This window comes from Globicephala melas, chromosome 18 (genome assembly GCF_963455315.2).
Source record: "Globicephala melas chromosome 18, mGloMel1.2, whole genome shotgun sequence".
Lineage (NCBI taxonomy): Eukaryota > Metazoa > Chordata > Mammalia > Artiodactyla > Delphinidae > Globicephala > Globicephala melas.
In genome coordinates, this window is record NC_083331.1 from 78496440 (window position 1) to 78635667 (window position 139228).

At 56.7% G+C, this 139228-nt stretch overlaps 3 protein-coding genes and 1 long non-coding RNA gene across 6 annotated transcripts in view; 3 read left to right on the forward strand and 1 right to left on the reverse strand.

Annotated features, from left to right (window-relative positions):
* Positions 1 to 4454, forward strand: part of GRK1 (G protein-coupled receptor kinase 1) — an 11717-nt gene extending 7263 nt beyond the window's left edge. Inside the window, exons 5-7 of the mRNA XM_030856660.2 lie at positions 592 to 716; positions 2865 to 3066; positions 4156 to 4454. Coding sequence (XP_030712520.1) covers positions 592 to 716; positions 2865 to 3066; positions 4156 to 4454 — 626 coding nt within the window. The remainder of the gene's footprint in view (positions 1 to 591; positions 717 to 2864; positions 3067 to 4155) is intronic.
* A 10154-nt stretch (positions 4455 to 14608) lies between these two features.
* On the forward strand, positions 14609 to 47212 carry TMEM255B (transmembrane protein 255B). Of its 2 annotated transcripts, none has more exons than XM_060288035.1 (9): positions 14609 to 14742; positions 20863 to 21005; positions 23560 to 23622; positions 31948 to 32037; positions 35281 to 35361; positions 37049 to 37134; positions 38141 to 38300; positions 41468 to 41614; positions 46642 to 47212. In XM_060288035.1, the coding sequence occupies exons 1-9, from the start codon at positions 14688 to 14690 to the stop codon at positions 46807 to 46809; spliced, it is 993 nt and encodes a 330-aa protein (XP_060144018.1). In that variant the 5' UTR covers positions 14609 to 14687; the 3' UTR covers positions 46810 to 47212. The 2 variants fall into 2 exon arrangements, with proteins under 2 accessions (XP_060144018.1, XP_030712488.2); XM_030856628.2 differs by having other exon boundaries at positions 41471 to 41614.
* An 11077-nt stretch (positions 47213 to 58289) lies between these two features.
* GAS6 (growth arrest specific 6) lies at positions 58290 to 91219 on the reverse strand. Of its 2 annotated transcripts, none has more exons than XM_030856656.3 (15): positions 91022 to 91217; positions 90668 to 90834; positions 78618 to 78642; positions 77182 to 77244; positions 72860 to 72982; positions 71994 to 72116; positions 69661 to 69783; positions 68987 to 69108; positions 68240 to 68358; positions 67776 to 67965; positions 65553 to 65717; positions 64387 to 64555; positions 60982 to 61154; positions 59595 to 59823; positions 58290 to 58724 (listed from the first exon to the last, which is right to left on the reverse strand). In XM_030856656.3, the coding sequence occupies exons 1-15, from the start codon at positions 91092 to 91094 to the stop codon at positions 58573 to 58575; spliced, it is 2016 nt and encodes a 671-aa protein (XP_030712516.1). In that variant the 5' UTR covers positions 91095 to 91217; the 3' UTR covers positions 58290 to 58572. The 2 variants fall into 2 exon arrangements, with proteins under 2 accessions (XP_030712516.1, XP_030712518.1); XM_030856658.3 differs by lacking the exon at positions 58290 to 58724 and adding an exon at positions 58749 to 59024 and having other exon boundaries at positions 91022 to 91219.
* Positions 91220 to 91370: 151 nt separating this feature from the next.
* On the forward strand, positions 91371 to 99463 carry LOC132593867 (uncharacterized). Its single transcript, XR_009559850.1, has 2 exons — positions 91371 to 91562; positions 98560 to 99463. It is a non-coding gene; the product is annotated as an uncharacterized lncRNA (long non-coding RNA).
* Positions 99464 to 139228: the final 39765 nt, after the last annotated feature.

The window sequence follows — 139228 nt, forward strand, 5'->3', positions numbered from 1 at the left end:
CCTTTGGGGGGATGTCTAGTCATCCGAGCACAGAAGCCACCCTGGCGCCTAGCCTCAACGGCCTACCCGGCGCCGGGGGAGTGGACCACGGGCCCCAGGTGCTGCCCGTCTACCCTTCCCACGCCCTGGGCTGGCCTCTGCACGGGGCACAAAGGGATGGAAGCCAGAGCTGGCTCTCGGGGTGTCCCCTTCAGCCTGCAGGCCCCGCACGTGGCCCTGACTCCCCAGAAGTGGAGCGCACGGGCCGCTGGGCGTCCGGACCACTCTTAGGAGCGTCGGGGTTTCAGCCTCTCCTTTTGTGCCCTTTCGGGTCTGAGCGCCTGCCTCTGACCGCAGGTCCTGTGTGAGCCTCAGACACTGGCTCTGTCCGCCATGGGCACCACAGTGGGGGTGAGATCCACCTTGGATGGAGGGGGCTCCCGCCAGGGATGGCTGTACCGAAGGGGACACTCACACCGGGGGAGCGCTCCCTAGTGGGTGGGCGCGGGGCAGCCCCGCATGTCCCGGCGCAAGGACCCTACTGGGTTCCGGGGAGACGGGAGGTGTGAGCCCGTGTGCTGCTCTCCGAGTCGCGCTGTGCTCCTGTCGCAGGCTTCATGGCCCCGGAGCTCTTGCGGGGTGAGGAGTACGACTTTGCCGTGGATTACTTCTCCCTGGGGGTCACGCTGTACGAGATGATCGCGGCCAGAGGCCCCTTCCGAGCCCGCGGAGAGAAGGTAGGAGGTGGCCAGCGGTGTCCCTGCAGCTGAGCTGGCATCAGCTCCGTGTGTGTGTGTGTGTGTGTGTGTGTGTGTGTGTGTGTGTGTGTGTCATAGGAGCAGTGTCCCCGCGGGACCTAGTGACCCTCCTTGTTGGGGTCACAGGAGCAGTGTCCCCCAGCTGACCTGGTGACCTTCTTTTCGGGGAGCACTAGGCTTCTCATGGTGCACACGGCGACCTCATCTCCTGGGTCTCCGTTCGCCAAGGAGCCTGTCAGGAGGAGAGGAGCCCGGACACCCCCCAGCCCCGCCCCCACGAGCGGTGCTGCTCTGGGGGGCGTGGCTCACCCGCCGGCGGCCTCCCTGCCCTTCCCGGAGGCCAAGGCGCTCGCCTCCCCGGAGGCTGAGCTGCAGGCCCTGCTGCAGGCACGGCAGCTTCCCTGGACGTCCTGGGGGCAGCTGGCACCGGGGGTGGCTGTGCTGGGGCCCTGCCTCCTGTGCCCCCTGCTTCCTGTCCGCATGGCAGCCCCGCGTCTCCCCGGGGAGCTCTGCCAGCCCAGCGGAACCGCGAATAGGTGTCGTTCAGAGCTGCCAGCACTGTTCGCAAAAGGAGCAAAGCAGCCTCTTCCCCGGACGCCATGCTGACTCTGCTCAGAGCTAAGCCTGTCTGTGGGGCTGAGGAGGGAGGCCTGGGGAGAACTGTACTTTAGACGTGGCCCCTCGGCCTGCCTGGAGGTCGCAGCCATCAGTTTCTTCTGCTGGACCTCCCCGAGGGCCCCCGCCCAGTCCCCGCTCCTTTCCTGAGATAGTCGTGGGGACGGTCTGGTCTCCAGTCCCCCAAGAGTGAGAACCCCTCTGCTGACTAACGCGTAGGGTCGCTCTGTGCGTGTGCACCTCTGCCTTGGACTCCAGCAACGGGTCTCTCCCCGACCTCAGCTCAGAACAGCAGAGTAAAGCAACACAGTGTGGGGTCCATGTTGGCCTCAGGCCACCACAGGAGCTCCACCGCAGAGCCCTGGCTGAGCCCACAGCCCTGAAAGGAGCCCTGTTTTCTGGTGAAAATGGGCAGGAGACACATTTATGAGAAAGTGAACCGTCATAGTCTGTCCATCCGTGGTCCATCTGTGGTCCCTCCATTCCATGGTCCGTCCGTGGTCCATCCATGGTCCCTCCATTCCATGGTCCGTCCGTGGTCCATCCATGGTCCCTCCATTCCATGGTCCATCCGTGGTCCATCCATGGTCCATCCATGGTCCCTCCATTCCATGGTCCATCCGTGGTCCATCCATGGTCCCTCCGTGGTCCCTCCATTCCATGGTCCATCCGTGGTCCATCCATGGTCCCTCCGTGGTCCCTCCATTCCATGGTCCATCCGTGGTCCCTCCATTCCATGGTCCATCCGTGGTCCATCCTCTGGTCCATCCGTGGTCCCCCCATTCCATGGTCCGTCCGTGGCCCCTTCATGCTATGGCCCATCTCTGGGTCATGCATCCTGGGGTCCATCTTCAGTGCATCTGTGGTCCCTCCATTCTGTGGTCCACCCGAGGTCCCTGTGTTCGATGGGAAGGAGCCTCAGGTACACCCGTGACACGGACAGGTCTCTAACCCCCCACTGTGAATGAAAGAACCTGGCCCCGGAAGAGTGACTCTGGACGATCCCACTTCCGTGAACCTTTAGGGCGTTTCAGGAAGGGCAAATATGACCGACAGGGAGAGGACACGGGCAGCGTTCAGCTGAGGTGGGGCTGGAGACTTCCGGGCTGATTGTCGGGGAGCCCCCTGGGGATGGAGCCACCGGAAGTGAACTTTGTGGGCTGGAAGTCATGCTCGGGAAAGCTGGTCTGCACTAAGGCTCCATGGGCCCAGGGGGTGTCTGCCCTCGGTGAACCTCTGCCACCTCGCCGGGCAAGCTGGGGGTGATGGTTGTGGGAGTGCAAGGTGTCCACCTTCAGGGTCTCACGCCCTGACCAGCGATACTGAGCCCTTAAGGGCTAACACGCGGGAGGGTGGCGTCAGGCACCCCCGAGAGCAGGGCCGGCCGGGCCCGCGGAGCTGCCGTGTCCGGAGCTGCCGTGGCAGCTGGGGCGATGCGGGTGGGCCTGGCCGGGGTGTGACGTGGGTGTCAGGGGTGTGACGTGGGCTGACGGTGCTGTGTTCGCCGTGCAGGTGGAGAACAAGGAACTGAAGCAGCGGGTCCTGGAGGAGGCGGTCACCTACCCCGACAAGTTCAGCCAGGCCTGCAAGGACTTCTGCGAGGCGCTGCTGCAGAAGGACCCCGAGAGGCGCCTGGGCTTCAGGGACGGCTCCTGTGATGGGCTCCGCGCCAGCCCCCTCTTCAGAGACATCAGCTGGCGGCAGCTGGAGGCCGGTACTGTCCGCGTGTGGGAGCTGGGGCTGGGGGCTCCTAGGCGACCCTCGCTGGCCGCCCCGTCCCATTGGCGTCCGGCAGCTTAGCGTGAGGTCGGGGGGCGGGCGGCCTGGGCGAACCCCACCCCTGGAGCATCCTCTGCCCCCGATGACACCACCGTCCCTCTTCCCTGCTCATCCCAGCGTGCCCAGGACTGGATGTTCATGGGGTGGGTCTCCTGGGGACCCGAGGAGGCGGCGAGGGTTGGACGGGGTGTGCGGGAAACACCTGTGAGCTGAAGATCTGAACCCGCTGTCAGGCGGTTCCTTGACGGAGCCTGCGATCCAAGTCGAGGCGGGGTTTCTCCAGCCGTCGTTCGTTCCACCAGAGTCTGCTGTCATGTCTCGTGCAAGCTAGTGTGTGCGAGTGTGTGTGTGCACGCGTGTCTGTGGGAGAGAAGCGTGGCACTCGCCACAACCACCAGAACCCACACCCAGGAAGTGTGAGCCTGTGACCTCACGGCCCGACGCCCCAGTAGGAGAAGTTTCTTTGGTGGGGAAGGGTCAGGGCAGTGGCAGCCCCAGCTGATCTGAAGGTGCCGGGTGCCAGGGAGAGCTGCCCAGACCAGCCCCAGGCCCGGGGAGATCAGGCAGCCCGAGCGAGCGGTCAGGACCCGGGAAGCCGGAGCCGCATTGAGTCCCGAGGCCACAGGGTCTGTGCTGAGGAGGGATCGGGTGAAGGCACAGGGAGTTCAGTTCCGAGCATGTTGTGATCGAGGTGTAGACCTGCAGATGGGGAGGCCGGAACTGGGGCTGGGGGTCTGCAGAGACGGTGGGCACAGCGGTGTCGGGGGCAGTGCAGCCAAGGGCCCGCCGACCCTCATGACGGGGCTTCTGGGCGGGGCGGAGGGGGCACAGATGGGGGCTGGGTTCTGGCGACGTGTGTCCAGACCGGACTCTGAGTCTCCAGCCTGGCTCAGCGCCCTGTGGCGGGTGTCGCTCTCCTTGTCACCGCCAGGGCCGCATGTGGGCAGCAGCCCTGCTGGCTGAGCGCGGCCGCCCCCTCCCGCTGGCTGGCCCTTCACGCCCTGTGTCTTCCGTCCTCTCACAGGGATGCTGACTCCCCCCTTCGTCCCAGACTCCAGGACTGTCTATGCAAAGAACATCCAGGATGTGGGTGCCTTTTCCACAGTCAGGGGTGTGGCCTTTGACAAAGAGGACACAGAATTCTTCCAGGAATTCGCCACCGGCACCTGCCCCATCCCCTGGCAGGAGGAGATGATCGAGAAGGGCATCTTTGGGGACCTGAACGTGTGGCGGCCTGACGGGCAGATGCCCGACGACATGAAGGGGATCTCCGTGCCGGAGGCGGCCCCCTCGTCCAAGTCGGGGTTGTGTCTGGTTTGCTAGGCCAGCTGCAGCGCCTCATGGGTCAGCTGAGCCCCTCCCGCCAGGCCGCTGCATGGCTGTGGCGCGGCGCTCAGCACAGGCAGGACAGAGGAGGCCGGTCCAGCCTGGCCTCCCGCGCAGGGTCAGGAGTGCCTGCAGTAGATAGCCTACCTCTTTTGCACCCTTTCACTCAAAAAGGATCCAGTGGTCCCAGGACGGAATGCACCAGCGACGTGTGGCTCTCCAGGCCCTGGAGCGGACGTGCAAGCTGGCGGCGGCTTGGGCGGCGAGAGTGAAGACTCAGTTTGGGCTCCCTGCACCGCAGCTGCAGCTTCGCAGGCCCTGCCTTCTCTGGGCTGGTTCAGAGGTCGGCAAACCCTGGCCTGTGGGCTTGCGGGCTCCGCTGGGAGGCCCGGACTGTGCGCCGGCCCGGTTTCCCTTAGCGCCCAGCTCCTGGCCCCGCCCCTAGCTGTCGGGTCACTGCTGGGGCTGAGCTGGTCCCCGCCCACACGTTGGGGATGCCATCTGCACGTCTGCCGGTGCTGAGTCTCCAGCGGGGTCCCCTTGCCGGCCGGGGCCTGGGCGTCCAGGAGGAGGGGAAGGGACAGGGGCCTGGGGGTGACGCTGACCGCGGTGGTCACCCCCTTGGCTTCTCCTCATCCTGAGACCATCGCCAGTTGATGACAACTGGACACAAGCTGCCCACCCCCAGCAGACAGAACGGGCCAGCGGCTGTCTCCCCGCACCCGGCACCTGCTTCCCACCCCGACTCTGCCTCTTGTCCTGCAAGGCCTGGCCCTCTCCTGGCCTCCCTCCTGGGGCCAGGAGGGCTGGTGTTGCTGCGTGGGGTTTGCTGCCTGACGGCCGGGAGCAGTCCCCTCCCTTTCTTGAGCGCCTCTGCCTTCAGAGTGTCACGCCGAGTGTGGCTAGCACCCCTGCCATCTGCTCCCCCAGCAGCCTCGGGACAGGAGTGACCCTGAGGGGCACGACCTTGGAGGCTGCGGCCCAGCCACCTGGGACCAGTGGCCCCGCTGGCCTGGAGCCACTGCAGGAGGCTGGCCCCGGGCTGTTGTGGCTCAGACAGCCATCAGGTGGAAGAGGCCGGCTCGTTGGTGGGGATGTTTCAGCGTATCTTCGGGTCCCTTGTGCACCGAGGGCATTAAAGCCCCTCTCCTGGTGATGAAACCTGCAGGACGACCCTCTCTTCTGTGCGCTGCAGCCACAATGTCCTGCAAGGGCCCTGAAGGGCCGTCCCGTGCTTTTGGTCTGTGACCTGAAACTGCCACGTGAGCATCGCCTGGGAGGCTGAGATGGGGGCCCGCGGCCAAGGGAGGCCGGGCTGTCGGCAGGATCAGTCACTGTGTCGGCCCTGACGCGGTTTTGTGTCCTAGGATGAGACACGTGGATTATCTAATAGCTGTAAATCTCACCTCACTACATTCAGGTGCAAGACACACCACTTCTGGTCTTTCTAAACCCATTTAATCTGCTCTAGGTCCCCATGGCCCTGAGCAGAGTGATTTAAACCTCAGGGGGCGGGTGTGGCCTGGCCTTTGGCCGCCGTCCCAGTGCCTGCCCGGGGCTCACGGCGCCTGAAGAGCAGCCCCTCCTGTGGGACCAGCAGCCCCGGCGGGGACCCCTCTGCTTTCATCTTATGCCTGGACGGCCCGAGGAGACACAGGGCGTGGATACAGTTGAATTTCAGATAAACAACAAGTAACTTTTTCGCGCGTGGGACGTACTTAACGCTAAAAACCGATGCAGCGTTTTTGGCTACATCTGGCACAGCTGTTGCAGGTGCTTTACTCAACCTACGAATGAGGGGTTGTTCCATGAACCAGCAGGTCTGCGGGGATATAGTCGCAAGAGCGAGTTACGTGCGACTTCCGCTGCCTCTCTCTTGTGGTCCTCTCAGGGGTGGCCCCCGCTCCCCAGCGAAACTCAAGCCAGCCTCATGTAGTTGCACCCAGGCAGCACAAGTCGTGCAGTCACTTCACTTTTATTTTAAAACACTTTGAATCTTAAATTTTCACATAGAAACAAAGGAATTGGCAACGCCCACACTGTGATACGGACACCGCCGCACAGGTGCAGGAGCCTGGATGCGCCGGTGTCCCGCTGGTCAACCCCGACCCAGGGGCGCCCTGCGGCCACCGTGGGGAGCAACCAAAGCACTAACGTAAAATGCCCCCCCGGGAGGACTGCCACCCCAGCCACCCCAGCCACTCCGTCTTCCCCAGCTGGGCTGGAGGGACGTCTCCACCCTCCCGTCCAGCCGCAGCCTTGGGGCCTGGGGGCAAGGCCGGGGGGCCGGAGGGGGCACAGGGCAGTTCCCGGCTGCTGGGTTGGCGCTTATGGTGACTTCATTGTGGGGTTTCTTCATGGGCCTTCGGGGGCCTCTGCTATGGGACGTCTCGGGTGCAGACCCCCTGACCGGGCACACTCTGAGGGGTCTCGCTGTCACTCCAGCTGTTCCCCGGCTCCCCTGGGCAAGGGACATGCCATCCAGCTGGATAACGGGGCTGCCCGGGCGTTCCCCCGGGCCAGAGCTGGGGGGCCCTCTGTGGAGAAGCCTTCGTCCCTGGGCCCTTTCATCCCCGAACTCAAGCCTCGGGATCCCCGAGGGGTGCTGGGCTCAGGCGCTTGGCCCTCGCCGTCGTTCCCATGCCAGGAGCCAGAGGAGATCCCACCTTTCCATCCTGGTGCGTTCCAGCGTGAACTGTGGTGAGGATGTGGGCCCCCCACAAGCGCATATCTCCTTATGGAGAATCTGCAAACACCTTCACTGCAACTCTTCCTTTGTAAAGGACAAAAAATGCAATTTCCATCCAAGTAGAAAGCGTAAAAATAAAAGTTTAAAAACACGGCAGACTCTCTAGATTGTGACATGGTCCTGGTGCGCACTCTCCTCCAAGATCACATACATACATTACTCAGCCATAAAAAGAAGCGAAATTGGGTTTATTTGCAGTGAGGTGGATGGACCTAGAGTCTGTCATACAGAGTGAAATAAGTCAGAAAGAGAAAAACAAATACCATATGCTAACACATATATATGGTATCTTAAAAAAAAAAAATGGTTCTGAAGAACCTAGGGGCAGGAGAGGAATAAAGACGCAGATGTAGAGAATGGACGTGAGGACACGGGGAGGGGGAAGGGTAAGCTGGGACGAAGTGAGAGGGTGGCATGGACGTATATACACTCCCAAATGTAAAACAGATGGCTAGTGGGAAGCAGCCGCATAGCACAGGGAGATCAGCTCGGTGCTTTGTGACCACCTAGAGGGGTGGGATAGGGAGGGTGGGAGGGAGGGAGATGCAAGAGGGAGGGGCTGTGGGGATACATGTATACGTATAGCTGATTCACTTTGTTATAAAGCAGAAACTAACACAGCATTGTAAAGCAATTATATTCCAATAAAGATGTTTTAAAAAATCACATACACATGTGTGCAGATGCATATGGACACGTGCACACATGTACACACACAACACACATGTACACATAGATACACATACACGTACATAACACATGCACACACAGTGCACTCTTGCGCACACATGCACACAATGCACTCATGTACACGCACACACGTGCACACACATGCACTCATGCACACACATGCGCTCTTGCACTCACACACGCACACACTCTGTCCCCATCTCCCTCCAGATTCAGAGAGTTGCCGGCGCAGCCCTGCGGCCCCTGGGTCTGCACCTCTGCTCTGCTCCCCGTCCGGGCGGGTCCCGTGTGGCTTCCGTCTGCTGCTCCTGGTAGCCCGTCAGGCCCTGCTGTCTACACATATAAACCCCTTTCTTCCACTTGTCTGAGTGGAGCTGCAGCCTGGGAGAGGCAGCCCCATGGGTTTTCCGGGGTGATTCAAGCGATACGGTCTGACTCTGATCAACACAATAACTAACTAAATATAACTGCAAATGTCATTACCCAACCCGAGCTCAGCAAAGGCTGAGGTCACCTCCTCTTACTTCACGATGGGCCCAGCCCCTCCTGCGAGTGTTCAGACACACAAGTGGGCCCCAAGTGAGAATACAGCGTCCACGTTATAGGCATTTTGCCGGCTAAGAGAAGAAGAGTTTAAGAGGCCATGGGATTAAAATAACCGTGAGATAGGCTCCCAGGCTTTACCCAGACAATGTCAAATGAAGGTAAGAAGGCTTGATTTGATTTTGTGGAAACCAAACCTCAGTCCTTCAGTGACGGTAGAACACTGTTTTTCCAGGTTCACGCTCCTGACGTCCAGACGAAGGGCCGAGGGGAGAAAGCTCATGAAGGTCCAGGGCCTCGGGGTGCGACGACGGGGGTGGCCAGCCTGGGCGCTCCCAGCCCTGTGGGTCCTGGACGCTCAGGGCGCCGCCTTTCCCCAACACTCCAGAATGGGTAAGGGCGCGGGTGCTAGGCCAGGCCTGTGAGGGGCAAGGCCTCACTCAGGGCGACGGCTTGCACGTCCCAGGAGATGGCAGGCAAGCTGTGTGGCCAGTCCAAGGCCCGGAAGGCTCCCCCTTCCTCACCGGGGAGTCAGCCGGCGGGGGGCTTCCCGCTTCCTGTGGGGCCTGAGAGCCTGGAAAGGTGAGCCTCCTGCTTGGGCTCTCTAGAGGGGCAGGGAGATCACGGTTACAGGCCCCCTGCGAAGCCCCAGGAGTGTTTGCAATTTACACCGTTTGTGTCCCTGAGAGCATCTCCCGTCTGGCTGGCCGCCTCGCCGGGCACAGGCAGGCGGGGCCCTGAGTCTCCCCGGCCTCCGGTCTGCATTATTCATTCCCCACTCATCGCAGGCTATTCGGTTACCGCAGGGCCCCAAAGCCCGAGACCAGACTCTAACGCGCTCCCACAACGGACAGGGGTCCTGCCTGCGCAGGGGCCCAGGGCCCTGGATCTGGACCCCGCCTGGCCTGTGGCTGACAGAGGAGCTTCCTGCATGGTTCCTAGGGGTCTTTTAATCCCTCTCTTTTTAGGGCTGGTCCTAGTTTCAGAGCTTGCTGACCCCTATCTGCTCACACAGGTTGGGGAGAAGGGGCCTCCACCTGGATCTCCTCGAGGGGGCCGGGCCGGGAGGACTCCGTGGAGAGGGGTGCGTCCAGCAGGGGCCCCCGCCTGGGTCGGAGCAGGTGCTGAGAGGGGTGGGGGCCGTGCTCGTTCAGTCTCCATCCGCAAGGTGTTCCTGGGCGCCTGCCGTGAGTGGGACGTGGTTCTAAGCAGGGAACAAAAGAAGGGCCGTGATGAATTCAGTTTCATAACAGGACCGAGTGAGCGCCAGGGTCACCCTGCCCACCGCCCGCGCCTGCACGGGATCGAGGGCTGAGCCTCCCTTCTTGGGCAGCTGGTCGTGTACTTTTATGTCACCCTGATCGTAATTTAAGAAACTAAGTTCTAGACTCCTCTCCTTCTCCCCTGTTCCAGCTGGAGCCTGTGAGATTCATCCTCGGAGGAGGGAGGCCGGGCAGGGTGGATGGGCGGAAATCCCTGGGGCACTTCCCGTCTCTGCTTTCTCCAAAGCCTAAGCCAGGTAACTGGGAGGCAGCGACCGGAGGGTGAGGGGAGGTGGGCCGGCACCCGGCCAGCCTTGGCCGCCAGCCACCAAAGGCCATCTGAGCTTGGCGGGGGGGCCCCCGGGGGCAGGCCGTAAGGACCGACGGCCAGACGTGCCCACACCCTCACCTGCCACTGTGACAGAGTGGAGCCCCGACGGGAGCAGGGGGCCAGCCAGGTGTGTGTGCACCTGTGCCGTGCGGGACCTGCGAGGACGTCAGGCTGACGGGGCCTGTGGGAAGATGAGTCCCTCTTCTCGCAGTGTGGGGCCGAGCCAGCCCCTCCCGTCGGCTCCTCCGTGCTGGACGGGTCTCCAGGGGCAGCTGGGGTCACGCTGGACCTCGTGCTGGGAAGGGTCCCTCCCTGCCCGGGCGTGAGGAGGATGCAGGGAGACCCCACTGCGCAGAATCCTCAGTCTCACGGTGATTGCTTGCCCTCCCGCCAGCCCTGCTCCTGGGCCCCTGAAAGCCTGCCCCCTGACTTAGCTACCCCCGCAGGCAGCCGGACACAACACCGTGCGCACCGCCCCCCCAGCATCCCCTCGGCCTGAAAGCCTGCTTCCCATTCCTGTTGCTCAGGGACCACCTGGGCACCTCAGACGTTCATTTCCCTCCAGACGCCCTGGTTCGAGTGTCCAGGCCCCAGGATTATTAATGGCCCCTAGGGGGTCCCGATGCAAGGCAGGGTCACCAAGCAGGTCACCGGGGAGGCCTGGATCTCCGCAGGGGCCGGGTCACGTCCCTGGGATCCCTGTTCCTTCTCTAGCACGGTGACTGCTCTCACCGATGCTACTGTCACCATCTGCTTTATAACACAGTAGTATGTTTTATTTCTCCTGCTTCGCACTTTTAAAGCCCTTGAAGGGCAGGTCTGTATGACTTATCTTCACGGCTCTCCTCGTATCTTGCATATAGAGGAAATTCAACAGATGTTGACTGCACGGACTGCTTTCCCACTTGGAGGGTGTGATTACGCCTTGATATCGAACTGACCTGGTTCGTATCTTATCTCAGCCACTGACCAGCTACTTCAATTCAGAAAAATTATTTAAATTCTCAGTGCCTCAGTTTCCTCATCTGTGAAATGGGTAGAACATTGTACCGATTAACAAAGGCAGACATGAGCAGCGGTGATCACAGGGAGAGGCGTCTGATAGGTGTTCGACCAGTGTCAGCCCCGATCTCCACCTGCCCCGCCCGTCTGAAGGGTGAATCCAGGTCAACTCAGGACCTCTGGGTGAGACCCTCTGAGGGGATGCGGCTGTTTCTGGGGGCAGTGGGGACTTGAGCTCAGGTGAGGGAAGTGGAGGCAGGGTATTAGGATACTTCAAACATATTACACTGAGCAGGAAGGAACTTGGCACTAGGGTTCATAACTGCTTTAATCAATTATCTTCTTAACATCAGTAATAATTGGTCCAGACCCTCTGCCTGTCCTCAGACCAATAGAAGACAGATTTCCTCATCGTCTCGTAATTGCCTTTGCAAGAGCTAAATTACATTACGTTTTAAAAATACCCTGATCCCCGACTGTGGCTCCCTGCAGAGCTGGGCTGGATGCAGGCGTCCTCAGGCCTCCGCGGGGCGATCAGGTGTCAGTCGGTGTCATGAGCCTCAGAGCCGGTGCCTCCCACACTGTGGCTGTGCTGCTTGGTCTCCTGGCGGGGGTGCCTGGGGGTGAGTTCTAAAAACGTCCGTGCCAGGTCCACGCGCAGGCTTTGGGGGAGGCCCGGGTCTGCTCTAGTCACGTCGAGTAGCCTCCTGCCAGGTCCACGCGCAGGCTTTGGGGGAGGCCCGGGTCTGCTCTAGTCACGTCGGGTAGCCTCCTGGGCCTGCTTCCTCACCTGGGCAGGGGGAGCTTGGGGGGCGGGCACACTAACGCCTGCCATGCTTGTCTCACGATCCCCTGCTCACGGAGCCCTGAAGGGATTCCCAAAAACCTGCCCAGCTCCAGTGGCATCTAAAATCTCCTGCGGTAAACGTATTAGTTGGAAAAAGGTATCATTTCTGGCAACACACGCACAGTTTTTAAGGATATTTTCAGCGCACCTTTGGAACGACACACAGGTCCAGCCCACCCAGCTGCCCTCGGGGTGCGGCCGCGAGCTCGGCCACGCACGGCCACGGCCGGTGACCCTGCTGAGCGGCCGGGCTGGCAGGGCCGAGTGTGGACAGAGCACTTGGACCCCGTGGGGCTCCTTCCCAACACACACGGGGCTCCGGTCGGCAGAGTCGGGCCTGGTTTTCAAAGCAGCCAACCGAATCAGACTTGCTTGCTGTCAGATGTTATGAGCTACCCTTCACTTCCGGCAAGTGGGCGAACAGACGCCTCCACGGCAACCGCTCGCTGCGCGATTGTCGTCTACACCCTCCTGGGCGATGCGCGACGGGCGGGTCTCCTGTGAGCTCGCAGAGGTGTTTCCTACTGCTGCTGCTCTCTGATCGTGGTTTCCGTCATCGCTTCTGTTTGGGCCCCGGAGGGTCATCCGCACTGGGAACTGCATGCCTGGGGGCCTCGTGGGGGAGGGGAGTGATGTTCCCTCCACCCTGAGTTCTCGGCTCAGACCCCCACACAGAAGGCAGAGTAACAAAAGGAAGGCAGCTTAGCACACAGCTTGGGGAGCGACTCCCGGAAAACGGCGGATTCAGACACACAGGGCAGGGGAGCAGGTGCGGCTTCCAAGGGCATCGGGTACGGGAGGGAAGGCACGGGGTGAGGCCCGCAGATGCCGCTGGGCCGTCTCTCGGCCGGTGAGAGTCGGTCTCGGTAAAGGAGAATTTATTTCCTGTTTTTAGGCAGAAGGGGGAACTTTTCCTGCTCCTTCAGAGCCTTCAGCTCCAAATAATTTTTATGTCAAAGACGCACATACTTCGGGGCGACGTGTTCTGGTTTCCTTCAGTCTTTCCTGTTGAAGGTGGGCTGGGGAAGGAGATGCCGCAGCCCCGAGGCCTGTCCTCAGCGGAATCTGCTTATTCCCCCTCCCCGCAGCCCAGGTCCCCCACCCCCGCCCCCCGGACGGAGGCTTTGGGTTAGAGCCCTTAAGCCTCACACGTACCACTGTGTATGTGCTTAAAGCAACACAACTTATTCTCGTGCAATTCTGGGGCCAGAAGTCCAAACTCAGGCTCGCCGGGCTGCAGTCAAGGTGTTTAGGGGGCACCGCTGTGTGTCTGCACGGTATGGGGTTGGCGTGACCACGTCTCACCGCCCGCTCTACACCACGGTCACTTCTCCCTGGATCCTAACCGCCTTTCTGGCCTCCTGGCTCCCATCCTGCTGCGCTGCAACCCCTCTCAGTGACCCTTCTGACGTGGGCTCCCCTGGGGCCCTGGCGTGGCAGGTAAGACCTCCTGCCGCCCACTGCATGCCAGGCCCGCCCCTGCTCTGCCCAGGGCTCCTTCCCAGACGGCCGAGCGGCCCCACCACACGCCCTCTGGGTGGGCGGGACGTCTCCTCTGATGACAGTGACCTGAGCCCTCCTCTCCGAGTTGCACTCTCCCTCCTGCCGCAGCAGGTGTGGCCGTCTCAGGCCCCCCCCGACCCCCGACCTCCTGCATTTTCCTCGGTGACTGTATTTATTGGCCACTGTCTCGTCTCCGAAGGGTGCCCGCTGCACCAGGACCTCTGTCCATCGGCCCTTCCCGAGTGCGGGGCACGGTGTCTAGCATGTGGGGTGGGTGCCCAGTGCAGCCCGTGGAGGGGCCGCTGTGAGCGAATGGCACCGCTTTCCACGCCTGAAACCTGTACACAGGTGGTGTTATACTCACCTCGACGCCACGAACCGCGGTTTTGCTCCACGCTGTGTTTGAGTTTTTCCTGCTGGTGCGGGAAGCCTCACCACGTAGTGAACCACTGGATACGTAAATCTATCCCTCGTGCTGGTGTTCGTTGTTTTGCCGTTACACACAGAGCTGTGTAGCATATTTTGTGTGCAAACCTCACAGTCAGGGTTTTTCTGCCTCAATGGAACCCCTTCAGAATGACTGGGGCTCCTAACAATTACTTCACTGCCAGACATTCTGATTGGACCCGTCTGGGTTGGCTCAGGACTGCAGTAACTTTTATTTATTTATTTATTTATTTATTTATTTTTCTTTGCGGTACGTGGGCCTCTCACTGCCGCGGCCTCTCCGGGTTGCGGAGCGCAGGCTCCGGAGGCGCAGGCTCAGCGGCCGTGGCTCACGGGCCCAGCCGCTCCGCGGCATGTGGGATCTTCCGGACCGGGGCAAGGGCAGCCTGGGCCTGGAACCACAGGTCTTGGGCTTGTCTTTAAGCAGGGAATTGCTGGCTTGTAGGGACCCATCTTTGACTTTCCTAAACACTGCTGTCAAAGTGGTCACAGCGGGCGTAACCCCACCAGCAGCGCACGCGGGTTCCTTCCCCCAGATTCTCAACACTATTACCGTCCCAGCTTTAAAGGTTTGCCTGTGCCAAGTCCGGGGCGGGGCGGGGGTGGTGGTGGTGGGTGGGAACTGGCTCTCAGTCCCCGGCCGCATCGCCTTCCCTTCCCTGGTGCTTTGCGCTCCGGGAAAACCGGGAGGGGGCAGGGGGCGGGGCGAGGGGCGGGGCGCAGGTGGGAGGCGAGCGGACCGACGCTAACCGGAGGGGCGGTGCTCGGGCATCTGGTCCTCACGGCCACCGCGCCCCACGGTCGCTGTCGCAGCGGGAGAACACGCAGCCCCTCCCCCCCCGGAGCAGCCCCCGGGATGCAGCCGCTCCCGCCGCCGGTGCCCGGGCCCCTGGCCCTGCTGGACACGACAGGTGAGCGCACAGGTGAGCCAGGCTCCGGTCTTCCGGCGCCCGAGCTCCGCCGGGGCCCCTGGGCGCGGAAACAGGCCCTCTCCCTCCGCTTTTTCCTGAGTGTCCAGACTTTGCGCCTGTCTCTCCCCGTCTCGTTCTCCGCTGTCCTTTACTACGAACAATAGACGACGATCCGTATAAACCTTACAACGCACTCCTTTGCCATCTCTTCCACCCCATTTCAGGCTCCAAAAATTTCTAAGAAAAGGTCATTTCGTGGGGCCAGGTGGCTTCTTCATGCTTGAAAGTGACCAAGGCCCTTAGGGCATTCTTGGCGCGGCTGTCCGCCTCATCCGCGCCCTCCCCAGGCTTCTCCCCCGTAAATTCACGGAATCTCGAATTCGCGGATTTCCCACCAAGCCCGATGCAGCCAAAGCCAGGCGGCGGGACACAGGAAGCCGGAGCCTTTGTCTCCCTACCGGGAAGTGGCCGGGAGGGGAGTAATGGGGGTGTTTTCCTGACGGGGAGGCCGGGAAGCCTTCAAGAAAAGAGAAGGTAGTCCCACGGCGAGCGGGGCTCTGACGGACGGGCGGAGGGGTGGTGATGCCTCGGGGTCCGGCTGCCGCTACACAGGGGTCCAGTGGAGAGCGCAGGGGTTTACCTCCCAGCCCTGTGTGCAGTGGCTTTGCAAAGTCTCTTTTAAAAGACCAGATTAGTGACGTTGCTTGATTTTTAAATGATAATCAAGGCTTCTGGCTTCTTCCTAAAAGAAACAATTCTATACCCACCGCTCTCTAAAGCCAAATGCTCTGTGACAGACTGACCTACACGTGTTCCATCCTCCTGGAAAACAATTACTTATTATAATGACAACTAGTTGTTATGACTAGTTATTAACTACTTACAATTATTACCATCATTATATTAGAATGACTTGATTTCAAAAATAGCATTTTTGACTTAGAATTTTCTTCTGAGGAGGAACTTTAAATTTAAAAAATACTGAGAGTTGGTTTTTTATTTAAAAATACTAAACAAGAGTGTAGCTGGGATGGGATTATGGGTATTTTCTACCTTACATGTCTGCACTCATGCCCTTGGGGGATGTGTTCTGTGTAAAAGAAAAATAAAAGGGAAACTGTTGGCTGAGGGCACGTCCTTGTGCCTTTGTCTGTTTCCCTGGGACAGTTACTTAGCCCCCATGGCTGCCGTTGAGATGAAATGATTAAATGAGCTCATTCTTCTTTCTGGGAGGCCCGGCCCTCCTGGCAAGGAGGGGGTGACGAGGTGACTGCCCCCACCCCGGTCTTTGTGACACCCTCTTCCCGGCTCCACTAAGTGGAGAAGGTGCGGAGGGGGACAGGCCCTAGGTCTGCTCCATCCTTGCACCTGGTCGTGGAGCCACAGAGGCTGGGAGGAGGCTGGGAGGGGGCTGGGAGGAGGCTGGGAGGGGAGGCTGGGGGGAGGTTGGGAGGGGGCTGGGAGGAGGCTGGGAGGGGAGGCTGGGGGGAGGTTGGGAGGGGGCTGGGAGGAGGCTGGGAGGGGAGGTTGGGGGGAGGCTGGGAGGGGAGGCTGAGGGGAAGCTGGGGGGAGGTTGGGAAGAGGCTGGGAGGAGGCTGGGAGGGGAGGCTTGGAGGAGGCTGGGAGGGGAGGCTGGGAGGAGGCTAGGGGAAGGCTGGGGGGAGGTTGGGAAGAGGCTGGGAGGAGGCTGGGAGGGGAGGCTGGGAGGGGAGGCTGGGGGGAAGCTGGGAGGGGAGGCTGGGAGGAGGCTGGGGGAGGCTAGGAGGGGAGGCTGGGAGGGGAGGCGGCAGGTGCAGGGAGCTGGCGGGGCTCCTGGGGAGCGACATTCTGCACAGGCTGGAGTCAGGAGAACAGTGAGCAGGCAGGTGAGATGCAGGTTTGGCCTCAGCCCCACAGCCCCAGACGCCCCCCCTCCGCTCCCAGGTGGAGAGCAGCGGGTAGGAGTAAGTGCTGATTCACCTTGACTTTAGCGCCACCCACGACCACATGCCCATTATGCGCATAGACACGCATCTGGAATTTCACAGATGTTCTCTCACTGCATCCTTATCACAGTGAAGAGGCAGGCAGTCAGGGGGTTGTCATACCCCCCCCCCCACCCCACCGCTTTGCAGATCAGGAAACCGAACTTCCCTCATTCATTCAGCATGAGAAGATACAGGCTCGGGGACCGGACCGGCATCAAGCAAGATCCCAGGGCCCCTGCTCTCAGGGTCCTCCCTCTGCAGGGCTCGGAGACGGCGGGGGGCCGTGCGCAATCACTCAGCAGGCCTGGCAGCCCCACAACAGCTTGGGCAGCGTTCGTGTAAGTTGCCACCAGTGCTATAAGCCTAACAGTAGAGATTTTAACTAGGAGTCAGGGCACTGCCTTAAGGATGCTTCAGTTGTAACAACACACACAGTAGGACTCCTGCTAATGGGACAGGAAGGTCGAGGGAACAATTCAGGGAATTCGGTTTTTTTCCTTCAGTGTGGACCCCCTTTTCTCCGAAACTTGACCTAAAAATGCATATGTCTTATGGCGATTAGAAAGACACCCTACCTCCTTTTCTCGAGGTTATTTCTCGTTGTCTTATTTTTTATGCAAACCCCTCTATTTATAAAGACTATTGAAGGTTGGGACTCTTCTCTTTGTCATCCCTGTTGTACCTTGAATCAAAATATTGCAGTCTGTGTCATTGGGATGAGGTCGCTCAGAAGCATCCCTTTCCCACCTGCCTGTCTCTCCAGACCTCACGGTAAACTCGGAACGCGCAGTACGAAGCGTGACAAGGAGGACAGCCTGCATCCTGTGATCTTTGTCACGGAGAAGTTTCAGAGGGAAAGTCATGCAGGGAAAGCCTGGTGAAGTCATACTGAAAGTGGCTCCTAGGAAGCTTTACACGGTCCCAAAGGAGATGTTTGACGTGACCTGTCAGAATGTCACTAACGGACTTGACAAGGTCCCAGCAAAGCTGTTTGCCTGGTGGGGCCCCTCAGGTCCCCTCTCATCACGCGACCGCCCTAAAGGGACAAGTCAAAGCGGAGGCAAGAACCTTCGGAACCAGAATATCCCCGCAGGGGGTCTTCCAGACGGGCCCACAGGGGCTAAGAGACAAGGCCCAGGGGCCGGAACTGTGGCTTGAAGCAGGTGCTGAGGCCTCAGTTAGTTATTCTGAGAGAAATAGACACGTAACGCATTCAATTAGGGGAAACAGCAAGAAGTCCTCTGAGGAGGAGGGCATTCGATAACCTTCTCAAATACTTAGTCCCAGAAAGTTTAGTTTCAAGAGGCTTCTTGCTCTTAAAAGACATTTTACAGCGGAGATGGGGACGGAACCTCGGGAAGAACAGTTGAGGAGATCTGATGAGGAGGCGGTGCTGCCCTGGGTCCATCCGCAGGGGCTCGGGGGCTGGCGGGGCGGGTAGCGCACGGGAGGGGTGACCGCTAGGGGCGGGTGGGCGAGCGGAGGCTGCAATGCCACCCCCCACGACTGCTGGGCGGCCCTGGCGTGAGTGTCTCACCAACTTCCATGGTAGCAGCTTCACTAACTTCCAAAACATAGAAGAAGGTGGTTTTCAACCTTTGTGTCCATTTGTTCCCAACGTACCTGCCTTTCTAAAGTTAATCACCCAGAGCAGAATGTCGCCCGAGGGGAGTCTTCTCTTTTCCTCTCACTCACTCATTTTCCAAGTGGCTTTGCCATTTCTGTCCCATTTCCCTACAGACACCCCAGATCGGCTGTAACCACTGATCTTTCTGACTCTGGGGCAAACCAACCTGTACTTATATCCTCGGTTTCAGGCTCTAGATACATGCAAGGAAAAATAAGTGACTGCTGTCTGCATGCACACGACTCTGCAAGTAAGATGCCGTGAATAATAGTGAACAGATAAAAGCCCACCAAGGGGGCCCCAGGGCCGCTGGGTCCCAAAGGTGTAAGTCGTCTCCTAGCACTTGTGGCTGTGCTTCTGTAGACACTCCTACAGATGGTTCACCCTCAACAGTTCTTACATATTTGCAGTAAAAAGTACGAGAAAACAGCAGCGAAAGAGCAGGTGAAGGGAGGTGAGGGCCACGCAGGAAATGAAGCGACCTTCCTGAGACCTTCGCCCTCACCAGGCCAGCGGGTAGAAGCGGCGTTCCCGGGCTGGCCAAGTGATTCTGAGTGAGCACGTTGACCCAGAGTTGTGTGGAATCTATTTCTGAGTGCGTGACAATCCCTTTCTTGGGTGGTGTGACCTTGACCTGCCGTTAAACTTTGCTGACGAGACTGCGGACGGGCGTGCAACTCTTCAAAGGCACAGTCTGGGCCGGGGCCTGGGGTCATCTGAGACAGTGGTTGAGGTCAGACGAGCAGCCGCTTCCCCACCACACACACACACACACACACACACACACACACACACACGTCAATTTTAACACTTTGGTGCGGGAAGAAGCACCACGTTTTTGTTTCATCCTGTTTTGTTGTGGAGTCACAGGGATGAAGATGGTTAACCTTCCAACAAACGAGACACACCAGCATGGCTGTGTTCAGTGTGGAGTCTCGTCCTGCCCTCTGCCTGGCCTGTGTCTCTGCCTCCGTTGTGCGGTTGCTGATGACTGCGTAGGAACAGGCGTATCTGAGATCGAATTGCTGTAATAATGATTACAATTACGGTTATTGTAAGTGAGGCTTCCCTGCCTTCCCTGAGACACACGAGAAGAAGAACGGTTTACACGAAATCCAGGAGTCAAGGCCTGAGGGAGGAAGGTACCAGGGATGGAAGGTTTCCTTTCTTGGATTCTGTGACAGTTAAAATTAGCTTTGGCTACAGATACCAGGACATCCACAATAGTGGTTTATGGTCCAGAGATTTAATTCTGTTACCTAATCAAAGTTTGGAGGTGGACAACCCAGGGCTGTCTTTCTGCTCTGCCTCTCTTTGTGTGTGACTTCTATTGTCAAGGTTCCCTCATGGTGCAAAATGGCTGCAGGGGCTCCACCTTTATGTTCACATTCCAGGCCGCGGGAAGGATGAAGGGGAGAAAGGCAAAGGGACTGGCTCCTTTAAGAGATTTCCTGTAGGTCCCACCCAACATTCCTTGTTGAGGTGGAGATTTTTTGCTGAGAACGTAATCACCCAGCTGGAGCAGAGGCTGGAAAATGCCATCTTTCAGCTGGCGTGTTTCCACATCCAATAATTGGGGCCTGTTGACAAGGGGAGAGGGTAATGGACGTGCAGGTGGGCAGCGGCGGGCTCTGCACACTTTTATACTTTCTTTCCACCCCTTCCCATTTGATCACTCACGTGTTTGGTGCTGAGCCAGGTATAGGAGTGGAAGAACACAGGATGCCTGCCCTCCAGGGAACGGCTCGGTGTGGACATGGGGGCACAAGTGCACCCATGGAGCAGCGTGGACGTGCTGGCCATCCCAGAGGGACGCACGGCCCCTCTCTGTGTGGGACCTGCTCGGCCTGGTCCAGGGCAGTGTGCAGAGGTCCTCTGTGCAGTCTTGGAGTAGGGCAGGGTCCAGGGTCATGGACTTGGCAAGGCCCAGGGGTGCTTGTTGATGCAGGTAAAGTGCTCAGTAAGACCAGGCGCGGAGCAGATGCGCCATAAGCGGCCGGCGTGACTGCTGCCGTGTGGGGTGAAGCCGGGACGGAGGCCGCAGGGGACTTGGAACCCGGGGAGGGCCCAGCCGCCCCCTGACGTTTACTGAGAAGCTGCTGTGCGCGGGCACTGTCTCAGGTGGCAGGGACGCAGCGGGGGACGAGGCAGGGCCCCTGCCCACCCTCATGGGGCTCGTCGTCCGGACGTGTGGGTGGTGACAGTGCCTGGAAACCCCTGGGTGCGGTGGGGGCCACAGGGGAGGGTGGCCATGCAGGGGTACCGGCGGGGTCTGGGTGCCCTGTAGGAGACGACGGTGAGTCCTCAGGGCGGGCGGAGGGGTGGCGAGGGGTCCCGCTCTGAGCACGGGGATGGGCGGGGAAGAAGCAGGCGGTGGTGGTCCCTGGGGAGCGCGTCCCAGGCTCCTGCCAGCGAGCAGCAGGGCTGCAGCAGAGAGCCAGGCTGACCCGGGATGCGCTCGAGGTCCTGGCCCCCCGCCCCAAGCTCAGCCCCTTACCAGCTGGCTCCTTGTTTCTGTTCCCCCAGAAGGGTTTGCGAGAAGAAAGAAGACTTCCCTGTGGTTTGTGGGGTCTCTGCTGGTGGTGTCCACCTCCATCCTGACCGTCGGCCTCGCTGCCACCACCAGGACGGAGAACGTGACCATGGGCGGCTACTACCCCGGGATCATTGTGAGTGGCGCGGTCCCTGGGGTCTGCCGGTCGGGGGGCCTGGGGGCCGTGGGGACACAGATGTCCGTGTGCTGCAGACACGCTCCACCCCAGCCCCCCGAGGTGGAGGTTTAGGGCAATTATCCTGCATGCTCAGGTGGCCTCGTGGGGCACAGGGTCCTGAGAGGTGGGGGAGGGGAAGGAGAGGGGTCGGAGGCAAGAGGTGCGACAGGCCCTGGCCCAGAGTCTCCCCAGAGTGCCCGGGAAGAACCAGCCCTGTGACGCCTGGACTTCAGCCCCATGAGACCAAGCTGAGCAAACCACCCCTCGGAAACTGGACTCAGAGCTTTAAAAGACGCCACGGAACCTGGATAGAAGGTGCGTTCGTGGGACCGCATGGGATCAGCAGGAAGACGAGCTGACGTGGTCCTCACCTCCGCTTCTGGGCAATAACCCCACTAGGTAAACCCACAGCCCAGCCAGACCTGGCAACAGCGGCCCCCAAATCCAGAATCCTCCAGACTTCTGAACTGTGGAATTGTGTCCATTTGTTGGCAGTAAAATTTGCTCCAAGCGTCTGCATCGCACTCAGGGAGCGTCTGTGAAATTGCTTTTTATCAGATATGATGCCCTGCAAACGCACCAGAGCCCTGAGGGGCTGTGTCACAAGTGCTAAACCAGGATTTTAAAAACGAAGCTTATTCAGTCTCATTACTCTCACTAGAGGTATTATGCAGATTAGTCACGATGTTGATAACATTTTAACAAGGATGAAAATACTTTACAAATATCATTCATTTTCTCTTTATATTTTTCTTTATTTTTAGATTTTATCTGTGCTTTATAAGTCTACATTATCTTCCTGTGTACACTTTCTGAGTAAACCTACATAAATAGTGTCTGTGCAGGTAGTATTCTCAGTGAACTCCCACGAGACTCTGCTTCCCGGCCCGTGTCCTGGACGGAGGGGAGCCAGGGGTGTGGAGGCTGGCGGCTGTGAAGACGGTCCCCCAGGTGACCGGCAGAGAAGGTCAATCTTGAGTAGGATTTTGCAGTGTTCTCTACGCTTCACTGGTTCAGGATCTCACCTGGAGGTCACCTTCAGAACATCCTGGGTGTGTTCAGAGCCTGGCTCTGCAGAGAACCTGACTCCTGGGCGAGAACCAGAGTGCAACTGGCTTCAGCTCAGCGGTTCTGAAAGCAAACAGTGGACACAACAGATGAGGTTTGCTCAAAGAAAATGTGGATAAAAGTCACTTCTGTGGACGCACGGCATCCGACCTTGAGACTTATAGCAAGGGCGGGTCTCAGGAAGAAACTGGGTGAGAAGGTGCAAACACCTCAACATTTTGGAAAGAGGAATTTTTTCAAATCCAAAAAAATGCAACTTAGCGAGAATTAATAGATATATTTTAATACATTTATGTTGGAATGGACTTGTGATATTTTGAAGAAAGTGCTCATCTTTCCTCGCTCCTTGAGAATTCTTAAATTATTGGTGAAAACTACATCTGTGCATTCACGTCCGTCTCCATAGATATAATCCTTGCAGGCAAAGACATCCTTGGACATAAATGGTCTCATTTTTAGTGCATTCAATCTGGCACCGTGGGTAGAGATGCCATAGCTGTGTGGGTCAGTCGCGCGGCTGTCCCCAGGCTGCTGCCTCTGCCTCGCACGGTCACTCAGAATCCAACGGGCCGGGCAGAGCTGAGGGTCACCCCCTGGGTGGGCTCCAGTGCGGGGTCTCGGGGCGGCCCTGTGCCTCTGGGAGGGGCTTGTCACCGGCTGCTTTGAGCGCTGCCTCCCCTGGCGTTGCTGGAGCTCTGCTCTTCAAGCTGAGGGAAAGCTTAGGAATTCTTCCCAGGCAGGTGTTGGGGGATGAGGCCACCGGCGCCCCTGGGCACACTCGGGCGATGCGAGATGAGCACAGTCGTGGTGTTTCTCCAGTGTCCCAGCGTCACCTGCACCCAGGCGGAGAGCTGAGGCGGAGGAACAAGCGGACGGGTTCCCAGGAGCCCCTGGGTGCCCTTCCCGCCCCAAGATTACCTGTTTGCCTGCTCACCTGAGTCAAAAGCTCATTTCTAAGGGGTGTCAGCCGTGTGCGTGTCAGAAACACCCTTGGTTCCAGCTTCCTATGATACTCCCTGAGGGGTCAGCCGTCCTCCCACGACGGCCCAGGAGAAGCTCTCAGACGGGCCTCTCCCTGACCACCAGGCGTGGAGGATGGGTCACCATGAGGAAGTTCTCCTGTCTGGGTGGGGGGCACGTGGCACTCATTTCCTGGACTCGAGAGTTAAACTGACGTAGGAGTTAACACATTTGAACACGGGAGATGAGACAGGCCTGTTTCAGCAGCTTCTATCCCGGTCACTGGCTTCGACGGCTCCTGAGAAGCCCACCCCAATGGGCACGAACCTACCTGCCGCTTAATGCTTCGGGCTGTGTGAGGGGGGCTGGCTGGCCTCGCTTTCCGATAGGATGTCCTGAGGCGGGTGGGCACTGTTCCCTGTGGGCGTTAGGCTGCCAGGCGTGTAACCTGAGCGCTTTCTCCCTTGTTTTCTTCTGGTGTCAGCTGGGCTTCGGATCCTTCTTAGGAATTATTGGCATCAACCTGGTGGAGAATAGAAAGCAAATGGTAAGAATGTGCATTGTTTCTTTCAAATGTGGTTCGTGGGGCTGTACCCGGGGTGGGGGAGAGTGCTGCCCCTCTAGCTGCGGTGTTCCTGGGAAGGCCCCTGCCCCAATCCAGCACCCCCAGGGTCAGTGCCCAGCTTCCCAGACTGTGGACTGTACACCCCAGGACTCAGGGTTGAGTGGGTGCCGTTCACATCTTAGGCTAAGTGAGCATCGCCCCTGGGATTGTAGGGTACATTCTACAACCTCATGTGGTGTCTTAGCAGCTAAGGTTGGGCCACGGGAAGGGGTGGGCTGGGAATGTTGGCAATTAGTTTAAATCATGGTGTATAAGGTTCAGGCAAAAACACACGTGTATGAATGTCTGTCCTTGAGTCAGGGAGCCTGGCATCTCCTCCTACGTCTGGGGTGTGACGACGGCTCTCCCAGACTGAGGAGAGAGAGGGGGTCAGTGGAAAACCAGGAGAACCGTGGTTCAGAGGTCTTTGCAGAGGGCGTGTCTACAGCTGTTTGGCTGTGGGACGTATGAGGGCCAACCTTGATCAGTCAGGTTACAAACCTGACTTTTATTGATCATTTCAGTTTGGAGTCTGTCGTGTTGATGCAGTGCTTTGGGGAAGAGCGCTATAAGAACAGTTAATTCCTCGTGAATTCAAAATAGTTAACTTTGCCAAATCATTGTGCAGCCAGTGCTGACTTTTGAGAGGGTTCAGGAAGGATGCGGTTGGACCATACGCTGTTTCTGTCTCATCTCCAAATCATCGTAACAGACTGTGCGGGCGTTTCCGCCTCCACCTGCACCGGCCATCATCCTGAGGTATCACCAGGATCCCAGTGGCTGCCCTGGGCTTTCACGGGTGTGTGAGGGTGTGGAGAAGGTGGAGACTTGCACACAGCTGGCGGGAGCGTGAAGTGACGCAGCCACTGTGAAAAACAGCGTGGCAGCTCCTCACGATGTTTCGCGTAGACTTACCGTAGAGGAAAGCGTGTGCTGCTGTCTGCTTCTCGTCTGGCCCTTCTGTTGGGTGTGAAGTGGGGTCTCCTCGTGGATCTGTGTTTCCTTGATGACTAATGATGTCGAGCCTCTTTACATGTGCTGACTGGCTTTTTGTGTATCTGTTTCCGGTTGTCGTTGAGAAATGTCTATTCTAGTCCTTTGCCCATTTTAAAATCGGGTTGCTTGTCTGTTTATTGTTGAGTCGTCAGAGCCCTTTATATATTCTAGATAAAGGTCCCTTATCTGATACGTGATTTTCAAGGACTTTAGCCCATCCTGTGGGTTGTCTTTTCACCTTCTTGGTGGTGTCCTTTGAGGCGCAAAAGTGTTCAATTTTAATGAAGCCCGATTTATCTAGTTTTTCTTTTGCTGCTCGTGATTTTGGTGCCATTTCTAAGAATCTCCTGCCAACTCCAAGGTCATGAAGATTACCCTTATGTTTTCTAAGAGTTTTATCGCTTACATTGAAGTCTCTGGTCCATTTTGAGTTGATTTTGTATACGGTGTGGATGGGGATCCACACTCAAGCTCTGGCATATGGCTCCTCAGTGGTCCTGGCACCATTCGGTGAAGAGACTGTCCTTTTTCCGTTGGATGGTCTTGAGACCCTAATTGATAATCACTTGGCCACAGATGTGTGTGTTTAGTTTTAGACTCTCAAGTCTGTTCTGTGATCTGTGAGCTTCTGATAGAAATTGTGTTGAATCTGTAGATCAGTTGAGGGAGTGTCGCCCCATGAACTTGGGGATGTTTTCCATCTCTTTAGATCTTCTTTCAACAATGTTTTGTCATTTTAAGAGTTGAAGTTTTGCACTTCTTTTGTTAAATTTATTCCTAAGTGTTTTATCCTTTTGGAGGCTATTGTGAATGGAATTGTTTTCTTAACTTCATTTTTGGATTGTTCATTGCAAATGTATAAAAGTACAGTTGAGGGGCTTCCCTGGTGGCGCAGTGGTTGAGAGTCCACCTGCCGATGCAGGGGACATGGGTTCGTGCCCCGGTCCGGGAGGATCCCACATGCCGCGGAGCGGCTGGGCCCGTGAGCCATGGCCGCTGAGCCTGTGCGTCCGGAGCCTGTGCTCCGCAACGGGAGAGGCCACAGCAGTGGGAGGCCCGCGTACCACAAAAAAAAAAAAACACAATTGATTTTTGCATGCTGCTCTTACATCCTGCAACTCTGTTGGTCTCACTCATTAGTTCTAATAGTTTTTTCGTGGATTCCTGAGGATTGTCCGTCTATGAGGTCATTTCACCTACAAATAGAGATAGTGTAACTTCTTCCTTTCCAAAATATTTCCTGGACTTCTATTTCTTTGGCTTTGGCAAAAGAAATGTGGGCCTTGGAGTGGGAGGATAAAAATCCAGAACTGAACCTAACCCCCAGACAGGGTCCAGCCTCCCTGGAAGCCACCCTGAACCCCAGGCGAGACGGGGCCACCAGGTTCCGTAGACCAGAGCTTTCTGCCTGAGGTTGCATGTGTTGCTGCAGAATCTCATTTCAGCCCTTTCAGGAACGCGTCCCCCAGAGTCACCTTGTACGATAAACACGTGTTTCACTGTCTAACGTTTAAGTTCATATTCGTGAGAGCTGAAACCTGTGTCGACCATTAGTCTGTCTGCCGTCTTGACTATCGTGAGCCTCAGTTTCTCCACATTCAGGATTGTTGAGCATCTGAGTCAACGCACGCGAGAACACGCAGTGCCGCGCTGGTCCGTAACGGGTGTTCGGAGACTAGTAGCCGTTGTTGCTTATTGTACTGAAGCACGGAGGTCAGTCAGAACATTCAAGTTGTAGCAAAGGAAACAATAGGAAGCTGAGAAAACGTCCGCTGGAGACAGTGCTTGTTTCAAATGTATCTAGATTTGTAAGAACGCTCTGTTTTCCCTTGCTTTCTCTTCATTTTAATTTTTTGCAATAGAAAAATTTAAAGGTATGCAGAAGTGGACAGAATAGTGTAACAAACCCTCTGTATCCGTCTCCCAACTTCATCCATTGTCGACTCGTGACCGACCTTGAGTGGTATTTTGAAGCAAGTCCCAGACGTGGTATCATTTTGTCTGTAAACATTTTACTCTGCTCAAGCTAAGGGGTGGAACCTAATCATTACAAATGGCGCCTCCACGACCTCTGCCTGTTATGGCATTAGTCTCCAGTGATGTCCAAGAATGCCCTCAGCGGGGCCAGCTTTCGATATTTTCCCATTGACGAATGAGTTCTTGCTTTCTCCTTGCCCAGACGTCAGAGGCCCTGATTTCACCCACAGCTCTGCCATCTAGCTTGGTCCCCACGGCCGGGGATGGAGACGTTAAGGGCTTAAAGCAGCTTGTTAACTGCCGCCTCCGCCCACCCCCTGCCATGTGTACGTGCATGCACACACACACAGACACACGCACGCACGCACACAAGAGACACACACGGACACACAGAGACACACACACACACACACACACAGATACACACACAGACGCATACACTGGAATCTTCCTGGAACATAGTTTAAAACCCCCTGAACTAGAAGGACCGATGGGACGTCACTTAGCGGTAGAAGCGCGTTTCCTACAGAGGGTTAGGGTACCGGCCTCCGTCTGCTGGGCTTCTGCTCCTTTGAGCGTTGTGCTAGAGGGTCCTGGCTGTGCCCTCTGGCACCCCTGCTCCGGGTCTTGACATCACAGGAGTCTCCTCGGCCCTTCACCTTCCCGTGTAGAAGCCAAGCTGGTCTCTGTCCCCCCAGGACTGAGCTGGGCGGGGCTGACACAGCAAGGCCTCGAGGGCTAGGCAGGCAGACGTTGGGGTGCTGGGGGATCCGAGGGCCATCGGGGAGGAAGCCTGCGAGGTCCACGGTGACCCACGTGGAGGCTGTGCAGGGGGGGCTGGGCTTTCCCCGTGAGGGCCCACTAGTGACGGGGCAGGAGGGTGGTGGCCAGGTTCACACACTGTCCCACCTCCAACCCCGTGCTCCACCAAAGGGCCTGCACACCCGTCCAGTTCTTTCTTCAACGAATGCTTCCTGGACAGCTGCATGGTGCTGAGCTGGGGGCTGGGGCTGGGGCTGGGGGAGACCCTGAACGCATGGGGCTTCGACCTGTACATGCAGCTGGGGGGCCCTTGGGGCCGACAGGGGAGAGGCAGTGAAGGCAGAGAAGGGCTGGAAGGTCTATCCCCAGGCCGGGACAGGAAGGTGGACGCTCCTGGCAGATAAGGCCGAGAACCGAACAAGGCGAGTCAATTCTGTTAATAGTTTCAAAGAACCAACTTGCACCTCGATTCTCTTTGCTGCTTTTCTGCTGTTTCTTTTATCTCTGCTTAAGCCTTTCCTAGTGCCTTGCTTCTGCTGGTTCTGGGTTAAGATTGCTCTTCTCTTCTAGTTCTCTAAGGTGTTACCGCCTTCTCCTCGGTGTGTGTGTTCACAGCTCTCACTTTCCCTCGGTCCTGGTTTAGCCGCATTGCCTCTTGCCTGGACCCTGTGGTCGGGGCTAATTGCTCCCGTCTCCACTTTCTACCGTTTATCTGGCTCCAGGCAGCCTCCTTCGTATCACATCCTTATCTGTTTGGTGTTTGTTTTTGAAAATCACTTTCCCCTGCTGGAATGTAGTAAACTCTGTGGGCCCAGCGGAGATTTGAAGATGACCTTCCCCCACTGAGAAACAGCTGCCCTTCTCCCAGAAGAGACCCTGACAGGACAAGGAGACACAGTCCCAACCCTAATCTAGTGCCTTCCTTAGTTGCTAGAGTCACAGACAGACCCTGTCTGCAACATCTGTCGGGCCCGGCAGCCCTCGTGTTAGAGAGGGACCTTCGGGGCGTGAGCGGGTCCTTGTGCTATAACGTTGTTAAACCCCTAGGCTGCTCGAGGGGCAGCGAGGCCTGAAAAGGACGTGGTGGCTGTGACCGAAACCAGGACACGCAGGCCTCGGCCAAGGGGCAGCTGCTCGTCCTGGCCGGTTTCCTATTTCCAGCCCGAAGCGCTGGAGGAGAGAACTTCCAATGTCTTTCCCAGCTCCGTCAACTGGACCCTGGTGGTTCCCGGGCAGTAGCACGCGTGCGGTCACCCCAGAGCCGAGTTTACCACGTGTGAGGTGGTGCTAGGTCTGGCTTTTACTTTTTCCGGGGCAGTGGGAGGAAGGGCAGCCGAGCAGAGTCAGCTGAAGGTTGATGAGGACGTTCGCGTCGTGGGGACATGTGCAAACAGAGTCAGAGCACGTTTACACACCCAGCTGTGGGCAGCCCTGCGTGCTAGGAGACGCTTTGCAAGTTGTGTGCTGTGATGAAATCCGGTGGAGGTGTGATGTGAGCGACTCTCGGCCGAGACTGTGACCGAGCCGCAGTTGGGGCGGAGCCGGCCAGTGGCCAGCGTGGAGCAGGGCGTCCTCTGAGGCGTTGAGTTGGTGCGTGGAAGACTCACCAGGGCAGCGGGTCCGACGATGGCTTTGCTCACCCGCTGGTGGTGAGAGAAGCAACAGGGCCTCAGGGGCCACTTCTGGGAGCGTCTCAGGCGACTGTAGTGCTTAGTGGACTTCCTGAACCAGCACCTGTGCTGGAGCACACGGGGCTGGGCAGACACCCACTTCTGACGAGGTCCCGGTGACCAGGCTAGCCGCAGACCCACTGGTCCTAGGAGACCCGTTGCTGGGGACAGCTCCACTCCTTAGGCACACTGGCAGTGGCCCTGGGGGAGGTGGGGAGGGGGATCGGTGCCATCCCAGGGGTGTCAGGCCGCAGGCTGCGTGGCTCTCTGCAGGAGCAGGTATCCCGGACCGAGTGCACGGCTGGACCCAGTGCCAGCCCGGCGTCTGGGACAAAGCAGGTGCTGGGGAACACTTGCTGGCGGAGCAGTTTGTCCCTCCCATTGCTTTTGTGCCAGAAAGTCGTCCTCCCTTCCTGAGGTCACAACTACCTGGGGGTCTGGGAGGGGCCGGGGCTGCGTCTGAACCTGACTGTAGCTGTGGCCTCTCTGTAAGGCTGGGGTGGGAGTTCCAGGTCAGAACCGGTGCTTTCCCTCCCTACGCGGCTGGGGTGTCAGGATGAGATGGGTGCCCCGTGCTGAAGGACTTGGGGCTCCAAAGCGATGTTGTTCAGGTCGCGTCTCTGTGTTGGGCCCCTCTGGCCGGAAGCTCTGCCCAGCAGGAACCGCGTCCTTCCTGTCGGGCTACGGCGTCCAGGGGCCTCGCGGTCAGTCACAGGAGCTGCCCTGCTCTCCGGCCAATGCTAAGACGAGACGGGGCAGCCTCGCGCTCCAGCCTCTACGAAGCGTGAACCGTGGACTGAGCGTCTCTGTGCGAAGGGCGCGAGCCCGGGGCGGCTGGAAGGTCCGGGGAGGAAGCGGGAGGACGCGGCAGGCAGAGCAGACGCAGGCCTTTCATTCGCTGGAGACGCGGGCCTGCCTGGCTCCTGGGACAGCGGAAAAGTGCCTTCTGAGTCTTTTTTGTGTTTTCCTGTAGTTTGTCACAAGGCAGTACAAGCCTGGGAAGGCTCGGTTCGGTGTGGTTCTGCAGTGATTTTTCCCACCACTCTTTAGCCAGCCGCGCTGCATTTGTGTGCAGTAACTTCACGGGAAGGGACCACGCGGTCTTCCTCCCCCCATATGAGGGAGGGTCTGCCCCTGGCCTCCCTGCTTGGCGTCGAGGCCCTGCTGGGATGAGACCCCGCCTCGTGTCTCAGGGCAGCTCCTGCCCCGTAGACCTAGAGCACCTGGGCGGAACGTGGGTCTGACCGGGGCTCCACAGAGCCCCAAGGAGAGGTCGCTGCCATTGTTCAGATGCAGGCAGGGTTCTGTGCATGGCTCCCCGCAGGGGGTCCCCAAGGTCCCTTCCGTTCAATTCTCCATTACTGTCACAAGTGTCACGTGGGGGGAAGGGCCCGCGGCAGCAGCCGGGCTTGTCACACCTGCATCCACACAGCACCTGCAGGGCGTGGATCCGGCGCATGGAGAGGTCAGCCGCACGGCTCCTTCTCCGGATGGGGACACAGGACCAAAGGGGTCAGCAGGGCAGAGACCCCCGCAAGGCTGGGCGGCGGCTCTGACGTGCGGTGTCAGGGCACAGGTTTCACTTGGAAGCAACACGTGGGGCTGGGCCTCAGGTCTGTGGGCTGCGAGGAGGAGCCCGGCCACCCTCCCCCTTGGGACAGCCTTGTGTGGCCCTCCCGCCCATCCCGTCCCTTGAGTAGCCACTGGGAGCCTCACGTCAAAACGGAAATCAAAGGTGCAGTCTGTCAAACCAGCCCACGTTTCAGGCCAATCCCTGTGCTCTGTTGGAGAAACAAATCCCTCAGGCTGACGAGGGTGGGCGCGTGAGGCCGTGCAGGTCAGTAACCCCAGAGCCTGACTCGGCCACGGGGAAAGAGGCAACCGAGGAACGCGGGTGGCGGGAGGCAGCTTCTGCCCGTGTTCTCCAGGCTGGAGGCAGACGACCTGCCCGCACGCATCGTGCTCTAGCTCGCAGCTTGTTGTTCACAACGTCTGGGCTGGAGATCCCGGTTACTTTACACGCCCTCTAGGACGGAGTGAATGCACTGACGCCGTGGCTCGTGGCGGCCACGGGGGTCCTGCCGTGGTTGGCAGGGCGGACACTCGGTGTCGCCAGCGGCAGGACGTACAGGAATTTTGGTACCACTTTTGCTGTCTGTTTTGGTAAACCTGAAATTGTTCCCCGAGAGAGAGAAAAAGATTTAAAGAAATGGCCAACAGACGTAAGAACAGGTTCTCAGCCTTGATAATAACAGAGAGATGCACGTGGAGTGGCAGCGAGGCTTTTTCTGCCGTCAGATGGCAGAACCGAGAAACAAGCAGCGAGCCCTGGGTCCTTTGGGACATCAGGGGGTGGGTGTCTGGCCGTGGGGCGTGGGAGCGAAACACATGCCCCCTCAGATCCTGACGTGCAGAGACCCCCTACCTTGTCCTGTTGGCAAGCCTGGCTCCTTGTGTGTTCCAGGAGATGGTCCTGCAGGAACACGCGTGTGTGAGCCCAGACTTTATGTAGAATGTGATTAGGGTCTTTGTAGCAGAGTCTGTAAAAGCAGGAGATTGCAAACCGTTTAAATACCCTGGGGGCCCGCCGTTACCCACAAGGCCGTGGGGGGGGGACCACACTCCCCATCCAAGAGCTCCTGCCTCCGACCCCGTGAAATAAACGAGGCAACCAGGACGGGCCTTGCTCAGTGGGATCGGGCCTGGGGCGCCGCCCCGGCCGTCGGGGAGGGTTTCTGGAGAGGCCGTGGTGGGAAGTGAGGACCCTGCGGAGCAACTCCGGGGGGCGGGGCAGGGGGCCTCAAGTGGGCGGGCGCTCGGGGAAGGTCTGATGAGACTGAGCCTCTCCCGTCTCTGCTTCCAGCTGGTGGCGGCCATCGTGTTCGTCAGCTTCGGCGTGGTGGCCGCCTTCTGCTGCGCCATCGTGGACGGCGTGTTCGCCGCGCGGCACATCGTGAGTTCTTCCCAGTCTCCCTCATTCTGTTCTCAGTTGCTCTGTGGGTTTAAGAAATCTTCAGAGGTTCAACTTCCTCTTGCAGGACGCAGCTCGGTGACCTTCACAGTCTGACGAATACAGATTGTGTTGGCCAATCGCAGTCTTTTCTCCTGTCCCTCCCCTCGTTTCCTCCAAAACTGACCCAACACGCACCCCCTACCCCAGCCATCGCATCATTAGAACCAAAGTCCTCAACTTCCCAGCGACACTCCTCAGGCCCCTCTTTAATCAGTAAGATGAAAGATGTCCCGGAGCCAGTGCCCCACGACTTCCCAGGCTTTTTGCTCAAATACGTGTGTTGGGACCTCCTCACTGGACGCTGTGCCCATGAGGTCCCTCTGCCTCTGTCATCCTAATGGTGGGGAAGCCGGGGGAGGACACGCCACGTCAGACACTCGTGCTTTGGAACCGTGGGGCGGTGGCCGGGACCTGCTCAGAAGGAAGGGCCGGGCGCTGCTGCTCTGTCCACCAACTCTGACCTGGCGCCCCGTCCGGGCCGGGGAGGACCCACCGGCATTTCTCTGCGGCCCCAACGGGTCCTGTGTCAGGTGGGAATGCGACACGAGCTCAGGGCTTTACGTGCGCTCGTTCACGTCGATTAACACTGAACTCTGAGTGGTTTTATGCTTGTGAAGTTTCTTAGGTTATAAAAAGTGCCGGCCCTGGTGGTAACGTTAGGCTAAGCTTTACAGTCGCTCTTCTTGGGACTATTCGGTCAGTTTGAAATTATTTCCAAATAAAAGGCTCACAAAGTGCTGGCCCTGGGAATCCTTACCGATTCCTCTCCAGGAGAGGCGAAGGGCCAAGGAAGGCGCAGTTTCACCCTCCCAGTCAGGTTTCACAACTAAAGAGGCAGGTACGGTTGATTCCCGCAGCCTCCCCCGAGCCTCAGGTGTGACGAGCACCCCCTGTCCGGGGTGTAGGGTGTGGAGCTCAGTCCCACGTCCCTGCGCTTTTCTTTCTTTCTTCCTTAGATGGGTTTTCAGCTTCCTCTAGCTGCACGTGGCCAGTGTGGCCAGGATCGGCCGTCCCGCCAAAGCTGGCCTGCCAGTCAGGGACTTGGACGTGAACAGAGGGGCTGAGTTTCCAGGTTGAAAACACATAGCCTGAAGCTGCAGGGAGATGGCTGTGGTTGAACTATGGAGAATCAATTAAAAATGCCGTTTCCTGGGCTTCCCTGGTGGTGCAGTGGTTGGGAGTCCGCCTGCCGATGCAGGGGACACGGGTTCGTGCCCCGGTCCGGGAAGATCCCACATGCCGCGGAGCGGCTGGGCCCGTGAGCCATGGCCGCTGAGCCTGCGCGTCCGGAGCCTGTGGTCTGCAATGGGAGAGGCCACAGCAGTGAGAGGCCCGCGTACCGCAAAAAAAAAAAAAAAAAAAGCCCTTTTCTGCAGCTTGTAACTGGCTATCGGCACTTCCCGAGATTACAGCTTTAAGATGCCAACAGCTGGGGTAGAAAAATGTGGGGGGGACGACCCCCACGTCGTCCTCACCCCCAGGGCAGGCGAGCTGGCATCCAGCCCGCTGTGGACGTGTCGGGTGTGATGGGGTCCGGCAGGCTGGCAACCACGGGCCCGGGAAGACTTCCTGAACATCCACGACGACCCCGACCCTCAGGGCCCTGTGAGCCTGTGCCCGCCGGCGTGTTGCCCTTCTGGTCGATCCCAGCCTCTGGGCTCAGCCTCTGTCTGGACCAGGCCCTCCTTTCTGCCTGTAACCAACCGAGCAGAGGGGGATGAGGGCGCGCGTCTGGGAGGCAGCCTCAGGGAGCCCCGCCTTCCTGGGGGCAACAGAGGTGGGGTCTCGGCCTTGCGGGTGGCTTTCTCAGGCCTCAGCACCCTGAGCCCTCCCTTCAAACGCACTGGCTTCCCAGTGGAAGAGCCTCCCCGGCCCTCTGTAGGAGCGAGACCGGCCCTGCCTTGTTTCAGGGCTGCACAGGACACCTGGAGTGGCACCCCTGCAGGCGAGGACTCACAGCCTGCAGGCTCCCCCTTCCCAGCTCCAGAGCCAGGAGGCCCTCCCGGGTGCCCTTATGGTTTGGCACCATCTGCCCTATGAATGTCGGGGACAGGCTCACGGATAGATAGTTGGATGGGCACATAGGTGAACGTACGCTCTGGGGGCTGGTGAGTGGATGGGTGCATGGAGGGACGGGTGGATGGACGTGGGTGGATAGAAGGATGGAAGGATGGATGGAGGGAGGGGGATGGATGGACGTGGGTGGATGGATAGAAGGATGGAAGGATGGATGGAGGGACGGGTGGATGGACGTGGGTGGATAGAAGGATGGAAGGATGGATGGAGGGAGGGGGATGGATGGACGTGGGTGGATGGATAGAAGAATGGAAGGATGGATGGAGGGACGGGTGGATGGACGTGGGTGGATAGAAGGATGGAAGGATGGATGGAGGGATGGGTGGATGGACGTGGGTGGATGGATAGAAGGATGGAAGGATGGATGGAGGGACGGGTGGATGGACGTGGATGGATGGATAGAAGGATGGAAGGATGGATGGAGGGACGGGTGGATGGACGTGGGTGGATGGATAGAAGGATGGAAGGATGGATGGAGGGATGGGTAGATGGACGTGGGTGGATGGATAGAAGGATGGAAGGATGGATGGAGGGATGGGTGGATGGACTGGGTGGATGGATAGAAGGATGGAAGGATGGATGGAGGGATGGGTGGATGGACGTGGGTGGCTGGATAGAAGGATGGATGGAGGGATGGGTGGATGGACGTGGATGGATGGATAGAAGGATGGATACACAGATGAGTAAGTGGTCGGGTGGGTGGTTGGCTGGTTGGATGGATGAGTGGATTAGGCTGAAACCCACCTTGCTCCCTCCCTCGTGGAAAAATTGCTGTGCTTTGAGGGAAAGAGGCAGGAGCCAGGGGGTCTCCTTGTTGAGACTTGTATGGGAGCACGACCACCTCCCTCAGCTGCCCTGTGTTGACCGATAGGGGGAGCTGTGCCCCTGGCCGGCAGGGTTGGGGTGCCTGCTTCCTGGCTGCAGGAGCCCAGCTGCTCTGGGATGAGCCCTGGTACTTCCTTTCTTTGTACTCCTGGGAGGGGTCCGTTGGCCTTGGCCTCTCTCCTTTGGGCTCAGAGCCTGCGGCGACAGGTCTGAAATCACCTCCGGTCCCTCCTGACATGGGGGTAAAGCCGTCCCGTTCCATCTGTGGTTCTTGGTCTCTAGGAGCCCAGGCCCCTCACCGCAGGAAGGTGCCAGTTCTACTCCAGTGGGGTCGGCTACCTGCACGACGTCTACCAGACGGAGGTGAGTGCAGCGCTGGTCCCGCTCGTTAACCTGGCCCAGATCTGACGTTCTGTCCCAAGCACGCCCTCACGTCGTGCTCACCACGCCCGGTGAGGTGCTTCGCTCCGGATCACAGCTGCCGACTGCCTGTGGTGCAGCCCCGAGGCCACCGGCCCCGTCTGTGCGGCGTTCACGATGAGCTTTTTGTTGACGTAATTAGTGCACTGAAATCTAGGATGCTGCGTTTGCACTGGCCCCAAACTCGCCGGCTGTCCCTGGGCCGAGGATGTCTGATGGGTGTTTCTAAGCGTGGCCGGTGTCTCCTCGTGGACCGTCCCAGGTGGCTGCGTGGCTCCCTTGTCCTGCCGTCTCCCTCAGCTCTGTGTAGATTTATCGGTTTAACTAAACATGGCCTCTGACACTGTGCACAAATGTCAGGAAGGAGGCGCGCAGGGCGGGCAGCAGACGCCGTGGCTGAGGCCGCGTGGCTGGCGGCGGGGAGAAGGGGCCTCTGCTACTGCCCCTCAACAGGGGGCGGCACACGTCTTCTCCAAAGGCCCGGCCTGTGCCGCTGGAGGGGGCCCTGGGGACTCGTCCTCTTCAGCGGGGGTCACCGGGCCCCCCACGCCCTCGTGCTGCTCTGTCCTTCCTTCCTGCTCACCGCAGTGTGTTCCGAGCGGTACTGGGGTCACAGAGGTGACACCTCGCAGGAGGGAGGGACACCTCCCAGCAGGGGGCACCTCGGGTCAGGATCAGGGTTAGGTCTCGCCGTCGTGTGGCTCCGACCTTCCCATGTGCTGGCTGCCAGGCTCAGAGCCCGGCGGTGCCCTGACTGCTCCCCTGCTCCCCTCGCTGAGCCCCGGTTCTCACCTGTCGGGCCGTCCGCCCAGCCCCCTTGCAGGCCTGAGTCACACGGGCTCACTTCCATGGCTCCCAGCAGCCTGTATCTGGTCTCCGCCCCGTCGGGACTTTTTCCAGATTAATCTTTCTAGGACCCCGCTCAAGCCCTCCCACTCCTGATGTGGGTGGCTTTCGGGAGTTACCCACAGAACCCTGAAAGAAAGGCTACATGCCCAAGGGTGGCTTGAGGTGCTGCTATAGGGGCCGGGGCCAAGGACCTCTGGGGTCAGGCCCTGCCCCCGACCTGCCCCCTGACCTGCCCCGGGCGCTTGGCCTCTCAGGCGACCCCAAGCCTGCTCGAATGTCTGTCCTCACTCATGCACGGCCCTCCCTCCAAGTCCTTCTCCCCAGGGTCCCCGTCCTCTCTCTGCAGCTGGGTGGTCTCTGCCCCACTTACCTTCCACACGGGGGTGGTTACAAAGCACCGGGGGAAGGAGGGGAAGCCTCCGGGTGACCTGGGGAAGGGCTGGCTTGGTCAGACTGGGCGACCGGGAGCTGTCCTCTGGGAGGTCAGGAAGGGGCTCCCACCTGAGGGGTCCCCACCTGCAGGCTCCTGGGGCCCCCCCGCCCCTCACCTCGTCCAGCAAGCTTTGGCCTGGTCTTCTACCTCTCCCTGCAGGGGGTCCCTGTGGCCCCCCAGCCCTGCTGCACCTGGACTGGGTGGAGGAAGGGGCAGGTCAAGAAACGTGGGCTCAGGGGAGGCAGCTGCCTGGCTCATGGGGCAGAGGGGTGGGTCCTTACGCCCAGGGAGGCCCCTGTCCGCTGCGGCCTGAGGACAGGGGCACCTGACCGGACTCTCTGCTCACAGGTGACCTGCCACTCCCTGAACGGTAGATGCCAGCTGAAGGTGAAGAGTAACACCTGCTACTGCTGCGACCTCTACGACTGCCACAGGTGAGCGGTGGGAGCCCGACAGCCGCGAACCCCACGTCCCCGGACTTACCCACCCCGCTCTGCATCCCCGTCCTCGCACGCTGCACCCACATCTCATTCAGCCCTCACACATTCTGTGAGGCCGGGCCCTGGGCTCCATTCCACAGATGAGAGGACCGAGGCTCAGGGCTGCCGGGAGGTGGGGGGCAGGGGAGGCCTCCCGGGGAGCCCTGTCCTGCTGTGGGCTGTGACCGGCACAGGTGACCCGTTTCTTCCTCCCCGGAAGGCCGGGACCCTGTCTCTGCCCGCTGGTCTCTCCGGTCTGGGGACGGGGGCGGCGGTTTGCCCTGTGTCCTCCCCCGTCCCGTGGGGCCCAGAAGCGCTGCTCTATTCAGTCTGTCCAGCTTCTCACCTGTCGTCTGGACCAGTGCAAGGTCCCAGCTCCGTGGGAAGCAGAACCCTCCCCACACCGTCTTTTAAATTTCGTGTTAACAGCTTGAATACCTACATTAAAGCCAACAGGGAGTTTACTGTTGCTTCTTGGAGACCCTCCCTGAACTGTTGAAAACCCCAGGGGTGTAGGCTGCAACACCCTTCCCCCAGAGCAGGAATTCACCCCATTTCCAGCCCGAGGCTGCGGTCCAGAGCCTGCACAGACCACGACCACGGGGCCCAGGCCACGGGCCAAGACGAACCCCCTCCGAGGCTCACCCCTCTGTGCTCCCTGCCAGGACGGCCAGCAGCCGCTAACCCCTGCTGGCTCCGAGGGTGACCGGGCCGGGGCTCTGCCTGCCGGGGCCCCTGCTTGGGGCAGGCTGTCCTGCTCAGAGACCTGGGCCCCCTCCCAGGTGGATTCTGGGCTTCCTGGGACAGCCCTGCCCCCAGGGCCTCCCTCCGCCACCTGAGGGCCTGGGCCCTCCCAGCAGAGCCCCCGGCCCATCAGTACGTGGAGCGTCTGCCCCGCGGGCTCAGGCGGCGAGGGGGCCCCCCTGCAGCCGTGGGTGACGCTGAGCCCCTCCCCGCACAGCACCGAGCACCCGCCCACCTACTACGAGTTTGTGGGCGTCCGCGGCTGCCAGGACGTGCTCCACCTCTATCGGCTGCTCTGGGCCTCGGCGGCGCTGAACGTCCTAGGCCTGTTCCTGGGCGTCGTCACCGCGGCCGTCCTGGGGGCCTTCAAGGACATGGTGAGTAGCGCCCGCCGCGCACTGGGCAGACACAGCGATGGGGACGTGGGCTCGTGGAGCCGGCAGCCGTGCTGACCGCAGCCTGGGGACACTTCAGTCCCTCCTCCCCGAGGCTCGCGCCACCTGAGCCGGTCCAGGGAGCGCGAGTTCAGCGGCAGAGAGGGGCACCGAGCCTGGCGCCTGACGGCCGCATCCATCCCTTGGTGGCCCGCTGAGCACGGAACCCCAGCGCCTCCGATCCGGTAGATCTGGGGCTCAGGCCTGTGCTTCCCGAAGTCAGGTGACTCCAAAGTGAGCCCCCGAGAACGTGCTGCAGCATCTGGGCGGCCCTGGGCAGGGACCGCACTGCAGGGCCCGTGCCTGAGGGCACCCTGCAAGTCTCTCCGTGGGCAGCGTCCTCTCCAGGGGACCGGCTGTTCCAAGCCGTGTTCTCGCGCGGGGCCCAGATGGTCCCTCCCGCGACCTGACACTTCATCCGTGGAGGTGCCGCACGGGAGGCCACAAGCGCCAGGAAGAGCTCACAGCCTCCCACAGACCAGCAGCCACCCGCCCATCGCCCGGCTTTAACGAGGAGGAAGTGCAAATGCACGTGCAAACACCCCCTGCGGGCCAGACCCCATCCACAGCCCACACTGCCGAGGGGAGGCTTGTTACCTCTGCCCCAGAGACTGTGGCCCTTGGCCGCATTTCTCAGCCTCACCTGGAGCCTCCCGAGATCAGTGACATGTTTCTGGGAGGTTTCCTGACCCCGGACAAAGCCCGAGACACCACGGGAGACCCTGGCGACCCCCGCCCCACTCCCACTCTGCGTGGTGCAGACGCCAGGCCCAGCTCCCGCTCGGTCGCAAGGTGTCTTTCCGTGCGCGCACAACAACATCCTGTCCTTCAAGGACGAGGGCCGCCTGCCCCCGGGACGCCTGGGGTCCGCAGGGCCCACAGTGCGGTCCGGGGGGTCCCTCGGGCCGCCTGCCCCCGGGACGCCCGGGGTTTGCAGGGCCCACAGTGCGGTCTGGGGGATCCCTCGGTGGGGCTTTTCCTGCTGTGACCGGGTCGGAGTTTTCTCTCTCCGCAGATCCTCAAGGAGAGTGAGGTTAGACTCGATGGCTACACAGAGTGTCTTGTTCGGGTCCTGCCCCTGGGAGCCCGGGTGGAGGCTGCTGGCTGTCCCCAGGGATGGCCGTCAGCCCGGTGGCTTTTCCAGAAGAGGGCCCTGTGCTCATGAGTTTATAATAAAACTGCTGGAGCTTCTCTCGGGAACGTAGCAACGCCCCAGAAAGGCCACTTGTCACACGGGACACAGAGTTACGTGTCAGCCCCGCTCTGGACAGTTTCCTCTCTCACACCCAGAGCTCAGGGGTGTTGTAAGAAGCAAGCAAGGTGATTCCTTAAAATTTTACACCTGCGAGTAGATGCTCTCGTAAGTTAATGGATCTTATAATTTAAGAATTATCTTAAGGAACGAAGACACGTCACAAGCCACCCGAAGCTCTGGGCGCTCAGGGCTCCGTCCCGTGGGGTGCTGGGTGGGTGGGCGGGCAGAGCGTGGAGTCTCGGGTCTGCAGAGGGTCTTCCGAGGTGGGGTTGCCCCGGCAACGTGGCCACGCTTACAGCCCAGCCTGGCTGAGGAAGGGTCTGCGCTGGCCTCAGGTATGAGAGCTGCAGGTGGACAGTCCTCCTGGCCCAGCTGGGGTTTCCTTGCCGTCATGGGAGGCTCGGAGGTGAGAGGGTGCACGAGGGGTCAGGGCAAGGCCAGGCAGTGCAGGCGCCTAGCGTCCCCCGCAGAGTGGCCGTAGTTCCCAGAGTGAGGCCGCCTCTGGGAGACCCCTACACCTCCACCCCATCCTCCCCAGGCCCCGAAATGCTGAGCCAGCCAGGCAGCTCCTCTCCAGCCCATGACGCCCTCTGGACCCTCGACCACGACCCTCACCAGCCCCCTCGGCCTGGATCCCTTAGCCAGGCCTCAGGCCCGAAACGCTCTCCGCAGCCCCAGGGCCCAGCTCTGGTGGTACCGGGCCACGTTGGGGCGCACACAGTCGGCCCTCAGCTATGCTTGTTCGTGAATAAGTCATCAAGGCATCGAGTTGGCTGCGCTTGGGCCCCGTCCTGAGTTTTCCGTCCTCTCTCCCTGCTTTCAAGCTGCCTGTTCACTCCTCGGAGTTTAACTGACTCGCCGCGCAGACCAGAGCTCCTGGTAGGAGCGGACGGAGCACTAAGCCTGCAGCATGAAGGAAGCGCGACGGGCCTCCTCCTTCCTGGGCTGCCTGTGTCCCGAGGGCAGGGGCGGCGAGGCAGCTCTGGGGGGCTCTCTGCCCCCCCCTCCTCAGGACCCTGCTCTGGCACCTCCAGGGCTTCTGATGAGTTTTCAGATGCTCCGTCTGTGCTGCTGCCCGTGCTGTCGCAGCCCCTCCCGGCTCTGCAGGGCCTGCCCCGTGGGTGTCAGGCGGGATCCAGGTTCTGGGCTCTTAGGGAAGGTTGCACCTCTGGTCTGGGAACCCCCGAGCCCCCCATCGGGAGCGGCTGGCCTGCCTCTGGAGAGGGGTACGTCCTACGGCCCGTCCTCTCTGGGGGCGGGTGAGAGGTCAAGAATCAGGGCCCACGTTCTGTTTTCCTTTGGGGAATCAGAGCCTCCCGTGAGCTAAGGAAGCCGGAGTTGGAGGAGTTTGGGAAGCTCTGGTCTTGGCTGTGCTGCTCCAGAAATCCGTGCGGCCAGAGCCCTACCCCTGCCTGTGCCACCCAGAGCCCTACCCTGGCATGTGCCACCCAGAGCCCTACCCCGGCCTGTGCCACCCAGAGCCCTACCCCGGCCTGTGCCACCCAGAGCCCCTGTGGGGAGAGGGCCCTGCTGACTAGAGCTGGGGGCAGCTTTGGAATCAGTGCCCCTCGGGGATGCCCGTGACACACGCTCCTGGAGCAGACAGGTGGGGTTTCCTCACTTTTCCAAAAAAAACCCAAGAGAGCCTGGGCCTAGCTGGGCCTCTCGGCGGATCCCGGGACAAACAGGAAAAGGAAAAGCAAGAAGAGGCCCAGCTTTTGGGTTTTAGTTCTGGTCGGAGAGAGGCTGGCGAGAGGACTCAGAATCTCTCCCTTGGGGACTCCGCCTTCCTGAGCGGCTGCCAAACGGGGCTCCCCAGAGCAGGGCTCGGCTGACACGTCTCCATCCTTTGCAGCAGGTCCCGCTGTCCCAGCTGGCCTACGGCCCGTCCACAGCGCCTCAGGCCCTCTACAACCCCGCCCAGCAGATCCTGGCCTCCACGGGCTTCGGCCCGGTGCCCCCGGCTGTCCCCACCTGCTCGTCGTACCCGCTGCCCCTCCAGGTAGGCCGAGCGTCCCCGGGCCGGACCGTGCTCACGTCCCAGGCAGCTGTCATCCAGGGAGTGCGGCTCGGGTGGGACAGGGGGGTGGGGGGCTTGGGTTGAAGGAAAAGGGGGGGGTCTGTGGCTCCCCCTCCCGACTTGGGGTGATGCAGCTGGTGTGGACCAGCAAAGGGGGTGGGACGACCAAGGGATGTGGCGGGTGACCCCAGGCCCCGCGCAGGACGTGCGGCATCCCCGGGGGCATCTGGGCATCCTTGCTCCGTGTGGCCCTGGTGACCCAGCCCGCCACGTCTTCCGGGGCCTTGAGGTTTTCTGGCCCCTGACCAGGTCCCACACGAGTTGCCTGCAGTTTCCTGGCCATGTGCCAGCTGCCGGGCCCCTGCGACAGGGCAGCGTCACTGAGTAGAGCTCACGAAAGCGGCAGGTGCACAGGCCTCACCCTAGTACCACTCTGGTGGCCTTGGGGCTGCTGTGGAAGGGGGCACGCGGGGGTGAAGCCTGTTCATAGAGCAGCGTCCCGCCCGACCAGCTGTCACTGTGGTGACCAGGACGTCCCCAGATGTTGCCCTGTGTCCTCGGGGGGCAGAGGTGAGCACCTCTGGCCCAGAGAGCCTGTTGGCCTCTGTTTTGGCGGGGGCGGGGCGGTGGCCTTGGCACGTTCTCTGGTCTGTGTCAATGACGGCAGCCCCTGAGCGGTTCTGGGAAGTTCGCGGGGTCAAGGTACCGGAGGGGCTGCGTCTGTGTGCGTGGGCAGGTGGGGTGCTGAGACCCCGGCTGTTTGCTGTGAGGTCACACATCTTCATCTGCTGCTTGGGGTCCCAGCGCTCGAGGGGTGATGTTGACGGGGCATGAGAACTTTTCAGGGCCAGAGGCTGTTCAGGGCAGGTGTATGTATCCACCAGCTCAGGGACAGAGGCGGCGGCCAGACTTGAGGCGGGGCTGAGGGGAGCGTGGTGCCCGTCTCTGCAGCCCCTTATGACTCAGACTCGGCCCGGCTGGCCGCCCGGGGCTGTGGCACAAGCCCGGCCAGCGAGGTCCACGGTGGCCTCCCCAGGCCCGACAGCTCGTGGGGCTGGAAGCGGGTGTGGGGTCTCTGGGCCCCGGGGCGCAGGAGGTGTGGCGAGCTGAGAAAGCCTGCAGCCTCGTCCTGCCCGGGGCAGGCCCGCTGGGCGGGGAATCAGGGGCCGCTCTACCTCCCCGTGGAGGCGCAAGTCCGTCCTCTCCGCGCCTGGCTCCTTCCGCTCGCCGTGAATGTGAAGCTGGCGGCTGTGTGCCCAGGGCTCCGGGGGCCTTGGAATTCCCAGAGGAGGCAGCGCCACGTCTGTCTCCGAGGAGTGGTGGCCCACGGGCTGTGTCATGGGAGGCCTCCTCCTGCCAATGAGGGGCAACCCCTTAGCTACCCCACCAGTCCTGAGCAGGCGCCCTGGCTGCACGGGGACCCGCAGGCTGAGTCCTGAGTCAGGGAGGGGCCTGGCTCGAGAGTCCTCCCATTTCTAAGACACCGAAAGGAATTACCCAAGCGTCAGGAGGTGAGCTGGCTGCCAGTAACCCCCCGTGGCATCACTTCTCACGGCGGGTACGTCAGCTTCCCCGACACCCAGGTGGCCGTCCTTGGCGGCCCTCGTCTTCCCTGGGAGCGTCACCTGCATCCCACCTCCGGGCCATCCTCCCTGGTCCCCATCACGGGAAGGACCACGTCATCTGGGCGTGGCCTGTGTCCTGGGCTGTGCTCTGCCTCTCATCTGCTTAGTTTGCTGAACCCAGAACGTGAGACCACAGCTGGAGGGAGGGCCGGACCCATGGCTGGTTGGCCGCCTGTGGTCTCAAACACCAGCTTGGAAATGCACGGACGCTGAGGAATGGGCGTGCTCCGTGGGCCGCTGTCTCCCGTCCTCCGAGCGTCCACCGCGAGGCCCCACAGTCACGCCCGCACACGGGGACTCCAGGCAGCTCGGGGGCGTGGCTAGGGGGCAGAGGCGATCCCCGCAGGGCCCCTCCTCCTGGCTGAGCCCCGGCGTTTGGCTGGTTTAGCACCAGCCTCCCGCAAGCTTGGCCGCAGGGAGGACCGGGGAGGACAGCACCTCATCCGGGGCCTGCTGCTCTGGGTCCTGACCTGAGGCACTGGCAGGTGTCCTGCTTCTGTTCCCCCAGGAGACAGGGCTGCAGGGTGCGGGCACGGTCTCCCCTCCTTACCGCTGGTGCTGGAGAACACATGGCTCTCTTCCAGTGTCGTACTCCAGCCTCATCCACCTTCGGGCCTCTGGCTCATCACAAACAGCAGATGCTCCCAATTCTCCCTCCCAGGGAGGCCTGGGCTCCCTCTACAAGGGCCTAATCAGCTTTTATCACCGGCACATGTAGGAGCGTAATTACATACACGTCAATAATCAGATTTCCAGGAGACGGCAAATCAATGATGCTATGTGTCTCGTCAGGAGGGAAACGACAGATTGATGTTTCTGACTCTGTTCCCATCGGAGGAGGAAAGGGATATTGCAAGTGTCCTGTCCAGTCATTAGCAGCGGAAAACACTCTCGCATAATAGAGGGAGTGAGCAGCTCTTGGGGCTGTTTGGAGCAGCTGGTCAAACGAACAATTGCCTTTGGGCTTCCCTGGTGGTGCAGTGGTTGAGAGTCCGCCTGCCGATGCCAGGGACACGGGTTCATGCCCCGGTCCGGGAAGATCCCACATGACGTGGAGCGGCTGGGCCCGTGAGCCATGGCCGCTGAGCCTGCGCGTCCGGAGCCTGTGCTCTGCAACGGGAGAGGCTACGACAGTGAGAGGCCCGCCTACCGCCAAAAAAAAAAAAAAAGAACAATCGCCTTCGAAGAAAACCCACCTTCCTTATTCCCAGGGCCACCTGGTCAGGAAGTGCAGGAACAAGGACACGCCAAGGATTAACTCACATCCTGTAACTAAGGACCTCGCATCCTGTAACTAAGGACCTCGCATCCTGTAACTAAGGACCTCGCACCCTGTAACTAAGAGGCTTTTTGTCTGCTCCCCGATGGGATTGCCTGTGTGGACAGAGGCTAGTTTCCTCCGTGGTTCCTGGTGGTTTGCTCTGTGGTTCCTGGTGGTTTACTCCGTGGTTCCTGGTGGTTTTCTCCGTGGTTCCTGGTGGTTTTCTCTGTGGTTCCTGGTGGTTTGCTCCGTGGTTCCTGGTGGTTTGCTCCGTGGTTCCTGGTGGTTTGCTCCGTGGTTCCTGGTGGTTTGCTCCGTGGTTCCTGGTGGTTTTCTCTGTGGTCTCTGGTGGTTTGCTCCGTGGTTCCTGGTGGTTTGCTCCGTGGTTCCTGGTGGTTTGCTCCGTGGTTCCTGGTGGTTTACTCCGTGATTCCTGGTGGTTTTCTCTGTGGTCTCTGGTGGTTTGCTCCGTGGTTCCTGGTGGTTTGCTCTGTGGTTCCTGGTGGTTTGCTCCGTGATTCCTGGTGGTTTGCTCCGTGGTTCCTGGTGGTTTGCTCTGTGGTTCCTGGTGGTTTACTCCGTGATTCCTGGTGGTTTGCTCCGTGGTTCCTGGTGGTTTGCTCTGTGGTCTCTGGTGGTTTGCTCTGTGATTCCTGGTGGTTTGCTCTGTGGTTCCTGGTGGTTTGCTCTGTGGTTCCTGGTGGTTTCCCATGTATTTCCAGATGGCTCCTCTGTGGTTCCCACTGGTTTATTCCATGGTCAGTGTGGTTTACTCCCTGGTTCTCTCAGCTGCTCATTTCTGGTAAAGAACTGACCACACACATGCCTGGTGGGAGCTGGGGACCCGCAGATCTGAGGGATGTTCTCTAGAGGTTTCATTTCTCCCCTGAGGTCAGAAAGAAGTGTGAGTTTGAGAGAAAGAAAGCAATGGAGGTGGGCAGGGGCCCAGGGCCCTTGGATCCCTAGAGCCCTGGCTTGTGAGGAAATTCTCTCTCAAAGCCCGAGGTCTGGGGTTCCTCCAGGGGGAGGGGCAGGCAGGCCAGCATACCTGGGCCCTGGACACCTGCTGAGCAGAGAGCAAGGAACCACCTGCCCCCCCCGAAGACGAGAGCCTGCACACACGCACCTGTGTCCCATCACAGAAGGGGTCGCTTGCTTTATTTAATGTTGGTTTTAAGCAGGCGTTTTTAACCTCTAGAAGTTAAAAAAAAAAAAAAAAGAAATTTAAGAGGTTGTTGGCGGGTGGAGGAAAACTGGCAATTTTATTAGTTTAAAGCCTGTGGCCCCAACATTCTCCTTGCAGAATCACCTTTTGCATCTATAGTGTGGGTTCTCCAGAGAAACAGAACCAATAGCCTGTGTGCATGTAGTAGACACAGGTAGAGATCTATTTATAGGAAGAGATGATACAGATATAGATATATAGAGGGAGAGAGCCCAGAATCTGCAGTGCAGTCCACAGGCTAGAGGTCCCAGGAAGGCAGATTTTGCAGTTTGAGTCTGGTCAGTCTGGAGGCAGAATTCCCTCTCCCTCGGGAACCTCCGTCTTTTCCTCTTCAACTGATTGGACGAGGCCCACCCACACTAGAGAGGGTGATCTGCTGGTCTACATGTTCATCACGGCTACCAAACACCCTCAAAATGACATCCAGACAGTTTGAGCAAACATCTGGGCACCGTAGTCTAGCCAAGTTGATGCATAAAATTCACCATCACACTATGTGGAAAATGTTGATGTTCTTGTCTTTTTCTGTAAAATATGAAGTGTTGAGTAAACCCAGGGCCCCAGATGAGCTGGGCAGCCTCTTCCTTAGACAGCGTTTGCACGTCCGTGCATCCCAGTGTCAGGTGGTCACCAGCCACCCTCCTGAATGTCACCAGCCACCCTCCTGAATGTCAAGACCTGAATGTCAATGTGCCCACAGGCGAGAAGGGGGCCCAGTGGGGCTGAATCGGGGCCTCCCTGCGGCCCCCTGGGAATGCACGCTGTTCAGGGAGCGGTTCCCACCAGGAGGGCCTGGGTCTGGGGGTTCGGGCCAGGGTGGGCTCTGAGGGGCGCCAGTGGTGCTGGGCATGTCCCCGGGCTCCCGTCAGCTGAGGAGGCTTTTTCTGTTTGGTTGCAGCCCCCTGGTGGCTTCCCGGCCTCACCTGGCTCCGACCTCTCTCTGTCCGAGGATGTGCAGCCTCCGTCCCAGCCCGGCTCCAGCTGCCGGCCCCCCCCGAATGCCCCCCCCATCTTCGCCCTCACCCACTTCCTCCCCGGGGAGAAACCTCCCCCCTACGCACCGTGATGCAGAGGGTGGAGACTGAAAACTAGTTTTTGGCTTGTTAGAAAACAGAGCAGCTTCTACGAACCCTGCTTCTGTGGCCAACCTCCTGGAGATGCCCGAGCCCCCCTCCCCTCCCTGGGCACATCCGGGCAAGGAGAGGCTGGACCTGCCCTGGCGGGCGGGGAGCCCTGGTGGCTGACGCCGCCTCACCCTGTGTGAAGCCACACACGAAGCCGTGCTAAAATGCCCGCTGGAGCCGCCTTGCTCTGGTGGCATCACTTACAAAACAGTTTCATTTTCCTCCTAATTCGTTAGCACTATTATGATCAAGTGGACTGCGGCAGGTGCCCCCGTGTGAGGACCACTTTCGAGGAAACGTGCTGTGTTTGTATTTATATGTGTGTCCCCGGCGAGGGCAGGGTCACCACCCTCAGCGCTGCACTCCTGTTCCCACACACTCGAGTGAAAACTCGTCCCAGCTCAAATATAAGTGCTGTTTCCAAGGCCCGCGAGTGGTCTGAGGTCTGCGTGTGCTCTGTTCCAATCGCGTCCCGCAGCTGCGTGTGTCCTGTGTCCAGGCCCCCGACTGTCAGCCTTCGTGGAGAATCCAGGGAGCCTGGTCTGTTCTGTGGGACACCCTGTGTGGGCCCCCGCCCGCAGAGCAGGTGCCCCTAAGATGCAGCCTCTCTGCTGAGAGACCCCTGGAGGGGGGGGGCCTCTGGCCCAGCAGCCACGGCCTGGGTGAAGCCGTGCCCAGAACAGACCAATGGCTACCGACCAGGGCCCCACATGCACCTGCCCACTGCCAGACACACCTGAGGAAGCAGGGGAGCGTGGCCTTGGAGCCAATCAAATCCTGGTCGAGAGACAGACCAGAGTCTGTCTCAGAGTTACAGAGTTACAGCCGTGGATGTTTGGGGAAAAGAGATGGCGGAGGAGGGGCAGGAGGGAGGAGAGGTGGGGGAGGGGGAAGGGGGGAGGGGCGGGGGAGGGAGGCAAGTGGCTGAGTCTAAGCAAGGCGTGGCCCCCTCTGCCGCCGCCGCCGGCGAACGCGGTTCTGTCCGACAGACAGGACACTCCCAGCCCTCACATCCAGAAACACTTCTCACTACATGTTCTGAGCATGTGCACCGTCTCCTTAGAGAGGAGGACACGCGTGGGTGCGTCTGGCCCCTTGGCCTAGGGAAGGCTATTTGTCACAGACGAGGCAGGAAGGACCTGGTCACTGGTCAGAGCATGTAGATTGTTTTGGTCCCTGCAGCGCCCCCCGCCCCCGCCAGTACCGCAACGAGGGGAGTCACAGAATTCTTGGCTTCCCGGCACATGAAAGCGATGTTTACACCATCCTGCGGTCTGTTGCCAGTAGCATATGGCTAAAGAAACAACCCACGACCTTAAGTAAAAACACTTCATTCCTAAAAAATACCAAAACAGTAGGGGCTTCCCTGGTGGCACAGTGGTTGAGAGTCCGCCTGCCGATGCGGGGGACACGGGTTCGTGCCCCGGTCCGGGAAGATCCCACGTGCCGCGGACCGGCTGGGCCCGTGAGCCATGGCCGCTGAGCCTGCGCGTCCGGAGCCTGTGATCCGCAGCGGGAGAGGCCACAACAGTGAGAGGCCCGCGTACCGCAAAAAAACCCCAAAAAAACCCAAAACAGTGACAAGAGTAACATCAAAGACCACTGGTCACGAATCACCATGCAAATATAATAATAATGAAAGAGTCTGAAATATCATGAGAATTATGAAGATGTGACACAGAGACACGAAGTGAGCATACACTCCTGGGAAAATGTGCTAACAGACTTGTTTCGCACAGGGCTGCCCCAGACCTTAATTTGTAAAAAAAAAAAAGCAGTATTTGTAAAGCAAGATGTGACTGTGTTTTGTTAAACGTGGGCTCGCAAGCCCAGTGTTTCCAGGCTGGCCTGATCCGATGGGCCCAGCGCAGCCCTGGCCTCTGTGGCCTCCGTGGCCAGGACGTGGCCCCACCTCCTGTTGTCCCGGAACTTCAGCTCCAAAAGCCACGAGCACAGCGAGGTCACTCCTCGTCGATTTGGAATTTTGGGTCAAACTCTTAAGTGGCCAATCCTCCCTAATTGTTTGACTTGCTTTGGGCATATCGTAAAAAATAACAAAACTGGCAGAATTTAGGAGGAGTAATTCCATTGGCTGAGATGCAGCCCGTGGCCACACCGAGAAGCAGCGTGAAGTTAGTTTTTGAAGCATCCTTCGTCTCCCTTTTAGCCCGATTTTGACCCGATGGGCTTGCTGTCCCTCCACCTGTCCGCCCCGTCACCAGACTCACTAGTCTGAGTCCCAGTTCCTCACGGCTTTGCTTGGTAGCCTCTGCGGCTAAGCTCTCCCTTTCAGGGCTTCGCCATCACAGTGGCAGGCATTTGGGGCCTGGGGGGTGCCTAGTGTGACCACAGGACCAGTGTCCCTGTGCCCAAAGCCAGCTCTTGCAGGACGAGTCCCACTCAGCTGTGCGACTTGGGGAGACCATCTTTCACCAAAGAAACCTAGTTTGAATGTCACGTAAAACAATGGTGTATGAAAGGAGAATTCACGCGACTGACTGTGCTCCCTGCCGGGATCGTGCGGAGAACAGGGAAGACGGTTCTTACTTCTGAGGCTCGTTAGACCCAGACGGGTCTTGTTTTGCATAAGGAGGATGATCTCTTTCCTCCGGAGGCCCCTCTACAGCCCACTCGAGACCTCAGCTCTGCTAGAGGCCCAGCAGGCATCCCTGCGGCCTGGGTGTCAGGCAGGGGCAGGAAGGGGCCCCCCGGGCGGCAGCTGGAGCCGGGTAACGGGACGAGCTCCTGCACACTCCCCCTAAACACAGGCGGTCCTCTTCACAAAGGCAAACTCATTACTTTACAAAAGTTATGTGTATCAATGTAGGGACTTTCCATAAAATCTAAGAACTTACGAGTCACTGAGACGTTTACTTATGCTGAGAATCATGTTAGGATATTAGCACACAGATGACAAGCCATCAGGGACCAGAGTGGGGGGAGACCAGATCCCGACTTCCCCCGTCCAGCCTGCCTGCCGGTGCGGCAAAGCCTGGGCCTGGCTCCAGGCCATCCGGGTGAGCTCCACCAAGAGCTCCCTGTGTGGGCGCTCGACGCCAAACCTGCCTCTTCCCAGCCTCATCACATCATCATCTGTTCATTTTGCCGCATCCGATAAGGTCCTGCCAGTCCCGTTTCTCCCTCGCGGCGTCTGTTGGGAGATGCAAGCTCACTGGCACAGATGTTGTCAACATTTATTGGGGACACCTGCGTGGACCCTACAGGCACTTAGGGTTCCGCGTGTGAGGCGCCCAGCCCGGCCTGGTCGGGGCCAGCGCCTGCCCATCTGGCCGCCCTTCCCTGCATGCCCACCCCGAATGCGTCAAAAGATGACACGAGCCAAGCCGCACAGTATTGGATGGACAAGCGTCCCTTCCAGCCAGGGAAACCTCAGCCTAGTCTCATGGGCTCTAGGAGGGATTTTTCCTTCTCCGGGTGACTTCCCAGTGGATCCTTGGTTTTACGTTCTTGGTGTTTTCGGTTCAGTGGGCAAAGACACGTGACACTGAAATGCCCGCAGCCGTGTTGCTCGGGAACGACCTCTGGCAGCAGGGCCGTGGTTCTGACCGTGGGCTTTGCCCTCCGCCCGCAGCCAGGTCAGCCCCCCTATCGCAGCATGGAAACACCTTCACTTGTTTTATTCTTTCCACCTTTGTTGCTCCTGGAAATGTCGGTCAAGGTGGAGATGCTGTCTGATCACAGGAGCCTCTGCGGCCCCTGGGCTGGAGCCTCGGGGGGAGGACGTGCCCCTCCCCCGTGTCCGTGCCGGCTCTGCTGCTGCTCCGTGGGCCTTCGGCGTCCTGCCCTGTAGGGGGCGTTTAACCCAGTGCAAACCGTACCAGGCAAAAGCAGGAGAGGAGAAAGGAACTGGGGCTGGGACTTGACCGGGGCGTAGGGGCTGAGCCCCAGAGCTGCTCGTGTGGGCACGCGGCTCGGAGCTACCAGCGGGAGGGGCTCCACGCTTGCCCAGAACCCCTGCCTCCACAAGGCTGGACCGTGCTCGGGAACAAGGAGGAAATCCTCTTTCCTCCACGTCTCTGGCGCCCCCTACGGTTTCTGCACTCAGATGCGAGCCCCGGGACGGGGCCGTCCTGGAGACAGAAGCCCCTTGTCCAGCAAAGGCTCGAGGTGCCCGGCCTCCGCTTTCCTCACGTGTCGGCAGGGCTCGAGGCTGCTGTCCGCTCGGTCCAAGGAGGGGAAACCAGACGCGGCCAGCAGGCACGAAGGGCCGACTGCACGCCCAACCCGCACCCCGGCCCACTGACCCGCCTGGGGTCCTGCAGCAAGTCCCTCTTCTGCCCAGAGTTTAAGAACCGTAGCGTCCAACCGAGCCAGGGGTCTGTGGTCCGAGACGTCGATCCCCTCGGTGGCTCCGGACCCACGAGCGCCCGGGTGGGGAGGGACCTTGGCTCCGGGCTGCAGGGAGTGAAGCCGCAGTCCCTGGTCCCAGCAGGCCCGTGGCTGCCTTTGGAGCAAGTGGCAGGGAAGCCGGTCGCGGGCCTGGACGCGGGATGACCTTCGACCTCCGAGCACAACCCAGGGTGGGGTCTGCAGGGGCTCAGGGTTTCCCCGGACCGTCCACACCCGCGTGGCCCAACCCAGACTGTCTGCCCTGCCAGGTCGTTTCATCTCGCTGAGTGCCGGGAGTTGATAAAAAATGTTAGACTCCAAGGCCAGCAATTTTGCTCTTGCGCACAAAAATGTCTTTATCCCTCAGCCCAGCCACAAAGAATGTGAACGATTCAATTCCCAGACTGGTGGTGGCTTCCAGGCACCCCCATCCCCATCCCCAGGACCCCCCAAGTCCGGCTGGCCTCAGTGTGCTCTGGGCGCCGTTCCCTGGGGACCCCTCTCTGTCATGCCCTCCCCACGGCAGAACCCGGCCAGGCTCCGCCTGCGTCCTGACGTGTGTGAGACCCGGCCCTGCAGCTCTGACGGGCACCACCAAGGGGTGGGGCTTGGTGGGGCCTCTCCCCTGGCCCCTCCCTCTGCTGAGCGGCCCCGCCTCTTCCTCAATCACAGACTGAGGCTGGTTGGGCGGAGGGGGTCAGGGAGGCTGCTGATGGGAACAGGGCTCCCTGCTGCCGTGGTGGAATGTTCTGGAACTGACAGTGGTGATGTTGCACAGCGCTGTGAAGGTGCTGAAACCCGCTGAGCTGCGCACTGTTAGGGGGTGAACGTTATGGTATGTTACTGGATCTCATTGGAAAAGCACTCAGGGCAGGGCCGGGCGATAGTACGCGCTTGGTTAACAAGCACGACCTTCAGCAGCAGTCTGGTCCGGTCCGAGCAGCCTGCGGCCACCCGCACTGCCCCCCCCCCCCCCACTCCTGGCTTCTCAGTCCTTCTGCATCCAATTCCGCCACCTCTGGGTGTAGGGAGAGAACACAAAGCCGGTGGGAGCACAGGCGCCCCCTGGATGAAGGGGACGTGCCCAGCCGAGCGTCGTCCAGCCCAGACGACAGGAGCAGGGCCAGGCCTCGCGCTGCCAGCGGCTTGTGCGTGGCACCATTACATGCCTACTTCCGTTTCCCATTTGCTAAAACTTTTTAGTTATGAAATTTAATACACCTGCAGAAAGCCTGCTGGAGACCGAGGTGTAACGTGGTGACTCTTTGCAAAGCGAGGCAGTCACCTGGCCCCGGGGCTGGCCTTCCCTCCGCCCGGGGCCCACTCTCCCACTGTTCTGTCCTCTGTAGGGACAGGTGCCCAGCCTCCGCTGAGCTTCCTGCCTGTGAGATGCACGTGTGGGGTTCTGCCGCCGAGCCCAGGACCCGTGACTGCCCCTTTGGCTGTGGGCAGGCCTCGGCTGACCTCGGTGTCCCTGTGTGTATGCGGGGCCCCTGGCTTGGATTTGGGGCACATGGCAGACCTTGACTTTGGAGGACGACACCCGGCCAGCGTCCGTGGGGTTGGCCCAGCGCAGTCTCAGCTGCGGACCTGGCGTCCTGACCCACCGAGATCTGGTCCTGCGCGATCCGGGAACCTTTCATAGCTGTGGGTGCGGGGGACACTCCTTGTAAGTTTCTTCTCGTGGTGTCTGTGACCCCATTTCCTCCTTGTTAATGAAGCGGGGCCCTTTGGACAGACAAACTGACCGCTGCTGTTTCCTGTTCTGTGCAGCGCCCGCCTGGTCTTCTGCCTGTCCTTCTGTTGGGTTGTTACTTTCTCTCACTGATCTGCAGGAAGAACTCGTTCTCCCTTCTGGGCTAGCCCACGTTAGCGGGTTCACGTGGTTCCCAGTATCTTCTGTTCGGAGCTGGTCTCGTCACCCTCTTTATGGTACCTCGGTGAACAGATGTTCTTGGTGTATCTACTGACGGATATGCTTGTTTATTTTTAATAGACTTTACTTTTTATAGCAGGTGTAGATTCACAGCAAAATGGAGAGGAAGGGCCACAGAGTTCCCACAGGCCCCCTGCCCCACGCAGGCGCAGCCTCCCCCCCATCACCATCCCCCACCCGAGGGGCCGGCCGTTACCATCCGTCCCCGTCACCCAGAGTCCGTCGGCTCTATTCGGGGTCACTCAGTGTTGTACATTGTGTGGATCTGGACAAATGTTTACCGTCCCGTGTCCGCCATTACCGTCTCATGTGGAGCACCTTCACTGCCCTAAAAACCCCCCATGCTCCACACTCTCACGCCTCCTCCCCTAACCCTCGTTAACCGCTGGTCTTTTTATCGTACTAGCTCCATAGTTTTGTCTTTGCCAGAGTGTCACGTAGCTGGAATCATACACTACGTAGCCTTTTCAGATTGGCTTCTTTCACTGAGCAAATGTGCATTTAAGTTTCTTCTACGTCTTTCCATGACTGGATAGCTCATTCTTTTTATCACTGACTAATGGTCCGTCGTCTGAGTGTAACACAGTTTGTTTATCCGTTCACCTACTGAAGGGCATCTTAGTTGCTTCCAAGTTTTGGTAATTATGAATAAAGTTGCTATAAACATTTGCGTGTACATTTTTATGTGGACATTAGTTTTCAGTGCCTTTGGGGAAGTACCCTGGAGCACGATTGCTGGATCACGTGGCGAGAGTATGTTTAGTTTTGTAAGAAACTGTCTCCCATGGTGGCTACACCATCCTGCGTTCCCACCAGCAGTGCTGAGAGTTCCTGCCGTCCCATGTCCTCACCAGCACTTGGTGTTGTCTGTGTTCAGGATTCTGGCTGTTCTAATAGGTGTGCCGTGGCATCTTACTATTGTTTTAATTTGCGTTCGCCCTGATGACATATGACAGATGAGCACGTTTTCATGTGCTTATTTGCTATCTGTGTATCTTTGGCAAGGTGTCTGTTAAGGTCTTTGATCCATTTTTTAATTAGGTTGTTTATTTTCTTATAGTTGAGTTTTAAGAGTTCTTTGTATATTTGGGGTAACAGTGCTTCATCAGATATGTCTTCTGCAAATTTCTTCTTCATCTGTGGCTTGTTTTTTCATCCCCTTGATGGTGTCTTTGCGGAGCAGAAAGTTTTCATTTTAATGAAGCCCAACTTATCCATTATTTCTTTCATGGATTTTGCCTTTGGTGTTGTATCTAAAAGGTTATCCCAAATCCAAGGCCATTTAGATTTTCTCCTGTGCCGTCTTCTAGTTTTATAGTTTTGTGTCTTACTTTAGATCTGTGATCCATTTTGAGTTGCCTTTGTGAAGGGTGTGAGGTCTGTGTCTAGACTCGTTTATTTGCACGTGGAGTCCAGGTGTTCCAGCCTTCTTTGTGAGGAGACTGTCTTTGCTCCATTGTGTTACCTTTGATCCTTTGTTGAAGATCAGGCGACTATTTTTGTGGGTCTGTTTCTGGGCTCTCTGTTCTGTTCATTTATCTCTTTGTTTATTCTTTTGGCAACACCAGGCTGTACTGACCGCTGGAGCTTCATAGCAAGACTTGAAGTCGGGTAGCTTCCTCCAACTTTGTTTTCTTGAAGTTCTTAATTTTAATGCAGCCCAATTTTTAAATATTTTTCTTTATCATGAGAGCATTTTGTTTTATTTTCTATTTTAAAGCAATATTTCTTTACCCTAGTTCATGAAAATACTCTTCTATCACAGGGGTCAGCAAAGTTTCTCTGTGAAGGAACAGATAGTACATGGTTCAGGTTTTGAGGGTCCGTAGCTGTGAAGCTACCGCTCAGCCCTGCCATTGTAGCAGGAGAGAAGCTGTAGAGAATCATAAGTTAACGGGTGTGACCGTGTGTCAATAAAGCTTTATTAACAAGAACAGGGGTGCATCACCTTAGGCCCACAGCCTACAGTTTTACATTATCTTCTAAATGCTTTATAGATTACCTTTAGATTTAAATATATGCTCTACATAGAGTTAATTTTTTCTGTCATATGAGCTGGGGTCAAATTTCCTATTTCTTTAATGCAGAGATTTCAACAGGGATGATTTGCTCCAGGGGACGTGTGGCAGTGTCTGAAGATGTTTTGACTGTCTCAAGTGTGTGTGTCTATGTGTGTGTATTTGGGGGAGCACTGGCAGCAAGGACGGAGGTTGCAGGCATGCCGCCAAATACCCTAAGGGCACAGAACGGCCCTTCACACAAAAAGCCGTTATCAATCAATCGATAGTATCTGAAAAACAAACAAAAGAATGAAATACAAACAAATATTACAGCTCTTCTATTTAAAACAAAAAAAGCAAAACTCTGAGATCAATGCAGACCACAAGTGTCAGCAGCATAATCCACCTGAGTTCCTCCTTCCTGGCGCACAGTCAGACCCATCCCAGCTCCATCTCCATGGCGCACAGTCAGACCCATCCCGGCTCCACGTCCATGGCGCACAGTCAGACCCATCCCGGCTCCACGTCCATGGCGCACAGTCAGACCCATCCCGGCTCCACCTCCATGGCGCACAGTCAGACCCATCCCGGCTCCACCTCCATGGCGCACAGTCAGACCCATCCCGGCTCCACCTCCATGGCGCACAGTCAGACCCATCCCGGCTCCACCTCCATGGCGCACAGTCAGACCCATCCCGGCTCCACCTCCATGGCGCACAGTCAGACCCATCCCGGCTCCATCTCCATGGCGCACAGTCAGACTCATCCCGGCTCCATCTCCATGGCACATAGTCAGAAGACGTGCAACTCTCTGTCTGCCCCAGCCTCGTGTGCAGTCTGGCCCGGACTGGGTAGCAGCAAGGACGCCAATCTGGCCAGTACAGCTGGGGAATGTCTTGCAGATTTTGGCTCTCCACTGGCCATAAACTTTTTCTTGGCAGTAGTTAGAATAACCCCTGGCGCCCAGTGGAAGTCTATGGAAACCTCAGTAGGAAACAGATGTGGCCCTCGCTCTCCCCGGAGAGAAGATGAACCCAAGGTGGTCAGAAAGCCCCTGAGAGCTGGCCTCGGCTCCGTGTGTCTGTGAGGCCAGAGTTTCCAGTCCCAGAGCTCAGCATGTGTCTTGTCTGCTCTCTGGCCATCCTGGCCTTTGTGAGCGGGTGGGGGCTGGCCTGGGGAGCATTCCGTAAGAACATTCCAGAGCTGCCTCCGGAGTGGACAAAAACCAGAGAGGATGGCGGGAATGCTGTGGTGACTGGGCTGAGAGCAGGCCCCAGGGTGGCTTTGGGCTCCTGAGGCCACATGGGGCCAGAGGGTGGGCAGCAGGGGGTCTCCTGGGGTCGTGGGCGGGACTGCGTGCCCCCATTTCTCAGAGTGGTGCTCAGCGGCTCTGGGAGACCACGGGCGGCAGGGGAGACCCCTGCTCCCTGAGCTGATGGCAACCGTGCCTGGTCCTCCTGGTCAACATCAGAGTCCCCAGGAACTGGGCTCTCAAGCCCCCAACGGACAGTGTGAGGCACGTCCTACAGCTTCAGGCCGCAGCCTGACCAGTTCAGCCCACCAGGCCAGCCCCCAACCCGGAGCTGGCACAGGGGCCTGGGCTGGGGTCCACTTAGGCTGTGAGCCAGACCACACGTCCACTCCGGTCACGGATGGAGGAGGGGGCTCCACGGTGCTCTGGGAAGAGGCTGGCTGGAGGCGGACTTTGCACGAGGACCAGGGCTCGCCGAGTCCCCTGACTGACCTCCCTGCCAGCCCTTCTGTGCAAATCACTTGAAGAACTCTCGGGCTAGTTTCCTGAAGTCCTGAGTCAGCAGAACTCTCACCCACAGCCCAGTGAGGTTCAGGGACGCCTGAAGGAGTGCACCGAGCCCACGGCTGGCCTGGCAGAGGAGGGGCCCAGACACACACATGCACGCTCATGCACACACACACAGACACACACACAGAGACACACACACAGAGACACACGGTTTGAGGCAGGCCGGGGAGCAGACAAGTGGGTTCAGGCTGGCAGGAGGACATGGGTGGCCCTGGGAGGGGCTGACCCCGGCTGCACGTGCCAGCCCTGCTGGGCCCTGGGGTCCGAGCGCCTCTGCCTCTGGGGTCCTGGCCGTCACCTTGTACCTTCGGGCCTCAGTCTGGTCGTCTTAGGTGAGCTCGGCCCACGGGTCCCGCCTGATGGGCATCTGTGGTTGCCAACCCCTCCCCTGTGTCATGGAGACCCCGTCCCTTCCAGGGCACGCCAGCTGCCTCTGCCCACGGTCCCCGGGGTCACTCCACTTGCCAGTCCCGCCAGCCAGGATCGAGAGGGAGCTTCTCCACCTGAGGTGCCGCGGCCACTCTGCGTCCCACGGGCTCCGCACGTGGCTGGGCTGGGGTCCTCGGCCCCCGCCCCTCCTTCCGCCCCTGCTTGTCTCTGGGTCAGGTTGTGACTGTAAACTCACGTTCAGCAGCGGGGTGGGGGGAAGGCGGGCGGGTGCAGAGACCCCGAAGCCGCTTTGAGGGATTAAAGCCATGAAGCTGAAATGGGGCCGTGGGACCCTGGGCTGCCTGCCTGAGAACACACTTCAGGGTTTAGTATTTAAAAAAATAGAACCTCAGTCTTGGGGTGGAGGGAAGCCCCACCGGATGCCGGAAACTCCCCTGGGACCCTCTGCTGCGACAGCGCCCACAGCCCCAGACGTGTCCGCAGCAGCTGCAAACGCCGGGCTTGCTCTCCCCCGTGACCTGGGCTGGCGTCGTGGTGTCGTTACTGCCCCCCATGCTCCTGGAGCCAGAGCGAAAGGCCCGTGCGCTCGACCCCCGGCAGACCCGGCTCGCTCTACAACGAGCAGGTGCCTTCCGGCACCGCGCACGGCCTCCCGAAACGAGAAGGTGGGAGAACCGAGGCTGCGGGTTTGCACGGGGAGCCGGCGGCGCTGACCTGTGGCGCCTGCCCGTGGCCGCGCAGGCAGGCGACCGGCACTGCCGCCTCCCGGAAAGCGGCTCATCCCCGTCTCGGGGACGCCGGCGGCAGGCGGAAGGGATGCCGCCTGGAGTTAAAGCCGATGGGCCTGGCGGACCGCTCTCGGCCTCGGACCCCACGACGGCTGCGCCGCTGAGTGCCAAGGGGCAGAAAGCGCCGACACAGAGCTCGGAAGTTTCCGTAAACGTTTTATTTTTCCATAGTTTTAGGTCAGAGAGAAGCATCTGGTAATAAAAATAACAGAATTCTCTTCCCGGGTCCGCTCGGGTGGTGCTGAGGTGAGTCCGCTATTTACACATATGTTACACACGGGCAGGGAGGCCGTGAGGGGAGCTGGCGGGCGAGGGATCAGTGTCTCGGGCAGGGGTGCGGGGGCCTCCCGCTGTCCTTCCTGGTCTGGGAAGAAAGCTAAGCGCACGTGGCTGTGCGGGAGTCCGGCGGCAGCAGAAGCCTAGGCGGCCGGCTCAGCTGGGGGGCAGGAGTGGGCCGTGATGTCGCTGTGCTTGTAGATGGCCTCGTCCAGGTCCAGGACCTTCCGGTTGACCTCCAGCGTCATGCAGCCGCGGTAGAAGGCTGTGACCGGGGCCGAGGTCACTGGCACATCTGGGCCGCGGGGGAAGAACAAACACGTCTCAGGGGGCGAGATGCCCGGCGTCTGGGGCCTGGGCTCCCCGCTCTGCGTCTCCGGCCGCCTCGAGGGCACGGTTTCCCATCCCTGCGGAACCCCTCCGTCTGGCTCGGGCACACGCCCTAGGCAGGTGGTGAACCGCTGCCGCCAGGCTTGACGCCGCACCCCGGCCCCCAGGAGCGCACACAGATAGTCAGATCAATTAAATATTATCTTCTCGGCCCGAATGAGTCATGCCCAGGGCTTCCAGGCTTTCTCTCGTCCTCTTCAAAGCTCTGCTTATTAAAACCAAATGCACTCTGAGTCTGCCAGCCAAGACAGAGATGCCGCCGTCTGTGGCAAGTGGACACCCACCCTGAGGGGTGGGAGCGGACGGGGCCTTACGTGAGGCCCTGGCCTCGTCCTCCTGCCACCACTTCGCCCCGATTCCTGGCTCCACCTGACCAGACCTGAGCCCCGGACGCAGGAGGGGCCGGGGTCACTCTGCCTGCTGCCATGGCAACGGGACGCCAGGCCTCAGGGGCGAGGCTGGCTGGGCGCTGGGGCACCCAGCCCCCAGCGTGGCCCAGTGGGCTGAACCCCCCTCACTAGCCTTGGCCGGAGCCACTGTCTGATGCCCACGGTTGGGGGTGGGGCTCCTGGGGGGTGCGGGAGCCGGGGAGGGGAAGCTTCAGGCTGCCACTTGGCCCTGCAAGCGTGTTCGTAGCCTGAACGCCACACACAATGGCAGGCCGGGGCCGACACCCAGCGAGCACCCGATGCAGCCACGGGCCGGCTGCTTCCCTCCTCCTTTTAGTACAGAGCAGCCCAGTTCTGCTTGGGGCGAGCAAGTTGGGGCACCCTACCTGGCAGCCCCCCGACGAAGGTGAGCACGGAGCCCTGCAGGTGCCTCCCGAGGACGGCCAGCCTCTCCTGCAGCCCTGCTGGGCTCACTTCACTCTGGCCCTTCGTGCCGTCCACCTCCAGGGTGGCCTCGTCCTTGTTCACAGAAACGGTCACAACGTGCTCCTGGCCGTCACAGACCTTGATCTCCATCAGGACCAGGGTGACGCTCTCCACGGCCAGGACGACCAGCTGTGGGGAGAAGCACGCCTGAGCAGGGGCAGGGCAGGTGGGGTGGTGGCCAAGTGCCCGCGGGCCCTGTTGTCCCGCCCTGTCCTGCGGGCCTCCTGCGGGCAGGGTCGCCTGCGGCCGGGGTGTGACAGGGACTCAGTCTCTATTCGGGTGAAGGAGGGGGCCACCTGGACCCTGCAACGTGATGGAGGACGAACAAATAAAACCACACACCCTCGGGCGGGAGCTGGGGGGAAACACGCCCCAGAAACGGGAGTGCACATGCATCGGCCTGGGCAGAGGTGACCCCAGTCACCAGCGTGTCCACAGCCGGGGCACAGGCTAGGGCTGCCCCTCCATGTGGAGCTGCCACGAAGCACCACAGAGGGGCCCGGGCAGCAAATGCACACGCCAGGCAGAACACGCCTCTGACAACACAGGGCAGAGGCGCTGTGATGACCGATGGCCCTCCCCTCCCTCCCTCTCCCCGCCCGGGGAGGTGGTCTCAGCTGGGTGGGCCTCGGGGCCGTTTGTCCCAAGTACCGGGACGGGGGAAAGCCGGCCTGGGCAGGGCGCGGATCCGCGCCCATCAGCTTGCAGACCCGCTAAGAGGGGAGCTGGGTGGCCCCCGCGGGCAGGCTGACTTGGTGAACGCACCCCTCTTAGGACAGAGGTGAGAAAATAAACCTATTTCCGCCACCTCTTAGCTGTTCTCTGAGAAAACAGTGAGTCCAGTCAGCACGGTGTTGGCGTGGTGTTGGGAGAGTCGGGAGAGGGGGGCTGCGTGGAGGTGATGGACAGCGTGTCCAGGGGCATGTGCCCAGAGCTCCGCCTGCGTCCCCAGGGGGCCGCGTGACAAGGGTCTGGGGCACGTTTGCACATCTTTTTCAAAAGGAAGATCTGATCTATGAGCAAAGTCCTTTGGCTTACATACGAGCAATTAATTCAAACTGCTACACCACTGAGCGGGTGGGAAAGTCTCCCCACCGCACAACTGGCTTTCGGGAACGCAACACTGTCCCCGAGCCACGCGCGGCTGCTCTGACCCTGGAGAGAGACGGGGAGGGTGGGCTGGAACCTCGAGGGCCACGGTGCGGGCCGCAGCCTGGCTGGGCACTGGGCGCTGGGGCAGCAGTTCGTCCTCAGGGGTCGGGGGTGGGGTGGGGCAGTGAGTGGTACCTGCTTTTTGAGCTTCTTGGTGGAGTGGTAGTCGACCAGGGCCACGGAGAGGGCCACGGCCTGGTCATCGCCCACCAGCGCAAGCAGCATCCCCGTGTCGGCGGCGGGGCGGATCCGAGCCACGGCCTCTACTTCCCAGGTGGTCTCGGTCCCGACGTCCGGCGATGTCCGAGCTGCAATGAAGGCGGCACATCACAGGGCGATCCAGACCCGAGAGGCGGGGAGCGAGACGCGGCGAGCTCAGCTCCCCCGCGGCCCCGGGCAGCAGAGGACGCCGGGCGGCGGAGGAGGTGGGAAGCCGGTAACAGCCTCCCAGAACCCGCGGTTCGCGCCAACAGCTGGGAAGTGACGGGGGCCGGGCTCTGGACTCAGGTCTGGGCCGCAGTCCAGAGGCCCCAGGTCGCCTGAGGATGGCCATGCCGCCCGCTCCCCCGAGCGCCCCTTCGCGTGACCACCGGGCCACCTAGTCCCGCCGGGACCTCAGACGCGCCACTCGGGCCGTGCTCAGCCCCCGGGCGCCCCCGACTCCCTCCCCGCAGGTCAGTTGAATGGGGCAGGCGTCTCAGCCTTTGACCCTCTGCACCTCAGCTGTGGCCTTGTGCAGCCCCGCAAGCTGAAGGACTTTGCAAAGTTAAAGACGCGAAGAAAATGGACGCTTCCACGAGCCCCACTCAACAGCACATACGATCCTACATCCTGAGCTGCGCTTTTCCACCGTCACAGTCGACGCGTCCGCGGGTGAGGTTTTGTTCGGGTGTGTTAGACGGGCCGCAGTAGGTACCGCGTGTGGATTAAACCCTACGGTGCGTGTCACGTACACGACGCATCGGAATGAGTATACGTGGTGCACGCCTCTTGCACAAACTGCTCCACAGCACTTGTGGTAGCAGGGCTGCATTCTGGTTCTCGGAGGGCGGACGTCACCTCACGTTTCCTCCCCACGTGTGATCACCTGCTGCTGAAGAGGCCAGACAACCTCCGCCCTCTTGGTTTTTAAGTGTTTCTACCTCGTGAGGATGTCAGGCAGGGGCTGCTTCGGCAGAAGGATGCTGAGGCCACGTCTGCGAACATTTGGGCTCGGACCTCGCCGTGGGCCGGTCTCTCCCCCCAGTGGACTGTGTGCCCCTCAAGTCGTGTGTGCGTCCGCATCCCAGAGGGGCCTGTTACGGCCAGTCCCCATAATTGTTCATCGAATCAAACGCACACAGAATTGGAAAAAGGAACCGACCCAGCCTTCTCCTCTGCTGCCGAGCTCCCCCTGCACCCCTGCGGCGGGGGGAGTATGTTCCCTGCTGAGTCCCCGGACAGAGGAGGCCCGCGGCCTGGTTGCCAGCAGTGTGCTTAAGGCACCGACGCCTCGGCTCCCCTGGGGAGTTTTCTCGGGTGCACAGTGGGGTCAACCACACGCCCCTCACGGAGGGCTTCTCAGGCTTTGAGACCCAGTGAGTCCAGATCCACTGGGACCTGCTGCTGAGGACAGTATCTGTCATTTCCTAATGTGTCCTTTCTGTGTTGTAACGTGAGAACGTTGACGGTATAGTTCAAGACACATTAAAAAAGCATAGAGTTCTAACTACCATTTGGCCTTTGTTGTCACAGAACTTGAAGATCAAAACCATGCAGCAAAGCGGCGAGCAGACCGCAGCAGGCACGGTGACGGGCGCAGGGACAGCACTGCAGCCAGTGGAGACCGTGCCTGCGGTGTCTGCGTTACCACAGTGTTAGTGAAAAAGGAATGAAACATTTATGCTCCATGATGTGATATTAAACATCATAGGATGCTCTAGGGTTGCACGTACAAAAACAAAGACTGAAAGAGTGACGTGTTTTGTATGAGGTGGTGCGATTAGGGGTCAATGGTTCTTTTCTAAAAACCCTTCAGTGACGTGGTGATGCTTTTGACAATTAAAGACAGAAAGGGGACAGTGACACAAGGTCTTGAGAGGATGGCCCGACTTGCTAAGGAGGAGGGAGCAGGCCCCACGTCCTCCGAGCTGGACGGGCCCTCCTTGAACTTGCAGGCCACCGGGGCAGTGAGGTCTGAAGGAGGCAGCAGGCCACCTGCCCTCCTGGGCTGACAAGCAGGGCCGGGGTGGGGTGGGGGGTCACGTGTGCGCCTTCAACCACGAAAGGCTCAGAGTCTAGGAACAGAGAGGGGTGGGGGTACCCCGGGGACTCTCTCAGGGTGAGAGTGTGGAGCGGGGAGCAGAGCCGGGAGCGGGGGCCTTCACAGCAATGCCAGGAGCCTGGCAGGAGGAGTGGGCTGCGGAGAAGGGGAGGGGGGCGACCCTGGACCCTCCCTGGACCAGGTGTCCACCTGGGACTGCCGGGCAGCCCGGGCTCTGGATGCCTTCCCGACCCTCAGAAAGAGGCGCACGGTTCTGTGCGAGCTGTCCCTGGGCCGGGACCCAGGGCTCTCCCAACATCCTCAACCTGGAAGTCACTAAGGCCCGTGAGCCCAGGCACGGTGACACCTCGGGGCTGCAGCTGGTGCCCCCTGGGAAACAGAGGCTAACTTCAACCCTGTCAGAGGGGAAGTCGGGGAAATCCTGGGTCCAGACTCAAATGGAACCGCCACCGTCCCCGCCCCCCGCCCCCGACGTCCGCACCGTCCGGGTTGACATCCCCAGAGCGGAGGTGGCAACGGTACCGCCGGGATTTGGAACATTCACTCATTTCACATAAAGCTGACATCTAAGTGCTCACTTATCAGCACGGGAGGATTATTTGTCTTTACTGTAAAAGTTGTCACTGATGGATAATAAAAGGGAAGAGATAGTTGTGGTTTGTTCCAGGAATGAAGGGCCCTGCTTCACAGAAGCCAGAGGGACTCCGGGCCGACCCTGTGTCCCCTGCGGCAGCACGCTGGCCCCCAGCTGCCCACCCCGCCCGCTACGAGGCCTGCTCCTGTCTCCCCGGGCGTGAAGGAGAAGCTCCTTTGCTGCCTCCGTAGCGGCTGGAAAAGCCCGGCTCCTTGGGGCCTCTCTCCTTCTCGTCCTTCTGAAGCTCGAGCTCAGGGACTCCTTGAGCCGTTGCCCCCTCCCCACGGCCCACGGCGCTGTGACTGCAGTGCTGGGCGTTCCCGAGGGGCTCCGTCTACATCTACCTGGATGAGGCTGAGCCTGTCTTGTCTCAGAACCTTCTGGGAAGCTCCCCTTAGAGCCCTGCATCCGCCTGCCCGTCTCGGCCACCAAGCACCGGCACCCTCCTCCGTCCCTTTTTTCCCAGCCCTGCGCCCTGGGAGTGGGCCTGTGCCCCGCCCGTAGCCCGGGGCCCGTGAGGCCGTCCCTTCTGCCGTCTTCCCGGTAGGAAACTGCTTCCTGCTTCTCTGGTTTTTAGTGTATTTCGGCGTATTTTGGCTGCAAGGACAAGCACAGCCATCCCGATGCAGCAGCCAGGACTCACCATAATCCAGGCTGTAGGAGGCAAACCCTCTCCCAGGGAAGAAGGAGCCTCTTTCGGTCAAGGAGAAGCACTGCATGTTCACGTTCGCCTTGACCGTCTCCTGGACGGTGGTGTCCTCACCGTCCAGCCAGTGCCAACTCCTCAGGCAGCCGTCCAGACGGGGGTTCATCTGGAAAGACAGAGACCCCCGGTGGCTTCCTGGTGCCGCCCGCTCCCACAGTGCCCTCCCGGCGCAGGCACGTGGAAATCCACCACTAACGTGGATGAATCCTGCGGGGGGAGGTGTTTCCACTACAGGCTCCGCGCTCACAGAGGGATTCGCTGCCCGACTCCAGGTACACGGCACACGCAGCAGCACATCCGCGCCCCACCCGTCCTCCTCTGCCTGCACCCGGTCCCCACTCATCTAACAGACACAGGGCGCTGACCACCACCTGGAAGGATGAGGGCGAGGGGCCCCTTCCACAGAAGCTGTGCCTGTGCTCCTGCCAGGCGCCCAAAGCACCTGGGGTGTGTAGGGCGGGGGCTGGGGACCCGCAGCTGTGCACTTGCCGCGTGGCTCTGCGCACATCAGGTCGCCCCAGCCTTTGTCTGTAAAACGAGGAGGCATGAGGCACACGGATGGGACTCTGGGGTGTGGGCCAGCCCTCTGGAGGGAAGGTGCTGCCGCCACCACCCTCTACTCAGAACCTCAGCGTGCTGGACTCACGTCTCGTGTTCAGTGTGGAAATCAGACCCGGGACACCAGGGATTCTGGCCGTGGACATCAGCACACCGGGGGAGTGGGGTGATGAGATGGGACAGGACTTTGGGAAATGACCAACGCCAACCTCCCGTTAGGTCTTGTTTCCCCTGTGGGAATCCCGGCAGGGTTTACAACCCAAATGTACTTGGGAACTGCCCAAAAGAGTTGAGTGTTCCTTTTGTTAAAGGATAAGTTCTTTGTGATTTATCTCCTCTGCAAAATAGATATTTTTATCATGAATTTAGACGAGAACGCGAATGAGTTGCGCAGAGAGATGGTGCGGTGCGTGATGTAGCCGCACTGCGGCTTGTTAGGGTCTAGAGATGCTTGCCTCCCTCCGGTCCTCTCCCGGGGCCCTCAGGGTTAAACCCTGCGCTCAGCCACCTGGGCTCCGACCTCAGGGGCTAAGGACAGTACTTACAGGCTGGACGAGGTCTTTCTCCTTGAAGGGAACGCCTCCCACGGTCAGGTTCAGATGGTACAGTCCTCTGTCCAGCTGGAACAGGTCACCGGCCACGGCGATCTTCATGACAGCATCCTTGTTCACCTTGATCACCAGGTTCCGTTCGAGCTCCTCAACAGAGATCTGAAGAGCACAAGTGCTGTGAGGGTGGATGTGCACCTTCTGAAGGGGCGCCGAGCCTTGGGTACCAATTCCCATCACCACCCAGGGCCAAGAGACCCCCAGCCTCGGGGGGGCCACGTTCCCATCACCACCCAGGGCCGAGAGACCCCCAGCCTCGGGGGGGCCACGTTCCCATCACCACCCAGGGCCGAGAGACCCCCAGCCTCGGGGGGGCCACGTTCCCATCACCACCCAGGGCCGAGAGACCCCCAGCCTCGGGGGGGCCACGTTCCCATCACCACCCAGGGCCGAGAGACCCCCAGCCTCGGGGGGGCCACGTTCCCATCACCACCCAGGGCCGAGAGACCCCCAGCCTCGGGGGGGCCACGTTCCCATCACCACCCAGGGCCGAGAGACCCCCAGCCTCGGGGGGTCCATGCTCATCACCTGTACTGCTTCCCTGGCATCTATGGTGTGGCTCCGACCCTGCCGGTTTTGGTTTCCCTCCCAATGCTACTCCCTCCCCCTGGCCCCCCCTCCTCCTGCAGGTGAGCCCACCTGGAGCCCCTTCCCCATCTCTGGACCCTAAATTAAGCCTCAGTCAGGGAGCTGCCTTCCGGGGGCCTGAGGTCACTGCCCCCTTGGGTCAGCCCTGACACCTCTGGCCCTTAGCTTCTCCTGCCCCTCACTGGGCACTTTGAATACACGAGGACATATGTTACCTCGGGATCTCCAGCAACAGCGCCTGGCACGGACTGAATGCTGACTGAACGTATGAATTCTTTCTAAAACTTGGCACTCTTTCCTGCTTTCCTTGTAGGAAAATTAAAAAATCTGTCACTCTATACACGATGCATCTTCCTAATGACCCAGAAGCCCCTCAATTTCCTTTCTGGCTCAGGTGGAGAAACATTTAGGTACTGGGTCTGAATTTGGTCAGGAGACAGCAGTGTGCACATGTGGGGAGCCTCAGGGGCAGGGAGAGTGGGCAGAGGTCGTTGTGGAACTGGCCCTGCACCTCAAGGACCAGTTTGTGCCTTGGGTGGGCTGGCAGCCACGTGCATCCACTGGTCATGCCTCCTCTAGCCCCTTCCCCTCGGGCAGTGTCCCAGCCCCGCTCGGGACCCTCCTGCCCTCAACCGCGGGGCAGCGGGTTCCCACGTGTGGAGCTCCCTCAACCCCGAGACGGCTTCCCTCTAGATCGACTGTTTTATCTGTAACTTTGCGGAAGGCATCCCTCCTGCTGCTTTGGAGATGCTCGTGCTTTAAGAGTCCAGGAAAGGAGGAGCTAGACGCCACCGACAGGATGGAAATATTAGCAAACGTCTACATTGTTTTTATTCGCAGAGACCAGGGCAAATTTTTCCATTTAATCTTCACTTCTAGAGGAAAAAAGAATGCTTTTCCCATTTCTCTTTCAAGCACTTACTTCTAAAAGCCCAGTTCCAACTAAGGTTGCCTCCAAGTTTGGGGAGGGAGCCTGCGTGTCACAGGCTGCTTTGCGCCAGGCATCATGATGGAGGACACAGCAGCAGCTCCAAAGCCACCGGCTGCAGTTCAGGCTCTGGGCGGTCACGGCACCTCCCTCGAGAGGCTGGAGGTCAGCGTGAACGGAGCAGGCCAGGGGGGCAGAGCCTGGGACGGCGTCACGAGTCACGTCTGACCCTGCCCCACACCGAGAGCCGGGCCCCGGGACCTTGGCCGGTTCTCAGCCTCGACGCGACTGGCAGTCTGAACCGGCGGGTCCTCGAGGTGGGGAGTCCTGAGCCCCCCTGGCCTCAATCCAGCTGCCAGGGGACCCCCATGCCCCCTCACAGCTGTGATAAGCAGAAGTGTCTCCAGACACAGCCAGGTGTCCTCAGAGGAGTCACCCCACTGAGAATCACGGCCACTGCGGTGGAAGCCCTGCTCTGCTTCTGTGAGGACATAATGCCCATCTGAGCGCAGGCTTTCTGGCGCGGGGCCGCCCTGCCGCGGCTGCACCCACTAACTGCTGAGTGAGCGAGTGCAAGTAGATGCTGGGTCCTCGGCCCAGGAGCCCCGGGCCGGCCCAGGCGGCGCAGAGGGGGCCACGCTCACCGTCTGCCACGAGCCGTGGTTGATGATGGGTCCGCTGCTGGTGACGCGGCCCACGCCCTGGTAGCGGAGCTGCAGCTCCAGTCGGCCGGCCCGCAGGCCCAGGACGATCCAGGTGCTGTCCCGATGGCCTCCGGCGAAAAACAGGACGCCCTCAGGATCGAAGGTCCTGAAGTCGAACTCAGCCACCAGTCTGAGCGCGGGCAGAAACGAGTGGGTTACACGCGGGTCGTGGTGCGTGACCCCTCCCGGCGGGGCTCGCCTGGCCTCGGGAAGAGCCCAGGTGAGCGGGCCGAATGCCACCCGCACCCCAATGCCAGCAGCGAGTCCCCAGGGAGGCGCACAGCTGGCACCAGCCCTGAGGCCCCCGCGGCTGTGCTGGACTGTAGGCTCCCCGGCCGGGACGCGAGCACGGGGCTGACTTTGCCCCCCGCCGCCAGGCCCAGACGCTCGGGCCGTCCTCTCACCTCGTGGGCTGCAGCCGTTTGAAGCGCAGCCTGATCACGGGCGTCCCGCTGAACATGCGGCCCAGGTACAGCGACTTCACACTCTTGGCCACGTTGAAGGGCACGCAGGGCAGGATGTCCTTCAGGAGCGGGGAGCTGGCCTCAGGTGGGGGCCCTCGGCCGGGCTCCCACTGGAACCCCCAGGGACCCTGCTGCCCCCAGCCCAGCCCACCACGGGGGCTCCCAGGGGAGGCTGGTCTCCGATGTTTTCAGAGGCCCCCGCTCCCTCCTGGCAGCTTCTCCAGCACCCTCCTTCCCTGTGCATTTCCCTTCTGCTTTCATATTTTAATTATGGAATATTTCAAACGTACGGAGAATAATAAAAACAACTATAAAATGTTGTAAAACGAGCAAAAAATGGAGACCTTGAAGTTGTTTCTAGAATGTTCCCTGCTCTACGATGCGGCTTCTCCACTACCTGGAGGGCCACACGGTGGGAGCCCCGGGGGGGTCACAGGGCAGCCAGGGAAGGCCTGCCCTCACGGTCAGGGGGCGCCTTGCTGCCTACGCATCGCAGAGCCCGGGCGGGGGCTGCGGTCACGCGTGTGTGAGTGAGTCACACTGGGGAGGAGCTGAGGTGGCCACAACCACACATCGGATGGCACGGCCACGCCTCCCACCCCGCCTCTCCCCACAGGCCCGAGGACGCGCTCCCAGCCAGCCCCACGCGGGGCCACAGCACAGCCGGGAGGCCGGGCCAGGCACTACCTCGCAGGAGTTCATGTCCCGGGACAGCTTGAGGCCCCCACGCCCGTCACAGTGGCAGGTGTAGCTCCCAGGGGAGTTGACGCAGGCCTGCTCGCAGCGCCCCTCCGCGCACTCGTCCACATCTGCCAGCCACAAGGAAGCGCCTGAGTCCACTGACGCCACCACGCACCCTGCTGCCTCATCACACCGCCACGGACGTGAGTCCCCAGCCCGAGACCCGGGAGCTCCAGGCCCGTGGCTCCCGCCCAGCTGGCCGGCTCCTTCCTGGGGACGCGGGACGGAGGCCGTCAGCATGGCCAGGTCAGCATGGGGCACAGGGACAGCCTGGTGGGTGGGCAGGGCCAGGACTACCCCATCCCCTCCCTGGTGGAGGGGGCAGCCGCTGGCCCCAGGCAGGAAGGCGGTGGGAGGGAGCAGGGCTCTCGGCGCCCCCGGACTCGGCTGGGCTAGGCCGCACCGACGGCAGGAGAGAAGCCCGTTGCCCAGAAGCACAGGGGCCCCGCCTGGTCGGTCTCCCTGTGTCTCTGGGGAAGAGGCCCAGGTGCACAAGGGGCGCGCGCCATGTCGCAGGTGTGCAGGACCCACACGAGCGCTCAAGCATGCTGTGCTCCTGGGAGAGCAGTGCCCTGCGCACGCGTGTGTGTGCGTGTCCCGTGTGGTGTCGGGGCGGGTACCTCGGCAGGACTTCTCCTGGGAGCTGAACGCGTAGCCCTCGTCGCAGAGGCAGGAGTAGGAGCCCGGCAGGTTCTGGCACTGAGCCTCCCCGCAGGCGCCTGCGTCCGCACATTCATCCAAGTCTGCAGGAAAAACCAGCTGTGTTTCAGGTCCACCAGGCCTGCTGGCAGCCGGCCCGAAATGAGACGCCGCCAGCCAGGCTGGGAACCGCCGCTGAGAGGCATCCAGCTCTGCAGAGTGAGCACAGCCTGGCCTGGCGGTGTCATCACTGCACCCTGGGCAACGCAGCCCTCCTCCCCTCCCCTCCCCCATTCCCTCTCCCCTCCCTCCCCTTCCCTCCCCCTCCCCCTCCCTCCTCTCCCCCTCCCCTCCCCGCTCCTCTCCAGCCTCCTCCCTTCCTTCCATCCACTGGGCTTTCCAGCCCCAACCCAGGAGCAGGGGTTGGGGGGGGGGCACTGCTGATCAGGGGTCTGGTTGAGAAGGCTGATTCCAGACGGTGTACAGGGCACCACCTGGCCGGGCTGCACACAATTGGTGCTTAATTCCAATGACTGCAGTCCAGGAAGGTAAAAAAGTAACTCCTGGGGCCCTTTGACTAGAAGTCCCAGCCTGCGCCCTGGAGCCCTGAGCTGACCACGGAGCCCACCACTGCCTGCCAGGCCTCACTCAGGCTCCCTGGTTCCAACCCCCTCCCCTCGCACCGGGGGCTGCCTGTGGGAAGCCAACGCCACAGTCGCTGTAACTGACAATCAAGGGTCAGTCCTGAGGTTCCAACCCCTCTGCCCCTCTGGCAAACAAGTACAGAAAGCCTGCAGTTAAGAACTGGTTCCTAAAGTGACACAGGGACTTTCTAGAAAGCGCAACCGTTACTTCAAATAACATCGATTCCTCAGAAGGCACACAGGACCACATGCCGCAAAGACTCATGACCTCATTACAAGGGCAGTTGAGCGAACACAGGCTTTCAGATGTGGAAACTAAGATCTCTCCCCGCGATCAGTCGTGGGAAGGAGACAACACAAAGGGCACCTGCTCCCCGCAGGGAGCCTGTAAACCTACACGGTTCCACATCGTCAGGACCCACCTGCACAAGGACCAGACTGCAGCCGTGACGCGGGCTGCTCCGTCCTGAGCAGAACTGAATCTCTAACTTCACAATTCCAAGAACTGGCCTCACGAGAATGGAATTAACACTATTGTTCATAATAATCTATATGTTTGTGGGCATCAAAATAATTGTAGCTGGCTCTGCCCCTACATGTAAGCGGACACCTAAAACCGTCAGCAGAGAGACGCTACAGACCCACGTCAACGTCTTCCACTCTGAGCATACGGCGCCTATGTCAGCACGAAGAAGACAGAAGACGGACCTTCACCCCTAACCCCACAGAAATGGAACGATGTCTGACGGGGGATTCGTAAGCAGCTCTCCACAGGGAACTGCCCTCAGGAAGCCCCCTTCCTTGTCACTTTAGCAGAGCCATATTGCAGCTGGCTTTCGACCAGGCACCCCCACGCTCTACTCATCTCAGCCCAGGCACTCCTCTCAGATCTCTTGATCACACAATACCTCTCCTAACCTGTCTCTTCTTTCTGTAGATCAAAGGAGTAGAAATGAACAGATGACCAGATCTCCCCCCAGCTTCCCGTCCAGTAATCTCCCGAACGAACCGTGTGACTAAGATCGCATCTAGAGGGAGGCCGTGAGGAGTCGACACGCCCGCACACAGTGGGGGACGGCAAGGACTCTGACCCCCCGTCTCAGGGATTAACTCAGATTCCTTCTCTGTCTCCCTTTAGAAGCTTTCAGGGCCGGGCCGAATCTTCGGAGGTGGTTTCTGGGGGACTCTGAGGACGCCATCTCCCCAGATCGCTGGCCTTTTCTGCCGGTTGTGAGCGCTGGTTTTGTAAGCAGTGAGCAGTGGGACCCTGGGCTCCCTGCCCACCCCCCCACCCCCGCCCCAGATGTCCTGGGCCCCGACTGGCACAGAAGCCTCTGCTGGCTCTGTGGCCTGGAAGGAGGCCTGGCAGCCGCCTCCCGTCCTGGGGCAGTAGGCACGGCCTCCCCCGCTGGGCCGGCCCTGTCCACAGGTCCTGGTGCCTCAGCCCGTGTGGAGGTGCTGGGGCAGCTCCCCGTGGCCGCGGACATGCCCGGGCATGTGCTGTGTCTGCAGGACGCCCACAGCCTCCAGAGCCTGAGGGACCAGCCACGGCCTGCAGCCTCTCGCAGAGGAGCAAAGCGACTGTGGCTTCAGCCAACCGGCAACTTGGCAATCGCAGAAGAAAATGGGGGAGGAGGAGAGAGGACGGCAACCAGGACCCAGGGCCTCACCGTGGCAGGTCCGGCCGTCCAGGGAGAGTGCGTAGCCGCTGTAGCAGCCACACTGGAAGCTGCCCGGCTTGTTGTAGCAAATCTGGCTGCAGATCCCGCTCTCCTGGCTGCACTCATTGACATCTGGGAACAGGACACAGGGACGGAGAGAGCCAGAGGTGACCCACAACCCGCCTGGAGCACGTCGCAGCGCCTGCATCTCCGACCCCATGGGATCCACCCTCAGATCCTGGGTGGGAGGGCACAGGGGCCCAGGGCTCCCACTGCAGCCAGGGGGCTGCCTGAGGGTTCTAACCACATCCTGGGGGTTTTCTGCAGCTCTCCGCTGACCCTGCGCACTGCAGACTCAGAGAGTCTCTTGACTCCTTTCTGACAGCTGGGGGGCCGCGCCGGGCGGGGCAGCTACAGGGCACTCTTACTGCCCTGCTCTCAGGAGGGGTCAGCGCCCTCCCCGCCCCCCCCCCCACCCAAGGAGGTGGCCTGGCCAGAGCACAGTTCAGGGCTCAGCACGGTGGGTTTTCAAGCTGGGTGGCGCCCCGCCCGGGGGGGAGAGGCAAGACCTCCCGCGCTGTGCAAACATTCGCGCTCTTGGGAGGACCCCGCCCGCCCATCTTCTCCCGGGAGCTGGGAGGGGGCCGGCCAGTGAGGGGCCTGGACTCCTGGCCTGCCGCCCTCCCACTTCTCCTCTCTCTGCTCTCAGCCAGACGGGCCGGTGCGGCTGTGTCCCCGGCGGGGTGGCAGGCGGCCCGGCGGGGAGAGGCGGAAGAGAGAAGGACTCAGGGCCCCACCAGCCCGGGGCCCTCGGGTGGCCCTGCAGGGAGGGCCTGACGCCTATGCCCAGGCCCGCCCCCAGGCCGTGGCCTTACCTCTGTTGCAGAGCCGTCCCGCCCAGCCGTCTCTGCACTGGCAGTAGAAGGTGCCCATGAGGTCCTGGCAGACCTGGGTCCCCCCCTTATCGCAGGGGTCTGGGTAGCACTGATCCGGCAGCTCTGAGTTGGAAGGAAGGAGAAGGCGGCCCTGAGCTGTCCCTGGTCGGCTGGGAGGAAACCGAGGCAGGTCTGGGGCACTAACGTCCCCTCCACTGGCCCCGGCGGGCCGCACAGGACACCCACCTCTGGGAGGGAGGGCGTCACAGACCAGGCTGGCCAGGCCCCGCCGATCCCAGGAAACCCAGGTCAGCTCGGAAGGAGTGGCCGCCCACCCCCTGGGCCCGAGGTCAGGGCCGCGGCCCCGGGGCAGCAGAGGAGAGGAGTGGGCCTGGCTGGGCCCCGGGAGCTTGGACCTCCCAGGGAGCAGGTCCACAGGGCCCTGGCCGGTCCACGGGCCAGCCCGGCAGACACAGAACATCCCCTGCCCCGGCGGCTGTGTCCACCCTGCCAGGCCAGGACCCCTGGCCTGTGGGGTCCAGTTTGCACAGAGGGCGCCCACAGCCTCCTCGCCCGCCCCTCGGGTGGGCCTGCTGCCTCTGCCTCCGCTTGGACACGGTCCAGGCTGTCCAGGCCCCGGACTCCGCTGCTCCCCTTTCTCTCCGACACACGCCGGCCCCACGGCCTGTCGGCTTCAGCGATGCCGGTGACCAATGGCCATCCTGCTTCTCTGATCGTCCTGCTTTCAGTGGAGGGGAATGGGGCACATTTCCCAGGGCCCTGGAGATGGCAGGGCAGCCACCCGGCCAGGCTCAGCCCTGCGATGCCGCCTTTCTGTGTGCCAGCGGCCACTACCTTCTCATACCCGGGCGTCCACCTGCAGCACCTGAGCCAGGCACTGTCGTGCGTCTATTCACCGAGCGACGGGCCCGTCTGAGCGCTGGGAAGCCCACGACAGGTGGCCACGGTGCTTCCGCCCTCCCTCTGCCCCGCCCCGTGTGGAGCTGAGGTCACCACTCACTCCACAGCCTGGTCACTAGGAAGAGGCCAAGCCAGCAGGTGACCATTGAGAGCGCCAGGCGGGCACTCACCCCCGCCTCTTCACTTCTTTCTCAGGACGCTGACGTCTCCAGCCGGACGCTGGTCTGGGGACAGTGTTTCCACCGTGGGCTTGCTCCTGGTCCCAGGAGGGCAGTGGGCCCCTGTCCCCCGGCTCAGCAGGCCTCGCGCCAGCCCCTGTCCTTGGCATGGACCCAAAACCGTGCTTTGTCCCACTGCGTCCCTGTGGGTCTGGGGGCCCGGTCACCGGGGAGCCCCTCAGGGAGGGCCCAGCATAACTGTTTGTGTGCGCAACCCTGGAACCCACGTCTCTCACTGGGCTCTCCTTGTGACCTTTCCACGGGACCCCTCAAAGTTTGCTTGTTCTGCACAATTACAGCCAACAAAACACTCGCAAGTGTGCCCCGAACACAGCACCTCCGGGTATTTGGAGACTCATGCACAGCTGTCCTCGGTGGACTCAGTGAGTGCCTTCTGCCCCCAAGCAAGTAGGAACTGGGTCTGGCGCTCAGAGAGTGAGGAAGGGGGGTCGAGTGGTCAGCCCTGTGGCCCCCATGCCGCTGTAACGAGGGCTCCCCCGGGGGACAGGAGGGCCGGGGCGGCGGGGGTCAAGCCCAGTGCCAGGGCTGAGATGACGGACGGGTCTGCTTCCTGACACTGTCTCCGCAGGATGGGGCTCTGAGGGGGGCAGGGAGACCGGGGCGGTCGGGGGGACGTGTGCTGGGGCCCGAGGGTCCGGCTGTTCCCCCAGCAGCACTTGGCACGTCAGAGGCCCTGCAGGAGGGACGGGGAAGATGGGGTGCGTCTCCACTCGACATATTTGGTGAAAGACTTAAAGTTATTTCAGAAGGACACACCTGGCCTCATTACCTTTGTCTGGAATTTGCCTAGAATGCCTACCCGCCGCCCCCCCACCTTTAAAAATCAACCTCCCCTGGGGGGGGAGCCCCAGGAGATCCCCACAGGGAACCTAGCTGGAGAGCGGCTCTTATCTGTTGCCCTGTTGGGAAGCTTATCTGTAGGGCAGAGGAAGGAGAGTGTTTGCAGGTGCCCCTGAGCTTCTAGGAATTCGGTGGACGCAGGCAGCCTGCAGAGGGGCTCGGGGCTGAGTCAGACCTGAGCCCCAACCCGGGCCCCCGACAGGCGGGAGGCGAGGGCCACGACGGCTGAGAGAGGATGGAGGGAGAAGCGGCTGCTATGTGGACGGGGGTGTGAGGCACCTGCTGAGGCCAGCAGAGGCCTGTCTCAGTGGCTTTTGCTCCCACTTCCAGAAATGTGTGGGTGTGACGAGTTATAAGCTGGGACATACATGCAAACGCGGGCCGTCGTCCTCACGGAGGAGAAAAGGCACGGAGACCCTTCCTCGTGGAGACAGTTGGCCAGGACTCCGCAGACGGCATCGCCCAAACCCTCCGGGACCCAAAGGCAGAGCCTCAGAAACCGATCCCGGACCCCCGGGGGAGGCACATCTAGAATAAATGACCTCCTCACTGCACCAGAGACGCCGAGGCAGGTTATAAGCTTAAACATGACATATCAGACAACTTCTTATAGTCTCAGGAAAAGGACAGCCTGAACCCCAGGAAGTAAAACAAACTCATCAGTTCGAACACATAATTTAAAAAGAAGGAACGGGTATGGCAAGTTGACAGCACCAAAAATCTGCTACAAGTGAAGCGCAATGACAGGAAGCTGAACTGCTGTGATGCTCCCATGTCTGCCTAAGGCCGGTGAGGTCCCGCTCAGCCTGGGGGGCCGAGGGGCGGGCTTTGCTCACGTCAGCCGGGGTGTGTGGGCGTGGGCTCTGTTCCCTGAGTGCACACCGGCCTCTGCCCCTCACTTGCTCTTGGGAGGCTGCTGAAGGGTCCGTGGGGAGCCCGGGCCTCACAGCAGGGCCCCTGCCCTCCTTCAGTCTCTCACTTCCTTTGTGCGCCCGGGCCGGGCCGGGGTCTGTGACCCGGGGCGAGACAGGCAAGGCCAGCGGCTGGTACGTGGGAGGCTGGGTGACGGGTCACAGCCGCCGAGCCCTGCCCACCAGGCCCTGGTGCCAGTCCCGGTCTTCCACCCGCCCTGGGCGACCCCGCAGTGCAGGCCCGCGTGCAGCGCAGGGCTCCCCGTGCGGGGCTGGCTGTGCGCTCAGAGCCCGTCTCCTCACCGGTGGAGCCGGTGCAATAAGGCAGCTGACAGCCGGGCCTGGCGGGGATGAAGCGGTCACATCACAGAGCTCTCCGGCCACAGCCGGGCCTGGAGTCAGGCTCGGCTGAGACGGGCCTGGGGGTCTACGTGTGGATTAAAGTTCGTGCAAAGTGTCAGTGTTACGTATGATAATTTAAAATAATAATAAAGACGCACGATGAGCTGAAGAAAAATTTTGCTACCTTTAGTACACATGGCTAATTTGCAAAATATATCAACAGCTCCTACAGATTGAGGTAAGTAGGCAAAGACTCTGAACAAACTACCCACAGAAAAAGAAACCCAAGGCGCCTCACATATGCAGCTCAGCTTTACTCGTGAGTAAGAAAAAAGAAACTGAATTGACTGGGGGTCGTTTTTCACTTTTTCTACTGAAAGATATAAACAAGTAAGAAGCAATACACTGGGCTCGTGCAGGTACTGGGAGAGGCACTCCCGCCCTCCACCGGGGCGGGGGGTAACGGGGCCCGGTCTGCAGCAGAACTGAAAAAGAACACAGCTCCCTCTGCAAGTCCACTCTATTCTGCAGATATTCAGACAAGGAGGTCACTCTGGCTTTGCTTGTTACAGTATAAAAACTGGAAACGGCCCAGGTGTCCGCCAGTGCACACTGGTTAACAAGCACGCTGCCCACCAAGCGTGAGTGTGGACGCAGCCCCACGTGCTGGCCGTGCTCGTGCTGACACAGGAAGCGTCTGCGAAACGTGGAGGGGAAAGGGCGGTGGAGTCATGGGTTCAGGGAGCTGCCACCTGTGTGGAAATAACAGACTCCGAGCACATTCCTACGGGTCTGAGAATATTCTTAGAACCGGTGGCCGTGGCGAAAGGGCCCCTGACTGACCAGGAGGCAGGGCCGGATGCACCTTCTCTCCACCTGTGAAAGGTTTACACTTCATACCGTGCGAATTTCCTGCCTGTTCGAAAAGCCAACACGTACTCGCTTAGAAAAGGAAGTTCAGGGCAAAGGAGAGGACCTCAGGCAGGTGCCGTGGCTCCAAAGACAATGGAAATATAGCAAAGCCCCAAGACCCCAAACGCAGGGGCTTCGAGGAAGGAGACAGACTTACTCTGCACGCAGGCGATGAAACCTGTGTTCCTTTTGTACGGAGATCCATGTTTACTGATGCATTCTGCAAAACAGAGAGGGCAGGGCGCCACCTTCCGGCACGGGGCCAGCAGACGTGACACTCTGGAGGGAGACTAGTCACGCTGACACGGAACATGGAACACCGTCAGACGAGAAGACGTCTCCGCCCATGGGCAGAGCTCTGTCTCCAAGGAGCCTTGGGCCCCTGCAGCCTCCTGGTGGGGTTCTTTCTGTCGTACAGAAGGCTCTCCAGTGGCACTCAGGAAGCTTCTGACCGTGGTCAGAGGGCTGGCCTCCATTTCAACCTGACCCCCGCTTGGAAACAGTACCCTTGGTTTGATGGTCAATCTCTTTGGCGAACTAGCCCCCTCCTCCTCTGTGCTGTCTGACCGCGTGCTCCACACGGAGGCCAGGGGTGGGAGGGACCACAGCATCCGGATGATCTGAACTTGAGCTTGGGCATAATGGGTGTTGGTTGAGCCACTTCACTGGCCCTTTGGTGGGTCGCTGCTGCCCATCCGCGCCTCGGAGGATGTGGGCACAGGCAGTGGATAGCATTGGAGGTGGCCCGGGGGCCACTGTCGCCTTTGCCTCAGGATACAAAGCCATGCACCCGGGAGCAAGGCCGGCAGGGAGCCCGGATGGGGCTTCTCAAGGCCAATCACAGGTCCACTACGCTTGTTGCCAGATACACACCCACAGAAGGTACCTCTACGAGGCTATAAGGCCAATGGAAAATTTACCAAAATGCGCTTCACACAATTAAAGAGGAAAGCCCTGGAATACTTCTCTCTCATTATAGGTAGAGACATAAAAGAACCCTTGAAACAGTGTCGATTAAGGAACAGTTCGCAGGGGAACTTTCAGGTCTTCCTGAAAACACGGGACCGCCTTCACCTTTTTCCTCCTGTTCTCCCCCAGTCCAGGCCCCCCCGCCTCCACACACAGACATGACTGGCGCTCGGGGAGCGCCATGACTGCTCGACGGCCAAGGCTGTTAGCCTGCCCGTTCCTGTTGTCCAAGTTAAACAAAAGCACGTTTTAACGTTCTCAGCTTTAATTAATAACATGGTATCAACAACCAGAGTCCGCATAAGCAAAAGCTCTCTGGGGTCTTCAGTGATTTCACAAGGGCAGAGTCCTGAGACCAAACAGCCCGAGAACCACGAAAGCAATCATATTTCCAGTTAACGAGCTGAGCCTGGAATCAGAGTGGGGCAGAGGTCTGCAAACAATGGCATCGGCTGGAGGTGACACTAACGCGGTCACTATGGTATAAAAGACACAAACTAGGGCTTTGTCCCGCGAGCCCTGGAGAGCTCCCAACTCACTGTGCGATTAGGCAGGTCCTTCCGGGAACAACTCGGTGATGAGGTGTGAGGCCCCAAACAAAAGGAGGAAATGAGTCCAACTTACCTAAGTACCTTGGATAAAAGTACTCCTGCGGAAAAAGAAAAAGAAAAGGCAGCGGTTAACCGGCAGAGTGCCCGGCGTCTGGGCACCACCCCCTGGCGGCGGGTCCACCAAACCTCACCCCTCTCCTCCAACAGGAACGGCCAGGCCCGGGAGGCAGGTGCTTGAGGGAGGACGGCTGCCCAGAAAGCCACCTTCTGCCCTTGAGAGGGCTGGGGGAGGGGACGGAGGGAGGGGGCGTCCCTGGGGCCACGCAGCTTCTGCAGAGTGATGTCTGCACACTGACACCAGACCTGCGGTAACCAGCAATGCTGTGCGGGTGAAGCATCTTTCAGGAAGACAGGAAACATGCCAAGAAAAAGGCAAGCCTTGGACCCCCGGGAGCTGGGAGGCCTCTGTGGGACTCCCAGCAGCTACAGTACAAACAAACAGCTGGATGAGGGATGGAGGGTGTAGACGGGGAGTGCTTTTATCCATGACTGCAAATTAAGAGATGGGCGCTGGGCAGTGAACGTCAGGTGAGAGAACACCTGCCTGTGCCCATCCCGGCAGCAGCTCCGGGACCCACACGCTCTGATGTCCCGCTCAGGGCCGATCGCTCAGGGCCGGTCGCGGAGCAGTTTGGCCCTGTATCCCCTCCCTGACGGAACCAATGCTGGGTGTCACCTGCTTGCTCACGACCACCCTCCCAGGAGGGTCTTGCTAATCAGCCCCATTATCACAGATGAGTAAACTGAGGCTCCAGGCCGGCTGTGGAGTCTGACTGAGTCCCGTCCCAGGGAGGGCGGGGGCGCCGGACCCCACGGGGCCCGTGCTTCACGCCCGCCGGTCCCCCACCGCCTCACTTGTCCCCTCCGCTCGTGCTTGGCCGGGGCGTCCCGCGAAGACGCGTTCAGATGTGCTTTTATGAAGTAGCGTTCTGGCAAAGATGCTTCTGTAAAACTCAGCTTGTTTCAAAGAAAAGTAAGGATCAGAGCAAGCTGGGGACTCATGCAACCCTTGCGAGGGTGACATTCACGCGAATGTGACAGAGGCAGGCAGGAGGCGACTGCCCTCCTCTGCGCTCCCAGGCCCCGACAAGGCTGGCTGCGTTTCTTTCTCCTGCTTTCAGTCCCACACCGGCTGGCGCTGGGGACGGAGAGACAGACCAGTCTGGGGCCCTGTGACGAGAGCTCTCAGGGCCCCGGGGGTTGTGGCATCTTTCGGGGTTAGAGGGAGAACAGAGGCCACTGGGCTTTGCAAAGGGAGGGAATTTGGTTCTGAAATAAGATTCAGGATGGACGCAGGAAGTTCCGCTCAGGCTTAGGAAGCCGAGGATTAGACCAGGCTTGAACGTGGTGAAGAACTGCGGGGCAAGCACCCGATCACACACACGGTTACACACCGCAGCCTTCCGGAAAGGCAGGTTCCATTCTTCAAGATCGTGACTAGCTAACAGTAATGTGTAATATGTTTTAATACTGAGCCCTGCTGTTGTGAGAACTCAGGCTCCGCAGCCCTCCGTGCCGCCCTGCTTCCCGCAGGTCTGTGCACGGGAACGTGTGGCCCGAAGCTCCTTCAGGGAGCTGCGCCCAAGGGCAGCTGCGTCCACCGGGGTCTACAGTGAGGCTGCATGTGCTCTGGAGCTACAGGAGAAACTTCCCTGTGAGCCCCTCCTCTGTCTCTGCTACTTGTGACCTGCCCCCCGCACAGGAAAGGAGAGCAAATCTGCTTTACCCCTGAGCTCCTCAGAGGCCGGCCACGTCCCTGCGGGGACCGGTGAGGCGTGAGAATCCAGCCCTGATGCTGTCCCACTGTTCACCCAATGGCCTCGCTTCCTGGCCCTGCGCATGGATGGGCTGGGGACTCCCGCTCCCGGCTCTGCTGGCCAGCGTGGACGTTACCCTGCAGACACGCCCGTGTCGGTGGTGCGTGGATCTTTGTCGTGGAATGTCTGGGCTTTTATCTGGATTACACAACGTGGCCAGAGTCGCACCTCACACCACAGTGTGGTTACTTCTCAACAGTAAACTGAGAACTCATTACTTCCTTTAGGACATTAACAGCGCTAAGTCATTTCCAAACATCTCTACTCTGACAAACTAGGCTGGGACTTGACTGTCAGGACAACTTTGCTTCCTGACATGAAACGTGTAAAGGTGTTTTCCCTGGGGAACAGTCGGGAGGGCTGACCAATCCTTTGGCCACAGCCTTGCTAGCAAATCTGTCTTCTGGCAGAAGACCGTCAAGGTCACGGCAGCCTGAACTGCCCTTGCCGAGGCTTCAGTTTCCTAAGAGCACGAAGCTCACAGCGGCCCCTGAAGACGCCCTCCTGCAGCTGGGTGCCCCGGCTCCATTGGTCCCGCCCGGGGACCCGGAAGGGCTCCTAACCCCTGGGGCTGGCGTTACACGGCTCCCCACGTGTTCTCCTAGCACGGTTCACACAAAACCCTTTCTTCCTTCCTTTCTCCCCAATTCAGCTAAGATTCTCCAAACCAGGTGCAAAAGACTCCACAAGACAGAAGGAAACACAGACACCACTTCTCAGAACACGGACCTCTGGGATCCCCCAGGCCCTGCTCCACCCAGAGAACCCAGGGCGGACCCTGCAAGGGGGGCAGTCCCCAGAGACACGCCGCGAGGGCACTGGGTCCTCTCCTTCCTCAGACACTGAAGCGCACGTTGCAGGGAGGTCCCGGAACAAAGTCCTGGGTATGACCACCCAGTGGCAGGGGTGACGCTGGGATCAGCCCCGGCCCTGACCCTGAGGCCCTGCTGCAGCTCTGCACGTCTGTGTGTGTGGTTCCCTCGGCTGCACGTACACCCTCCATCCCCATGGCTGTCCCCTCCCACCCCACCTGCACGCATGTGACAGGGACAGCGGCCCGAGCGGGGGGGCCCAGTTCTCCGGGTCCTCTTCACATCAGTGTTAGGATGATACGCGCTGCTCCGGATGCTCAGGGCCCTGGTACGGGCAGCAGCGGCTCTCGGGGGCATGGAGACCCTGGTCCCCTTACCACCGGCCCCTCCCTGCAACCTGCACCTGCCCACGGCACATCCCTCTGCATGTGCTTCCCACCTGCTCTGGGCACCCGCTGCACCCCAGCTGCTGGCGGAGCACGTGCACACAGGCCCTGGGCACCCCCGCACCCCGCCAGGGTCAGCAGGGCCGCAAGGCAGGGGGTGGCAGCCTCCGCTCACCACTCAGCTGCGGGCTGACAGGCTCAGGGGGCTGGGTGACTGCCGAGGCCCAGCGTGCGGCAAGAACCAGGGCAGCAGAGCGGGGCTGGTCCCTCCAAGCACAGGTTGTATGAGTGCAGCTAAAAAGACCCATGTGAGAGGCGTGTTGTGCAAAAACTCCGTGACGTGGCTAAGTACAGTGTCTCCGGCCAGGCATGAACATACTCTTGGAAATGAACCTCGTAAAACAGGTTTGCTTCCAAACACCTCCCCCCACAGCAGAGATCTGCAGTTGCCATCCAGCATCCGCAATCCTCCCTCCAGCCTCAGTAACAGAACTCTGGATCTAGTTAGAGCTGCAATGCACCCAGCTACAGGACTGCACTTCCCAGCCTCCCTTGCAACTAGGGGTGGGCATGTGACTGAATTCTGGCCAATGAGATACACACAGAGAGTGAAATTGAGCAAAGAGAGTGGAGCACTTTGGTTCTCTGGCCTCCTTGCTGGAATGTAGATGTGATGGCTGGTACTCCAGCAACTTGCCCAGTGTATGAGGAGGCCTGGCAGACAAAGGCCATGCACCAGTACAGTGGAGCACAAATAGGTCATGGAGGCCCCTGGGCCCCCACGACTGAGCAGCCCCGGGCAGCCTGCCTCCCACCTTTTACATGAGAGATAAATAAAACTGTCTTGTTTAAACCACTGTTGCTTGCAGTTTCCAAATTTATGAGGCAAAAATCCCAGGCTAGCTGAATTTGAAAAGTGAGTGCAATTTTCACATTTGTAATGACCTGCAAAGTAAAGTTATAAATCTACCGTGAGTCAAGATTTCATGAGTCAGTGAGAATGTTTTGGGAAGTAACCAATGCAAAGGCACTGATAAATCAGGGTTTAGGCCAGTTAACAACGACAGAAGAGAAAGTTCGCAAGTATCACAGACTGACTGCTTCAAGACAGAATAACCTGATTGCCTAGGATTAGCAAAGGCTCGTGGGACTGTGGGTGAAGCTGTCAAACGCTTTTTGCAAAAATGTCTCCATTTATGGTAAGGAGAAAGTAGGCTTTCTAAAAATCATTATTATTTCGAAAAAATGTGCCCTGCCTCTCCCCGAAGTCTTACTTCAATCTTTCTTTGTTCTGAAAATTTAGTGCCTAATTACATTTACAATACAATTTTGTAAAGCATGAAACGGAATAAATTTGTTTTTATAATTTACGGCTTCATTCCTCAAGATGGATCGGTGCCCTCACTGTGTAATCTGATCAGTCTTCAGTGGCTCACTCGAAGTGGCCCTTCCTCCCGTCTAACGTGCTCTCCTGGCGGAGGCTTCTTGGGGCTGCTGGGCTCTCACCTTCACAGCACTGGCTGGTCATCCACAGCTTTGCCCGGAAACCCTTTGTTCTCAAGGCCAAATGCAGCGATGCTGCTCACTTGAGTGGCTGGGGTGCTCACAGGCAGGAGAGGAAACGACTAAGCCACACTGGGTACTACTAAGCCTCACCGGGTACTAAGCCTCACCAGGTACTAAGCCTTCCCTGCCAGGCCTGCCACGTTCTCTCTGGGAAATGTGATTCACGAAGGTGAACCAGCAAAACTTTATTCAAACCATGGCTATGCCGCACTGAGGGATTTCTAAGCACCGGACCCCATGCTAAGTCCTTCCTACACCTTTGTGGTGGCACAACAATGACCCCAAAGACGTCCAGGTCCACCTCCCGGCAGCTGTGAATATGGTGGGCTCCACAGCGAAGGTCAGTGAGGTTGCTGACCGGCTGACCTTGGGAGGAGGTGATTCCCCTGGGCCATCGGGGGCTCAGGGGACCACAGGGTGTGCAAACAAGGAACAGCAAAGGCAGCAACAGATCCAGAAATGGCAACGTAGAAAGAACGCCCACCTGCCGGCCAGGAGGATGGAGGAGGGGCCCGAGCCAGGGACGCGGCGCCTGCAGAATCTGGAATAGGCAGGCGTGGGCTCCCTACTGGGGCCTCCAGAAGGGAGCGGCCCCAAGAGACGCATTTCAGACTCTGGCCTCCGGAAGGGTAAGCTTGTGCTGAAGTGTCACAGCAGTGAGGAAACGACATCTTCCCTGGAGTCAGGCAGGGACGCTCCTGTCCCCTCCGACCTGTCCCTGCCGACACGTGGCAGCTGGCCTTGCGGAGCTCAGGCAGCGCGGGACCAGGCGGAGGGACGACGCTGTCTGCCTCCCACCCGCAAAGCCATGCCCACCAGCCCCTAGAGGGATGCCAGCCCCTAGCAGGGCGCCAGCGAGCAGAGTGTGTCCCCCAGGACCTGTGGAGCAAAGGGGCAGAGCGGGAACCAGGGGGCTCTGGGCAGGGACGCGGCCCTCGTGGTCTCCAGCGCCAGGAAGGGGCTTGCTGGGCAGCCTGGCTGGGGGCTCAGGCGTCATCCCAAAGCCACAGGGAGAGACCGTACGTGGCTGCTTGGCAGTGTGAATGGGGACCGAGGCCCAGCAGGTGGGACGGAACGTCGGCCTGTCCTGGGAGGGCCCCGAGGAGGCAGAAGTGGTAGCACCAGAGATGCTCCACGGAGGCCGCAGGACGTGTGCTGCGGGGGGGTGGGGGGGAGCGGGGGGCCGCAGGCTTTGTCCAGAGGCTGAGAGGCCGCAGCGGCACCGACAGGAGAGGGGAAGGAGGTGAGAAGCCAGAGAGAGTGAGTAGGAGGGACGAGGAAAGTGGACATCGCCCGGGGATCAGGGAGGAGCTGGCGACCACCCGTCCCTTCGCAGGGACCCACACAGGCTGGGCTGCAGAGGACTCGTGCTGCGGGTGAGATGGGCAGGCGAGGGTGGCATGGTCAGGTCAGAAACGCAATGTTACCTGTTTACGTGAATTCAGGAAAACCAAAATGATGTATTTTCCCATCATGCAAAACCCCCAAATAAAATGCTGGACAGAGTACAGGGTGACAAGTTATCAGGGCAAACAGCGCAGCTCCAACACAGCCTTTGTGCAAAGGTAGTGTGTCCAGGAGGCCCTGAGAGCAGGCTGTGCAGACGGGACCCAGGCTCGCCCTGGAGGCCACAGACACCTGGGCTCAGGGGTCAGCCCTGAGTTCCCCCTGGTCCTCCCACTAATGACCTGACTCCCTTGAGTCTGTCGATCCCCGGGCTGCAGCTCAGGGGCGCCTCCACGGGATGGCTCAGGCTCTCGCCCGAAGCAGCATTCTGAGGTCCCGTGACAGATTCTGTGAGTGCGCAGCTCCAGCCCGTTCCTGGCCTCTGGAAGGGGATGGAAGGGCACCTCGGCCCCTTCGGGTCCCTGCTGAACCACGGCCCCGCACACGTGAGCGTTCAATTCTGAGCAGCACAGGATGGGCTGGTGTGAACGAGGAGAGACTCAGAGGAGGCATGTGGTGGGTGCAGACCTGGGTCAGGGGTCAGGGGTCAGAGTTTGCCACACCCCACGGGAGAAGGCGCCCTGCCCCCGACAACTGCCAACAGCCACCTCCTAACACGTTTTCCATTTCAACCCGAAGCATCGCACTAAAGAAACGTGTGTCCAAACCACAGAGGCCCCTGGGGGCTGTACCTGTGGCTGTGCTGGGCAGGCGGCCCCAGCCTGGCCTCCGGCCCCGTGGCTGCAGCAGTGACCTTCCCGGACGCCCTGGGAGCTGGTCCAGCCCAGCTGTGGGATTTCCACAGGGCACAGCATTCCCAGAAGAGGTCCTCAGAGAACTGGGTTTAGGTGGTAGGGTTTGGGGACAGATGTGGAAAGAATGTATTTTATTATCATGGGCACTAACTGGAAGGAGACAAATTTCACCTAGAATTTTGGAAGAAAAACAGAAAGTCCAAGAAAATAACAAGTGTGATGGAAACACATCACTACCTCCTTTGAAGGACGTGTTTTTAACTGGTGCAAAAGTGCCTTTCTCAGAGGCAGATAAAGAACTCCGTCCACTTCCAACACCTCCTTAAAACTGACTTTAAAACTTAATAAACTGCACTCTCTCGGGGTCAAAATTTACAGGTGTACACGCACCAGGATCGCAACGAAATCACTGGACTAAAACAACCACCCAAGGGGCAGAGTATTCCCAACATCAAATATCAAACCACAGCCAAGTCTGCATCACAGAAGCAGCAGCACGAAGACGCCAGACACCTGCCAGTGCAGCCAGGGCAAAGTAACCGCCTGGCCGGGTTCGCGACGTCCTGGCCCAGCACCTCAGAACCTCGAGAAACAGGCCAGAAGCATCAGCTTCTCAAAGGGCGTGTTCTTCCTAAGTCCCATAGGCAGACCTGCGGTGACTTTCAAAACGTCTTGAATTGGTTTTCCAGACGTTAAGCCCGCAGGCTGGGACGAGGTGTCTTGTAGGGGGCTGCCCTGTCATTACACTGCAGGGCCAGCTCCGGGCCGGGCAGACCCCCGGGACTAAAACAAGCACATCTGTAGGCACAGGGGCAGCCAAGGGGGTCCAGACGGAGCCTGTCTCTCCCTCAAGGCCACCCGGGGGGCGGCAGGCCCCGCGCTGGGGGCCTGAATGCGGGCCCGTCTAACCAGCCGTCCGCGGGCCTCTGAGCCGTGCCGAGCCAGCTCTGGAGAAAACATTACGACTCGGAGACCCTGCCCTGCCCGGCCAGCTTCCTTGGGCCTCCAGGGGAGGAAGCCCTGGAGGGACGGGGCCCAGTGGGGAGGCCTGGGCAGCCCCGGGGCAAGGGGCCGCCCAGGCGCACAGGAGCTGGGGCTGGATCTGCACAGGGAGGGCGCCTGGTCACACTCCTCGACGGACCCCGGTGTGGCACGGAGGAGCGGGGCGTGTGCAAGTGCGTGTCTGAGCGTCCAAGTGAGTGTTAGGGGCTGCTGTCCAGGCATGGGGGGCAGGGGGCCCGAGGCTGTCCTGGAGGTCACTGGGGGTGACGAGGGCCCCCTCCCCGCTCCTGTTGGGACCCCTGAGACCCCTTAGGCCACCCCAACAGGGGAGACTTGAGGGAGGGGCTTCCACCTCCCTCGGGGTTGCCCCTCCCCAAGCTGTCCCCAGAGACTCTGGGGTCTCAGGAAGACAGGTGTCCCTGGAGGGCAGACGCAGTTCAAGACAAGGCGGCAGCCCTGCAGGGCTCTGAAACTGACTGCACCCCGAAAACCCTCCTGGGTAGGGAAGTATCACCACCACTGGGCCCCCATGTCTGAGAGAGCGGGGGTGGGGTGGGGGGAGAGAGACAGAGACAGACAGAGAGACAAGTAGACACCACCAGACAGAGACAGAGAGAGACACGGGGTGTGGGGTGAACATGCGAGGTCAGAGGTCAGGCTTGGGCTGCACTGGAGGCAGAGGGGCCCTGTGGGTGGGATGCCGGCCGAGCTGCAAACACTGTGAATATTGTTGTTTGCATCTCAAACTAACCAAGGTGATGGCGTCAAGGCCCAGGACCTGGAATTCCTCCCGACCCACAGGCCTCGGGCGGCACTGGTGCTGGGAGGTGGTGACCCATGCGGGGCCGCAGGTCGGGCTGGGTAAGTCTTTCGTCCAGAATCCTTTCTGGAGGCCACGGGCAATGGTATCGGTGTCTGGAACCCACTGGTCTTAAAGGACTTAAGCGGGAAGGTGACTGCTGGGCTGGCCCGGTGAGCTTCTGGGAGAGCTCCGGAGACCCAGCAGGGGTGCCTGGGGGCCTGGCACCCAGAGTCCTCTGGACAAGAGGCCAGAACGAGGGAAATGCCAGGAAGAGAGGGTAACAATGCGAAAGGAAAACGAGATAAGGATGGAATCTAATCGCAGGCTCTGGGGGGAGGGCAGGGCGGGGACACTCCCCCCGCGGCCCCAAAGAATGTGGAGGAGACCCTGGTCAGCAGGAGGGAGGCAGGCGACACCTGCATCAGGAAGGCCCCCAGGCTCCCGTAACCCCAGGAGTCGGGAAGGTGCCCACAGCTACCTGCTCAAAGGAGAGCTCTACCCGTCAGACGCCTCCATCCCCAAAGAGGAAGACGGCCCAGGCCCAGGGTGGAACAACCCGCCCGGCAGGAAGAGCCTAGAACACACCCAGCACAGAGGGCACAGCCTCCGGATTCCAGGGGCGGCTTGCCGTCCAGAGGGCCGGCTGCAGGTGCCCCAGCCCCCAGCTCAGGGGGCAGGGCGTCCTCCCCCTTCCCCCCCGCCCCCCGGCCCCCAGAGCCCCAGGAACTGAACAGGAAAGACAGTGCGGCCTCCTCTGCTCCAACAGGTGCGTGTGGCTGCAACGGCCAGACACACAGAGGACAGGCCAGCCCCAGAGGTGACCCTGGCAGGTAAGGACTGGCTTCTCCTACAAGCACCCCCCTGAGCAGGCGAGCGGATCACAGCCCAGCGGATGCTGTGATCACATCACACATCGGGACGCTGGCGGGAGGTCCCGTGACGGTCACAGAACCAGGTCCTGGTGACTTTTGAACTAAGGTCAGGGCGCTCATCCTGGGTCACCCCCGCGAACACTCACAAGGAACAACATTTGAAGGCGAGGAATTGATGTTTCTCAAGAGAGCCCCAAACTGTGTGGGGCAGAGGGACCCACTGGTAATGTCACAGGACGGCCTCATTCAAAAGCACTGTTTCTCCAAAGGTGTATTAGCAGTGAGCTGTGTTTGGAGGGTTTCCCAGGGATCCCAGGTCCCTGGAATCTGGGACCTCCCCAAAGTGAGGGAAAGGATGGTGTGGACACCTGGAGGGGCAGCTGGTCGACCAGAGCGGGGCCGGACATGCAGGAGCCCCTCACCACCAGCCTCAACCCACGCCTAGCTGGGCTCCTCCCAGCCCTCCACAGCACCTCCTGGGGAAAAGGACAACAAGCCAAGGGCCAGACCAGACAGAGCAAGCAGCCTGCACAGCGGTCTACACAGGGGGCAAGGTGCGGGCTGAGATGCGGGGGTTTGCACTGACTGCAAGGGAAGCTGGTAAATAAAGGGAAAGATGTGATTACGATTTGGGGGTGGGGGTCAGAAAGGAGGACAGAAGTCTGGAAAGTTACAGATGGCTTTGATATGAAAGGAGTTCACAAATTCCCGATGGGGTAGACGGGGTGGATGTGAGAGAGGACGCCCCCAGCGTCACAGCAACTCCACCTCGGCAGGGAGGGAAGTCAGGACGCTGAGGGAAGTACAAAGTCCCTGCACAGAAATGGCGGCGCCTCATTAAAGTCATGGGCTGTGAGCACGGCTTCCTTGTCTCGTCTTCATTTCATCCATTGTAGACAAAGTTATAATTAAAACGTAAGTCACAGGGGGGATGGCTCTGGGAAGGGTGGCGCAGCGGTTAGTGTGCAGTGTGCCCAGGCCCAAGGCCTTTCCATCCTGGAAAGCAGGGACGGGGGCAGGGCAGGGGCAGGCCGGCGTGGGTGGTGGCCTTGTTGCTCTCAAGTCTCGTCACCCGCAAGCCCATCCCACACTCTGTACAAGCCAGCGCTCCAGGCTGGGCCTGGGGCTGGCGGGACTGCAGCCGGCACACAATCCCGCAGCAGGGCAGGGACACAGCCCACTGCGGGACCTTCAGAACTCCTCCGCAGGTGCCATGCCAGCTCCTCTGGGCCACCGGGACTCACCATCAAAGAAACGGGCAAACAGGCCAGAAGAGACCGGTGGCAAAACAAACGGCGGGGCTGCGGACACTGAGGACAGAGTCGCAGCAGAAGCGCCTGTCACGGCTCAGCCACCGCCGCCGCGCGCTGGGCCAGAGGGAAGGTGGGCACAGCTGGGCCATCCCTGTATAAAGCTTGTTTCGGAAAGGGGACTGAAGGGATGGTCAAACCAACCGGTCAGAAACGGGAGTCAAAGTAAAAGCCCACGGGCCTCACAGCCGTTTGTTTATTACACGAGACTTATTTCATCCCAGAAGAATCCTTTAGAAGAAAATTTCCCGTAGAACCAAAACCAGCTGTGAAATCACCCTGACCTCTCGGTGTGAAGCGATGCAGTGTAAGCCCACCCCATCTCCATCAGTCCTACTTCCCAAAGACAGGCGCGCGCCAGGTCCCCCAGGGCACCGCCACCCCCTCTCCCCTCCCCGAAGATGGTACGGCTCCTGCGCTGACGCGGAGGCCACACCGGGGCTGCTCCCTGCGGTCGGGTGCCAGCCACCCCGCATTCTCCGAGGACATTATTAATAGAAATCTGTCCTGAGCCAGCCCGTCGGGCTCCTGAAGGCACCAGCTGCTTCGGCGAGTGCAGCTTTCCGCAGGGGCTGCGCACCGGCGGCGGGACCTGGGCCCGTCCCTGCTGTCCACTCGGACCGCCCCCGACCCTCCACGGTACGTGTTCCAGCTCTACTCCCGTCCTCCTGCCGCGGGAGCCGCTGCTGCCAGCAATTCCAGCCCTCACGCCTTTGAAGCTAAAGCTCTGTCGCTCCTGCTGCGGATCAGGGCGCTGTGAGCAGCTCCCCCCGCTCCAGTCTAGCTAAGGGGGCGGGGAGGTAGGAAACTGATCTTCTTTTTAAACCATTTATTTCTTTTACATTTTAAAACGGACCCTGCGGCATCCCGGTTGAGCTGTCATATCACTGCACGGTTCTTTCAAAGCGGCTGCTTTCACAGGCTTGCCGAGGGAAGAGGACTGCAGGGCGTCCGCAGGACCTCCCGCCGACATCCGCCACCCCCCTCCAGCTAAGGCGGCACCTGGCGTCACCAGCAGAACTGGGCCTCGGAAGGAGGAGTCTTGAGGGTGGGCCCGGGTCCCGGCGCCTAAGACCCTGCCCTTCCGCCGCGCCGACCGCCCCCCTAATAAGGGTCTGGATGTGCCCTGCAGCCGAAGGACTTGCCGCAGACGCCGAGGCTCCCAGCCGTGCGCGCACGGACGGTGTCCCCGGAAATGCGGCGCCGCAGGGACGGCGCTCGAGGGGACCCGGCTGCCCTGCTCCACCTCGCGGTCCCAGGCGCCGGGCGCACACCTCCCCCGCCCGCGCGCTCACCGTCTCGGGGTCGTTCTCGAACACTTCCCGGGCCTCCTCCTGGCTGCACAGCTCCTCGATGCACTCCCTCTCCAGGTGGCCCTGCTTGGCCTCCTCGAAGACCTGGTAGGCGCGGCGCTGCCTGGGCCTCAGGAACTGCGCCGCCTCGCGCGCCCGCAGGATCACAGCTTCCCGGGCGCGGGCGGGAGAGAGCGGGGACACGCCGTCAGCGCGGCGGGGCCAGGGCGCACGGGGTCGGCGTGCACGGGGCCGGGTCTGGGCGCGGGCACCGGGGCTCCCCTCGCCCCCGGGGTGGCGGGGTGTTGGGACGGGTACCCCGGCCCAGCCCGCGCCGCGGCCTCGCGCGGTACTCACTGTGCGCGGACTCGGAGGCCAGCAGCAGCAGCAGCAGCGCAGTGCCCAGGGTGGCGGCGGGCCCGGGCGGCATGGCGGGCGGGGACGGGGACGACGGCCGGGACTGAGACCGGGGCCGGCAGCCGGGCGCGCGCGGTCAGAGCGCCCGCGGGGCCGTGGCGAGGCGCGGGCGCCGCGGGGCGATGGCTCCGGTCATCCCGTGCGGGCGGCTCTGAAGGTCACATCCCGGCGGCTGCACCGCGGCGCTCGCGCGGGGCTGGGCGGGGGCGGCGGCGGGGGCGGGGCGCGCGGGCAGGACCGGCCTCCGGGCCGCGCGGTGCGGGCGGGGCGCGCGGGCCGCCGCCGCCGCCGCCGGGCCGAGCCGGTTTTCTCCGGGAAGATCAAAGCCCGGAGGGGAAGCGGGTCGTCGGGACGAGGGAGGGGACCCGCCCCACCGCCGCCGCCGCCGCCGCCCTTGTGCAGGAGCCTCTCCCCAGTCAGTGGTTAAGTGTCTGTAATCGGGATGTAGACGCGACGAAGTCACACGGGTCCAACCTGACAGGTACAGTTTGACCATTTACCGGATTCAAACCTCTTTCCGCCGCCCCCCCCGACCCCACCCCAAATCTACTACATCCTTTTTGGAGTCTTCATTCTGGGGCACATTTTCTCAAGACTTAAAACCCACCAAAGAAAAGATGAACTGAAGTCAAACCGAGTCCCAGTGGGGTCCGGGGAGCCAGATTGAATGATGTCCATTTGTAATCTCTGTTTTCATAGTGATGACATTGGAAACCTTGAGGGTTCCCAGTAGATATTTCAGCTGAAAGCAGCATTCTGTTAGTTCTCGGAGACCAAGACTTTCTGTCTCTCGTCCCAGAATATTTCGCAAAGTCACAGGCAAAAAAAACCACACACACAAACAAGCAAAACCAAAACATAGCGGACCACTCGGGGGACCGAAGCGGACAGCGAGCCCGGCACCGCGGGGAGGGGGCCTGCGCCGCCCCCTGGGGAATCCTGCCGCGGAAACCGCGCCCCAAGGGGAAGGTGAAAGGGCAGCCTCCCCCAACTGGGCGGCCGGTGGGCTCAGCGCGGGGTCCGCACCGGTTCTTCCGCCTTCCGTTGTGGGAGGATGAACTGGCGCTGCTGGTAGATGCTTTGACGTCACAGGTTTGAAGGTGGGGTAGTGAGCATTAATATGTTAAATTCAAGGAGAAGGATGTTCTCCAGAAGGCTCTGCAAAGAGAATTAACAATTTAATAGCTGGGTCGTCTGCACCTGTGCCTGAACTAGTTCCGGGGCCTTCCTTGTCAACCGGCGATTCCAACGCCTAGTGTCTCAAAGGCTGCTTAAACACGGAGGTGCTCACACAGAATACTGACCACATTAATCTTCCTGCTCGTCCTTCTTAAGGAGAAGCCCTGGCTTCAGAAATCTGGGTGGGGTGGAAAATTCTTCAGTACGGATTTCCGCCAGATCTTTAATTAATTAGTGACACTTCTGTTGTTGGAGATCATTGAGCTTCTTGGATCTGTGAATTTACAGTTTTCATCAAATTTGGAAAAAAAAATTGGCCATTTTTTTTTCAAATATTGCTTTATGTCTCTCCGACCTTTCCTCCCTTTTGGGAACTCCAGTGGCCCCTGCGTACAGCCACTTGAAGTTTTCCCAGAGCTCACTGAACGCTCCGGTTTACATTTTTACATCTTTTCCCGCCTCTGTATTATTTTGATAGTTTCTATTGTTATGCTTTCTTTTGCTGATCTCTAGAGGTTTGCCTGAAACCTTTTTGGGCAGAAGCAGAGCGAAATGGTTTCAGCTCAGGGCTGAAGCTCCACGGCAGAGTCCTTGTCAGTTTCTCCAATGCCCATGAGTGTAAGGTCCCGCTCTGGCGGAAGAGACTGCAACTGTTCCCCGCCCGTGAGAACCGCGGGCTTGGGCCCTCTAACCATTTCCCAGCCTTGGGAGTCTCTGCCCAACCTTGTGATCGTTCAGCCGAAGAGCTGAGGGGCCTCCGCAGATCCCACAAGTCCCTTCTCGGGCAGCACTCTCCTCTCGTGCTCTGCAGGGAGTCAGCAGACTGCGGTGCCCTCCACCCAAGGTAGCCGCAGCGGGAGAGATCCCGGTGGGAGCCGGGCAGTGCTAGGGCCCACCTTCACCTGTGTCCTGTCCCTCTGTTGCCTGATGTCACTGTCTGGAATACTGTCATTTCATAGATCTGTCTGTTTTTTTAGTAGTTTCAGACTCGGCCTGGTAAATCAGACAGGAAGTTGAATCTGGGCCGTGTGACTCTGTCTTGTCCAGAAGCAGAGGCCTCCAGTCATATTTTAATGAAGTTTTTAGAAGTTCAAACCATGTTTTGTACCCACTGGTAGGTACTTAGTATTTTGTTAACCTGCAGTTTTTACTGATGCAGGATAGAGGGTAGCAGAGATTTATCAGATGGGAGTTCTTATTTCCACTGTAATTCTCTGAGGACACACTGGATCATGGTGTAAAATGTATTCATTACCGTGGGTTATGGTCTGAAAGTTTGAGAAACACTGCTTACCACCGTGAATCAGGTGGTCAGACCCCACTGAGGTGAAAGTTCTTTTGTGGAAAAGCCCTTCAGGGCCTTCCTGCGGGGGAACCAACTTGTCCCGGTTTTCTAGGGATGTTCCCAGTTTAGCCCTGGGTCCCAGGACCCCCCTCAGCCCAGGGCAGATCAGGGCGGTCGCTCCCCCTCCTCTGCCCGGTTGGGGGCCCCTTGGCGGCCTGTGACTTACAAGCGTTTTTGTGCCAAGTGTCCACGTGTAAGTGGTTTTGTGGAATGCTCTAGGGGCCCTGCTGGAGGAGCAACACCCATCTCCAGGCAGGGCTGGCTACCCAGCCTGGTTAAGCCCTCCTTGTCTGAAACGTAGAGCCTCAGCCTAGCCTGAGGCCTGGGTACCAGTCCTGGGCCCGGTGAGGTTGCAGAGCTGATGGAGGGAAGGGCCGAGATGTGGTTCACCGCCTCCGGGTAGCGTGGCCTTTGGCAGCCACCTTTCTCCATGCCCAGGTTCCTAATCTATGACGTAGTGCCACACAGGTCCCGCCTCCTGGTATGTGGGACAGTAAGACGAGGTGGTGACTGGGGACTCCGTGGAGGCACGAAGGGAGCAGGGCTGTGGCTTCCGACACGGTCTTTGTCGGGTGTGTCTATTGCTGGAGGGGCTTCCCCTGACCGGGTATTGGTTCAATCTGGAAACGTCCCCACACTCAGGCCTAGCACAGGAGGGACCTCGTGGGACTGAGAATCACGCAGAGGCTGGGGCTCCTGGACGACGGCCCCGTGCCTGGGACAGGGTCAGCTCCCTGATCTGCAGGGCTAGGGGCCGAGACAGGGGTGACGGTGTAGCGGGCTAGAGCACGGACGCTTTGCACCTGCATTTGGGACGCAGCGTGAGCCCTGGGCCGTCTCCCGGCGTAACCTCTGGGACACTTGCGGATTTCAGAGGTGTGTCCATCTGGGCCGGTGCGGCTGCACGTGGAGCCCATTGGTCCAGGCCTGCGCTGACCGCAGGGCTCCGGCGACGCCGGGACTCGCTGGCTTTCCCGCAGGTAACATGTCCTCTGGCAGTGGCGGGGATGGCACAGCTGCTCCGGGCTCGTGCTGTCCCCGCCCCCAGAGGACTCCACGCGTGTGTCTGCAGGGCCCCTGCTGGAATTCCAGGGATGAGTCCGGTCAGCCTGGCGTGGGCGGCGCGCACACCCGGGAGCGGGGGCCCTTCTCCCCCACAATGTCCTGCGCAGTCTGCTCGGCAGCCCTGCCGGCAGGGCAGCGCCCTCTCCAAAAAGGGAAAGTTGCTGGGCAGACAAAATGCAACAGATGCTCGTTATCTAGAAGAACTTTCGTGCTGGAGGTGTAGATGAATGTACCACGACAGGAAAGTTTACATTTTTAGAATTTCTAGATCAGTAGCTTTTTTTCAGAACATTTTTTCCCTTCTGGCTGATAAAATGTTTGTTTGAAAACTATGTAAGTTGGCTTAGACTATATTCTAAAGATCTGAAACCCTGACTCGATTTGCAGGGTTTGGTCTCCTTTTGCTGCAGCGACCTTCAGATGGGGTCACAGTTCATGGGGCCCCTCCTCCTCCGGTGCCAGACACGACCTCTGGTGCCAGGAGATGTGGGACTCGGGGGTCAGGGCAGATCCCTGCTCATCACCCCACAAAGCTCCAGGCGGACTTTTAACTTTATCATTGTGACAAAGATAGGGCTTTTGCAAAGCCTGATAGAAAATGTCTTTTTTGTATCTACGGGCCTCCTGGGTAAATTTTGTTTTAGGTCTGAACACACTTGAAGCAGATTTTAAGTTGAGGCAAAATAACGATGAACGGATTTTTCTGGGTCCTCGTCAGCCTGGCTTCCGGGAGGGTCAGTGGTGTCTTCCCTCTGGTTAGAGGCAGCCCGGCGGGGAGGGCCTGGGCCTCGGCAGGAGGGGGCCGCGGGACACTGGGCGGTGGGCCCGGGAGCCGTGGCGGCGGTGGCAGGCGTGCAGCGGCCGAGAGCAGGGCTGGGCGCTGGCAGCCCAAAGGATCCAGCAGAGCCGGTGGATAGTAGCCTCGTCTATCACCGCGGAGTCGACAGCACCGAAGGTACCCCGGGACCCTGTCCCGCTGCGTGTGGGGATTTCTCCTCACCTTCGGTCTCCCACTCTGTTTTTGTGGTTCCCAATACCTCAGTGTGATACTGACCATCTGTTCAGTTGCCATTTGCCGAAACATCGAAGTTCTCGGGACTTTTCAGTGTGCTGGGAAATGGGACTTGAGGGTGGTGGCAGCCTAGAATGGGGGAGATGCATGGTTGCCAGACCTCTGCTTCCTGCCCCGGGTCCCGGACGCACCCCCGGATCCACGGCTGCCCGAGAGCCCGCCTGTGCGGGATGCAGTCTCCGCGCGGTCCGTGGGCTGTCACGGGTGTCTGGGGACACGCTGTTTACAGTGGCTACCTGTGGAAGGGGGAGGGGATGGTCCCTTTTTACTGTATTGTTGCATCTCTGCACCTGTTCTGTCTTTTACAACGAGCATGTGTTACTGATATAACAAGTCCACAAACACTGGACGTCGGCAAGCCCCTCTGAGGGGGAGGCCCTGTTGCAAAGAGGGGGGCTTTTATAGCAGCTCGGAAGGGAAGCTCTGAGCAGGTAACAGAGGACAGGCTGGCGGTGAGCCTGGGCCCCTCCGCTGGCACCAGGCTTTGCACGTGGACGAAGCACCTTCCCCGGAGCCTCTCCTGGCATCGGGGAGGCCGAGCATGTGCGGTACGGCGTGAGCAGATGTCTGGGGCCAGACAGGCCTAGTCTCAAAGGTGATTAGGGCTGCTTGTTTGCTGGGCTGAATTATTGGATGACTTCTATCTGTAACAGCCATCAGGATCTTTGAAAAGTCATATAACTTAGTTTATTCGTATAGAAAACTATGTCGATGACCGTCTCGTCTGGCAGACTGTCTCTGAAGGCTGAGACGGCTCATTTAATTCCACACAAGGAGTTAGGAGAAGATTCAGGTTTCTCTGGGGAAAGCAGTGTGTGAGCACACAGCCAGGCGCATCAGGGGGCCCGGGGGGGCTGGAGGTGGGTGGTCACCTCCGAGGCTCTCCAGGGAGAGCAGGGCTTCTGCTGTGCCCCGGCCTGGGCCGCTGAGACAGGGGCGGGCGCCCGGTGGGCTACCAGCTGTGTCATTTGTGGCTCAGCTGACGAAGGACGAAAGTCATGATGCTGAGGCAGCTGTGAAGTCCCTGAGGCTCGTCCTCTTTGGTGACGGGGACACACGTGTCAGGGACCAGGAAGATGGGCCTGGGCCTCCTTCATGCGTCACCCCAGCTGCTCTTCTCGTGGGGCTCCAGGCCGGTCCTCTGCGGACCAGGATTTGGCACGTCCCTGCAGGGCAGCGGTGAGAGTGGCGCGCCAGCATCTGGGTCTGATCTGCCTTCCGAGGCTGGTCTCACACAGCGGGATGGGGAAGGCGGTCTGAGGACGGCAGAGTAGGGCACAGCCTCAGGTTTGAACCCACCCACCCGCCGACAGAAACTGAATCTGAGATTGTGAACTCCGGTGAAATGTAGAAGTGCTGGTCTGAGTCCTGACCTTTAAACGAACTGAAGAGCTTTGCTTTAGTTAATGCAGAAAAACCTGGTTTGGCATGAGCTTGACGAGGTCTAGAAATATTCCTCTGGGGGGGATCCAAAGCGTTTACAGCAGCTGCAGGAGCGTGGAGCTGACCCGCTATTGTAACACACGCACAGTCACTTTCTAACCTTCAGGGACAGGCCAGGCGAGAGGTGGCGGTCACAGTGCCCTCGGGAGACCTGTTAGGCCGTCCCAGCACCGCCGAGACTGCAACACATGACCTTGGGGTACATTTCCTGAGGCCCGCAGAGCCAGGTGGACTGTCTTCCCCAGGCTCCTGCCCAGAGCTGCCTTAAGTGATGGTCTGTCCTTCTGTCTGTGGGTGTGACAAAGTGTAGTTTTTAAAATTTCAAAACCTGACTGTCGTGCAGATATAGAACGAACAAGTGTCAAATATTTATTAGGTGATTAACAAGGGAACCAGAAAGTTAAGTTGGTTCAAAGAGCATCTTAAGGATCTGGATGTCCACAGCCATTGAGGGATGTGTGCGCAGGGCTGCTGGGGTGAGTGCAAAACGGGTGAGTGTCCTTCAAGGTCACTAGTATATGTAATTGCATACTGTCTACAGAACACGTCATTAAAATGTACATACAGATTCTGAAGTTACCCTTTCTGGTGGGAGGAGACTGTGTGCCCCTTCGCCCAGAAAGATCTGAGTTCACATATGACCCTGGAGCCCGACCCCGTAATCCACAGGAGGCTGGGCTCAGGTGGAGAGGCCGGCCTGGTGCGCTGGGAAAGGGGACAGAGGTCGGGATGTTCTGGGGTGAGGATGAGCTAATGATGTCCAGGGGTTTAACTTAGGCTCAGCACACGTGTGGCTCGCCAAGTGTGACACAGGCAGCCCTGGGAGCAGCTGCGATTTGGGGGCAGGGTGGCAGCGGCTGGGTGCAGGCGAGGGGCTGCTGCCCTCCAGGCCCCGGCCGAGCCCAGCTCCCCTCCCGCCGCCCAGAAAGCTCACCACGAGCGGCTGACACCCCTGCTTCCTGCCCATTTGTCGAGGACCACGGCAACGCGGAGGGATTTTACGGGCTGCAGAACTCTGCCTGTAAATCGAGTGCGTCTTTGTAAAATGGGGGAGCTCCAAGCTCTGTACGTTGCTCTAATTTTTTATGAAACTCAGGCCAAAGACGTAGTCTAGTTGTTACTGTCACTGCCATTCACACGTAAGAACCCAGTCAATGCATTTCTGTGTCAGAAAAAAATTTGTTTTGCAGAGGAAAATCTTTGAGGACTTAACTGAGCCCCAGGCATCGTGTACGTGCTGGAAACCCGAGATCCGTGGGTGTCCGAGGACTGCGGTGTCGCTGACGGAGGTGGTGGGACACAGCTACGTCTTAAGAGTCGATTGCATTTTGAGCACTTTCATTACATTATTTTGCTTTTATTCCCATTTTACAGACGAGGGGCGTGAGGCTCAGAGAGGGTAAGCATCTTGCCTGGTGTCAGAGGCAGAAGCACTTGAACTGAGTTTGAATCCAGTTCTGCGGAGTTCAGTGTGTCTACGGTCTTTCAGGGCTTCCAGCCCTTCCTGCCATCCATGGAAGGTGGGGATGCTGCTGTCATCTTTCACATTAAGAGACATCTCCACGTCGCCGCTGGGAAACGCGTCCCATCTGACTGATCCAGGTCATCCCATCAGTGTTAACTTCATGCATTCTCTGTGTGTCACACCTTTAGGGAAAGAATCATGCATTGAGGTGAAATCCACAAGAACTTAGGCGTTTCAGTGTGGCGTGTAGTGGATTCACAGTGTTGCACCACCACCCCCCCCGCCCCCCGTGGAGTTCTAGGACATCCCATCACTACAGGGAAACCCTCCCCCAGCCCCTGGCAGCCACAACCTTCTCTCCGTCCCCATGGATGGGCCCCTCTGGAGGTTCCACGTAGCGCGCGCGTGCGACCTGTGTCTTGTGTGACGGGCCTCTTAACACTCAGCTGGCGTTTCCAAGGTTCATCCCGCTTCGGCGCACGCTGGAGCGTCGATGGTTTCTTTGGCTGGAGAATGTTCCATTGTGTGGATGGACCACATTTTGTTTGTCTCTTCATCAGTTGAGAGATTTTTGGGTTGTTTCCACTTTTTGGCTGCTGTGAACACTGGTGTGTGTTCACTGTATTTTCTTGATTTCCACACGTGTCCCCATACGTGTGGCTTTGTCTTTTTTCAGTTAATGGTTATTTTTTTTTCAGAAGTGCATTTTGAAAATATTATCAATGCCTTTATTTCCATTCCATTAAATCCAATAAAGTTAAATTATAATAACTATTCTTTTTGGTATAAATAAAATATTTAAACTTAAAATAACATTGTGAGTTTTAATGTGCCTACTTTTCAATTTTTCAACATCTTTCTCAAATACTTTTAATGTTCCAGAAAAACGATTAAAAACACCCATAAGCACGTGTACCCAGAGGCGTGCGTTCTTCCTTTTGTCTCAGGCCCCTGTGTGCCGCGGCTGGCGCTGGGCACTGCCTGGTGCTAGGGGCACCGGGGGGGTTTGGAGGAAGTAAAAAGTCATCGTCACCATCGTAATTGATAATAATCGGTGTCTGCTAAGGACGCCGGTGTTTTCTCAATTCTGATTGAAGCACCTGCAGGAAGCTTCACTGCTCGAATGCGGTGCCCGCTGGGCCAGCGGCTTCAAGCTGACGCCGCGACGATGCCCGGTTTCTGCGTCCTTCGTCTCCTCCCTCCTCGGGGCACGTGCTCCACCCATGCCTTCCAGCCACGTGGCCAAGTTTTCAGCACGACCCCAGGCCTCACACACCTTCGAACCCCGGGAAGTGGCGGGGCAGCGGGAGCTGAGGGCCCAGGTCCCTGTCCCCTGCCGGCCTCTGTGCATGTTGGCCTCCCCACTGCAGCTCAGCCTGAACGCCAGACCACACGGTGACATCGAGGTCCATGCTCTCTGGCGGTGGGGACCTCAGCAGCTCCCAGGCTGCCCACGAGGGCACGTGGCCTCCGTCCCCGTCAACAGCCCTGGCCCACGTCCAGCCACGTCTCAGGCGATCACGGCCCCTCCGGTCTCCTAGGCCCTGCGCCTCTCACCAGCCTCACCCCTGGGCCGACCTCACAGCTCAGGGGCTCTGTTTGGGGAGCTGCTGCTGGTGTTTATCTGAGGTCATGCCCGCCGTCTGGGGCTGCAGAAGTCAGGGTACCTCTACCTCACCTAAGTCTCTACTTGACGCTTCCGGTGTCTGTTTCTGAGATTTGGACCAAAGGCAACAGAGCGAGTGGATAAAGGGACCGTTTGACCTTTACTGACACTTCGGGGACTTGGGAGAGGAAACGCTGCAATGGTGTTTAGAGCCAGGAAAATGGCTGCAAAGTCCCTCAGCCTGTCTGGCACGTGGCTGCTTCTCCTGACGGTGATGGAGCCCCCGGACCGTCACAGGCCGCCAGTGCAGCCTCCGACGTTTCGAGGTCGCCCTGGGCTCCCCTAACCTTTCCAAAACGAGACCAGGCTCCTGGGCCTGGAATGCGGCAAAGGAAACGGTTTTGTCCAGCCCAGCTTATCTGATTTCCCAGCTTGTAGCTCTGTCTTATCAAAACAGGCTGCTTCCTGTGTTACACAAGGCGGGGAGGCAGTGAGCGTGGCGGCTGCCAGCTTTAGCAAAAGCCCGGTGTCGGTAGAGGTGACCCTCTGTCCCTGGCGTGGCCCGGGGTTTGGGTTGTGAAGACTCCACACGAGGGACACAGGTGAGCCAGGCGAATGGAGGCCTTCCACCTGCCGGCCTTTCCCCTCCGAGTTGTTTGGGGTACGCCGTGCCCCTTTGCCTGCCCCTAAACTCCCCAGCGGGAAGGCCGTCCTGGAGAGGAAAGCGAAGGAAGGTGACGGCAAGGCTGGGACAGTCGTAGAGAAGATCCCCGACACGTGTGTCCCTGAGGCCCGAGGGGTCGACAGCAGATCATTGCAAGTGAGATGCCCCGTGGGTCCCCTTGTTCTCCACTTGGTGGAGGGTGTGCACCCAGCCCAGCCTCTTGGCTCAGGGGTCAGAGAGGGCCCTGCGGGGGAAGGTAAGGCACGGGGCAGTTCACGCTCATCGTGGAAGTTTCTCATGCTCGTCAGGGACCGTGCAAACCAGCCCCCGGCCCGTCACCACCGCAAGGATGCAGCCCGCAGCTGGCCTTGTTTTGTCTACACCCCACCCATTTCCTCATGGGGCTATTTTAAGCCAGTCCCAGACGTCATATTACTTTATCCATAAATTTTTCAGAAAGTATTTCTAAAAGTTAGATAAGAACTAAAAAAATCCTCATGAAACCACAATTCCATGTTTACAACGAAAATAATTGACAGTGATTCCTTAAAGTCATCAGATATCGGTGTTCAGGTTTCCCTGGTGGCTTCTCCCTGTTTTTTGTCATGATCTGGTCTCCAGGCCAGGCTCTGGACTGGGCACACAAGACATAGGTGGCACAATCCTGCCACGTGGGGCTGGAGTACAGGCGCCCAAGGGCAGCCCCAAACCGCCAGGAACTTGTTCACCCTCCAAGTGAGTGCCCGGAGGGGTCTGTGCACCCAGGAGTTGAGGTGGGGAGTGGAGAGGGTGCAGAGGCCAGGGGGAGAGGTGGGCTGAGACCCACACGGGGGTGGTGACCGCTCTGCCGGAATTCCGACTAGATTGAGCCACAGGCGTGTGAAGCGCTCTGATGGGAGCTGGCCGCCCAGAAGCCCTCCTTCCCCGGGGTCTGCGTGAGCACCAACACACCCCTCCCCCACAGCGCCGGCCCCCTCGGCCCAACCTGCTCGAGCGAGCGTCTGAAAGTGTGCGCCCGGCTGTGACCTCCACTCCGGGCGTCGAGTCCCCCGCCCGCCACCCCCAGCCCCGGCCCGGCACGCAGTCCTCGTCCAGGATGGACTAGCCTTTCCAGGGTGGGGTACTCTCTGCGGCTCTGGAGGTCAGAGTCTACCGTAGGTAAAGGTGTCCCAGGCGCATCCGTCCGGGCTCCTTCCCCGCCTGCAGCCCCCCCTCCTCCCGGGGTCTCTCTGACTCGGACCCTCCCGCTTCCCTCCTTCCCTTATCACCCATCTCAACATCCCACTTCTTCTCATCCGCAGAGTCCCCGCTGCCACCAGGGGGCACATTCCCGGATCCTGGGGGGTCAGTGTGAGGGCCCCTGGAGACGCGATCCCTCAAGCACACGAACCCTGTACAGCTCTGCACCACGTGAGCAGAGACATGTCCCCAAGGTGCCCGCGGGTTCAGGGCCCTCCCAGGCCTCCCTCCCGTCAGACGGCTTGGCTGGAATTCTGTGCCAGATGGGCGTCCAGATAGATCGCTGCGTCACCAACCGTAGATAAGATCCAGGGTGATGAACCCTGCAAGTCCCTGTGAGAAGCGGCTTTTCAGACACAGACATGTGGGCGCTGGGGCTGCCTCGGCGTCTGTGGTCTGTCTCTCCAGAAACGGCGCTTTGCTTCAGTTCCTCAGGTCTGGGCCGGGGGAAGCTGCCCAGGGTGGGGGAACATTGGGGCTCAGGGTCACAGCGCGGCTGCCATCACCGCTCCCTGAGGGTGGGGAACACGTGTGAGAGAGTCTCGCTGTCAGCTGTGGACCGCGCTGCCCCTCCCCTTCCCCCCACTTCTCACATTCGTTCGTTGATTTTTTTTAACATCTTCAGTGGAGTATAATTGCTTTACAATGGTGTCTTAGTTTCTGCTTCATAACAAAGTGAATCAGTTATACATATACATATATTCCCCTATCTCTTCCTTCTCGCATCTCCCTCCCTCCCACCCTCCCTATCCCACCCCTCTAGGTGGTCACAAAGCACTGAGCTGATCTCCCTGTGCTATGCGGCCGCTTCCCACTAGCTATCTACCTTACGTTTGGTAGTGTATATATGTCCATGCCATCTCTCACTTAGTCACAGCTTACCCTTACCCCTCCCCGTATCCTCAAGTCCATTCTCTAGTAGGTCTGTGTCTTTATTTCCGTCTTACCCCTAGGTTCTTCATGACCTTTTTTTTCTTTTTTCTTAGATTCCATATATATGTGTTAGCATATGGTATTTGGTTTTCTCTTTCTGATTTACTTCATTCTGTATGACAGACTCTAGGTCCATCCACCTCACTACAAATATCTCAATTCCGTTTCTTTTTATGGCTGAGTAATATTCCATTGTATATATGTGCCACATCTTCTTTATCCATTCATCCAATGATGGACACTTAGGTTGCTTCCATGTCCTGGCTATTGTAAATAGAGCTGCAGTGAACATTTTGGTACATGACTCTTTTTGAATTATGTTTTTTTCAGGGTATATGCCCAGTAGTGGGATTGCTGGGTCATACGGTAGTTCTATTTGTAGTTTTTTAAGGAACCTCCATACTGTTCTCCATAGTGGCTGTAGCAATTTACATTCCCACAAACAGTGCAAGAGGTTCCCTTTTCTCCGCACCCTCTCCAGCATTTATTGTTTCTAAATTTTTTGATGATGGCCATTCTGACTGGTGTGAGGTGATATCTCATTGTAGTTTTGATTTGCATTTCTCTAATGATTAATGATGTTGAGCATTCTTTCGTGTGTTTGTTGGCAGTCTGTATATCTTCTTTGGAGGAATGTCTAATTAGGTCTTCCGCCCATTTTTGGATTGGGTTGTTTGTTTTTTTGTTATTGAGCTGCATGAGCTGCTTGTAAATCTTGGAGATTAATCCTTTGTCAGTTGCTTCATTTGCAAATATTTTCTCCGATTCTGAGGGTTGTCTTTTGGTCTTGTTTATGGTTTCCTTTGCTGTGCAAAAGCTTTGAAGTTTCATTAGTTCCCATTTGTTTATTTTTGTTTTTATTTCCATTTCTCTAGGAGGTGGGTCAAAAAGGATCTTGCTGTGATTTATGTCATAGAGTGTTCTGCGTATGTTTTCCTCTAAGAGTTTGATAGTGTCTGGCCTTACACTTAGGTCTTTAATCCATTTTGAGTTTATTTTTGTGTATGGTGTTAGGGAGTGTTCTAATCTCATTCTTTTACATGTACCTGTCCAGTTTTCCCAGCACCACTTATTGAAGAGGCTGTCTTTTCTCCACTGTATGTTCTTGCCTCCTTTATCAAAGATAAGGTGACCATATGTGCATGGGTTTATCTCTGGGCTTTCTATCCTGTTCTATTGATCTATATTTCTGTTTTTGTGCCAGTACCATACTTTCTTGATTACTGTAGCTTTGTAGTATAGTCTGAAGTCTGGGAGCCTGATTCCTCCAGCTCCATTTTTCATCCTCAAGATTGCTTTGGCTATTCGGGGTCTTTTGTGTTTCCATACAAATTGTGAAATTTTTTGTTCTAGTTCTGTGAAAAATGCCAGTGGTAGTTTTATAGGGATTGCATTGAATCTGTAGATTGCTTTGGGTAGTAGAGTCATTTTCACAATATTGATTCTTCCAATCCAAGAACATGGTATATCTCTCCATCTATTTGTATCATCTTTAATTTCTTTCATCAGTGTCTTATAATTTTCTGCATACAGGTATTTTGTCTCCTTAGGTAGGTTTATTCCTAAATATTTTATCCTTTTTGTTGCAGTGGTAAATGGGAGTGTTTTCTTGATTTCACTTTCAGATTTTTCATCATTAGTGTATAGGAATGCCAGAGATTTCTGTGCATTAATCTTGTATCCTGCTACTTTACGAAATTCATTGATTAGCTCTAGTAGTTTTCTGGTAGCATCTTTAGGATTCTCTATGTAGAGTATCATGTATCTGCAAACAGTGACAGCTTTACTTCTTTTCCAATTTGGATTCCTTTTATTTCTTTTTCTTCTCTGATTGCTATGGCTAAAACTTCCAAAACTATGTTGAATAATAGTGGTGAGAGTGGGCAACCTTGTCTTGTTCCTTATTTTAGTGGAAGTAGTTTCAGTTTTTCACCATTGAGGATGACGTTGGCTGTGGGGTTGTCATATATGGCCTTTATTATGTTGAGGAAAGTTCCCTCTATGCCTACTTTCTGCAGGGTTTTTATCATAAATGGGTGTTGAATTTTGTCGAAAGCTTTCTCTGCATCTATTGAGATGATCATATGGTTTTTCTCCTTCAATTTGTTTATATGGTGTAACAGGTTGATTGATTTGCATATATTGAAGAATTCTTGCATTCCTGGAATAAACCCCACTTGATCATGGTGTATGATCCTTTTAATGTGCTGTTGGATTCTGTCTGCTAGTATTTTGTTGAGGATTTTTGCATCTATGTTCATCAGTGATATTGGCCTGTAGTTTTCTTTCTTTGTGACATCTTTGTCTGGTTTTGGTATCAGGGTGATGGTGGCCTCGTAGAATGAGTTTGGGAGTGTTCCTCCCTCTGCTATATTTTGGAAGAGTCTGAGAAGGATAGGTGTTAGCTCTTCTCTAAATGTTTGATAGAATTCGCCTGTGAAGCCATCTGGTCCTGGGCTTTTGTTTGTTGGAAGATTTTTTTTTTTTTTTTGCGTTACGCGGGCGTCTCACTGTTGTGGCCTCTCCCATTGCGGAGCACGGGCTCCGGACGCACAGGCTCAGCGGCCATGGCTCACGGGCCCAGCCGCTCCGCGGCACGTGGGATCCTCCCGGACCGGGGCACGAACCCGTGTCCCCTGCATCGGCAGGCGGACTCTCAACCACTGCACCACCAGGGAAGCCCTGTTGGAAGATTTTTAATCACAGTTTCAACTTCAGTGCTTGTGACTGATCTGTTCATATTTTCTATTTCTTCCTGGTTCAGTCTCGGCATGTTGTGCATTTCTAAGAATTTGTCCATTTCTTCCAGGTTGTCCATTTTATTGGCATAGAGTTGCTTGTAGTAATCTCTCATGATCCTTTGTATTTCTGCAGTATCAGTTGTTACTTCTCCTTTTCCATTTCTAACTCTATTGATTTGAGTCTTCTCCCTTTTCTTCTTGATGAGTCTGGCTAATGGTTTATCAATTTTGTTTATCTTCTCAAAGAACCAGCTTTTAGTTTTATTGATCTTTGCTATCGTTTCCTTCATTTCTTTTTCATTTATTTCTGATCTGATCTTTATGATTTCTTTCCCTCTGCTAACTTTAGGGTTTTTTTGTTCTTCTTTCTCTAATTGCTTTAGGTGCAAGGTTAGGTTGTTTATTTGAGATGTTTCCTGTTTCTTAAGGTAGGATTGTATTGCTATAAACTTCCCTCTTAAAACTGCTTTTGCTGCATCCCATAGGTTTTGGGTCGTCGTGTCTCCATTGTCATTTGTTTCTAGGTATTTTTTGATTTCCTCTGATTTCTTCAGTGATCACTTCGTTATTAAGTAGTGTATTGTTTAGCCTCCATGTGTTTGTATTTTTTACAGATCTTTTCCTGTAATTGATGTCTAGTCTCATTGCATTGTGGTCGGAAAAGATACTTGATACAATTTCAATTTTCTTAAATTTACCAAAGCTTGATTTGTGATGCAAGATATGATCTATCCTGGAGAATGTTCCATGAGCACTTGAGAAAAATGTGTATTCTGTTGTTTTTGGATGGAATGTCCTATAAATATCAATTAAGTCCATCTTGTTTAATGTATCATTTAAAGCTTGTGTTTCCCTATTTATTTTAATTTTGGATGATCTGTCCATTGGTGAAAGTGGGATGTTAAACTCCCCTACCATGAATGTGTTACTGTCGATTTCCCCTTTTATGGCTGTCAGTATTTGCCTTATGTATTGAGGTGCTCCTATGTTGGGTGCATAAAAAATTACAATTTTTATGTCTTCTTCTTGGATCCATCCCTTGATCATTATGTAGTGTCCTTCTTTGTCTCTTCTAATAGTCTTTATTTTAAAGTCTATTTTATCTGATATGAGAATTGCTACTCCAGCTTTCTTTTGATTTCCATTTGCATGGAATGTATTTTTCCATCCCCTCACTTTCAGTCTGTATGTGTCTCTAGGTCTGAATTGGGTGTCTTGTAGACAGCATATATAGGGGTCTTGTTTTTGTATCCATTCAGCCAATCTGTGCCTTTTGGTGGGAGCATTTAATCCATTTACATTTAAGGTAATTATCAATATGTATGTTCCTATTCCCATTTTCTTAATTGTTTTGGGTTTGTTATTGTAAGTCTTTTCCTTCTCTTGTGTTTCTTGCCTAGAGAAGTTCCTTTAGCATTTATTGTAAAGCTGGTTTGGTGATGCTGAACTCTCTCAGCTTTTGCTTGTCTATAAAGGTCTTAATTTCTCCATCAAATCTGAATGAGATCCTTGCTGGGTAGAGTAATCTTGGTTGTAGGTTTTTCTCCTTCATCACTTTAAATATGTCCTGCCAGTCCCTTCTGGCTTGCAGAGTTTCTGCTGAAAGATCAGCTGTTAACCTTATGGGGATTCCCTTGTGTGTTATTTTTCCCTTGCTGCTTTTAATATGTTTTCTTTGTATTTAATTTTTGATAGTTTGATTAATATGTGTCTTGGCGTGTTTCTCCTTCGATTTATCCTGTGTGGGACTCTCTGTGTTTCCTGGACTTGATTAACTATTTCCTTTCCTATATTAGGGAAGTTTTCAACTATAATCTCTTCAAATATTTTCTCAGTCCCTTTCTTTTTCTCTTCTTCTTCTTCTGGGACCCCCTATAATTCGAATGTTGGTGTGTTTAATGTTGTCTCAGCGGTCTCTGAGACTGTCCTCAGTTCTTTTCATTCTTTTTTCTTTATTCTGCTCTGCAGTAGTTATTTCCACTATTTTATCTTTCAGGCCACTTATCCGTTCTTCTGCCTCAGTTATTCTGTTATTGATCCCTTCTAGAGTATTTTTAATTTCATTTATTGTGTTGTTCATTGTTGCTTGTTTCCTCTTTAGTTCTTCTAGGTCCTTGGTAAATGTTTCTTGCATTTTCTCTATTCTATTTCCAAGATTTTGGATATCTTTACTATCATTATTCTGAGTTATTTTTCAGGTAGACTGTCTATTTCCTCTTCATTTGTTAGGTCTGGTGGGTTTTTACCTTGCTCCTTCATCTACTGTGTGTTTTTCTGTCTTCTCATTTTGCTTATCTTACTGTGTGTGGGGTCTCCTTTTTGCAGGCTGCGGGTTCGTAGTTCCCGTTGTTTTTGGTGTCTGTCCCCAGTGGCTAAGGTTGGTTCAGTGGGTTGTGTAGGCTTCCTGGTGGAGGGGACTAGTGCCTGTGTTCTGGTGGATGAGGCTGGATTTTTTCTTTCTGGTGGGCAGGTCCACGTCTGGTGGTGTGTTTTGGGGTGTCTGTGGCCTTATTATGATTTTAGGCAGCCTCTGTGCTAACGGATGGGGTTGTGTTCCTGTCTCGCTAGTTGTTTGGTGTAGAGTGTCCAGCACTGTAACTTGCTGGTCGTTGAGTGAAGCTGGGTCTTGGTGTTGAGATGGAGATCTCTGGCAGATTTTCACTGTTTGATATTACGTGGAGCTGGGAGGTCTCTCGTGGTCCAGTGTCCTGAAGTTGGCTCTCCCACCTCAGAGGCACAGCACTGACTCCTGGCTGCAGCACCAAGAGCCTTTCATCCACATGGCTCAGAATAAAAGGGAGAAAAAGTAGAAAGAAAGAAAGAGGATAAAATAAAATAAAGATAAAATAAAATAAAGTTATTAAAATAAAAAATAATTATTAAGAAAAACTTTTTTTAAAAAGAAAAACAAACAAAAATACGGACGGACAGAACCCTAGGACAAATGGTGGAAGCAAAGCTATACAGACAAAATCTCACACAGAAGCATACACATACACACTCTCCAAAAGAGGAAAAGGGGAAAAAAAATCATAAATCTTGCTCTCAAAGTCCACCTCCTTAATTTGGGATGATTGGTTGTCTATTCATGTAGTACACAGATGCAGGGAACATCAAGTTGATCGTGGAGCTTTAATCTGCTGCTCCTGAGGCTGCTGGGAGAGATTTCCCTTTCTCTTCTTTGTTCTCACAGCTCCCGGGTTCGGCTTTGGATGTGGCCCCGCCTCTGCGTGTAGGTCCCTGTTGGGCGTCTGTTCTTCGCTCAGACAGGACGGGGTTAAAGGAGCCGCTGATTCGGGGAGGGAGGGGCGCGGAGTGCGGGGCGGGCCTGCGGCGGCAGAGGCCAGCGAGACGTTGCGCCGCCGTGACGTTGCACCAGCCTGAGGCGCGCCGTGCGTTCTCCCGGGGGAGGTGACCCTGCATCCCGGGACCCTGGCAGTGGCGGGCCGCACAGGCTCCCCGGAAGGGAGGTGTGGTGAGTGACCTGTGCTCGCACACAGGCTTCCTGGTGGCGGCAGCAGCAGCCTTAGCGTCTCATGCCCGTGTCTGGGGTCCACGCTTTTAGCCGCGGCTCGCGCCCGTCTCTGGAGCTCCTTTAAGCAGCGCTCTCAATCCCCTCTCCTCGCGCACCAGGAAACAAAGAGGGAAGAAAAAGTCTCTTGGCTCTTCGGCAGCTCCAGACTTTTCCCCGGACTCCCTCCTGGCTAGCCGTGGCGCACTAACCCCCTGCAGGCTGTGTTCACTCCGCCAACCCCAGTCCTCTCCCTGCGCTCCGACCGAAGCCCGAGCCTCAGCTCCCAGCCCCGCCCACCCCGGCGGGTGAGCAGACCAGCCTCTCGGACTGGTGAGTGCTGGTCGGCACCGATCCTCTGTGCGGGAATCTCCCCGCTTTGCCCTCCGCACCCCTGTTGCTGCTCTGTCCTCCGCGGCTCCAAAGCTCCCCCCCTCCGACCCCCGCAGTCTCCGCCCGCGAAGGGGCTCCTAGTGTGTGGAAACCTCTCCTCCTTCACAGCTCCCTCCCGCTGGTGCTGGTCCCGTCCCTATTCTTTTGTCTCTGTTTATTCTTTTTCCTTTTGCCCTACCCAGGTACGTGGGGGGTTCTTGCCTCTTGGGAGGTCTGCGGTCTTCTGCCAGCCTTCAGTAGGTGTTCTGTAGGAGCTGTTCCACGTGTAGATGTATTTCTGATGTATTTGTGGGGAGGAAGGTGATCTCCGCGTCTTACTCCTCCGCCATCTTCTCCGACTCCCATTCATTGATTTGATGATTATTTACCAAGTGCACTTTATCCCCCAAGAACCGTGGAGATGAGGGGCACACAATAAATTAAAAATGTACACATAGCGCCTTTCTCAAAGAGCTCACCTTGTTTAATGGGGCAAATCTTAACCAATAAATTGTACAAATAAACGTGAAGGCACAGCTGGAATGCAGGCCCTGACTGTGGTGTGAGATCTGCACTCAGGGAGGTGTCCTTCCTCCCACTGGGGGGGGGGGGGGTGGCGGGGGGGTGGCGGAGAAGATCCTGGGGAAGGAGGGACTCCAACCTTCATAGGCGGGGGAGGGCGAGTGGGGGGAGGGCCTGTGCGCCGCCGCCGTGCGTGGGAACCGAGCCCCGGGGAGGCGCGTGGGCCCCGGGACGTGCTTCCTGCCCAGCGGCAGAGGGAGGCCCCTGGGTGCTGCGTGTGTGAGCGGGGAGTGGAGGGCCCCCCAGCAGGGTGGGGAGCGGGCCTCGGCTGCATGGGTGGGGGATGGACTTGGGGGCGGCACTGGCCACGGGCGGGGCCACACAGCTTCAAGGCCACCTGGGGGGTAAACCCTCGCGGTCGATGGGGTGGAGTCCGCGAGAAGCAGGAGGGACTCTGGCCTGAGCGAGGGGAGGCAGGTTTGGGGGAGGACCAGGGAGTTTCGGGTGTGCTCATTCTGATGGGCGTCCGGTGTTCATCGTGTTTGGGGAGGGTCCTTTAAGCCCTGGGGAGCCGTTGAGGGAGCCCTCTGGTCCGGGAATGTAGAGGTGGGGGTCACCACGTGCCTACCTCTGCTGAGCACTAGGGCACAAACAGAACCCACTCTTGAGCTCTGGACTCGGTGGGAGCTCAACATCATGGCCTGGATGTTTGTGACCCTCCCCCCCCCCCCAGTCATATGTTGAAGCCCTTCCCCTCCCTGAGTGAAGCGTCAGGAGGGGGCCTTTGGGAGGGGACTAGGATTATCTGAGGGCATGAGGGTGGGGCCCCCCAGGGTGGGATCAGTGCCCTCAGAGCGAGCTTGCTTCCCCCCCTGCTCTCTGCCGTGTATGGGCACCACGAGAGGGTCCCCATCGAGCCCAACCCTGCTGGCTCCCCGACCTCAGGCTTCCAGCCCCCAGGACGGTGAGAAACAAATGTCTTGTCTGTAAGCCACCAGTCTTGGTGTTCGGCTGCAGCAGCCCAGACAGACTAAGACAGGCCACAGGCATCTCCAAAGTGACTCACCCCAAACGAGGCCCCCAAGGTCCTGAGTCTGAGCCGCTTACACTGGTGAGCGGCAGACCCCCAGCCACGCCCGAGGACGCCCCTCTCATGTGGCTGAAGTAAAGGCAGCAGTGGACGACGGTCTCCTGGGCCTGAGGGCTTCAGCGGAGGACAAGGGGAGTGTCGGCAGGACACGCTTGCTGCCGGCCACTAACCAAAGGGCCAGGTTGGCACTCGGGGAGCTCTGCTCAACGAATCCTTTTACTTGTGGGGGAAAAGAAGACGGAGGAAGAGTGTTCACCGCGTTCTTCTGGCTCAATGGAGGCCATGTTCGTCTTCTGCCCCCCTCACTATCTGTCTTTTCAACAGCCAATTTTTATTTATTATTATTATTATGGATACAACTATTTTTACCTTTGAGTTGGTAATGTACTCACATGGTTCAGGGTTCAAAAACTAAGACAACATAAAACCTCCACTTTTGGTCCCGTCTGCTCTGTTAGCTTCCAACCACTTTTATTATCATCAAGAATCTTTCCAAATTCTTTTACGCAGACAGATGTGAATACATAAGTTTCCACCTCTGACGTTAAGTGCAGCTTACTGAACACATCTCTTCATAACAGCACCTAAGAGTTCTTCACTTTTGAAAGATTGATTTCTTTTTCAATCAATTTTTGAAAGAAAATTCAATTTCTTTCAACAGAGCTTTGTCGTTTTCCTCATATAGATGTTATACATCTATATATTTTGTTTATGTCTTTCTTTATATTTTGTTAGATTGTACCTACATATGTCTCCCTTTTATTGGTGCTAATGTAAGTAGTTTGGGTTTTTTAAAAATTAATTAATTAATTATTATTATTATTTTTTTGGCTGTATGCAGGCCTCTCACTGTTGTGGCCTCTCCCGTTGCGGAGCACAGGCTCCGGACGCGCAGGCTCAGCGGCCATGGCTCACGGGCCCAGCCGCTCCGCGGCATGTGGGATCCTCCCAGACCGGGGCACGAACCCGTGTCCCCTGCATCGGCAGACGGACTCTCAACCACTGCGCCACCAGGGAAACCCTGTTGTTGTTGTTTTTTAATCATGAATGTTTGTTGAATTTTGTCAATGCTTTCTATACATATGTTGAGATAATCATATGAATTAAGCTTTTATTCTGTAATCCTGTAAATGACAAAAAATGATTTTTAATTAATTTTTTAAAATTTTGAGATAATTGAAGATTCACACTCAGTTGTAAAAAGTAAAGCAGAGAGATTCCTGTACCCTTTACCCAGTTTCCCTCCAATGGTAAAACTATGGAGCAATGTTGCAGCTAGGATACAGAGATCAGCACAGCCAGAACACGGAACCTCCACCGTCACAAGGATCCCAGCCTTTCCCTGCTTTTAGTCACACTCTGGTACCTTCAAATAGTGGTTTTTTATACTGTGTTCAGAATTTATACTTGTTATCTTTGGAAAGACTGGTTCATGGGGAGCTATTGCCATGAAGGGGAGCCTGCTCTTTTCTTTATCTTTTGTATGTTATGGAAATTACTGATTTGTCAAGTGTACAGAAAACTTTCCTCAGTTTTTCTTTATTTATTATGTTTATTTCAAAAAAAAAAATCCATTTGCGCGGGAGAATGTTCTGTTCCTACGTACAATCCCAAACGCCAATCATTATTGTTGGGCTATACGGATATCATCTGACAAATAGAGTTTAAAAAGCATTATACCGTTAATTTTATCAGTCTTTTTCTCAGTCCTCAGGATTTTGCATCCAGAAAGGTGACCAGATTTTCCTTAGAGCAGCCTTTTCATTTCAAGATTGTAAAATTGTAAAAATATAAACAGAAAAATCTTGTTTTCATCTCTTGCTTTTCTTCCTTCCATCCTTCCTTCCTTCCTCCCTCCCTCTCTCTCTCCTTCTTCCTTTCTTTCTTCCTTCCTTCCTTTTTTCTTTCAAATTTAAATACTTGCTTCATCTGAAAGGTATTTTAATACATGGGATGAAGAATAAAGTCTAGGAATTTTCTTTTACTCAAATGGATAGTTGGTTGTCTTAATATCATTTATTGAATAATTTATCACTTAAATATTTTCATTTTGACTCTTCAGTGTTAACCGTTATTTGTAAGTGTTGCTATACTTATTTCATAGATGCGGTATCTGAGATCAAGTTAAGTAAGTTATTCAAGGTTGCAGGGCTAAACTTTGTAAAGCCAGAGTCCAATCAGGTTTGCAGGCTCCAGGGCTCATCCTCTTCCCCGTTTCCGGCTAAAAACCCCCGTCTGATGTCAGAGCTCCGAGGGTCCTCGGGAACCATGTCTCCCAGGTGACTGTGGTTTAGAGGAGCTGCCGGCAGCACAGAGTCTTTGGTTTTGGGTCTCGAGCTGCCTTGTAGGAGGCATTGCTCTTATAGGAGTGTCCTCGCGGCACCAAGACAGCTCAGCTCCCTTGGGTGATCTAAGGCAGCTCAACCTACACCAAAGTTGCTTCAGGCCACGCTGACGAGCATCTGTTGTTAATTTTGGAATCATGTGTTCCTATTTGGGAAAAGTTGGAGGAAGTAGGAAGGTTTCTGCTTCAGAGAGGGGAGAGATGGAGTTCCTTCCCTTTATCCCGCACTTTTGTGGTGGGAAAAGTATGCTTTGCTGAGAGGTGAGAAGGAGTGAAAGCAGCCCATTTGGCAGGTGGACCGGGAGGGATTCCTCCCGCCTGAGCCCGGAGGGAAGCCTGCTCCGCACGCCGCCCGTCACGTCCACAGAGCGGCCAGCAGGGAGGTGTGATGTCACATCCATGTCTACGGGCAGCTGACCGACTGTGGTTCCTGACCCGTGCACAGAGCATGTAGTTAACTGGGAGGTGCAGGACCCACTGCCCGCCGCACGGGGAGCAGTCAGCCCCCAGCCCCCTCACAGGTCCCGACACGGTTGAGGCGGGAATGGCCGGGCTGTGATGCGGAATCCATTGCTGTCCACTCAGCGAAGGACCGCAAAGATGACACTAGTGGGTCTTTGCAGTGCGGGGGATGAGCCTGTCGGTTCAGTGGAGCTCGGGGTTCCGGGCTGCTGGGGCCTGGCTGCTGGGACAAAGCCAAACGGGGTCCCAGCAGGACACAAACACCCCACCCCAGTGTGCCCTGCGGGGTCCTCGCCACCGAGAGATTGTCTTCAAACAAGCAAACAACAACACTTGAAGGGTCAGAGATTTATTTGCCTGGAAAAGTTATTTTTGAAGTTGTCAGACATTTCAATTATTAAAAGCCGGGGCTAAGTAGACCTCAGAGGCGGAGGAAAGCTGTGTGGAGGGAAATCGCCCGAAGAACAAGGCTGACGATACAGAGCTTTAAGCAGAAGCTAGTTTTGGATGAGAGAAGCCAACACCAGAGAAGAGAGTCCAGAGACCTTACCGGGTCCTCCTGGTGGTTTGGTTAAACCGCGCCACAGTCCCACTCCTGGACCGTCCGTCCTGACGGGCGTGGGGACTTGGAGATAAAACTTACATGTAACGGATTATAAGGTGTTGATAAACTGAGCGTCCTATGTAACCTTCACCCCCTTTTCAGTGGCTGCCTTCTGCCCACCGGGGAGCCAGTGTCCTGATGCCTCCTTCGCCTGTTTGGGGCTGCCCTCGAGCCTGCTGGACGCGGACGCGTGCTGCGCGAGCACCCCTGTCTGTGGGGCCATCCTCCTTCTGTCTCGGGAGGGAGGTAGCGCCATCAGGTGGCTGAGTCCCTGTCACTGTCCTCGCATTTCAGAGCATCTGGAAGGAGATACTGTGCTTCTGCAGTTTGGCCACGTGTGGATGAATCCCTGATTCCCTGGGAAGGGGCTGGCGTTGGGGGTGGGAGACCCCAGCAGTGCTTGGAGAAAGGGCCACCGGGTGGTTCCCAACGAATGCAGGACACGCAGGAGCCGGAAGCTTGTTCATGAGGTGCGCCTGCGGCTGGTGGTGACCAGCGCTGAGTCACTAGATTCACCTTAACAGAAAGGCGGGGGTGCTGGTGGTGGTATCAGTGCTGGGACGTCTCCAGAAATAAACAGCAGGATGTTCAGAATTCTCATGCATTGTAGAAATAGATTCTTGTTGCTGAGATGTCGTTTTCCCTATGGGAAAGCAGGAATTTAGATGCTCTGAACTGTCAACAGACCGAAGGCTTTTGGCTCATGGGGGCCTGAGGTTCTTATTTCAAACTTGAAAGGGTCTGAATAAGAGTACATCATAGCTAATTGGACCTTGGGCTCCAACATGGCAAAAATAAGCTTTACCCTAACCACCCACAGGCTGGAGGAAGATGAAAGCCATTGCTCCGAGATGAGGGACCACAGGCGAAGCTGCACCCCTCCTGCAGCCGAATGGGCCCTGAGGGTCTCAGCATCTCCGGTGACGGTGGGGCTGCTGGGAGAGCGCTTGTGCCAGGTCGCCGCCACCACCTCGCACCCGCACCCTCGTCTGCAGCGCCTCCCTTTTCTCCTCTTGTGGAGCCTGCAGAGTCGTTTCAGGAAACGAAATATATCAAGCTGTCCTGGAAGCAATGAAAAACCGAAAATTGGAGCCAAGCTTCCAAGAAAGAGATGAGAACGTTGTCACGTGTCCTGCGAGTGCTTTGTTTTCTAGGCAGCATGCGCTTTTCCCGCCCTGGGACCTTGGGCTTACAGGTCCCCCCACCTCCCCACCCAGCAGGTGCCTCCTCGGGATGGATGCCCTCCTCCCTCATCACCAGCCAGGACTTCCTGGAGGGGACTTCACACTCGCTGAGGATTCGGAGACTTCTGTGCATATGTTCCAGCACCCAGTACGTTGGCTGCAAATAATGGGTGCTCCATAAATATAGCGAAAAATTTTAACTCTCACGGTGGACTCTTCTTAAACATTAAGTAACTGTTTAACATTTTTTGCACAGCTCTTCAGGGTAGAAAAGCAAACTCCCAGAACTCTCCAGCAAAATGCCAGTGTTTCAGTATTTGAGTATATTTTATTTAATTAAAAGCACCAGCTTGGTGTAAGGTCAGCCAGGTAAGACACCCAAAGTCTTAAAGACATTCATTGCCCTTGTTTCAATATTCTGTTTCTGGGAGTTTGTCCAAAGGAAAGAATTCAAAATATGGAAAAATCTTTATGCCCCAAAATATTCATTATAGGATAGCATTATTTGTAATAGTGAAAAAATAAACAACTCAGTTGTCCAAAAGGGAGGTTATTAGGTGGACTACGGTGGGTTCTCTCTTTTTTTAATAAACTTATTTATTTATTTATTTTTGGCTGCGTTGGGTCTTTGTTGCTGCACGCGGGCTTTCTGTAGTTGCGGTGCGCGGGCTTCTCATTGTGGTGGCTTCTCTTGTTGTGGAGCACGGGCTCTAGGCACCTGGGCTCAGTAGTTGTGGCTTGCGGGCTCTAGAGCGCAGGCTCAGTGGTTGTGGCGCACGGGCTTAGTTGCTCCACGGCATGTGGGATCTTCCTGGACCAGGGCTCGAACCCGTGTTCCCTGCATTGGCAGGCAGATGCTCAACCACTGCACCACCAGTGAAGTCCCATGGTGGGTTCTTTTAATGGATGATGGTAAAGCACTGAACACTGATGCTTATCAAGGGTTAACGACATTTGTTCATACATCCATGAGTGATGGTAAAGTGTTCTGTGTAATAATAAGATCGTACATACGATGTATGGGAACAACGAATGTTTTCTTGAACTACAATATAAAAGTTCTTCAAAGAAAATGTGGCAAAAAGGTTCACTGCGGTTTTCTCTGGGTGATGGGACTCTAAGTGATTTTTTTCTTTTTTCATTTTTTTTTTTTTTTACTCTCCAACTTTCCTGGGATGAGCATTTTACAACAGCAAACCACCCAAGATACTGGCTTCACGTTGTGTGTGTATTTTCTGCTCACGTGTACGTGATTTCTGTTGTTCTGGTGCCTTTTCCGCTGCACGGGAAATTCCTGGAACAAACGCAGGGCCGGGGGACCTGGAGTCCAGGGCACCTGGCGGGGCCTGTGAGCAGGGCGGCCCCACCCAGGTCTCCAGAGCCCCGACCCCCATGCAGATGAGGAAACAGACGGAGAAGGCACACAGCCCTGGCAGGTTGCTCTGTCCCAGTGCAACCTTCACGGGGGAATTAATGTCTATTCATGTCATTCCTGGAAACCATGTGAATCATTCCCAAACACGCCCATTGTTTCGGGCGCATACTTTCCCCGTGAGGCTGGCCCGGCGAGCTGCAGGCCACAGCCAAGGCCTCAGGAACCCTCAGCGACACCCCCCCCCCCGCCCCCACCGAGCGTCTGCTCTCTGGCAGGAGCGTGGTCGTGGCCTTGCACTCACTTTCTTCCAAATATGCATCTTGTCAAAGACAGAGGACCTGTGGTTGACTCTGATTATCAAGGCCTTATGGGATGGAGCAGGCCACTTTTGTAGCATTTAAGAAAGAAACAGACTTCCAGAAAAATGGCCTATTTTTCTGGGCCATTTTTTGAGCATTTAGCTCAAGAAAAAGATAGCTTTTCCTGGGCTAAATGCTCCAAGCCAGGGTATACCCCAAATAAAGGGCAACAAAAGTCTAGCACGGGACTCCCCCAAATAATGAGGAATTTGGAGAAGAAGACCATCCTTGGTTCAACTACCAAGAAGTGTTCTGGCGGCAGGGGCCGCGGAGGGACGAGGGAGAGAACTGACGGGAGAGGCCGCGTGACGGGCGGGAGGCCTCCAGGTGCACACTGTAGCTCAGGCTCAGCTGAACGGACACTATTTTAAAGAGAGAGAAAAGTCAGTGTTTGTAAACATGTGGCAGGTCACTGGTATTCAGATACGATGCTCGTAATCATAATGGGTATTTTAAGAGATCAAGCAAAGATGCAGTATTGATAACACTCCAGAAGCACCACAGAAGCACAGAAGGATGGTGATACCCAAGGGTCTGGTAGAGTCAGATTAAGTTTTCACTTGTAAATATGAGGGCAATCGCAGTGGTGGGCGTCGTAATAAGAAAAATGATCGTGATAGTAGTCGCCATCTAGGGGCCGTGATACACGTGCTGTCTTGTTTCAAATCCGCAGCAGCCCCTCAGGGCAGCTTCTTGTATCAAGTGTACGAATAAGGAAACCGAGGCTCCCAGAGACTGTGTGTCTTGCACAAGATCAGATTGTTAATAAGCAGGCAGGGCCGCGTGGCCACCCAGACACGACTTTCAAGCCCTTACCAGCAACGTGCAAATGAATTGAGAAGTTCATTCCAGAAACTTCCCTGACTGAAAGTGAATTGCGGCGTTGATATTACAGCCAGCCTTGCCCAAAAGCAATTTTAAGAGAAAGACTCCACCCCCATCTCCAACTCCAGGCACCTACTTGTCCAGTTTTATATTTGAAGAAAGGAGAAAGGATCACACGGACACCCACGAAGAAATGAGAGGGGCTGTGTGAGTATTTCAGAAACCGCTCCTTTTGACTTCTGAGGTGAGAGTGCTTTGGGGGGAGAGGTTAAACAAGTAGCTTCGGCACACAGCTCTCTGCTGCTGTCCCAGGAGGAGACTCAAAGGCAGCACGCCTACAGCATCGCTCCCGATCCTCCCCTGCAGACGGTCCTGGACCCTCACCTTCTCCGCTTCCGCCCAGAGGGCTCCACCCACCCAGGTGCCCAGTTTCTCCTGGTCCAGTCTGTCTGGATCAGGTAACAAAACGTTATCAGGAATTTCTGACCTGAAGTCCCAGTAACCACAAGAGTTGTCGCCTTCGATACGCAGCCGGGTGGGCCGTCGCCAGGAGGGGCATCTGGTCGGTGTGGCCAGAGACTTGTCCTGGTCACTCAGCAGAGCAGAAACGTAATCCACAGTCTGCCCGTCTGGATTCTCTGCAACCCACCTGTGTTGCGAGGTGGGGTTTTATTCTATTTCAAAATTGTAATAATTAGAAGGTGGTTATAATTGGTTCTAGGCAGTAAAGGTGCATTTAATAAATTCTGTAAAACTTCAGGCGATCGTATTGCAATAACATTGAAACCAGCTAATAAAAAGAAGGAGAGAAACTACCATCGCAGAGGGAAATTAGGACTATTTTCTACATAAAACAGAAGTGGTGCATATATAGAAAGCACTATGAAAGGTATCTGCAAGCAATGGAACACACGTACAACATACGGCATTTATAACATGAGGCCCAAGCATTATTTCATACATCAGTGTTTCCCGAGTTTCAGCCTTTCGCATGCTGGTTTTAAAGTTTTGCCGTATCTATGCATCTGAATTTTTATTACTTACTTACAGATTTGTGGTACTGGCCGTAATTGTTTCTACAGTACACTGAAATAAATTAAAAACTTTAAAAAGTATCCATCTCTGTACCACCTAAAACTCTTCATATAATCCCTCCATGCTTTGGGACCTAAGGAAACGTATAATCACCTTCCCCTATGAACGCATGTGTGGCACAGCACGTAAAGAGCGTAGACAGATGGATACGGGCAGTCGACATAGAGAAACCCACCCCTCCCCACCGCCAAAAAGGCACCTGACACACATACAAAAACCATCCTCAATCAAAAAAATATAGGCAAGGGCTTCCCTGGCGGCGCAGTGGCTGAGAGCCCGCCTGCCGATGCAGGGGACGCGGGTTCGCGCCCCGGTCCGGGAGGATCCCACATGCCGCGGAGCGGCTGGGCCCGTGAGCCATGGCCGCTGAGCCTGCGCGTCCGGAGCCTGTGCTCCGCGACGGGAGAGGCCACGACAGTGAGAGGCCCGTGTACCGCAAAAAAAAAAAAAAAAAAAAAAAAAATACAGACAAGCCCCACTTAAAATCCTGGGAAGGAAAGTCGGATGTGACAGGTGATTTCCTATCCTGAGTAAATTCTTACAATAATAGGACTTCTCCTGATGGGGCAGATCTAATACATGGAAAGGTGGCACCATAATCTGCGTTAACACTGAAACATGTAAGAATAGCATAAATATTGGAACAGTTACCAAGAACGCATTCTAAAATTCAAACAATTTTTTAACCATTATGTTTTTTCTAGCTATAAAAGTAATTCATGTGTACTGCACATCATTTGAAAATGTACACAAGAAAAACACAAATAAGGAAATAAAATCATCCAGAGACAACCACTGTTAGGACTTTCACACATTCCTGATGCCTTAATACGTATGTAAAGGCATAAATACACACGCTACATCAACACAGATCCACAGTTTCGCAAGAATGTGTGCCTGCTGTCCGCTCAGTTCCGTAACAGCCTTTCTCTGCTTAGCAACATTGCTAGCATGTTCCTCCAAATAGTCACACTCTTTTTTTATGTCCCTTAGTGACGTTTTGTGTTTTCATCGACTTTACAAATGTGTGCGCTGTGGGGTTTATATATTCTATATATTTTTTATGCACTCAGATCTACCAGTCTTCCCATCTCTGGTTCTCTTTTTGATATCATGTTTACGTCTCTCAATTTGCTCGTTTTTCCTATAGTCCCTTAAAAATTTGTTGTTTCCTCAATATAAATTTTGTCTACATTTCTTGACCTAACTAATCCTAGAGCTGGTGTTGCTATTTTGAATGGGTCCTCTACCCTCACCATCGTCGGCTAATTGGTCATTGCTAGCATCTGGAAATGCTATTGGCTTTGTATATTAAGTTTATTATACATCATTGTAATTTCCTCTCTCAGTTTTACTAATTCTGAGTCCACTCTTTTGGGTGTTTGGGGAAGTTCTGTGGCTCAAAACTGATTCTGGAATCAACCAGACCTGTGTTTACATTTTAGACACAACAGTTGCTGGATCCAGTCTTGGGCAAGTCCTTGTATTCTCTTTTTTCCCCAGCTCTATTGATATAACTGACACGTAACATTGTGTATGTTTAAGGTGTACAACTTGATGATTTGATACATGCATCTACTGTAAAATGATCACCATTAAGGTTAGTTAACACATGTATCACCTCACATAGTTACTCCATTGTTTTGAGTGTGGTGAGAACATTTCAGGTCTACTCTCTCAGCAAACTTCAAGTATTCAATACAGTGTTCACTCAGTCACCAGGCTTGTTCATCTTTTAACTGAAACTTTATATCCTTTGACAAATATCTCCCCAAATCCCCCAGCTTCCAGCAGCCACCATTCTACTCTCTGTTTCTATGAGTTGGATATTGTATTTTATTTTATTTCTTGAGTTGGACATTTTAGATTCCACATAGAAGCGAGATGACGCACACAGGTGTGTTTATCTTCCTCTGTCCGATTATTTCACTTGGCAATAATGCCCTCAGTGTCCATCCGTGTTGTGGGAAGTGGCAGGATCTCCTTCTTCTTTTATGGCTGAATGATTGTCCATTTTACATATATGCATAATTATCCAGTATATGTATGTGTGTATAGAAATGTGTATATATGATAACTGCGGATGAACGGATAAAGAAAATGTGAGTTCTGTGTGTCCTCAGATACTTCAGTTGTTTCCATACCTTGGCTCGTGTGAACAATGCTGCAAAGGAACAGGAAGCTGCAGATCTCTCTTTTTTTTTGCCTTTTTTTGCGGTACGCGGGCCTCTCACCGTTGCGACCTCTCCCGTTGCGGAGCACAGGCTCCGGACGCGCAGGCTCAGCGGCCATGGCTCACGAGCCCAGCCACTCTGCGGCATGTGGGATCTTCCCGGACCGGGGCACGAACCCGTGTCCCCTGCATCGGCAGGCGGACTCTCAACCACTGCGCCACCAAGGAAGCCCGCAGATATCTCTTAAAGATAGTGATTTAACTTCCTTTGATTATATACCCAGTAGTGGGATTGCTGGATGATATGGTAGTTCTATTTTTAATTTTTTACTATTTTCCACAGTGGCTGCATCAATTTACATTCCCCCCAACAGTGCAGGAGGGCTCCCTTGTCTCCACACCCTCACCAACACTGTTACTTGTCTTTAGCATAACAACCATTCTGATGAGTGTGGGGAGACATCTCCTTGTGGTTGTGATGTGCATGTCACTGATGATGAGTGGTGTTTTCACGTGCCTCTTGGCCATGTGGATGTTGTCTTTGGAGAAATGTCTGTTTAGGTCCTTCGCCCATTTTTTAACTGGATTACTTGCTTTGCTATTGAGTTGGATGAGTTCCTTACAGCCGTATCCCATCCCAGACGTGTAATCCGCAAATATTTCCCTCCATTCGTTTGTTAAATGATTTCTTCTGCTGCGCAGGGGCTTTTTAGTTTGACGTAGTCGCGCTTTACTTTTTGCTTTTGTCGCTCGCGCTTTACGTGTCAAATCCAAAAACTTTGCCAACATCAGTTTCCAGGAGTTTTCCCCGGTGTTTTCTTCTAGGAGTTTTACAGTTTCGGGTTTTACATTTAAGTCTTTAATCCAATTCGGGTTAGTTTTTGTGTGTGATGTAAGACAGGGGTCCCGTTTCGTGCTTTTGCACGTGGATATTCAGTTTTCCCCACATTATTCAGTACCTTCTGAAAGCCTTGGTTCCTCTTCTGTAAAATGTATGTGGTAAGACCTACCTCACAGGACTAGCGTGCAGTGAAACTGGACAATGTGTGTAGAACACGGATTACAGATATTCTTGGACACAGATATTCTTAGAGACATCATGTGTGAAGAGTGATAGTTTCTTTTCCTCACCCCACCCACCCCGCCCTTCTTCCGGAGGGTGTAGCTCTTCGTTTCTTTTTTGGTCTTACTGCATCGGGTCGGACTTCTAGGCTGCTGAGTACGGTGGAGATGGGGGGCTTCTTGCCGTGGCCCTGATGACGCTAGGAAAGCCGGGGGCTTCAGTCCCAGGGATTCTGCTGCCCACCAGCCCCGCTTCATGCTCCTTGTCAGGGTTCCTCTGAATTCAGCTCCACAGCCGCCTCCTGTTCTAGATCTGGGCACCTGAGCTGTCTCCTCGACTGACACAGTCCGGGAGCATGACCCGGGCTCAGTGCCGCATGGATCACATGTTCAGTTGTAAGCACCTTACCGTGACCTTGCTCGGCACGAGCCCAGGGTGGTCTCTAGGACCAGCTGGGCTCAGGGTCCGGGAGCCCTGTTTGACTCCACCACGCGAGAGCTGCCACTCTCTGCCTGAGGGTCTCCACCCTGCCGCCCCCTCTGCCACAGTGGAAAGATTTGCTCTGGGCAGCTGGCCCAATAATGCAGTAAGAGTTTCCTCCCCCCACCCAAACCACTTCTCTTTGCTTATCTCTGAGTCGACAGAAATGTTAAAATGTGCTGGGCAAAAACATCTGGGCAGCTTCCAGGTAGAGGAAGGCTACTTCCTTTTTGTTTCCTTCAAAAGCAAAAGTTTTAAATTTTGGTGAAGTCCGATTTATCAAGTTTCTTTCATGGTTCATGCTGTCTGTATCCTAAGAAACCTTTGCCTGCTCTGAAGCTGCATGTTTTTCTCCTAGAAGTCCTACAGTTTTTCACTTAACATTTAGGGCTGTGAGCCATTTTGCGTTTAGCCCGTGTATAGTGTGAGTTAAGGGTCAGTGTTGATTTTTTTTTTTTCCTCCGCGTGAATGTCCAACTGTCTTAGCATCATTTGCTGCAAAGATATTCCTTTCTTCATTGCGTTATCTTGGCCGCTTTGTTGAACGTGAATTGACCATATACGTGTAGGTGCATTTCCACTGATATGTAAAAAAGACACAGTTGATTTTTTATGTTGCCTTTCGCTCCTGCCACACTGACAAATTCATGTTATTACTCCTGGCACTCGTCTTATCATCCATGAATAGGTGTTGATTTTTGTCAAATGTTTTTTTTTCATTTGTGCTGCACTGATAGGATCATGTAATTTTTCTTCTTTGGTCCATTAATATGGTGAATCACGCTGGATGATTTTAAAATATTGAAGCAGCTTTGCATCCCTGGAATAAAGTTCACTTATTCCTTGTATAAATTTTTTTTAATATATGTTGCTGAATTCTGTGTACTAATGCTTTGTTAAGGATTTCTGCATCTCTGTGAGAAATATTCGTCTGTAGTTTACTTTTTTTGTATTGTTTTTGCCTGGTCTTAGTATGTGGTTAATATGAGCTTCCTAAAATGTTCCCTCCTCTTCTATTTTCTAGAAGAGATTGTGTAAAGTTGGGGTTAATTACTAAACATTTGGTAGCATTCTCCATTGAAACCATCTGGGCCTGGAGTTTCTTTTTCGGGCAGTTTTAAAGTTACAAATTCAGTGTCCTTCATAGTTAAAAAGCGATTCAGATGGTCTATTTCACATTGGTTGAGTTGTGGTAGTTTGTGGATTTTGAGGATTTGGTCAGTTTCATCTAAGAGCTCACACTTTTGTAGAGTTGTTCACAGCGTTCCTTTAATACCCTTCTGGTGTCTGCAGGGTGTGTGGAGGTAGCCCCCGTTCATTCCTGGCATCGGCAGTCTGTGTTCCCTCTCCCCTCTCTGTGTCAGCCTTGTTGGAGGTTTGCCTGTCTTGTGGATCTTTTCAAAGAGCTGGTTCTTTGTTACATTGCTCGCCTCTTGTTTTTCTGTTTTCAGTTTCGTTGATCTCTGTTCTTTCCTTTGTCCTCTCTTTCGTTCTGTTTGTTGTGGGTTTGTTTTGCTCTTCCTCTTCTGGCTCCTTGAGATGGCGGCGTAGGTTACTGATCGGAGACGTTTCTTCTTTGCTAACATATGCGTTTAGGAGCCTAACCATCTTTGTCAGCACTGCTTTAGTTTCTCTCTCTCAAATTTTGACACGCATTTTCATTCATTTCGATATACTTTTAAAATTTCTCTTGAGAGTTCCTCTGTGACCGAGGGATTATTCACAAGTTTACTGTTTAGTTTTCAAGTATTTGGAGATTTTCCTGTTGTCTTTCTATTATTGATTTCCGACTCAATTCCACTGTGTTACAGAACACACTGGGTGTGATTTCAATTCCTTCAGATCTGTTGAGGTTTGTTTTGTTGCCCAGGACAAGGCCCACCTTAGTTTATGTTCCGTGGGCCCTTGGGAGAAAGTGTATCCCGGTGTTCTGGGCGGGATGTTTGCTGGATGTGGGTTAGATCCTATTGGTGGTGGGCTGATCCGTCTATCAGTTACTGAGAGAGGCACGTCGAGGTCTCCAACCAGAATCGTGGGTCCGTCTTTCTCTCCTTTCGGTCCCATCGGGTTTTGCTTTGCATATTTGTAGCCCCGTTGTCTGACGCATATGCACTCAGGGTTCCCGGGTCTGCTGGTGGACGGACGCGTTTACCGTCACACAACGTCCCTTTGTCTCCCGCAGTTTTCTTTGCTCTGAAGCCTGTTTCATCTGATGGAATGTAGTCACTTCTGCGTCTTTTGAATGTTTCCACGGTATATTTATTCCACTCTCTAACTTTCAACCCGCCTGTACTGTTATATTTGAAGTGAGTCTCGTGGCACAGCGTTTAATCCATTCTGCCGACTTTTAGTGCCTTTAGCGTTCTCAGGCCTTCAACGTCCAGTGCAGTATTGACGTGCGAGGGCTGGCGTCTGCGCGTCTGTCATCTTACTTTTGTTTTTTCTCTCTGTTTTATTTGTCTTGACTGTGGATTACTTGGACAGTTTCTAGAATTCTGATTTATCTATAAAGTTTTCGATCATAATTCTTACTATAGCATTTTTAGTAGTTTCCCCAGATATTACTTTATATACAAATGGCTTATCGCAGTGGACTGATGTCGCCGTTGTACCAGTTCAGGTGAGGAATAGGCCCCTCGCCTCCCTGTATGTCTTTTTACCCTCTTCTGTCTCTGGTATAACTATCTTATTTCCTCCAAGTCAGACTGTGCGATAATTTTTCTTCGATTATCAGACACAATTTAGAAAACTCAGGAGAAGAAAGACTGATTGCGTTTACACCATTTTGTTCACCATTTCTTTCTTCCTTCCTGACATTCAAGTCTCCCCCTTTCGGTCCGAGGAAATCCCTTGAACCATTCTTCTGGCGTAGGTGTGCTGGTGACACATTTTCTTAGTTTTCCTTCAAATGAGGTGCTTTGCTTTCCCCCTTCAATCCTGAAGGCTATTTTTGCAGGATACAGGCTTCTAGGTTGACAGTTCTTTTAGCAGCTGAAAAACGTAGGGGGACTTCTTCTGGCTTCCATGCTTTCTGATGAGAAATCTGCTGTAATTTGTTTCTAATCTGTTGGTGATCTGAGTGAGAAAAATGCCATTTTATTTTGTCTTTAGTTGTCAGAAGTTTGAGTCTGCTGGGGTTTGCTGTGGATTTATCCTGTTTGGGAAGTTTTTTCAGCTTCATTTTGTAGGTTTATGCCTTTTGGGAAATTTGAGAAGTTTTCATCCTTTATTTACTTGTTCATTTGTATTTTTTCAACCCCATCTTCTTTCTCGTATCCTTCCAGGATGCAAAGTGAGCTCTTTTGTTATACCCCCACAGTCCCTAACGTTCTGAGTGGTTTTGTTTTCAGGTCTATTTTGTCTCCGTTGTTCAGCTTGGGTGATTTTTATTGGTCCACTTTCAGTTCACTGATTCTCTCCTCTGTCTCCTCTGTTTTTCTGAGCCAGTCCATTAAGGTTTTTTATTTCCGTTCTTTCTTCCAGCAGAGCCACCTTCCTGGCTGGTCTGCGGGGCTGCTGGGTGTTGTCTCTCTGGGCACAGATTGGAGCCCCAGAGACCTGAGCAGCTGCAGCAGGTCTCAGGGCCCAGCGTGTCTGGTTAGGTGTTGGGAGGGCAGGCCCGACGCTGGCCAGGCCACTCTGGCTCCAGAACCAAGTGGGCGTTCAGAGGGGACTGGAAACACGCAAACGCGAAGGCTCTGGACGCCCCTTCTGTCTTCTGGCCCTCGGTCACCAGCGGTGGCCGCAGCTTCCCGCATGGGCCTCAGACTCATTGTGATGCCCGTGGAGCCCGCCCCGCCCCGCTCCACCCTCCTCTGCTTCCCAAGACGCAGACAGGCCATGGGCAGTGCTGGGTGTGGTTGTCAGGCGCTGACGGCCTGCTCTGCTCGGTTTTTCTCATGTCGTCTCCTTTCTGATGCAGGATCGTCCTGTGACGATGGTGGCGCACACAGTGGCGGTGACGGCACCGGCGCGTCCCGCTGACATGGTTCCCGGTGTCCTGGGTGGGCCAGCTCGTGTTCTGCCCAGGCGCGTGCGCGGTCATTTCCGTCTTCTATGGATGAGGAAACACACCCACAGGCTCTGCGGCGGCCTCACCTGGGCTCACGTCCCGGCAAGAGCACAGGATCGCACGGGGCGAGTCTGACTCGCAGCGGCCAGCCCTGCGGCCGCTCTGCTCTGCACCGACGGGTCGGCGATGGCCTCGAGGCCTCGGGCAGAGCCCTGCCCTCGGCACCCACCCCGGCAGCAGGGTGAGCCCGCCGTCCGTGGGCAGCTCGTGAGCCAGGCTGCAGGTTCAGCCTTCCTTTCCCGCCAGCACTTGGACCCTCGGCACACAGAGGGTTAACGGCATCCGCTTTGGGGTCCGCAAAGTAAATACGGCATATTTTCTTAATCCCTTTCGCCGTGTCTGTACACGGTTCTGTGGGCTGTGTTTAATGGAAGGAGACCTCATGCTTGGTTCAAACAAATCCTGAAGTTGGAAAGAATGCTCTCCCGCGGTGGGAGGAGAAGGCAGGGCGAGGGCTGGGGGTGGGCAGCGGCGGGGCCGGAGGCGCTGGCTGCCCGCATGGCCCGCCAGCGCAGACGGAGGACCGACCTTCTGTCCTGGCACCCGGCGGAACCAGCAGCGCCTGGAGCGAGCTACGTGGACGCACTGTGGGCACGCACTTCTCGGCCGATTATAAGCCAGTTACTTATTACGGTTGTGTTTCAGGAGCCGCCCGAGTCCCTGCTTGATCTGAGTCCCCGCTCCCTGGAAAGTGCAGTTCAGAACGTCTCTGGCTCAAAGTGGGTCCAGTGTGTCGTAATTACGTTCTCAGTCACGGTGCTGCTGGTGGCTCAGAGTGACAAGTAATGAAGTCCCCTACCAGTTTTGTCTTTCTCGCACTGTTTGGACGGCTGCTGATTTTTTGGCCCGTGGCTCGGTCGTAGAAAACTACAAAAGGATTTTAGAAGAGCAGCATGTCCTTGGCAAGCAGGTTAGAGAATCCTGCTGTGTTTCTGTGACTTTCCTCTGCAATTGTAGTTCCAAATTGTAAAGAGTGGTTTCCTAGGAAATAAAAACTGAGGAGAGAGAAGGCCAGGGGGGCCGTCGGCGGGACGATGTGGGTGACGCTCCACCGGGAAGGTTCAGGGCGTGTGTCGAGGTTCCTGCTGGAGTCTCGAGGCCACACTCTCTGAGGCAGTTACTGGAGGGGCGGCAGTAGCCACACGGCCAGCTCTTTCAACACCCTCTTTACGGCTCGGAGAAAGAGCTTGTAAAATCCCGACACTTCGTGGCAGAGCTTCCAGACGTCTTGGTGATGCCCAGAAAGTCTCTGGTGAGCAGAGCCCAGCTGACAGCAGGATTCAGTTACCCCACGGAGGACTCAGACTCAAGGACAGTCACGCCAGAGGCCAACGGTGAACTACACAGACGGAGGTTTCGTATTCAGTCTTCGTTTCCTCTTCCTCTGGACGCAGTTGTCGAAAATCGTCTCAATTAGCACTTAGCGGGCACAATGGCCCCGGGACCCTGTCGCTCCTGAGAGGGGACACACAAGAGGCTGCTGCTCTCCGACTTGAGGGCAGGGCAGGAAGCTTCTTAATCTGCTGCCTCTGGACGTGTCGAGGCCCAGGACTGGCGTTTGTCCATCTCTACTCCCTGCTGCACCAAGAAACCAGACGGCCGAGGGGAAGCCTCACCCTCCAGTGACATCACCAGAGTGCGGGCTGAATGAGGAAGGGGAGAAAAGTGGGGACAGGGGCACTCAAGACAGGAGGGACACCATCGGGCCCAGGCGCCCGGTCTGGCTGGGTGTTGTCCTGCTACCTGGATGGAGGGTGGGGGGTCACAGGGGCTGGAACCCTGCCGGGGAGGAGGGAGGTTCTCACCGATGAAGCACTGGGCCCAGCACAGCAGCCACCAGCCTGCTCGGCAGAAGCCACCGTGGACGGTGCTGGGAACTCAATGACCTGGACGGCCCTGAGGCCAGGACGGGGCTGGGAGAGGGTCCCGTCGACACAGCTCGGATTCAGGCACTAAACAGGCTCTGGGAAAGCAGGAGGGTCCCGGAATCATGGTGATGAAAACCTTTCATTGGCAGAGTGCGTGTCTGTGTGGTATCAGTGTCAGAGTGAGAGGAAATGCAGTGGCAGCAGACGTCCAGCCCCTCAGAAGTGCTGCCTCACCGTCTCCCTGCCAATCCCGGGGCCAGCTGACAGGGGGAAAGTTAGAGAACAGGGTTTCCCAGCGCAGGAGGCGGCTGGGTTACTGTTCAGGACTCATTGCCCACCATGGCCCCATGACACCGGCACGCTTGAGTCACTGAGATGCCAGTCCCATCTGAGCAGAGCTTGCGGGCCACCCCTCGCCCGCCTGCCCCTGCCTCTGGCCTGTGGGTGTCCACGTCCCCTGCGGTGGGGTGGTCCTTCAGCCTGGGCCCCAGCATGGAGCAGACTGGGGCGGGCCCAGCTGACCCATCACACACGCACACACACACGTGCGTGCACGCACACAGCTACACGGAGGAGCTACCGTGCTACCACTGGGTCACCTTTGTCATCCTCAGCCCTCAGCAGGAGGGTAGAGGGGACGGCGCCCTGGGGCTGGTCACAGAGGACCCCAACTGTGGCTGCCGGACACAGCTCCTTCAGCTCAAGCTCCTCCGTGTGGAGACCCTGATCCTCTCCCAAGGCCAGGCTCCGGGGGAGGGAAGGGCTTCAGGAGCTCGCCATCAAGAACATCGAGGTTAGCACCTGCGTCCTGCGTGACAGACGCTCTGCAGAAACCCATCCCTCAAACAATGCATGGACGTACGGTTCTCGGCACAGGGGTTGAGAGTGTGGCTTCTACCCAGAACTGGAGGGGCCCCAGCACGTGGCTGGCGTCTGGCCCATCACCAGTCACCTGGATGGGCGCTTTCCCCGCAGTGTGTGCCCGGGCGCCAGGGAGCCCCGAGGCTCTTCGCCGGCGGTCGTGGGTTTCGGTGCGTCACCGCTTAAACCTCACGAGGAACGTAGAGGAGCCCCGGTGTCCAGCCCCTGCCCGAGCTCACCTCGTCTTCTCCTGGCGGGTAGCCTGAGGCCCTGAGAGGTGACGGTCCCCAAGGCCACCTCGGTCAGCACCTTGGCCCCTGTTGCAGCCCCTGTGGCCAGCACTGCTCCCTCCTCCAGCCCTGCTGCAGGGCGCGGCTCGGAGGGTGGGCCTGGGGAGAGGCCGTGGGCTCTCAGCGCACCCTTTCGTGGCCAGGGCCGGCTGGAGGACTCGACCTAACTTGCTGAGCGTTGCAGGGTGGTCGAGGTCCTGGCGGAGCAGCGTGTGGAATGTGCTTACTTAGTTCCTGGCTCTTAGCAAGTGCTCAATAAATTTCAGAGATCGTCCCAGATATTCCTGTCACTGCTGAGGCTGAGTATTGAAAAGTGCATCTGGTTCATATTAGCGCATCTGCAACAAATCCCACCCCCACCTTGGTTTTAAAGTCAGGCCTGGGAGCCGACTCCCGAGGGGTCTCCTGTAGGACGAGGCGTGAATCCCTTCTCCACTCCAGCGTAGGGGAGGCCTGGGGTCTTCCGGTGGAGCCGTGAGCAGCTCCAAGTGGTGGCTGGGCGCCCAGACCGAAGCGGCGGAGCTAGTGAGCGCCGGCGTCCAAGCCTCGATTGAGGCCGTCCCAGCGCCAGAATGCAGGCGTGACCGTGTCCTCCCGCCAGGAAACTGTGTCGCAACATCCCTCAGCCCTTCTCTTCTGGCCCCGCGCCCGCGGCCAGTTAGCTTCAGGTAAATAGTCAGGTTGGAGGCCTGTGCTTGTTCAGAAGCCCTGCCCGCTGCTCCCTGCAGGGCCTGCGCCCTGTATTCCTGAAGCTCCATCAGCACTCCCACTCCCCCCATCTCCCCCGCGTCGCCGCCCGTCCCCGGCCCCAGAAGCGCAAAGCTGTGTACCAAGGCGGCTTAGGAAGAGGCTGTATCTAATTAAACTTTAAATTATGGACATGAGAGGTTTCCTCCTTTAGTTTTCACTGCTTTTTTAAGAAACCCACACCGTTTTCCAAATGCAGTGTGAACCTCCCTCCACCCCCTCGCGGGCTCCTCCTGCAGCCCTGCTGGGACAGCCCGCTGCTCGGCCGCCATCTGTGAGGGTCCCCGTGTGGCCACTTTCGTGGGACCACCACCACTCGGGGCCAGAGGTCAGCCAGCCTGCAGATGGAGCTCACCGAGAGAGAGCAGCTTAGGGAGGAAAATCCACTTGAAATTTTGTTGCTGCCTTTATTCTTGGGTCGATGTGGAATTTCACCCAACAGATAAGTACTAACCAACTACTAGGTGGTGGGAAGGTGCTGGGTTTCTCCCCATGCAAGGGAGACACGGGGTGATGCAGGTGTGGGGCCCGAGGGAGACAGAGGAAGGAACAGGGACCACAGGCTGGAGGCCACAACCCCTGTCCACCCCCGTCCACCCACCTGTCCACCCACCTGTCCACCTGTCCACTCCTGTCCGCCCCATCTGCAGGCCCCCTCCACTACCCCCACCCCGCCCCCGTCCCAACCCAGAGGGTGACACAGTTAGAGTTCAGTTTTTGATGCAGGAGGTGACGTTGTATGACAACTGTTAAGAGTGGGTGAGGCTTTAATGACCAGGAACGTGAAACTCCGAGGCAGAGCCTGAGCTCAGCCGAGGAGGCCGGAGGCGGCTGTGTCTTCTGCGCCTGGTGGGCTGGGCAGGCGTTGAGTCGCCGCTGTGAATTTTCACTGTGGCTCAGTCATTTGTGGTCTGGGCCACATGTCTCCCCTTCTAAACTCTGGGGTTATTGACAGGATGAATGAGCTGTCAGCTTTAACCTTCTACAAGTCAATAAGCAAGATAATCCTATCTTATTATTCAGATACTGCACGACAGCATGTTGCTTTTTTCATGAAGCAGCCTTACGTATTTTGAGTTCTCCTTGTTTCTTGCACATTGAATCATATGGACACATATTTTTACACAATTTCAATATCGCTCATACACTAGTGTTCCGATGTTCTTCAGCTAAGGTATTTTGTAAGTATAACATCTTTACAAATGTACACGTTCCCAGGTGTCAATGGTGATAAGCCATAAAATAGAGAAGCCTTGATTTACCGAATTGTCTGTTGGTAGCCTGTTTGGATTGTTTTCTGTTTACACACGTGTAGCTTCATAACCTGTCCTTTAAGTTAGTTCCCTATGGGTTTGATGGGTCAAAAGGCACGAGTCTTTTGTCTATTCCTCTGTACCTCTTGTCAACCTGCCTTCCCAGACCGGGAGAAGACGCACCTTCCCGTCGTCTCCTGCTTCACTTTGCACCGCAGCTCCTGGCCCTGAGCTCACACTTTAGATCACTGGATGGAAGTACAGCAGCGCCTGGATTTACTTGCATTGCCTTGGTCGCTGGCGACAATCTCGTGCTCGTCGTGCGATTCGTTTGTAGGCCTGGTTCTCCCACGCAGGCCCGCTGCGTGTGCCACGGCGATTTTGCACGTAAGGCCTTTAGTAGAGGTGACATCTGTCATATAGCTATGAGTCTTTTGTGTCCTATTTTTTGCAAATATGTGCTGATTTCTGGTTTCCTTTGTGATTCTGGATGACCGTGTAGGGCCCCTCCCTCCTCTTCAGCTCGGACTTGCCAGGTGGACATTGTGTTTTCATTAAAGTAATTGTATATACAGAACACAATCATAGTGTAAAGTAAGACAGGACCAACACGCTGACCTGGAACTGACAGTTCTATCACTAAATCATATGCTTCCCTTTTTATTTCTTGATCTGTCACTTTTAGACAGTATCTGCTTGTTTTCTGCTGTGATAATGTTTAGCTCTACCTCTCCCACTCCCATACTCCCACTGTAATTATATTGATATTTGCAGTTAAGTCCATAAATAGCATTTACATTTTCATGACAATGTAAATATTTTCTGCTGAGCCGAGAAGCACTAGGATTATTTCTCCTTCTGTAAACACTGTCCACCTGCTTTGTCCACCCTGATGGTTTTAACATTTTTTTCTTCAAATGTATTCTCATGTTTCTTCATATTCCTTTAATAGAGCTTTTATTCTCCTTCACCACTATGTCAAGTGACCCTTAGTCCTTTCCCTCTGGAGCCAGACGTTGTTCTGCTCCATCAGAGCTGGTTGTTCTCTTGACCTGAAGCACAGTTGTCGTTTTCAAACTTCCCTTCACAGTTTTTCTGAGTTGGAGCCACTATTCTGTGGATCCCAGGCCTTTCTCTTTCTTTATTTTTTCCTTCATTTTTCTGGAGCACATCCTCAAGTAACTTTCTTTAAAAAGAAGTGTCGGGCAGAGGTAAATATTCTGAAAACTTGAATGCCAGAAAACACCTTTATTCTCTCTTCACAACTTGACTCATAATTTCAAAGTTTGAAGTTCAGAGAACTGATTTCAAAGTCAAAAGTAATCTTTCAGGAGCTAGGAATTGAGCCCAATCTGTCTGACGCAATAAACTTGACATGCCTGCTGGCTGAGAAATCACGTCCGCCATCATCACCATCATCGGTAAGTAGCTTGAGGGAAATCCTTTGAAAAGTAGTCTTAGATTCATAACCAAGATCATGTTTCTCTCTTTGTTTTAAAACAAATTGCTTACTCTTAGGAAGCTCTAATTTCTCCAACTGTAGAGTGGGGATCCTCTCTGTTATTTGTTCTATTTCTTAGTCTGGCGTTTTTGGCAAGCGATGAGTGAAATTTGGCTGAAAACTGTACGAGGGATCATGTTATGAGCGCCCTCCATCCACAGGTCGTGACGCACTGGGTGCTGCCTCTGGTTCTCTCCACGCATTGGCTTAATCGGATCCCGCTTGTGCTGGGACAGGGACTTGCGTGACCCTGTGAGGGCAGGGACACCACACATACCGCTCAGGGGTTAGCAAGGGTCTCGGGCAGCTTGGACTGTAACAGGGCGCCCCCAACCCCTGCTGGGGGGAGGCTGGATGTCCAAGATCAAGGGGCTGGCAGACGTGGTTCCTCCGTGGGCCTCTTCCTGTGTCCTCATCTGGGAGAGAGCGTGAGCTCTGGTTCCTCCTCTTCTCGTCAAGGATTAATCCCGTCGTGGGGGCTCCACCCTCACGACCTCATCTAATCACCTCCAAATCCCATCACATCGTGGGCCAGGGCTTCCGTGTATGAACTCGGGGGACACAACCCAGTCCACAGCAGCAACGTGCAAAAGTGGTTGTGTGTTTTCTTTCACTCTTTCCTGGATAAGGTTTTGAGTCAGTCTCACAGCTGGTCCGAGTGGGAGACCCATCCCAGGGCCTGCATGGCTCCCGGCCCAGGGACGAGTTGGTGAGAGCAGGTGCAGATCCCTGCGCCCGGGGTGCTGTGCCCCAGGCCCTACGGAGGTGTGTACGTGCATGTTGTCGAGTTCTCACCTGCCACCACCTGGCTTCCGTACACAGCGGTACGTCCAGCAGATTTCCTTCTAAAGGTCTTAAAATGGGCTTAGAGGCATTTCTGAAGATTCGTCATGAAATAAGTATGTAATTTCAGCCTGTATTCTCCAGTCAGGTTCAGAACATCTTATCGGACTTGCTCTGAAGATCAGTAACTGGGTTCTCCGGAGGCGAGTTACTAACCTGTGGGAAACAAATGAGTTCTTTCACAGCCTCTGGTGTCCGCTCCTGGGAGCAGTGAAAGGGCTAATTTCCTAAATGGACGCGGGCAGGATTAACACCGCAAATTCCTTCAGGGACACTGGGCTCTTTGTTCCTGGGGTTCTTCCTGCTGTCATTACTCACCCACCCCGACTCTAAGTGGCTCTGCAGTTACAACCCACCATTTGTGCAAGCGCACGTCTCCATCCACACGACGAAGGTGCTCGCTGACCGTGAATCAGGTGCGGCCGGGACTTGGAGGCCCGTCACTTGCTGCCCTCACCCCTGCCGGTGGGGTGGGGGGACTAAAGATGGGCCCAGCTCTGAAGCAGGGAGATCGGCGAGCCAAGGAGACAGAGCAGCAGTGCGTCCAAGGAATGGCAGAGAGGGGCCCCGAGTGAGTGGAGAGCCCCTCGGAGGACACGCGTGCCCTCTGTGCTTCCACTTCTGCCGAGTGTGACAGCCCGGCCGCCCGCCCGCGTCTCCAGCCATCTCGAGTCCAGAGCGGACAGCTCTGATCCGGGGCAAGCTGCTGTCCCCAGGAAGCCTGCAGTCACCCGGAACTGCTGCCGGGGTTTCCTTTGTCTCTCGCCCTGGGAAGATGCTGAGTGGCCAAGAGCAAGCGGGAGCAGCTGGGGCTTGGGCCAGGCTTTCTGGCCCCCTCGGCTGCCTTTCCCTGTGCCGCTGGCGCACCCACGCACTGTCTCTGTCTTACTGGTGTGGAGGCCATCCTCGTCCTCAGCTGAATCTGCTCACGGCCAAATAAATGACACCCCGCTTGGGTTTGAAAGCTCTCTAAGCTTGCAGTGCTAGTTATCGGCAGCTCTCTCTCCAGCACTTGGGATCTTATGCCTTGTTGTATGGTTACCGGTAGACAGGTCTCCTCTACCCGACTAGCCTGAGCCATAGGTCGTCCGTTGTTATACTTCCTGCACAACGTATTGTGGACAACGACAGGTATTGCTACATAAATGAACCAGTAGTTGGTCTCTGAATGTTGCACTGACCACATGGAACCCATTGTATGTGAGTTCATTTACTGGATTGATGATAACTATTGGATGAACAAACATTTATTGAATACATGAAAAAGAGTATTATTTCCTCACTTTCAGAAATAGAACATCGAAAACGGATCAAGAAGGAAAGAGAGGGCTTCACACACTGGAAACCAGTTAGACCAGTTCGACCAGACTATAAAGCACACTCAGAAAACCAGCAGAGCACACGTTCTGCACGTGAAATAGTCCTCAGAATGTTAGGCCACAAAACGGTTCTCAGAACATTTTTAGAAAATTGAACTCATACACACTATCTTCTCTCATCACAACAGAATGAAACTAGAAATCAATACCAGAGGGAAAACAGGAATATTTGCAAATACATAGAAATAACATGCTCAAACAAACTATGGATCAAAGAAGAAATCACTACGGAAATGAGAAAATTTATCTGAGAAAATACTTAGAGAAGGATGAAAATGGAAACACAATATAGCAAAACTTACGGGATGCAGCAAAAACAGTGCTCAGAGGGAAATTTATAGCTGTAAATACCTACATTTAAAAAATAAAATTAATTTGAAAGAGACACCATGTTCATCGCAACATATTTAAGATCGCCAATACGTGAAAACAATCTCAATGTCCATCAATAGATGAATGGATAAAGAAATGCAGTGTGTGTATGTGTGCGTGTGTGTGTGTGCGTGTGTGTATGTGTGTGTGTGTATATGTGTGCGTGTGTGTATGTGTGTGTGTGTATGTGTGTGTATGTGTGTGTGCGTGTGTGTGTGTATGTGTGTGTGTATGTGTGTGTGTGCGTGTGTGTGTATGTGTGTGTGCGTGTGTGTGTATGTGTGTGTGTGTGTGTGCGTGTGTGTATTTATACACACACAACTCTTCCTCGGCTTACAGTGGGGGTTATGTCCCCATAAACCCATCCTGAGTTGAAAATATTGTAAGTCGAAAATGCATTTCATACACCTAACTACACCGTAGCTTAGCCTGGCCTACCTTAAACATGGTCAGAACACTTACGTTAGCCTACAGTTGGGCAAAGTCATCTAACACAAAGCCTATTTTATAATAAAGTGTTGAATATCGCATATAATTTATTGAATACTGTAGTGAAAGTGAAAAACAATGGTTGTAAGTGTACATCGGTGGTTTACCCTCGTGACGTTGGGGCTGACTGGGAGCTGCGGCTGCCACCCCTGCCCAGCATCACAACAGCCTCATTGCCAGCCCAGGAAAAGATCAAAATCCAAAATTCGAAGCACGGTTTCCACTGAATGTGCATGGCTTTCACACCATCATAAGGTAGAAAAATCATAAGTCGAACCATCGTTAAATCAGGGACCCGCTGTACGATGGAATATTATCGAGCCATGAAAAGAATGAAAACCTATCATCTGCAACAACATAGATGGACCTGGAGGTGTTGCGCCCAAGTGAAAGAAGTCAGACGAACACCATCTGATCTCACTCGTACGCAGGATCTTAAGGAAAAGAAGCTGGCGGATACAGAGGCGGGGTGGGCAAGATGTGTGAGGGGGCCCAAAGCTACAAACTCCCAGTTAGAAAGTACGTGAGTCATGGGGGTGTATGTACAGCATGGTGACTGTGGTTAGTAATACTGTATTGCATATTTGAAAGTTGCTAAGAGAGTGAAACTTAAAAGTTCTCATCACAAGAAAAAAGGTTTTGTAACTATGTTTGGTGATGAATGTTAACTAGGCTTATGGTGGTGACCACGTCTCAATAGATACAAATATTGACTCATTACGTTATACACCTGAAACCAATATAATGTTATATGTCAATTATAACTCAATAAAATTTTCTTCACCAAAAATATAGATCTCAAATCAACAACCTAACTGTACACCTTAAGGAACTAGAAAAAGAAGAGCTAACTAAACCCAAAGCCAGCAGAAAGGAGGAAATAATGAAATAATTAGAGCAGAGATGAATGATAAGAGTACAAAACAACAGAATCAACAAAACTAAAGTTGGTTCTTTGAAAAGATCAACAAAAGTGATAAACTCTGACCAAGAGTCCAGAAATTAGCTATACCGTCTAAGAAAAGAAGAGAGAATACATAAATTACTAAAAACAGAAATGAAAGTGGGTACTTTACTACCAACCTTACAGAAGGTAAAAGAATTATAAGAGAAGAATTCTAGGAGTAACAGTATACTGACGGATGTGATAACCCAGATGAAAAAGACAAATTCTAGAAACACCGATTATCAGCACTGACTAAAGAATAGAAATTCTCAACAGACCTATACAAAGTAAAGAGATAGAATCAGTAATCAGAGACCTCCCGACGAAGCAAAGCACAGGGCCAGACGTTCAGTGGCAAAACACCTCGTATGAACCCGGAAAAGTTGCTCAGTGAAAGACGTTAGACACGAAAGGTCACAAACTCTAGGCTTCCTTTTACATGAAATGCCCAGGGGAGGCAAATCCTTAGAGCCAGGCTGCAGACCGGTGGTTGCCTGGGGCTGGCCAGTGGCGGCGTGCAGGGATTACTTAATGGTTTCGGGGTATCTTTCTGGGGTGAGCGTTTTGAAAACGTTTTAGAACTAGGGAGAAGTGGTGGTTACAGACATTGTGCACTAAATAGCACTGGACTGTACACTTTAAACTAGTTGCATTTGTGAGTGGCCCACCTTCCCATCGTGATGGCGGGTTACTGAGATGCTTTCAGGTTACAGGTCAAACCCCTTTACACTTGCTCCGCCTTTCAGCCCCTCTTCCTGTTTTGCTGCCGTATCAGGGCCCTCAGGGACCAGATGGCCCCAGAGGTCGAGGTTGTTGCAGATGCTGCCTTTTGAGTCTGTCCCCGGATCTGAGGAGCATCTGGCCGTCTCTACCCGACGGCCTTCGACCTTGGGGCAGGGGCAGAGCTTGCCTCTTGTGTCACACTCGACAAAACACCACCCCAGTCACCTGTGGGGTAAAGTGCCCCCGGGGGCCTCACGCCACAAGGAGGCCGTTGAGCCCTTGACCGGGCCACAGAGGCAGCTGCTGGCTGCCCGCTGTCAAAGCTGAGAGACGGAAGGGGGGCTCCGGCTGACAACCCCGCGGCCAGGCCCACGGGACGGAGCGCCGCCCCCCGGCTGGGCCGACCCCGAGGCCTGGAGGGCAGGAGACCACAGCCGCCCCCGGCCGTGCTTCCCCCAGGCCTGCCTCCACACTCCACCCTCCTGCACCCTCCTTCCCTTCCTGGGTCCAGATTTCTTAAGTCTGGGCCTTAGACTCCAGGACAAGTACTGGGCCTTCTCCCCACCCCGGGGAGGCCTGCCTGGGAGAAGCT

Coding starts and splice junctions, on each gene's coding strand:
- GAS6 (XM_030856656.3), bottom strand. CDS start 91,094: ATGCCGCCCGGGCCCGCCGCCACCCTGGGCACTGCGCTGCTGCTGCTG. Junction 68,359..68,986: donor GGGACATGAACTCCTGCGAG/GTAGTGCCTGGC, acceptor CCGCTCCTGAAG/GACATCCTGCCCTGCGTGCC. Junction 67,966..68,239: donor AAACGGCTGCAGCCCACGAG/GTGAGAGGACGG, acceptor GCCCGCGCTCAG/ACTGGTGGCTGAGTTCGACT.
- TMEM255B (XM_060288035.1), top strand. CDS start 14,688: ATGCAGCCGCTCCCGCCGCCGGTGCCCGGGCCCCTGGCCCTGCTGGAC. Junction 32,038..35,280: donor TGTTCGCCGCGCGGCACATC/GTGAGTTCTTCC, acceptor CTTGGTCTCTAG/GAGCCCAGGCCCCTCACCGC. Junction 37,135..38,140: donor GACCTCTACGACTGCCACAG/GTGAGCGGTGGG, acceptor CTCCCCGCACAG/CACCGAGCACCCGCCCACCT.